The sequence below is a fragment of the Bufo bufo genome, chromosome 2, assembly GCF_905171765.1.
Source record: "Bufo bufo chromosome 2, aBufBuf1.1, whole genome shotgun sequence".
NCBI lineage: Eukaryota > Metazoa > Chordata > Amphibia > Anura > Bufonidae > Bufo > Bufo bufo.
The window spans coordinates 30,332,760-30,476,938 of NC_053390.1; the positions used below are offsets into that span (position 1 = coordinate 30,332,760).

Here is a 144,179-nt window from a genome sequence, read left to right on the forward strand (position 1 = left end):
ATGTCAGTCAAACCCTACAGTACAGACCAAAAGTTTGGACACACCTTCTCATTCAAAGAGTTTTCTTTATTTTCATGACTATGAAAATTGTAGATTCACACTGAAGGCATCAAAACTATGAATTAACATATGGAATTATATACATAACAAACAAGTGTGAAACAACTGAAAATATGTCATATTCTAGGTTCTTCAAAGTAGCCACCTTTTGCTTTGATTACTGCTTTGCACACTCTTGGCATTCTCTTGATGAGCTTCAAGAGGTAGTCCCCTGAAATGGTTTTCACTTCACAGGTGTGCCCTGTCAGGTTTAATAAGTGGGATTTCTTGCCTTATAAATGGGGTTGGGACCATCAGTTGCGTTGAGGAGAAGTCAGGTGGATACACAGCTGATAGTCCTACTGAATAGACTGTTAGAATTTGTGAAGGTCAGTCAGTCAGCCGAAAAATTGGGAAACCTTTGAAAGTAAGGGCTATTTGACCATGAAGGAGAGTGATGGGGTGCTGCGCCAGATGACCTGGCCTCCACAGTCACCGGACCTGAACCCAATCGAGATGGTTTGGGGTGAGCTGGACCGCAGAGTGAAGGCAAAAGGGCCAACAAGTGCTAAGCATCTCCGGGAACTCCTTCAAGACTGTTGGAAGACCATTTCAGGGGACTACCTCTTGAATCTCATCAAGAGAATGCCAAGAGTGTGCAAAGCAGTAATCAATGCAAAAGGTGGCTACTTTGAAGAACCTAGAATATTACATATTTTCAGTTGTTTCACACTTGTTTGTTATGTATATAATTCCACATGTGTTAATTCATAGTTTTGATGCCTTCATAGTCATGAAAATAAAGAAAACTCTTTGAATGAGAAGGTGTGTCCAAACTTTTGGTCTGTACTGTATGTTCTCCAGGGGGATAAGCTGCCTCAGCTAGACGTGTATATGTATGAGCATATCTAATGTATATGGCCCACTTTACATTCACTCATCATGTCCCAGATCACACATAATGGTAGTAATCCCCCATGACCCCACAGCTCAACTGACTGCTCCTTAAAAGTAATTATCACTGTGAAATCTGTGCAAAAGAGCAAACCAAGGGGTGGAGAGATCAGCAGAAGAGGTCAGCCATCTACAGGAGGAGATCGGTCATCTATAGAGGAGGAGATCGGCCATCTACAGAGTAGTCGATCGACCGTCTAAAGAGGAGGAGATCGGCCAACTAGAGAGGAGGAGATCAGATCGGTCATCTACAGAGTAGTCGATCGACCGTCTAAAGAGAAGGAGATCGGTCATCTAAAGAGGAGGAGATCGGCCATCTATAGAGGAGGATACTGGCCAACTACAGAGGAGATCAGCCATCTAAGGAGGAGGAGATCAGTCATGTACAGAGGAGAAGATTGTCCATCTACGGAGAAGGAGATCGGCCACCTACAGAGAAAAAGAGCGGCCATCTACATAGGAGACCAGTCATCTACAGAGGAGAATATTGACCATCTACAGAGGAAGACATGGGATTCATCAAAAAATTTTAACATTTTTAGTAAATGTATATTTAAAAAAATCTCTTTACTTGCCTTAACATTACCTGTAAAAGTGTATACTGAAAAACTATCCATGTGTTTATAGCAGTGTAGAAGTTGGACACAACATGGTGAGCAGGTAGGCAGCTGACGCTTAATCCTATAGTGCTCTGACAGAGACCTACCCTCAGACACAATGGATCCATGATGACGCAGCCATTGAGAGTTGCACAGCACTGACTATACTAGTGAAAAATTGTGGCTGAGTCTGATAACTATCTTATGTCAGGTATCTGGTATTTGTCATTATTGTCCTTAGTCTAGCCTTGGCCTTCAAGACATGCCACCAAGTAACCTCAGGGGCATAAACGTAGAGAATCATCTGTTTGGCAGCAGAATATTTCCTATTCCACCAAGTATCGTAATTCAGTTTCGAAGCAACTGACGACCAAGATCCTCTTCAGAGGAGCAGATCCATTAGGATGAGACCTGCTCCATGTCACAAAAGCTCTATAATATTAACAATATGACAAACATAATGAAGTATATATAGGTATCTTACACCACCCTCGATGCTATGGTAGTATATCGAGGAGGACAATCCAGGTGCACAACATGGACATAGAGGGAGCCAGGGCAGTCACATGAGACAGAGGACATTCTAGCTCCATGGGACCATGGAGGGAGTCAGGGCAGCCACACGAGATAGAGGATGGTCTAGCCGCATGAGACCACGGAGGCTATCCAATCACACAACATGGAGGGAGTCAGGGCAGCCACACGAGATAGAGGATGGTCTAGCCACATGAGACCATGGAGGCTATCCAATCACACAACATGGAGGGAGTCAGGGCAGTCACACAAGACTAAAACTGGTCATAGACATGAGATATTTATTGGAATAGCCATCCAATTTAAGTAGGACCTACAACCAGCGTAATGTCTATGGCCTGGACCTACAACCAGCGTAATGTCTATGGCCTGCCATAGGCATAAGAACGTCAGCAAAACAAAAATTGGACGGATGTGCAAATAACTCTCTCATGTCTACAGACGATTGTATGACACCGCCGAGGAGATCTGAGGGAATATACACTTAGATACCATGGACATAATGAGCGAAGTCACACCATACAGGACCTCAGAGCTACTACACAACAACACGAGGAACCAGCCTGGCAATATGGAAATAAATGAAGTAAAAATAGAGAAGATCAGAGACATTTCCAGGTTCCACCGATTAACCAGTGATTGTGGGGGAAGCAAAGTTGGCGTAACCGGCAGGATCTCTTCATAATCCCACACGGTTACTTTATGGCAGTGATTTGCTGTCCCCTAAACATGGTGTCCAGTCCCAACACACCAATCAGGAGTCCACGTGGTAGCATGCATGTGCTGAGTGAGAAGGTAAGAGGATCCTGGGAGAACCTGGACCTCGTTTAGCTTCATGAACTGCTTTGTCAGCGCTAGGATATGATCATAGAGAGCTACATAGGAAAAATTGTGCTTAAATCTTGAATGCCACAAGGTAGTGTGCGATCTGTTCTCTGTTATCAGCTGGTGTGTGAGAAGAGCAGGTGTGGAGTGCATTGTCTTGTGAAGAAAAGTCTATGTGATAGCAGCAAAAAATAGTTCACTGAACTCCAGCCCGATCAAAGTGGCGCCTCGCTGGGGATAATACCAGGTTGTCATTGGAGAGTGTATCATGAACAAGCTGCCATCTGAAGAAGAGGATGCTCTGCATTGAATGCTCTGATCCTCCGCCGTACAGTCCACAGTCCACCCGTCCTGACAGAAGATGCGTGTCTGCCGCCTGGTGGACAGTCCTTGAACTGCAACTTCTCCATTCTGACAAAAGTCATTCTTTCAACTCATATCCTTAGAGATGAGGAGAGCTGAAGATACTCAACGCCTTAGTCACATATCTGCTTGGGAGGCAATTCCGACGTTTCAAGGCGACTATAAAATCTGGTTCTCTGTAGATAAGGAAATACAAGGGTATAGTCGTCACTCCCAGCCCTGGAATTCATACAGTGAATAATAAAATAAAGTCATATAAGATAAACTTAAAGGGGTATTCCGGCGAGAAAAAGTCATCCCCGATCCACAAAATAGAGGAGAACTATTAGATCGGTGGGGATCCTACTGCTAGGACCCCCTCCGATCATGAGAACGGGGGCCCCATATCCCGTGGAGCGCCCTCCCTGAAAGGGACGGAGAGGCCACCCCTACATTCATTTCTATGGGAGCGCCAGAGATAGCGCCATCATCGGAACTCCCACTGGAATGAATGGAGCGGTGGCGCAGATTCTGACCAGCCACTCAGTCCATTGATGGGGTCCCTGTTCTCATTATCGGTGGGGGTCCCCACAATCTAATAATTATCCGCTACCTTGTGGACAGAATACCCCTTTAAGAACCGAAGTCCAAAGATCTGTCTAAATTGCACCCAACATTAGGGGTCACCTAGAGCTGCTTAGCTCCTCGTCGTCCACATGACAACACTTCCTGTAATTTACATTATCGCTCATCCACTGTTCAGAATGAGCCCCCACATCAAGGTCCACTTACTTACTAACTCCTATAGATGTGTAGCCCCTTGGGCCTCATTCACACGACCGTGTTTTCGGTCTGTGTCAGATCCACGTTATCTATGAACCACACATGGACCCATTCATTTCTATGATGTGATCCGTGTGTGGCCCGCGAAAACCTGCGAAAAACACGCCGCCGGTATCCGCATTTTGCGGATCTGCGGTTGGCAGACCGCAGAATAGATCCGGCCGTGTGAATGTAGCCTTATGTGAATCCACATTTAAGTCAGTATTTTAAAAACACAATTAAAATGAAACTTTGCAGAAAACCAGACGGGAAGTGTTGTCATAAGACCATGCGAGCAGGAGAACTACAAAGATATGCCAGTCTAAAATCAATAACTTCAAGCACCAAAATCCCAGCGTAAAAGAAAAAAAAGTAAAAAATAAATAAATCTGTTTGCCACTTTTTCTTACCCACATACAATGGGAGTAATCTAATAAAGGTACAAAGAAGCAGAAATATAAAAAAAATGTAACAGAAAATCTCAGATAGATCTGCAGTTAATGAGGCGTCATCTTTTTGCACGGTGCCCTCAGGGTACGTGTCCCCAACGTAACCAGATCAGCAGAAATATCAGACAAGACACGAGACTGAGAGAAATGGCGGAAGTCCACCATGAGCTGCTGAGAACACTTACTGGGCAGAGTCTTCAGATGAATGGCTGTCAGAAAGTTTGTCTTTATTCCGCCATCTTTCACTGTCCTTCCAACTCTTACCCTATGAAAAAGATGTACATATAAAAAAAAATACTGAAAGAAAACATACCGAGCTGCATCATGTTTCACATCCAGAGCAGCCATCACCATTCTCCTGGTAAATCACTTCACATGTGAAGACTGTCAGGCTAATTATCATTAACAAATGTTCTTAGGAATATTCATCCCAGATAATTGCCTGGTGTAAATGTAGTGCCGATCACCGGACATAAGAGTACGTTACTTGTTTGTCAGGTAATTGGCAGCTAAAATCATTAGTTGTTTGCAACACCCCACAGGGATCTACTGCAACAAACTATGAATCTGTAAGGAGAGAAGGGATCATAATAGTGATACAGTATATGTAAATGGTGCTCTCCGCTCAACGCTAGGCAGTTATTAGGAACAAATGGTACAGCTATAATACTGCCTCCTATGTAGAAGAATATAACTACTATAATACTGCTCCTATGTAGAAGAATATAACTACTATAATACTGCCTTCTATGTAGAAGAATATAACTACTATAATACTGCTCCTATGTACAAGAATAGAACTACTATAATACTGCCTCCTATGTAGAAGAATAGAACTACTATAATACTGCCTCCTATGTAGAAGAATAGAACTACTATAATACTGCTCCTATGTACAAGAATATAACTACTATAATACTGCTCCTGTGTACAAGAATAGAACTACTATAATACTGCTCCTATGTACAAGAATATAACTGCTATAATACTGCTCCTATGTACAAGAATATAACTACTATAATACTGCTCCTATGTACAAGAATATAACTACTATAATACTGCCTCCTATGTACAAGAATATAACTACTATAATACTGCTCCTATGTACAAGAATATAACTACTATAATACTGCTCCTATGTACAAGAATATAACTACTATAATACTGCTCCTATGTACAAGAATATAACTACTATAATACTGCTCCTATGTACAAGAATATAACTACTATAATACTGCTCCTATGTACAAGAATATAACTACTATAATACTGCCTCCTATGTACAAGAATATAACTACTATAATACTGCTCCTATGTACAAGAATATAACTACTATAATACTGCTCCTATGTACAAGAATATAACTACTATAATACTGCCTCCTATGAACAAGAATATAACTACTACAATACTGCTCCTATGTACAAGAATAAAAACTACTATAATACTGCCTCCTATGTACAAGAATATAACTACTATAATACTGCTCCTATGTACAAGAATATAACTACTATAATACTGCCCCTATGTACAATAATATAACTACTATAATACTGCCTCCTATGTACAAGAATATAACTACTATAATACTGCTCCTAAGTACAAGAATATAACTACTATAATACTTCTCCTATGTACAAGAATATAACTACTATAATACTGCTCCAATGTACAAGAATATAACTACTATAATACTGCTCCTATGTACAATAATATAACTACTATAATACTGCTCCTATGTACAAGAATATAACTACTATAATACTGCTGCTATGTACAAGAATATAACTACTATAATACTGCCTCCTATGTATAAGAATATAACTACTATAATACTGCTCTATGTACAAGAATATATCTACTATAATACTGCCTCCTATGTACAAGAATATAACTACTATAATACTGCTCCTATGTACAAGAATATAACTACTATAATACTGCTCCTATGTACAAGAATATAACTACTATAATACTGCTCCTATATACAAGAATATAACTACTATAATACTGCCTCCTATGTACAAGAATATAACTACTATAATACTGCTCCTATATACAAGAATATAACTACTATAATACTGCTCCTATGTACAAGAATATAACTACTATAATACTGCCTCCTATGTACAAGAATATAACTACTATAATACTGCTCCTATGTATAAGAATATAACTACTATAATACTGCTCCTATGTTCTAGAATATAACTACTATAATACTGCTCCTATGTAGAAGAATATAACTACTATAATACTGCCTCCTATGTAGAAGAATATAACTACTATAATACTGCTCCTATGTAGAAGAATATAACTACTATAATACTGCTCCTATGTACAAGAATATAACTACTATAATACTGCTCCTATGTACAAGGATATAACTACTATAATACTGCTCATATGTACAAGAATAGAACTACTATAATACTGCCTCCTATGTACAAGAATATAACTACTATAATACTGCTCCTATGTACAAGAATATAACTACTATAATACTGCTCCTATGTACAAGAATATAACTACTATAATACTGCCTCCTATGTACAAGAATATAACTACTATAATACTGCCTCCTATGTAGAAGAATAGAACTACTATAATACTGCTCCTATGTACAAGAATATAACTACTATAATACTGCCTCCTATGTACAAGAATATAACTACTATAATACTGCTCCTATGTACAAGAATATAACTGCTATAATACTGCTCCTATGTACAAGAATATAACTACTATAATACTGCCTCCTATGAACAAGAATATAACTACTACAATACTGCTCCTATGTACAAGAATAAAAACTACTATAATACTGCCTCCTATGTACAAGAATATAACTACTATAATACTGCTCCTATGTACAAGAATATAACTACTATAATACTGCCCCTATGTACAAGAATATAACTACTATAATACTTCTGCTATGTACAAGAATATAACTACTATAATACTGCCTCCTATGTATAAGAATATAACTACTATAATACTGCTCTATGTACAAGAATATATCTACTATAATACTGCCTCCTATGTACAAGAATATAACTACTATAATACTGCTCCTATGTACAAGAATATAACTACTATAATACTGCTCCTATGTACAAGAATATAACTACTATAATACTGCTCCTATATACAAGAATATAACTACTATAATACTGCCTCCTATGTACAAGAATATAACTACTATAGTACTGCTCCTATATACAAGAATATAACTACTATAATACTGCTCCTATGTACAAGAATATAACTACTATAATACTGCTTCTATGTACAAGAATATAACTACTATAATACTGCTCCTATGTACAAGAATATAACTACTATAATACTGCCTCCTATGTACAAGAATATAACTACTATAATACTGCTCCTATGTATAAGAATATAACTACTATAATACTGCTCCTATGTTCTAGAATATAACTACTATAATACTGCTCCTAAGTACAAGAATATAACTACTATAATACTGCTCCTATGTTCTAGAATATAACTACTATAATACTGCTCCTATGTACAAGAATATACTACTATAATACTGCTCCTATGTACAAGAATATAACTACTATAATACTGCTCCTATGTACAAGAATATAACTACTATAATACTGCTCCTATGTACAAGAATATAACTACTATAATACTGCTCCTATGTACAAGAATATAACTACTATAATACTGCCTCCTATGTACAAGAATATAACTACTATAATACTGCTCCTATGTACAGGAATATAACTACTATAATACTGCTCCTATGTAAAAGAATATAACTACTATAATACTGCTCCTATGTACAAGAATATAACTACTATAAAACTGCCTCTTATGTACAAGAATATAACTGCTATAATACTGCTCCTATGTACAAGACTATAACTACTATAATACTGCTTCTATGTACAAGAATATAACTACTATAATACTGCTCCTATGTACAAGAATATATCTACTATAATACTGCTCCTATGTACAAGAATATAACTACTATAATACTGCTCCTATGTACAAGAATATAACTACTATAAAACTGCCTCTTATGTACAAGAATATAACTGCTATAATACTGCTCCTATGTACAAGAATATAACTACTATAATACTGCCCCCTATGTACAAGAATATAACTACTATAATACTGCTCTTATGTACAAGAATATAACTACTATAATACTGCTCCTAAGTACAAGAATATAACTACTATAATACTGCCTCCTATGTACAAGAATATAACTACTATAATACTGCTCCTATGTACAAGAATATAACTACTATAATACTGCTCCTATGTACAAGAATATAACTACTATAATACTGCTCCTATGTACAAGAATATAACTACTATAATACTGCCTCCTATGTACAAGAATATAACTACTATAATACTGCTCCTATGTACAAGACTATAACTACTATAATACTGCTTCTATGTACAAGAATATAACTACTATAAAACTGCCTCTTATGTACAAGAATATAACTGCTATAATACTGCTCCTATGTACAAGAATATAACTACTATAATACTGCTCCTATGTACAAGAATATAACTACTATAATACTGCCTCCTATGTACAAGAATATAACTACTATAATACTGCTCCTATGTACAAGAATATAACTACTATAATACTGCCTCCTATGTACAAGAATATAACTACTATAATACTGCTCCTATGTACAAGAATATAACTACTATAATACTGCCTCCTATGTACAAGAATATAACTACTATAATACTGCTCCTATGTACAAGAATATAACTACTATAATACTGATCCTATGTACAAGAATATAACTACTATAATACTGCCTCCTATGTACAAGAATATTACTACTATAATACTGCTCCTATGTACAAGAATATAACTACTATAATACTGCCCTTGGATGTCTTTGAATGTTGTTCCAGCTGTTGATTGTGAGCCCCAGTGCAGGAGTGTAATATTTCCTGACTAGTACTGGGGGGGATGGTTTGGTTTTGCGGGTGATATGTCACATTTATATATAATAGTATGGATAGTATAAAAACATCTGTTGTGTGTTATATAATAGTTGTAATTTTACTACTTACCAGATGAGGGCGCCAATAGCCAAGAAAACGACAAGCACTACGAAAGCAAAAATCCCCAGAGATACTACAACGGCCACTTTCTCCACGGGGTCTGCCGGGTGATAAAGTAAGAATGGTCATTATATTGTGTCTCTATAGCTGCTCACATACATCTTATATAACGGGGGAGGGGGTGTTCAGTAGGGCTCCCTCTCTAGGCTGTAAGTCTGTTGCACACAGATGTCCTGGATAGGGACCCCTGCCATGGTATATGACAGACACTGATCCTACTGAAGAACACTACAGTCAGTGGCTGATAGCAGAGAGCGATAGCCTGTATTTATCTGCACGGCACTTGGCTTGGAGAACGTCAGTAAGTAGATCATCCCTTTGCTTCCCTACATTTACCAGCCATAACAATCAATGCTCCTGTGTATCGCAGCTATTCTGGGGCCTCCGTTTTAGTAAATACCATTGAGTGGCCTGTGTTACAGAAGCAATATCTCTATTGGTTAGTGCAAGTCACATGGTACAAAAACCAAAAAGTTACCGATAGGTTCCTGGACTTGAGGTTCGGGCTCCTCTGTAGTGGTTTCGTTAGTGACGTCTGAGGCCATCTCTATGGAGAGAGCAGTGAAGAGTCACACGGGTGCAGTCTACAGGGGTCACCGGGCATCACATTTCTGGTCTTTAGGTCGGATATATTACAATATAGGCAAGGTAAGCGCCAACCAACTGAGGGGCACTAGAGAAACTAGACCCCACTAGGGGTAGTGGAGAAACCGGACCCACATGAACTCATTGAAGTGGTCACTGATATTGGCCCCGAGATCTTACTGTAGCATCCAAGCTCTATCAGGATGCTCCTCGGGGGCGGGGCAGTATGTTACCTCTAGGGTGTTACTTGGGTACATGTGACATTACGTTCCACTGCAGCTCATTTTCTTAGCACTGCATGCAATTTAATATAGAGATGGACCACTGCGGTCAACTGCAAGGATCTCCAATAACTGGTCTTGGTGCCGCCATCTCATGCTCTCACCTGGTTCCTCTGTGTTGGTCCACGGCGTGGCTCTGGCTTCCACACTCCATTCGCTCCAGTTACCAGCATCCAGGAAATCTCTGGCGCTGACCTGCACAATGTGCTCCATGCCCATGAAAGCGTCGGTGATGATGTCCGATAGGTTGGCCGTCTCCACCTGCCCCAGAAGAAGCGCACCCGGGACGATGAGTGATTGAGAATCTACGTATCTCTGTGACTTGTGTACAGTGAAATGATGGACCATGTTCTTACCGTGGACCACAACATATGAAGTACAGGCCGGTACTGTAGACGGAACTTCAGCTGGAAATGTGGCTCCTGGGGCCACGTGGAGGGGTATTCCCAAGTGACCCGCAGCCGTCTAGGAGCATGAGGGATCGGCTCCGCTGACAGGATTTCTGGGGGATCTGGCTTAACTACAACACAAATAAATAAATTAAATCATATAATACTGCCTCATACAACATAATACCGCCTCATACTACTACTAAAATATGACTTCATCATATATAACGCTGTCTTATACTATATAAGGTTGTCTCATACTATATAATACTACCTCATACTAAATAATAATGCCTTATACTGCCTTATACTATATCGCCTCATACCATGCAATACTACGTCATATTATATAATACAGCCTCATACTATATAATACCGCCTCACACTATATAATACTATGTCATCATATAACATGCTGTCTCTTGCTATATAAAATCTCTTCATACTATATAATACTGCCTTACACTATATAATATTGCCTCATAATATATAATGCTGTCTCATACTATACAAAATTGCCTCATACCATAACATACTGCCTTATAATACACTGCTCAAAAAAATAAAGGGAACACTTAAACAACACAATGTAACTCCAAGTCAATCACATTTCTGTGAAATCAAACTGTCCACTAAGGAAGCAACACTGAGTGACAATCAATTTCACATGCTGTTGTGCAAATGGGATAGACAACAGGTGGAAATTATAGGCAATTAGCAAGACACCCCCAATAAAGGAGTGGTTCTGCAAGTGGTGACCACAGAACACTTCTCAGTTCCTATGCTTCCTGGCTGATGTTTTGGTCACTTTTGAATGCTGGCGGTGCTTTCACTCTAGTGGTAGCATGAGACGGAGTCTACAACCCACACAAGTGGTTCAGGTAGTGCAGCTTATCCAGGATGGCACATCAATGCGAGCTGTGGCAAGAAGGTTTGCTGTGTCTGTCAGCGTAGTGTCCAGAGCATGGAGGCGCTACCAGGTGGCAGGCCAGTACATCAGGAGACATGGAGGAGGCCGTAGGAGGGCAACAACCCAGCAGCAGGACCGCTACCTCCGCCTTTGTGCAAGGAGGAACAGGAGGAGCACTGCCAGAGCCCTGCAAAATGACCTCCAGCAGGCCACAAATGTGCATGTGTCTGCTCAAACGGTCAGAAACAGACTCCATGAGGGTGATATGAGGGCCCGACGTCCACAGGTGGGGGTTGTGCTTACAGCCCAACACCGTGCAGGACGTTTGGCATTTGCCAGAGAACACCAAGATTGGCAAATTCGCCACTGGCGCCCTGTGCTCTTCACAGATGAAAGCAGGTTCACACTGAGCACATGTGACAGACGTGACAGAGTCTGGAGACGCCGTGGAGAACGTTCTGCTGCCTGCAACATCCTCCAGCATGACCGGTTGGCATTGGGTCAGTAATGGTGTGGGGTGGCATTTGCTCGCCAGAGGTAGCCTGACTGCCATTAGGTACCGAGATGAGATCCTCAGACCCCTTGTGAGACCATATGCTGGTGCGGTTTGCCCTGGGTTCCTCCTAATGCAAGACAATGCTAGACCTCATGTGGCTGGAGTGTGTCAGCAGTTCCTGCAAGACGAAGGCATTGATGCTATGGACTGGCCCGCCCGTTCCCCAGACCTGAATCCAATTGAGCACATCTGGGACATCATGTCTCGCTCTATCCACCAACGTCACGTTGCACCACAGACTGTCCAGGAGTTGGCAGATGTTTTAGTCCAGGTCTGGGAGGAGATCCCTCAGGAGACCGTCCGCCACCTCATCAGGAGCATGCACAGGCGTTGTAGGGAGGTCATACAGTAACGTGGAGGCCACACACACTACTGAGCCTCATTTTGACTTGTTTTAAGGACATTACATCAAAGTTGGATCAGCCTGTAGTGTGTTTTTCCACTTTAATTTTGAGTGTGACTCCAAACCCAGACCTCCATGGGTTAAAAAACTTGATTTCCATTTTTTAATTTTTGTGTGATTTTGTTGTCAGCACATTCAACTATGTAAAGAACAAAGTATTTCAGAAGAATATTTAATTAATTCAGATCTAGGATGTGTTATTTTTGTGTTCCCTTTATTTTTTTGAGCAGTGTATATAATACTGCACACTATAAAATAAAGCTTCATAATATATAGCACTGCATACTAAAAAATAAAGCTTAATACTATATAATACAACCTTATACTAAATAATACTGCCTTATACTATATAATAAAGACTCATACTACAGTAAATAATACCGCCTCACACTATATAATACTGTCATATTACATAATGCTGTCTCATGCTATATAAAATCTCCTCATACTATACAATATGCCTCACATACTATATAATACCACCTTGTCCATATATATTACCACCTCATATTACATAATATTACCTCCTACTATATTTTAACACCATCTACAATATAATACCGCCTCATACCTCCTCATACTATGCAATACCACCTTGTAATATATAATACCACGGTCATACTATATAATACTGCTTCATACTATATAATACCGGTTCATAATAAATAATACTACCTCATACACTACAAAACCTCCTCATGCTATGTAATAGCACTTCAGAATGTATATTATCTCACAATAAAAAATACCTCCTCATTTTACCGTATATAATACCGCCTTACGTGCTGGTTATGTGACTGATATCTGTGTAATATCTCTGGACAAACCAGGACCACAGTCTTTTAGAAGAGGTTCTGCAGCAGCTGACCAGCATGTCTCTCCATATAGATATGGCTATGTGCGCAGCAATGAGCAGTGGGTGGAGGAGTCTTCCGCTGATCCTCAGTAGAACATCCTGGCTCACCCCTGCACAAATAGCCCGAACATGACTGTGTCCCATGGACAACACTCCGCAGGAGCCTCCAGAGCAGAACTCAAGCAGCAAATGAAAAATGAAAACGTCCCTTCAAGGAAAACTAGCGGAAGGCCTGGACCCAGATAATGATGGAGTTATGTTATACCAGGAGAAGTCTGGGTTACAGCATATGTAAACTACTACTCCTATCATTCTCAGCACACAGGACACACCTATGTATGTACCTGTACAGTGACCGCACCACACACTCTGTATACACAGTACATAAGACGTCTAAACCTCTCACCTATGGACTGGACGGTGAACTCCAGGATCCTGAAGCTGGAGCCCAGCGGGTTCTCCTCGGTGATGTTCATCTGGTAGGACGTCCAGAGCTTGGAGCTCCACACTGAGCACATGTTGGGACGTTGGGCGTCCTGCAGACAGATCTCCGGGTTACCCCTGTCCACCCTGTAAGATAACAAGAGCATTTATAATGTCAGAATTGGACATGGACCATAGCAGGAGCGGAGCCAGTGACCCGACTGGATGTGCAGAAGTTATTAAACCATGCATACCGCCTGGTATCATCATGCTGATTAAAACAATACCGTATGTATGCTAAACAGCTGCAGAGTTATCTGCGCTTTTATTCATATGCAAATGAGAAGCTGGAGCACCAGGAGGCGGGGCTAAATTCTTTGAGCACTGCTTTGCAATACCCCCTGTGCTCTGCACACTCCCCCTCCCCTTGTTTGGCTGGGGTAGACATGCTTAGGGCAGAGCTGTGTCCTAGCATCTACATATCATATTCACTATGTACTATAGCTTTACCACACTGAGATCTGCTCAGAAAGCTAATGTACATATCATTTACACTATGTACTATAGCTTTACCATACTGAGATCTGCTCAGAAAGCTAATGTACATATTATATACACTATGTACTATAGCTTTACCACACTGAGATCTGCTCAGAAAGCTCATCTACATATCACTGCTTTATTCACAGGTAGTGATGGACGAACATGATCAAATGTTCGCGAACCGCAAGTTCGCGGCGGGTCCCATTCATTTTAATGGCAGGCGAACCTGAAAAACCTTCAGCTCATATTTGCAGCCAAGAAATAATTACTAGAAGTGCGCAAATAGTCCCACAACATGGACAGTGACGTACCAGATGTATTATTCGAATTTGTGATCTCCATTTATTATTTTTTTCAATGCAAAATATCAGCAATATATTTTTCGCGTACGCGCATGTGCAAATGCACTATACAGTACCCAAATGCACTATAAAGAAAGTATATTGGTATATAACACCCCGCTTCAATCAGCTTTTTTTTTTGGGGGGGGGGGGGGGACAGGTATATCACACCAGTAGAAATTATTTGTTCCAATAACGCTTGTCGCTCTATATACCTGCAGTATCTCAGCAGAACCGCACACAACTGCCGCACAATACAAATGCACTATAATATACTGTCTAACATAGAAAGAATATTATAACATTGTACAAGGAAGGCAATCCATTAGAATATACATAAAGATAAAATATAACCTTTAATAATGTTACTATGAGGGTCTATTCACACGTCCGTAAGTGTTTTGCGTATCCGCAAACACGGACCCTGGCAATGTGCATTCCGCAATTTGCGGACCGCACATCGCCGGCACTATAATAGAAAATGCCTAATCTTGTCTGCAATTGCGGACTATTTTTTTGCGAAAACGGAAGCACAGATGCGGAAGTGCGGATCCGCAAATGTGGATGCGGACAGCACATTTCGGCCACATTGAACATGAATGGGTCCGCACCCATTTTGGGACGCGGACCCATTTTGCGGACGTGTGAATGGAAAAGATATCCCTCAAAATGAAAATAAATTAAATTATTAAAGTTAAAGGGGTTCTGCACTTTGTTTTAACTGATGATCTATCCTCTGGATAGATCATCAGCATCTGATCGGCGGGGGTCCGACACCCGGGACCCCCGCCGATCAGCTGTTTGAGAAGGCAGCGGCGCGGCCTTCTCACTGTTTACCGCAGGCCCAGTGACGTCACAACTAGTATCAACTAGCCTGGGCGGGGCTAAGCTCCATTCAAGTGAACAGAGCTTAGCCCCGCCCAGGCTAGTTGATACTAGTCGTGATGTCACTGGGCCAGCGGTAAACAGTGAGAAGGCCGCGCCGCTGCCTTCTCAAACAGCTGATCGGCAGGGTGTCGGACCCCCGCCGATCAGATGCTGATGATCTATTCAGAGGATAGATCATCAGTTAAAACAAAGTGCAGAACCCCTTTAAGCAAAAAGCATAGATGTGGTCGGCAATAACAAGTGCTCGGCGGCACTAAATCAGAAACCATATGTCCTACCCCAATCCGGGGGGTTCCAGTGCACATCCATGAATCCCAGAGGGAAAGCAAAAACCATCCATCCCTGGGCTAGATGATGATGTGGTATTGAAGGACAGGGTGGGCAAAGAACTGTCCCTGATATTGGCCTACAGGGGGTGGTATTCTGGCCCTGATAGTCTAACCACAGACCACCCGCCCTGATAAGAGCGACCCCGTCCGGAACCTTACCCTATATAAAAATGGCCCTAGTAAGCCCCTAGGCCCCTGACTTTCAGGTGATCACTATATAGATCTATGTGTTTTTGACTCATTATAAAAGTATATTATAAGTATATCGCACCCCTCTGTGTATCACACCTCTCGATAGCACACCTATACCAGTCCTTAAAATGACCTTTGTGGCCCTATTAGTTAGCGTTTGGTGTCCCTAACAGCCTGTCCCTGCTCCACACAGCAACCTCTCCCTACACTGACAAAACACAGGATGTAAAATGGCGGCCAGATCAGGTCTATTTATAAGGTAGGGGGTCTGTCCATGTGCTGAAACGTCTTAATTGGCTGTCCTGTACCACCTAATGGATGTGTCATGGGTCAAAGTTCTTCATAATGTAAAGGGGCGCGAATTTCTCCATATGTTCGCATGCTCGGCGAATCTCGAACATGCAAAGTTCGCCGCGAAACGACCGCCGGAAGAACCGCAAGGCCGTCTCTGTTCACAGGCACAATATATGGTTATACAGACCCCAGTAATGTGAGTGAGCTTCTAAGTATAGAAAACACATGCTTCCCTAAGTGGCAATGCTGTAGCTTGGTGCTAAGTGCATGGTTCTGCATGTAGAGATCTCGGGTGTGAATCCTGGGAAAAACTTACATTAACTTTTTTTTCTGTTATTTTTCTTCTCTCTCATTTCACCCATAATAAAAGGCTATACTATAATAAATAATATATAATTATGTAATAACAATAACCTTACCATATTGTGAATAGTGGTTTTTTTTTGGGCTTAGAAAACTATTACTGATTTATTCACAGGCACAATATATGATTATAAAGAAACCAGTAAAATGTATTCGTTTTTTAAGCTTAAAAACATTATTCTCAATATGATACGGATATAGACTTTTATTAGGAGGTTAAATGTGGAAGAAAAACCCCCCGGAAGTCTCTCCCAGTATTCAAACCTGGGATCTTTACATACAAAACCAGGCACTTACCACCAAGCTATAGCATCACCCACATTACTGGTGTCTATATTCATATATTGTGCATGTGAATAAAGAAGTGATATGTAGATTAGCTTTCTGAACAGAGCTCAATGTGGTAAAGCTATAGTACATAGTGTATATGATATGTAGTATAGCTTTCTGAGCAGAGCTCAGTGTGGTAAAGATATAGTACATAGTCTATATGATATGTAGATTAGCTTTCTAAGCAGATCTCTGTGTGGTAAAGCTATAGTACATAGTGTATATGATATGTAGATTAGCTTTCTGAGCAGATCTCAGTGTGGTAAAGCTATAGTACATAGTGTATATGATATGTAGATTACCTTTCTGAGCAGATCTCAGTGTGGTAAAGCTATAGTACATAGTGTATATGATATGTAGATTAGCTTTCTGAGCAGATCTCAGTGTGGTAAAGCTATAGTACATAGTGTATATGATATGTAGATTACCTTTCTGAGCAGAGCTCAGTGTGGTAAAGCTATAGTACATAGTGTATATGATATGTAGATTAGCTTTCTGAGCAGATCTCAGTGTGGTAAAGCTATAGTACATAGTGTATATGATATGTAGATTACCTTTCTGAGCAGAGCTCAGTGTGGTAAAGCTATAGTACATAGTGTATATGATATGTAGATTAGCTTTCTGTGCAGATCTCAGTGTGGTAAAGCTAAAGTACATAGTACATAGTGTATATTATATGTAGATTAGCTTTCAGAGAAGATCTCAGTGTGGTAAAGCTATAGTACATAGTGTATATGATATGTAGACTCTAGGACACAGCTCTGCCCTTAGTATACTGCTCTGTCAATTAAGGGGAAGGGAGTGTGTGCAGAGCACAGGGGGTTTTACAAAGCACTGCTCAAAGGATTCAGCCCCACCTCTTGGTGCTCCAATGTCTCATTTGAATATGGATAAAAACTCAGATACCTCTGCAGCTGTTTAGCACACTGACGAAAGAAAGGTATAGTTTTAATCAGTATGATGAACCCTACCAGGCAGTATGTATGGTTTAATAGGGTTGATCCTGGTGACAGATGATTTAACGCCATAGTGTAGCACCTCTCCATCTTAAAGGGGTTGTCCAAGTTATTTTTATTGACGACCTATCCTCAGGATAGGTCATCAATATCAGATTGGTGGGGGTCCGACACCCGGCACCCCCGCCGATCAGCTGTTTGAAGAGAAGGTGCATGCCGTGCCAGCGCTGCCTCCTCTTCATTGTATACCTGCTCGCCGTCGCCCGGTGGGCATATCTATGGTGAGCTCTATTCAATTTAATTATTGGTGCTGTGAACCAGATGTGCAGCGCCCCCTATACCCGAGCAGAGGCAGGAGTGAGGGAGTCTATGCACGTAGACATCTGAGATAGTACAGAGGATTTCATAGTTCCTGGAGAAGGACCTCACACTGGGCGACATCACCACAACGAGCCCTTTAACCCCTGATGGGGTGAGTTGCCCCCTGTGCAGATTCCGCCACAGTGACTGGGCTCCTCGCTGGTCTTTGACCTCATTAACCACAGCAGACTGACCCCTGACCACAAGGACGGCCGCCCAGAGACCACAGCACCAGAGAGGCGCCCAGCGCAACTTCACACATCCGCAGGAGGCACCTGACTGCCTACACCTTCCCAGTGTTATCAGAGCGCCTCCTGCCGCGGGGAAGAGGAATCACTTAGCTGACATGTAGACATTATCAAATGGGAGTTGAAGTTCTGCAGCTCCTGAACAACTACAACCCCCAGCATCTCCTGTAAGCAAGCAGCATGTCAGGAGTTGCAGTTGGATAAGAATAGTCTGTATATATGGGTGCCAGCCCATCAACTGGCCAACACGGTCTATACAACTACAACACCAAGCATTTCCTGTAAGCCATGAACATGTTGGGAGTTGTAGTAGTGTAAGAAAAGTCTGTATGCATGGCAACCAACCTATCTTCTGGTCCACACAGGCCTCCAGCTGAGAGATATTGTACAACTAAAACCCCCAGCATCTCCTGTAAGCAAGGAGCATGTTGAGAGTAGTGGTAGGATAAACACCAGACTGTATCAACAAGGTAATACAGCCAGGTGCTACTGCACAACTACAACTCCAAGCATCTCCTGTAGGGAGGCAGCATGCTGGGAGTTACAGGCTCACACTGGATGGCCTGAAGCTTAAAGGGACACTAACGTACGGACATGATTGTAAAAGTATCCCCACCTCCCGCGTCATCCAGGGTTTTGTTACCTTGTATCACCTACACTGACACAATGTAACAATCCATCAGCAGGAGAAGACCTAGGATTTTAGCCTCTGAATGTAAACAAGAATGTTCTCATTCACTGACAGCAAGCAGAGATCTTGGAACATTTTGCAGAATCAGAAAGTTGTAGAACTTTTTCCTATTACTTTTTATTACAGAAAACTTTTATCAGGGGAGGAATCAACTTTAGGAGGGAACTAATACCACCGAAAACCATGCCCCCCCCACACACACACATTCCACGCGCCTGGCATCCGTGATCGTAAAATCTGTGGTTTATTTGACTGACACCAGTGATGGCTGCAGCCACGTGCGATGGTATATTACAGGAGCTGCTCCAGAATTCGGATTTACTTGGGGGGGGGGGGGGGGGGGGGGTCACATACTTATCTGCACACCCGACATCTGATCTGTTTCAGTGGAATCAGACGCCATTCCTGCAGCACAACACAATGTCTGCAGAGCTCCCCGGGGGCCACGGGGCCACATCACATGACCTCAGCCTGATCCCGACCTCAGCTGTGGAGCGTCCCCAGCCGTTACATAAACAGCAATCCGTTCCAGAAGTCTCGGGGTTAATGACAGCCAAGGGAGATTCCATTCACTGACTGAGATGACAAGACCCTGAGTCACAGAAGCATTTGTCTCATTCAAAGCATCTATCTGTAGAAGCCATTCACTGATCAGATGATATCACAGCACGAGGAGGAGGAGGCCGGATTATACAGAATACACCAAACCACACTGCCAAGTACTGTCTATAGAAAAGCCCGCAATATAACATCAACATGAAGAGACCGATATACACACCAACCCCAACACAGGTTATAATGTGTAACAGGATGTACATATACCTCACCCAACTACTCTTTCATATACTGACAGTATACAACTAGGCAGTATTATAGTAGTTATATTCTTGTACATAGGTGCAGTATTATAGTAGTTATATTCTTGTACATAGGAGGCAGTATTATAGTAGTTATATTCTTGTACATAGGAGCAGTATTATAGTAGTTATATTCTAGTACATAGGAGCAGTATTATAGTAGTTATATTCTTGTACATAGAGCAGTATTATAGTAGTTATATTCTTGTACATAGGAGCAGTATTATAGTAGTTATATTCTTGTACATAGAGCAGTATTATAGTAGTTATATTCTTGTACATAGGAGCAGTATTATAGTAGTTATATTCTTGTACATAGGAGCAGTATTATAGTAGTTATATTATTGTACATAGGAGCAGTATTATATTAGTTATATTCTTGTACATAGGAGGCAGTATTATAGTAGTTATATTCTTGTACATAGGAGCAGTATTATAGTAGTTATATTCTTGTACATAGGAGCAGTATTATAGTAGTTATATTCTTGTACATAAGAGCAGTATTATAGTAGTTATATTCTTGTACATAGGGCCAGTATTATAGTAGTTATATTCTTGTACATAGGAGCAGTATTATAGTAGTTATATTCTTGTACATAAGAGCAGTATTATAGTAGTTATATTCTAGTACATAGGAGGCAGTATTATAGTAGTTATATTCTTGTACATAGGAGGCAGTATTATAGTAGTTATATTCTTGTACATAGAGCAGTATTATAGTAGTTATATTCTTGTACATAGGAGCAGTATTATAGTAGTTATATTCTTGTACATAGGAGCAGTATTATAGTAGTTATATTCTTGTACATAGGAGACAGTATTATAGTAGTTATATTCTTGTACATAGGAGCAGTATTATAGTAGTTATATTCTTGTACATAGGAGCAGTATTATAGTAGTTATATCCTTGTACATAGGAGGCAGTATTATAGTAGTTATATTCTTGTACATAGGAGCAGTATTATAGTAGTTATATTCCTGTACCTAGCAGGCAGTATTATAGTAGTTATATTCTTGTACATAGGAGGCAGTATTATAGTAGTTATATTCTTGTACATAGGAGCAGTATTATAGTAGTTATATTTTTGTACATAGGAGCAGTATTATAGTAGTTATATTCTTGTACATAGTAGCAGTATTATAGTAGTTATATCCTTGTACATAGGAGGCAGTATTATAGTAGTTATATTCTTGTACATAGGAGCAGTATTATAGTAGTTATATTCTTGTACATAGGAGGCAGTATTATAGTAGTTATATTCTAGTACATAGGAGCAGTATTATAGTAGTTATATTCTTGTACATAGGAGCAGTATTATAGTAGTCATATTCTTGTACATAGGAGCAGTATTATAGTAGTTATATTCTTGTACATAGGAGGCAGTATTATAGTAGTTATATTCTTGTACATAGTAGCAGTATTATAGTAGTTATATTCTTGTACATAGGAGCAGTATTATAGTAGTTATAATCTTGTACATAGAGCAGTATTATAGTAGTTATATTCTTGTACATAGGAGCGGTATTATAGTAGTTATATTCTTGTACATAGGAGGCAGTATTATAGTAGTTATATTCTTGTACATAGGAGGCAGTATTATAGTAGTTATATTCTTGTGCATAGGAGGCAGTATTATAGTAGTTATATTCTTGTACATAGGAGCAGTATTATAGTAACTATATTCTTGTACATAGTAGCAGTATTATAGTAGTTATAATCTTGTACATAGAGCAGTATTATAGTAGTTATATTCTTGTACATAGGAGCAGTATTATAGTAACTATATTCTTGTACATAGTAGCAGTATTATAGTATTTATATTCTTGTACATAGGAGCAGTATTATAGTAGTTATATTCTTGTACATATGAGGCAGTATTATAGTAGTTATATTCTTGTACATAGAGCAGTATTATAGTAGTTATATTCTTGTACATAGGAGGCAGTATTATAGTAGTTATATTCTTGTACATAGGAGCAGTATTATAGTAGTTATATTCTTGTATATAGGAGCAGTATTATAGTAGTTATATTATTGTACATAGAAGCAGTATTATAGTAGTTATATTCTTGTACATAGGAGCAGTATTATAGTAGTTATATTCTTGTACATAGGAGGCAGTATTATAGTAGTTATATTCTTGTACATAGGAGCAGTATTATAGTAGTTATATTCCTGTACATAGGAGGCAGTATTATAGTAGTAATAGTCTTGTACATAGGAGCAGTATTATAGTAGTTATATTCTTGTACATAGGAGCAGTATTATAGTAGTTATATTCTTGTACATAGGGGCAGTATTATAGTAGTTATATTCTTGTACATAGGAGCAGTATTATAGTAGTTATAGTCTTGTACATAGGAGCAGTATTATAGTAGTTATATTCTTGTACATAGGAGCAGTATTATAGTAGTTATATTATTGTACATAGAAGCAGTATTATAGTAGTTATATTATTGTACATAGAAGCAGTATTATAGTAGTTATATTCTTGTACATAGGAGCAGTATTATAGTAGTTATATTCTTGTACATAGGGGCAGTATTATAGTAGTTATATTCTCTTACATAGGAGGCAGTATTATAGTAGTTATATTCTTGTACATAGGAGCAGTATTATAGTAGTTATATTCTTGTACATAGGAGCAGTATTATAGTAGTTATATTCTTGTACATAGGAGCAGTATTATAGTAGTTATATTCTTGTACATATGAGGCAGTATTATAGTAGTTATATTCTTGTACATAGAGCAGTATTATAGTAGTTATATTCTTGTACATAGAGCAGTATTATAGTAGTTATATTCTTGTACATAGGAGCAGTATTATAGTAGTTATATTCTTGTACATAGGAGCAGTATTATAGTAGTTATATTCTTGTACATAGGAGCAGTATTATAGTAGTTATATTCTTGTACATATGAGGCAGTATTATAGTAGTTATATTCTTGTACATAGGAGCAGTATTATAGTAGTTATATTCTTGTACATAGAGCAGTATTATAGTAGTTATATTCTTGTACATAGGAGCAGTATTATAGTAGTTATATTCTTGTATATAGGAGCAGTATTATAGTAGTTATATTCTTGTATATAGGAGCAGTATTATAGTAGTTATATTATTGTACATAGGAGCAGTATTATAGTAGTTATATTCTTGTACATAGAGCAGTATTATAGTAGTTATATTCTTGTACATAGGAGCAGTATTATAGTAGTTATATTCTTGTACATAGGAGGCAGTATTATAGTAGTTATATTCTTGTACATAGGAGGCAGTATTATAGTAGTTATATTCTTGTACATAGGAGGCAGTATTATAGTAGTTATATTCTTGTACATAGGAGGCAGTATTATAGTAGTTATATTCTTGTACATAGGAGCAGTATTATAGTAGTTATATTCTTGTACATAGGAGCAGTATTATAGTAGTTATATTCTTGTACATATGAGCAGTATTATAGTAGTTATATTCTTGTACATAGGAGCAGTATTATAGTAGTTATATTCTTGTACATAGGAGCAGTATTATAGTAGTTATATTCTTGTTTTGTTTCGAATTAGTACATTTTGTACGGTATTAGTCAGTACCCTGAGGGTAGTGTTTGGCGTTGATTAGACAGGGGTGATGCTTGGTAAGATGCAGTCCAATAACATATGTAATCTATAGGATGTATGACATTGCATGTGTCCATGATACAGTGATAACTATGGATCCTGGGCTGCTCTCATCACTAACATTATACGGATCATAATGGTTTTTCTGCCTCTCAGCTGCGCCTGGAAAGCTGCCACCGATTACACAGGCTGTGACACATTCACTGCCGAGGGGGTCGGTGTAATTGGATGGAGATGGACGTAACTGGCGTTCCAGGCCCTGTAATTATATCTACGGTGAGTGATCAGGGAAGAGCCTCGGAGATAGGATTGCAGATCTGTGGAGGATTCCTGCATCGCCTCCCTCGGGGCGACTTCCCTTTGTGATTGATGCTCTGTTATTAAGATTAAACAAATGCAGCGATGGGTGGGCCGAGGGGCAATAATTACACTCACCGGGGGGGATCTGGACAAGTCATGCTCATGTCTTATGGTGAAATATTCGATCCATCTGGTGCGAGGCGTCACAGAGTTACTTTGGAGTCTGGGTCGGATACATTGTAGATGGGATAAGATACTAATGTATCCAAACCTTCCTATGGTCAGTGGTATAACCACTATAGAGGGAGGCAGTGGTATTTCTATGGGGCCCTTAGAATTGAGGGCCCATGGACAAACTTTATCTTGGTAATGTTGCTATTTATGCATTAACTTCATTTATTAAATTTTCCCAATTGGACCCTAAAGCCAACCATACATTAGATAGTTCGTGATCTCTGACCACCCCCCATACACATGCATGCTCGGCTCAGAAGAGCATGCATGGCCTCCTAAATCGGGAGAGGGGAGGGCAGGATCCCACCGCCTGATCCTTATCTCCCCTGCCATCAGGGGAGAGTCAGGAGGCCACTGTACACATTAGATGGTCAGCAGGACCCTAAGAGATCGGTGGATTCAGCATAAAGGGGTATGTTCTTTCCCTAATAGCATAATCCATAATGGTGGGATAGGAGCAAATCCCTCCTTTGGGATCAAAGAAAGGGCCACAAGGCGAATGAAGAACGCTCTGCTCAGCTTGCTATGCTTTCATGTTGAGGCCCCGTTCTTGAGATAAGAGGGGGTCCAAGAGGTGGGACCCGCAACTATCTGATATTTATGACATATCACAAATGTCCGGATGGGAAAACCCCTTTAAATTAGAATTCTCTAAGAAGAGGATGGCCGGGATCCAAGAGGCCTCGGTGCAGACCAGTCTGATGGATCACAGGAGGCAGACAAAGCAGATGTTATAAATAGAAGGATCCTCCCAGAGATTGGCTGACGGTCCATGATGATATTTCCTGCTTGGGGACTGGAGAGAAACCAAGGTTCATCTGAAGGAACATCTGATGGGCAATGGTGCCAAAAACCCATCATCAGCATATGGACAGCCGGACGTCCGACCTGCAGCCTCACTGGGGAAGATAAATGATCCATTTACATTTTTTTAATTATTTGGATTTAATATGTCCCTCCTGTATCAGGTCTGGGCCAAGAACCCCAGGCAGACCATGAATGATCATGAAAAACCTTGTATAGATCTAAAGATTGAAGCTGTTCCATAGGGAAGGGGGTCCTACTGTGACATTGTAGGTGGCTCATCATGGATGGAAAAGTATTGACCTTGACTGGTGAAGTTTTTTGAGAATCTTGTGGATGAGAAAGAAACTAAACCAGAAGATCCACCAAGAATCAAGCGTGAAGCTCCCCCAAGAAACACAACCAGAGCTTCAGCCTATAAGACTGAGATCACGAGAAGGGACAAACATGACATGAAAGCAAGAAGTGGAGGGTTGGGAATGAGACTTAGATCATCTGGAAGAACATGAGTCGTACTTAAGAGGAGTTGGAAGTAACCTAATACTAAAAGTTCTTATAATGACCCAACTTCTAGATAATGAGCCAGAACTCATCACCCACATGATGGGCCTCAATAACGTCCACCAAAGTCTAATAGGAAGCTTTCCAAGGAGAGAGTAACCAGCTCCTTATTGATGTCTATGGTTAGCTATACGGAGGTGATGCCGGGGGGGCACATACTTTTGTTCATGTACAGTGCAGTCAGAATTATAGAGTAAGAATCCAGGGAATATTTCAGATCTTTACCATACGGAGCGGGAAACAAGTTTAGGTCTGTAGGACTTTGCATTGAGAACTTTCCCCAAAGTCGCCCCTCGCCCCTGGCAGACAGAAGCGCCTTGTTCTGCACGTTTGTACAATGAGGCCCATTTCCCTTCTGCAGCCGGCAGCAGAAACACATGTTCCTTCCCTGCATGTTTTCATTACCCACAATCCCGCGCTCGCTCTGGCATGGCATCCCAGCGCTTGCTGACCCGAAATTGGCAGAGGCCCGGCCCATCTCATAGAAAAATGTAAAAAGAAAACTACCCTGGAACACATCACCCCCTCCCCCGCCACGGGCCGGGGCGCAGCACACACGGATCTCATTTACTATTACGGCCACACAGGTCATTATCCTGCAAGATTTTCCAAAATTATGGAAAAAACTGTGAGTGACAGCACGGCCCAGGAGCAGAAGGAGCGTAAAATCATATATATATATATATATATATATACTCGTTTCCTCCCACACGCCAAAGACGTACTGATAAAGAACTTAGATTGTGAGCCCCACCGGGGCAGCGTGTAATGATAATGTCTGTACAGCGCTGCGGAATATGTCGGCGCTATATAAGTGCATAAAGAAAATAGATATATAATATAATCAGAAAATAACAAAAATGTTAGAATAATAAAAACAATAATAATAATAATCCTATAGTAATAATCCTATAGTAATAATATAATAACTAGAAAAGAAACATAAATAATAATAATTTACCGATAATAATATAACATAATATATGACAATATAATATAACAACTAGAACATAAAAAAAAGATCATAAGAATAAAAACAGTAATAATACTAATAAAAAAAAAAATAACAGTAGTAATATTATGAATAATTATGATAATTACATTATGTAAAAATCTAAATGTAATAATAGAAATCTAACAATAATAAAATAAATGCCGGTGGAATGATATTAATAATATGAATATAGATATCATATCATTTTATTGTATTTCTTTTGCCATTATTTATCATATTAGGAATTTATGGTCTTATTTATTAGATTTACATCATCTTCTCATGATTATTACTATTATAAAATGTTGTTATATTTATTATTTTTTTTTACCATTTTCTTACAATAATTATATTTTGCTTCCTGATAACGATATGATTTTTATCTTGGAGTTTTCATTGACCTTTGTGTTTCCTTCTTCTGTTTTATGTGATTTACGGTAATAAATATGAGAGATAATAATAATGCCAGATTCGGTGATGATTTTAGGCAGCCCCAGAGGCCCCTCGCATCCTCCTCTGAAGTCATCCCGCCAGTGTAATTGCTGCCATTATGTTAATTTCCTGCCATTTCCTGAGCAGCTAAAGACAAATAAACACCAAAAATATCAGACGCACAGAAAAGCCTTCACACCGGCTCCGGCGTCAGACCCCGAGCGCGGCCTGCTCACGCGCACCATGGTCATCCCTGTCTTGGGGAGACGAAGAACTGACCTCCAACCTGGGGCTCTCCACCTGATGAGAAACTACAACTCCCAGCATGCCCTGACATTTCAGAGACCACAACAGTGCAGCTATTGATCTCTGGAGTAGGACGTTGCTGGGTCTGGGCCATCCATGATGTCTCCACCGCTCCGGCGTCAGACCCCGAGCGCGGCCTGCTCACGCGCACCATGGTCATCCCTGTCTTGGGGAGACGAAGAACTGACCTCCAACCTGGGGCTCTCCACCTGATGAGAAACTACAACTCCCAGCATGCCCTGACATTTCAGAGACCACAACAGTGCAGCCATTGATCTCTGGAGTAGGACGTTGCTGGGTCTGGGCCATCCATGATGTCTCCACCGCTCCGGCGTCAGACCTCGAGCGTGGCCTGCTCACGCGCACCATGGTCATCCCTGTCTTGGGGAGACGAAGAACTGACCTCCAACCTGGGGCTCTCCACCTGATGAGAAACTACAACTCCCCTTTAATATGGGAGTCACTGCGGCAATCCGCCGATGACTACGCCTTTTTGGTGTATTTAAGGCGCAAATGTTGTCACAAAATCTGCGCCTTTTTCCCCCCGCCTATTTTAGTCGCCTGTTTTTGGCAAAGGAAATTACAGCGAGGGAGCTGGCGTGGATTTATTCTTGTTAAATGGCGCCGGATAATGCGCCGGCGCCTCTACATAACTTAGGACTACGAGCGGCGTCTAAATTACCGGTCTTGTGTCCTTGCATTCTGCTATTACCACAATAGGACAATCACTAATGCCCCCCACTACTGGAGCAGGACCCCAGGACGGTGAAGGAACAGATCAATGAGCCTCCTCAGTGTGTGGAGCAGCGGCGCCCTTCCATCCCCCCCCCTTCCTTCTTGCGCCCGCCAGCGGCAGCGATAAGGATCCCAGTGCCAGAGGCGGCTGAATGGAGGCTGTGTGCGCAGCATAGGGGGAGCGTTGTGTGCTATGTACAGACACCCACATGGGACCAAGAGAACGATAGTACCTGCGAGCTGAGCGCCGCTCCCACCGCTGAATGCTAAACCCTCGCTGCTCCTCACACCTGCATCGGGTCACCAGCCAATATCCTGGAACCTGCACAGAAGTGACCCGCTGCCAGGGGCCCACAGCTTACATCAACAGTGAGACCCTGACCAAGGGCAATACTGAGACCTCCACTCATCGACTAGAGGACTGGAGGCTTTTTTCTTATTTCCCATGCTTTACACTGCAGCTCTGCTTCATTAGGGTACAGAGCGTCATCTCACCGGTACGACGCGATGAATCTGGTAGGCAGCAACGTCTCCACGCTGGAGCTCCAAACACAGGAAAAGTTGTGATAATCTGCGGCTCGGCAGGAAACGGAGGGAATCCCAGGAGGATCTGGAAGAGAAAGGAAGAAAAGTTAGTATTAAAATTATACAGGACTCCAAAGAGGAGTCCTAGTTATACAGAACTGATACCGGGTCACCAGGAGGAGTCCTAGTTATATAGAACTGATACTGGGTCACCAGGAGGAGTCCTAGTTATACAGAACTGATACTGGGTCACCAGGAGGAGTCCTAGTTATATAGAACTGATACTGGGTCACCAGGAGGAGTCCTAGTTATATAGAACTGATACTGGGTCACCAGGAGGAGTCCTAGTTATATAGAACAGATACTGGGTCAATGGAGGAGTCCTAGTTATATAGACCTGATACTGGGTCACCAGGAGGAGTCCTAGTTATATAGAACTGATACCGGGTCACCAGGAGGAGTCCTAGTTATATAGAACTGATACAGAGTCACCAGGAGGAGTCCTAGTTATATAGACCTGATACTGGGTCACCAGGAGGAGTCCTAGTTATATAGAACTGATACTGGGTCACCAGGAGGAGTCCTAGTTATATAGAACTGATACTGGGTCACCAGGAGGAGTCCTAGTTATATAGAACTGATACTGAGTCACCAGGACTAGTCCTAGTTATATAGAACTGATACTGGGTCACCAGGAGGAGTCCTAGTTATATAGACCTGATACTGGGTCACCAGGAGGAGTCCTAGTTATATAGAACTAATACTGAGTCACAAGGAGGAGTCCTAGTTATATAGAACTGATACTGGGTCACCAGGAGGAGTCCTAGTTATATAGACCTGATACTGGGTCACCAGGAGGAGTCCTAGTTATATAGAACTAATACTGAGTCACCAGGAGGAGTCCTAGTTATATAAAACTGATACTGAGTCACCAGGAGGAGTCCTAGTTATATAGAACTGATACTGGGTCACCAGGAGGAGTCCTAGTTATATAGAACAGATACTAGGTCAATGGAGGAGTCCTAGTTATATAGACCTGATACTGGGTCACCAGGAGGAGTCCTAGTTATATAGAACTGATACTGGGTCACCAGGAGGAGTCCTAGTTATATAGAACAGATACTGAGTCACCAGGAGGAGTCCTAGTTATATAGAACTGATACAGAGTCACCAGGAGGATTCCTAGTTATATAGAACTGATACAGAGTCACCAGGAGGAGTCCTAGTTATATAGAACTGATACTGGGTCAATGGAGGAGTCCTAGTTATTTAGACCTGATACTGGGTCACCAGGAGGAGTCCTAGTTATACAGAACTGATACTGGGTCACCAGGAGGAGTCCTAGTTATACAGAACTGATACTAAGTCACCAGGAGGAGTCCTAGTTATACAGAACTGATACTGAGTCACCAGGAGGAGTCCTAGTTATATAGAACTGATACAGAGTCACCAGGAGGATTCCTAGTTATATAGAACTGATACAGAGTCACCAGGAGGAGTCCTAGTTATATAGAACTGATACTGGGTCAATGGAGGAGTCCTAGTTATATAGAACTGATACAGAGTCACCAGGAGGATTCCTAGTTATATAGAACTGATACAGAGTCACCAGGAGGAGTCCTAGTTATATAGACCTGATACTGGGTCAATGGAGGAGTCCTAGTTATATAGACCTGATACTGGGTCACCATGAGGAGTCCTAGTTATACAGAACTGATACTGGGTCACCAGGAGGAGTCCTAGTTATATAGAACTGATACAGAGTCACCAGGAGGAGTCCTAGTTATATAGAACTGATACAGAGTCACCAGGAGGAGTCCTAGTTATATAGAACTGATACTGGGTCACCAGGAGGAGTCCTAGTTATATAGAACTGATACAGAGTCACCAGGAGGAGTCCTAGTTATATAGACCTGATACTGAGTCACCAGGAGGAGTCCTAGTTATATAGAACTGATACTGAGTCACCAGGAGGAGTCCTAGTTATATAGAACTGATACTGGGTCACCAGGAGGAGTCCTAGTTATATAGAACTGATACTGGGTCACCAGGAGGAGTCCTAGTTATATAGACCTGATACTGGGTCATTAGGAGTAGTCCTAGTTATATAGAACTGATACTGGGTCACCAGGAGGAGTCCTAGTTATATAGAACTGATACTGGGTCACCAGGAGGAGTCCTAGTTATACAGAACTGATACTGGGTCACCAGGAGGAGTCCTAGTTATATAGAACTGATACTGAGTCACCAGGAGGAGTCCTAGTTATATAGAACTGATATTGGGTCACCAGGAGGAGTCCTAGTTATATAGACCTGATACTGAGTCACCAGGAGGAGTCCTAGTTATATAGAACTGATACTGGGTCACCAGGACTAGTCCTAGTTATATAGAACTGATACTGAGTCACCAGGAGGAGTCCTAGTTATATAGAACTGATACTGAGTCACCAGGAGGAGTCCTAGTTATATAGAACTGATACTGAGTCACCAGGACTAGTCCTAGTTATATAGAACTGATACCGGGTCACCAGGAGGAGTCCTAGTTATATAGACCTGATACTGGGTCACTAGGAGGAGTCCTAGTTATATAAAACTGATACTGAGTCACAAGGAGGAGTCCTAGTTATATAGAACTGATACAGAGTCACCAGGAGGAGTCCTAGTTATATAGAACTGATACAGAGTCACCAGGAGGAGTCCTAGTTATATAGAACTGATACAGAGTCACCAGGAGGATTCCTAGTTATATAGAACTAATACTGAGTCACCAGGAGGAGTCCTAGTTATATAGAACTGATACTGGGTCACCAGGAGGAGTCCTAGTTATATAGAACTGATACTGGGTCACCAGGAGGAGTCCTAGTTATATAGAACTGAGACTAGGTCACCAGGAGGAGTCCTAGTTATATAAAACTGATACTGATTCACCAGGAGGAGTCCTAGTTATATAGAACTGATACAGAGTCACCAGGAGGAGTCCTAGTTATATAGAACTGATACAGAGTCACCAGGAGGAGTCCTAGTTATATAGAACTGATACTGGGTCACCAGGAGGAGTCCTAGTTATATAGACCTGATACTGGGTCACCAGGAGGATTCCTAGTTATATAGAACTGATACTGGGTCACCAGGAGGAGTCCTAGTTATATAGAACTGAGACTAGGTCACCAGGAGGAGTCCTAGTTATATAAAACTGATACTGAGTCACCAGGTGGAGTCCTAGTTATATAGAACTGATACAGAGTCACCAGGAGGAGTCCTAGTTATATAGACCTGATACAGAGTCACCAGGAGGAGTCCTAGTTATATAGAACTGATACAGAGTCACCAGGAGGAGTCCTAGTTATATAGACCTGATACTGGGTCACCAGGAGGAGTCCTAGTTATATAGAACTGATACTAAGTCACTAGGAGGAGTCCTAGTTATATAGAACTGATACAGAGTCACCAGGAGGAGTCCTAGTTATATAGAACTAATACTGAGTCACCAGGAGGAGTCCTAGTTATATAGAACTGATACAGAGTCACCAGGAGGATTCCTAGTTATATAGAACTAATACTGAGTCACCAGGAGGAGTCCTAGTTATATAGAACTGATACTGGGTCACCAGGAGGAGTCCTAGTTATATAGAACTGATACTGGGTCACCAGGAGTAGTCCTAGTTATATAGACCTGATACTGGGTCATTAGGAGTAGTCCTAGTTATATAGAACTGATATTGGGTCACCAGGAGGAGTCCTAGTTATATATAACTGATACTGGGTCACCAGGAGGAGTCCTAGTTATACAGAACTGATACTGAGTCACCAGGAGGAGTCCTAGTTATATAGAACTGATACTGAGTCACCAGGAGGAGTCCTAGTTATATAGAACTGATATTGGGTCACCAGGAGGAGTCCTAGTTATATAGAACTGATACTGGGTCACCAGGAGGAGTCCTAGTTATATAGACCTGATACTGAGTCACCAGGAGGAGTCCTAGTTATATAGAACTGATACTGGGTCACCAGGAGGAGTCCTAGTTATATAGAACTGATACTGAGTCACCAGGACTAGTCCTAGTTATATAGAACTGATACTGAGTCACCAGGAGGAGTCCTAGTTATATAGAACTGATACGGAGTCACCAGGAGGAGTCCTAGTTATATAAAACTGATACTGAGTCACCAGGAGGAGTCCTAGTTATATAGACCTGATACTAAGTCACCAGGAGGAGTCCTAGTTATATAGACCTGATACTAAGTCACCAGGAGGAGTCCTAGTTATATAGAACTGATACCGGGTCACCAGGAGGAGTCCTAGTTATATAGAACTGATACTAAGTCACCAGGCGGAGTCCTAGTTATATAGAACTGATACTAAGTCACCAGGAGGAGTCCTAGTTATATAGAACTGATACTAAGTCATCAGGAGGAGTCCTAGTTATATAGAACTGATACTAAGTCACCAGGAGGAGTCCTAGTTATATAAAACTGATACTGAGTTACCAGGCGGAGTCCTAGTTATATAGAACTGATACTAAGTCACCAGGAGGAGTCCTAGTTATACAGAACTGATACCGGGTCACCAGGAGGAGTCCTAGTTATATAGAACTGATACCGGGTCACCAGGAGGAGTCCTAGTTATATAGAACTGATACCGGGTCACCAGGAGGAGTCTTAGTTATATAGATCTGATACTGAGTCACCAGGAGGAGTCCTAGTTATATAGAACTGATACTGCGTCACCAGGAGGAGTCCTAGTTATATAGAACTGATACTGGGTCACCAGGAGGAGTCCTAGTTATATAGAACTGATACTAAGTCACCAGGAGGAGTCCTAGTTATATAGAACTGATACTGAGTTACCAGGCGGAGTCCTAGTTAAATAGAACTGATACTAAGTCACCAGGAGGAGTCCTAGTTATATAGAACTGATACTGGGTCACCAGGAGGAGTCCTAGTTATATAGAACTGATACTGAGTCACCAGGAGGAGTCCTAGTTATATAGAACTGATACTGAGTCACCAGGAGGAGTCCTAGTTATATAGAACTGATACTGAGTCACCAGGAGGAGTCCTAGTTATATAGAACTGATACTGAGTCACCAGGAGGAGTCCTAGTTATATAGAACTGATACAGAGTCACAAGGAGGAGTCCTAGTTATATAGAACTGATACCGGGTCACCAGGAGGAGTCCTAGTTATATATGCCACACTTGATATCACTACATCTCCTTTCGTGTTCACGTCTGCTGGGTTCAGTGAGTGATCCGGCAGCCGGAGAGTGAGGTCGGGTTTCAAGGCCGAGGGGGCAATGACTGAAAGGTTACTCACGCAGCAAGACTACATTCAGCTCCTACCAGGAGAAACTCTCACATGGCAGCCACCATCTCTATGAGCACGCTGGGAGTTGTAGTCTTTCTACAGCTTGCCAGCCACAGGCAGAAGACCACTACCCTAGACCTCATTTAGTGCTTTCAAAGGTTTTGTGTATAATAGACAGCCTGTAAGTCCTCTTCTTCAGTGACCCCATGACAACTGTTCTTGCCCTTAGTTTTGTAAGTTCAGCCTTTTGAGAAGCGCATTGTGTAGATCCAAACCACTCTCCACATCAAGCTCCACATCCTAAACACCGTGCTGACCCATGACATGAGTAGCTTTGTCCTAGACCTTGCTTAGTCGTTGGGGCAGTCTTCACCCACCATACCACAATCACACCTTTACTCACATCCAACTTTTAGCATCACAGAGGTCAGCATCTCCCCGGACCGGTCATAGCAGCTGTAGTTTCCCATCACGGAAGGTCCTAGACGTGGAAGGTCGAGGCCCCCGAGTGTACTAACAAACCCCCATGTGATGTTGGGCGACCCATTGAACCTCCACTCTACCTGTGAACTGTGCAGAGAGAAGAAGAGATGGTATGGTCGTCAGCATCTAACATATGAGGTCATGTGGTACCTGTATCAAGAACAGGATGGAGGATGCCAGTCATAGTCATACCCACCTGGCATGTCTGCTGCTGCACCTCAGTGTCACTGTGTCGCCAACCTTCCCATAAACGACACCTGGAAGAAGAGGAAGAGACAGTCAGCTCTTCGTAGAGACCTCCTGCACATCCCTATTTACTTTCTACAGCCAATGAGGATGATCAGTTCTTGCAGGATCCAACCAAGAAAGAAGGAGAGGAGTGGAGGAGGTGTCTGTCCCCTCAGGTGTGAGGCCTTGCGTGGGCACTGACCCCTGGGTCAACCCTTGCTGTGAGTTCTGCCCTCTACTTTTGCAATGTATTAATCTACAGACATTTTGGAACCTAAAGAGAAGAGTTATGGGTAATTGGATTGTGAGCTCTTCTGGGGTTATAGTCATAGGTCATGTGGCCCCACCTGACCAATCCCCACATTGGGCCCTGCGGCGCTCACATGGGAGAAGGTACTGACATTGGAGGGAAGCCCCTTTATGGGGCAGCATTTCTGTAGTCATATGAGGTACAGTTTGGGGGTTTCCGTACATTGCTGCCACGTTACTGCCCCCTCTCCCAGCTGTTACTCCTGTACATGTAGGAAAGGGTTAATCTTTCACCGAGCCCAGTGCCCCGGCTTCAAAATAGTGCAAATCATGTGAAGGAATCGCATATCACCACATAATGCCGTCACCACCTCCTCTGCCCAGCAGAGGTGACACCGGAGACATGAAGGAAAGGACACCTGCTGCAGAGCGGTTGAGCTGTGACAACGGGGGCCTGTGAGGGGTCCTGGGCGGCAATTCTGTAGTATTCATGTGGGGGCTCTCACAGGACCCCCCCACCCAATGTACTCCTCTTAGAGCGTCATGTCACAGACACCTGGACCTCGTGTCCTTCTCTACAGGACACTTGTACTGGAAACCTGAGAAAGCTGAGATACATGATGCTGTTTTGTAGGTTACTTACAACAGAGTAATAGTCTTCTGCAGCTCTACAGGAACAGAAAACAGCTCCTCATATCTCAGCTTCCAAGACCCCTTTGGCTAAAACGAATATTGGGGTCACCTGCAATTAAAGAAGACGCCTTCCGCACCATGCCTTGTGGATGTGATGAAACCTAACCATAGAGTTCTGCAACTTACACATAGACTTGGCGTTCAAATTCTTCACCATTCTCAAGATCTCTGCTTGCTGTCAATATGGAAGAATTCTGGTTTACATCACAAGGCTAAAGGTCCTGCTCCCACAACTGATGAGACTGTTACAATGTAGCCACATAGGCAGTTTCATGCTCCAGGTTGATACATTTTACCTGCACTGACACATGGTAACAGAACAGGGGAGGTTTGGGCTGGACTGATGCATGAGCAGATCTGGGCAGGAGGTCAGTGTCTTGATGTAACAATAAATATTTAGATTCACAGACAGCAAGCAGAGATTTTGAAGATGGGGAGAAATGGGAGAGGAGGAAGGTGCAGGAACAGGGAGAGGTGAGTACCTAAATGTCTGCTGCGAGGTAAATACACCAAACAATTTGTAATGTGCTGTAATGGGTAATTCTGGTCTGAGGTCTGTAAACAGGGGGTCTGGTCTGGGGTCTGTATACAGGGGGTCTGGTCTGAGATCTGTATACAGAGGGTCTGGTCTGAGGTCTGTATACAGAGGGTCTGGTCTGAGGTCTGTATACAGAGGGTCTGGTCTGAGGTCTGTATACAGGGGGTCTGGTCTGGGGTTTATATATAAGTGTCTGGTCTGAGGTCTGTATACAGGGGGTCTGGTTTGGTGTTTGTATATAGGGGTCTGGTCTGAGGTCTGTATACAGGGGGTATGGTCTGGGATCTGTATACAGGAGGTCTGGTCTGAGGTCTGTATATAAGGGTCTGGTCTGAGGTCTGTATACAGGGGGTCTGGTCTGGGGTCTGTATATAGGGGTCTGGTCTGAGGTCTGTATACAGGGGGTCTGGTCTGAGGTCTGTTTACAGGAGGCGCTGGTCTGGGGTCTATATATAAGTGTCTGGTCTGAGGTCTGTATACAGTGGGGTCTCGTCTGGGGTCTGTATATACGTGTCTGGTCTGAGGTCTGTATACAGGGGGTCTGGGGTCAGTATACAGGGGGTCTGGTCTGGGGTCTGTATAAAGGAGGTCTGGTCTGAGGTCTGTATACAGAGGGTCTGGTCTGAGGTCTGTATACAGGGGATCTGGTCTGGGGTCTGTATACAGGGGGTCTGGTCTGGGATCTGTATACAGGAGGTCTGGTCTGAGGTCTGTATATAAGGGTCTGGTCTGAGGTCTGTGTACAGGGGGTCTGGTCTTAAGTCTGTATACAGGAGGTCTGGTCTGGGGTCTGTATACAGTGGGGTCTGGTCTGGGGTCTGTATATAAGTGTCTGGTCTGAGGTCTGTATACAGGGGGTCTGGTCTGGGGTCTGTATATAGGGGTCTTGTCTGAGGCCTGTATACAGGGGGTCTGGTTGGGGTCTGTATATAAGTGTCTGGTCTGAGGTCTGTATATAGGGGGTCTGGTCTGGGGTCTGTATATAGGGGTCTGGTCAAGGGTCAGTATACAGGGGGTCTGGTTGGAGTCTGTAAACAGGGAGTCTGGTCTGGGGTCTGTATACAGGGGGTCTGGTCTGAGGTCTGTATACAGAGGGTCTGGTCTGAGGTCTGTATACAGAGGGTCTGGTCTGAGGTCTGTATACAGGGGGTCTGGTCTGGGGTTTATATATAAGTGTCTGGTCTGAGGTCTGTATACAGGGGGTCTGGTTTGGTGTTTGTATATAGGGGTCTGGTCTGAGGTCTGTATATAGGGGGTCTGGTCTGGGGTCTGTATATAGGGGTCTGGTCAAGGGTCAGTATACAGGGGGTCTGGTTGGAGTCTGTAAACAGGGAGTCTGGTCTGGGGTCTGTATACAGGGGGTCTGGTCTGAGGTCTGTATACAGAGGGTCTGGTCTGAGGTCTGTATACAGAGGGTCTGGTCTGAGGTCTGTATACAGGGGGTCTGGTCTGGGATTTATATATAAGTGTCTGGTCTGAGGTCTGTATACAGGGGGTCTGGTTTGGTGTTTGTATATAGGGGTCTGGTCTGAGGTCTGTATACAGGGGGTATGGTCTGGGATCTGTATACAGGAGGTCTGGTCTGAGGTCTGTATATAAGGGTCTGGTCTGAGGTCTGTATACAGGGGGTCTGGTCTGGGGTCTGTATATAGGGGTCTGATCTGAGGTCTGTATACAGGGGGTCTGGTCTGAGGTCTGTTTACAGGAGGCGCTGGTCTGGGGTCTATATATAAGTGTATGGTCTGAGGTCTGTATACAGTGGGGTCTGGTCTGGGGTCTGTATATAAGGGTCTGGTCTGAGGTCTGTATACAGGGGGTCTGGTCTGGGGTCTGTATATAAGGGTCTGGTGTCTGTATACAGGGGGTCTGGTCTGAGGTCTTTATACAGGGGGTCTGGTCTGGGGTCTGTATATAAGGGTCTGGTCTGAGGTCTGTATACAGGGGGTCTGGTCTGAGGTCTTTATACAGGAGGTCTGGTCTGGGGTCTATATATAAGTGTCTGGTCTGAGGTCTGTATACAGTGGGGTCTGGTCTGGGGTCTGTATATAAGTGTCTGGTCTGAGGTCTGTATACAGGGGGTCTGGTCTGGGGTCTGTATATAGGGGTCTGGTCTGAGGCCTGTATACAGGGGGTCTGGTTGGGGTCTGTATATAAGTGTCTGGTCTGAGGTCTGTATATAGGGGGTCTGGTCTGGGGTCTGTATATAGGGGTCTGGTCTTGGGTCAGTATACAGGGGGTCTGGTTGGGGTCTGTATATAGGTGTCTGGTCTGAGGTCTGTATACAGGGGTTCTGGTCTGGGGTCTGTATACAGTGGAGTGTTCTGTGATCTTTATACAGGGGGTTATTGGGCGCCATTTGTTCACAGTGCATTTTGTGACACAATACATTTTGTAGGATTCTATGTCACAAAATGACACTGTGCGACAAATTGAATTCTGTGCCACTAAATGACATTCGGTGCAACAAAATGACAGAAATGAACTTTGTGTTACAAAATAACAGTGTGTGACAAAAATCAGTCACATTATGAATTGTGTTCGACAAAAAGTTAATGTAAAGACAAAATGAATTCTGTGATTACAACATTAATTTTGTGTCACAAAATAAATTGCAGACAAACGGCCTCCCATAGGGGGTCTGGTCTCAAGTCTGTATAAAGGAGGAATCTGGTCTGGGCTGGGGTCTGTTTACAGGGAGGTCTGGTCTGAGGTCTGTATACAGTGGGCCCTGGCCCAGTTTTTGTCTACAGGGAAAATCTGGTCTGCAGTTTGTATTGAGGTCTAGTCTGGAGTCTCTATACAGGGGGTCTCATCTGGGATCTGTATACAGTGGGTTCTGGTCTGGGATCTGTATAGAGGTCTTGTCTGAAGTCTGTATACAGGGGAGTCTGGTCTGGGGTCTGCATAGAGGCCTTGCCTGGGGTCTGTATACAGAGGGTCGTCTCATCTAGGGTATTTATACAGTGGGGTCTGGTCTGGGGACTGTATAGAGATCTAGTCGGGGGTCTCTATTCAGGGGGTCTCATCTGGGGTCTTTATAAAGTGGGTTCTTGTCTGGGGTCTGTATACAGAGGGTCTGGTCTGGGGTCTGTATACAGTGGGGTCTGGTCTTGGGATTGTATACAATGGGGTCTGGTTCGAGGTTTGTATACAGGGGGTCTGGTTTGAGTTCTGTATATAGGGGGTCTAATATGGGGTCTGTATACAGTGGGTCTGGTCTGAAGTCTGTGCACAGTGGGGTTTGGTTTGGGGTCTGTATACAGTGGGGTCTGGTCTGGGGTCTGTATACAGTGGGGTCTAGTCTGGGGTCTGTGCATAGTAGGGTTTGGTCTGGGGTCTGTATACAGGGGGTCTGGTCTGAGGTCAGTATACAGTGGGGTCTGTATACAGTGGGGTCTGGTCTGGGGTCTGTATATAGGGGTCTGGTGTCTGTATATAGTGGGGTCTGGTCTGGGGTCTGTATACAGTGGGGTCTAGTCTGGGGTCTGTGCACAGTAGGGTTTGGTCTGGGGTCTGTATATAGGGGTCTGGTCTGGGGTCTGTGCACAGTAGGGTTTGGTCTGGGGTCTGTATACAGTGGGGTCTAGTCTGGGGTCTGTGCACAGTAGGGTTTGGTCTGGGGTCTGTATACAGGGGTCTGGTCTGAGGTCAGTATACAGTGGGGTCTGTATACAGTGGGGTCTGGGGTCTGTATATAGGGGTCTGGTCTGGTGTCTGTATATAGTGGGGTCTGGTCTGGGGTCTGTATACAGTGGGGTCTAGTCTGGGGTCTGTGCACAGTAGGGTTTGGTCTGGGGTCTTTATACAGTGGGGTCTAGTCTGAGGTCTGTGCACAGTAGGGTCTGGTCTGGGGTCTGTGCACAGTAGGGTTTGGTCTGGGGTCTTTATACAGTGGGGTCTAGTCTGAGGTCTCTGCACAGTAGGGTCTGGTCTGGGGTCTGTATACAGTGGGGTCTAGTCTGGGGTCTGTGCACAGTAGGGTTTGGTCTGGGGTCTTTATACAGTGGGGTCTAGTCTGAGGTCTGTGCACAGTAGGGTCTGGTCTGGGGTCTGTGCACAGTAGGGTTTGGTCTGGGGTCTGTATACAGTGGGGTCTAGTCTGGGGTCTGTGCACAGTGGGGTCTAGTCTGGGGTCTGTGCACAGTAGGGTTTGGTCTGGGGTCTGTATACAGTAGGGTTTGGTCTGGGGTCTTTATACATGAGGTCTGGTCTAGAATCTGTTACCGCATGCTAATTTCAGAGGTTGGGTGTGTGGTCTGTATTCTTTATGGGGTGTCCTGAAGCAGGTTGTACTGTGAATACTGTAGGTTGGGGGAATTATATAAATGGGCAGAACTTAACATGGGTTCTCGTTGTCACCCGTGTTGTGAGATCTCGCCCCTTCTCTACCCTAGAGTGGGCAGTAAACTGGCAGCATGGCAGTGACCTCTAGAACCTCTAGAACGGTGCATATGGATCTTACTACAGGTTACAATTATTAATCATCCGATTTACCCAGAGTAACATAAAGAGGTCACTTACCCTCCTCCTTCCATGAATGTGAAGACAGCGACACGGAGACGGCAGTCACAGCGAGAAGACACATCACCCGGCTAAGACATTGTGCCAAGCTGCTCATCTGGAAGAAAACACAGAGAGGATCTGAAGAGCAGGGTCATTTGTCATATGAATGGGAACATCTCCAGACTGACGCGTTTTACAAGCTTTCAGCGCAGGATATTTAAGCTTCTGTGTTTGCCTGACAGAAGATATTCTTACACTGACCACACTGTAACAAACCCTAATATAAATAACAATGCCTCCATTCACTGGCACCAAGCAGAGATCTCGAAAATGGTAAAATGAAGACAATTACAGAAATTGCAGGACTCAAACAAGATGTATATAAAATCTGAACGTAAGTGATAAACCCTGAGAGCTGGTACAAGATCTACACTTGCTGACAGTGAATAGAAATGCACAGAGGCTGCAAAATCCCATCCACCTAGACCTTCTAAAACAGCAGGAGTTACATACAGTGTAAGTAGTACTGTGCAGTGCCTATAGGTACAGTATAAGAAGTAGTACTGTGCAGTGTCTATAGGTACACAATAAGAAGTACTGTGCAGTGCCTATAGGTACAGAATAAGAAGTAATGTGCAGTGCCTATAGGTACAGAATAAGAAGTAGTACTGTGCAGTGTCTATAGGTACAGAATAAGAAGTGGTACTGTGCAGTGCCTATGGGTACAGTATAAGAAGTGGTACTGTGCAGTGCCTATAGGTACAGAATAAGAAGTGGTACTGTGCAGTGCCTATAGGTACAGAATAAGAAGTGGTACTGTGCAGTGCCTATAGGTACAGAATAAGAAGTAGTACTGTGCAGTGCCTAAAGGCACAGAATAAGAAGTAGTACTGTGCAGTGCCTATAGGTACATAATAAGAGGTAGTACTGTACAGTGTCTATAGGTACAGAATAAGAAGTGGTACTGTGCAGTGCCTATAGGTACATAATAAGAAGTTTTACTGTGCAGTGTATATAGGTACAGAATAAGAAGTGGTACTGTGCAGTGCCTATAGGTACATGAGAAGTGTTACTGTGCAGTGTATATAGGTACAGAATAAGAAGTGGTACTGTGCAGTGCCTATAGGTACAAAATAAGAAGTGGTACTGTGCATGCCTATATGTACAGAATAAGTAGTACTGTGCATGCCTATAGGTACAGAATAAGTAGTACTGTGCAGTGCCTATAGGTACAGAATAAGTAGTACTGTGCAGTGCCTATAGGTACAGAATAAGAAGTAGTACTGTGCAGTGCCTATAGGTACAGAATAAGAAGTAGTACTGTGCAGTGACTATAGGTACAGAATAAGAAGTAGTACTGTGCAGTGCCTATAGGTACAGAATAAGAAGTGGTACTGTGCAGTGCCTATGGGTACAGTATAAGAAGTAGTACTGTGCAGTGCATATAGGTACAGAATAAGAAGTGGTACTGTGCAGTGCCTATAGGTACAGAATAAGAAGTGGTACTGTGCAGTGCCTATAGGTACAGAATAAGAAGTGGTACTGTGCAGTGCCTATAGGTACAGAATAAGAAGTGGTACTCTGCAGTGCCTATAGGTACAGAATAAGTAGTACTGTGCATGCCTATAGGTACAGAATAAGAAGTAGTACTGTGCAGTGCCTATAGGTGCATAATAAGAAGTGGTACTCTGCAGTGCCTATAGGTACAGAATAAGTAGTACTGTGCAGTGCCTATAGGTACAGAATAAGAAGTGGTACTCTGCAGTGCCTATAGGTACAGAATAAGTAGTACTGTGCAGTGCCTATAGGTACAGAATAAGTAGTACTGTGCAGTGTCTATAGGTGCAGAATAAGAAGTAGTACTGTGCAGTGTCTATAGGTGCAGAATAAGAAGTAGTACTGTGCAGTGTCTATAGGTGCATAATAAGAAGTAGTACTGTGCAGTGTCTCTTCTAGCAGACTCAGCTGCAGATGTGTAATGATTGAGAGGCCTCTCACTTATGGTTTACTCAAAGTCTTTTCAGATTCCAAGATACCATTTACCAAAACATAAACATAGCAGAGCAGCCAGAATAGAAAAAGCAGAGCACAGTACAGCAGAGCACAGTACAGCAGAACACAGTACAGCAGAGCACAGTACAGCAGAGCTCAGTACAGCAGAGCACAGTACAGCAGAGCTCAGTACAGCAGAGCACAGTACAGCAGAACACAGTACAGCAGAACACAGTACAGCAGAACACAGTGCAGCAGAGCTCAGTACAGCAGAGCACAGTACAGCAGAGCTCAGTACAGCAGAGCACAGTACAGCAGAACACAGTACAGCAGAGCACAGTACAGCAGAGCACAGTACAGCAGAGCTCAGTACAGCAGAGCTCAGTACAGCAGAACACAGTACAGCAGAGCTCAGTACAGCAGAGCACAGTGCAGCAGAGCACAGTGCAGCAGAGCACAGTGCAGCAGAACACAGTACAGCAGAGCACAGTACAGCAGAGAGCAATATAGTAAAGCGCAGTGCAGTGCAGCATAACAAAATATTTCAGAGTGTAGAACAGCAGAACACAGTACAGCAGAACACAGTACAGCAGAACACAGTACAGCAGAGCTCAGTACAGCAGAGCACAGTACAGCAGAGCACAGTACAGCAGAGCACAGTACAGCAGAGCACAGTACAGCGAACACAGTACAGCAGAACACAGTGCAGCAGAACACAGTGCAGCAGAACACAGTGCAGCAGAACACAGTACAGCAGAGCACAGTACAGCAGAACACAGTACAGCAGAGCACAGTGCAGCAGAACACAGTACAGCAGAACACAGTACAGCAGAGCACAGTGCAGCAGAACACAGTGCAGCAGAACACAGTACAGCAGAACACAGTACAGCAGAGCACAGTACAGCAGAGCTCAGTACAGCAGAGCACAGTACAGCAGAACACAGTACAGCAGAGCTCAGTACAGCAGAACACAGTGCAGCAGAACACAGTGCAGCAGAACACAGTGCAGCAGAACACAGTGCAGCAGAACACAGTATAGCAGAGCACAGTACAGCAGAGCACAGTATAGCAGAGCACAGTACAGCAGAGCATAGTACAGCAGAGCACAGTGCAGCAGAGCACAGTGCAGCAGAGCACAGTACAGCAGAGCACAGTGCAGCAGAACACAGTACAGCAGAGCACAGTGCAGCAGAGCACAGTGCAGCAGAGCACAGTACAGCAGAGCACAGTACAGCAGAGCACAGTGCAGCAGAGCACAGTACGGCAGAACACAGTGCGGCAGAACACAGTACGGCAGAGCACAGTGCGGCAGAGCACAGTGCGGCAGGGCACAGTACAGCAGAGCACAGTGCAGCAGAACACAGTGCAGCAGAGCACAGTGCAGCAGAACACAGTACAACAGAGCACAGTACAGCAGAACACAGTACAGCAGAACACAGTACAGCAGAGCACAGTGCAGCAGAACACAGTACAGCAGAGCACAGTGCAGCAGAGCACAGTACAGCAGAACACAGTACAGCAGAACACAGTACAGCAGAGCACAGTGCAGCAGAGCACAGTGCAGCAGAGCACAGTGCAGCAGAGCACAGTACAGCAGAGCACAGTACAGCAGAGCACAGTGCAGCAGAGCACAGTACAGCAGAGCTCAGTACAGCAGAACACAGTGCAGCAGAGCACAGTGCAGCAGAGCACAGTGCAGCAGAGCACAGTGCAGCAGAGCACAGTACAGCAGAACACAGTGCAGCAGAGCACAGTACAGCAGAGCACAGTACAGCAGAGCACAGTAATGCAGACTGCAGTATAGCAGAGCACAGTGCAGCAGAGAGCAATAATGCAGAGCACAGTGCAGCAGAGTGTAGAGCAGCAGAACAGCATAGACGGGTTATTCCATCTTCTCCTACTATTCCCTGTACCCGTCCTAATCTAAGCTTTACCGACTCCCACAGACGCAGCATCTTTACTGGTGATAATTGTGCAGTTTATTATATATGATGGATTCTTCTTACTATTTATAGTCTCTGCATCTTCCCACTGCTCCCCTATAGCTTTTTACATCCTGAATTTACTGATTCATGAACAGAATGTCAGAACTACAGTGAAGACTGACATCTAAATAGGAAGTTGACAACTAACAATAGTCGGAATGATATGACTGACATTTCAAATAATAATTACATCAGTTACATCGTACAATTTCTGACAACAGAATGGCGGGTATAATAAGTGTACAGGCGCCAGCACAGCAGGTATAATAAGTGTACAGGCGCCAGCACAGCAGGTATAATAAGTGTACAGGCGCCAGCACAGCAGGTATAATAAGTGTACAGGTGCCAGCACAGCAGGTATAATAAGTGTATAGGCGCCAGCACAGCAGGTATAATAAGTGTACAGGCGGCAGCACAGCAGGTATAATAAGTGTACAGGCGCCAGCACAGCAGGTATAATAAGTGTACAGGCGCCAGCACAGCAGGTATAATAAGTGTACAGGCGCCAGCACAGCAGGTATAATAAGTGTACAGGCGCTAGCACAGCAGGTATAATAAGTGTACAGGTGGCAGCACAGCAGGTATAATAAGTGTACAGGCGGCAGCACAGCAGGTATAATAAGTGTACAGGCGGCAGTACAGCAGGTATGATAAGTGTACAGGCGCCAGTACAGCAGGTATAATAAGTGTACAGGCGGCAGTACAGCAGGTATGATAAGTGTACAGGCGCCAGTACAGCAGGTATAATAAGTGTACAGGCGGCAGCACAGCAGGTATAATAAGTGTACAGGCGCCAGCACAGCAGGTATAATAAGTGTACAGGCGTCAGCACAGCAGGTATAATAAGTGTACAGGTGGCAGCACAGCGGGTATAATAAGTGTACAGGTGGCAGCACAGCAGGTATAATAAGTGTACAGGTGCCAGCACAGCGTGTATAATAAGTGTACAGGCGGCAGCACAGCGGGTATGATAAGTGTACAGGCGCCAGCACAGCAGGTATAATAAGTGTACAGGCGCCAGCACAGCGGGTATAATAAGTGTACAGGCGGCAGCACAGCGGGTATGATAAGTGTACAGGCGCCAGCACAGCAGGTATAATAAGTGTACAGGTGGCAGCACAGCAGGTATAATAAATGTACAGTAGGCAGCACAGCAGGTATAAAAAGTGTACAGGCGCCAGCACAGGAGGTATAATAAGTGTACAGGCAGCAGTACAGCAGGTATAATAAGTGTACAGGCGCCAGCACAGCAGGTATAATAAGTGTACAGGCGCCAGCACAGCAGGTATAATAAGTGTACAGGCGCCAGCACAGCAGGTATAATAAGTGTACAGGCAACAGTACAGCAGGTATAATAAGTGTACAGGCGGCAGCACAGCAGGTATAATAAGTGTACAGGCGGCAGCACAGCAGGTATAATAAGTGTACAGGCGGCAGCACAGCAGGTATAATAAGTGTACAGGCGGCAGCACAGCAGGTATAATAAGTGTACAGGCGCCAGTACAGCAGGTATAATAAGTGTACAGGCGCCAGCACAGCAGGTATAATAAGTGTACAGGTGCCAGCACACTGGATATAATAAGTGTACAGGCGCCAGTACAGCAGGTATAATAAGTGTACAGGCGCTAGCACAGCAGGTATAATAAGTGTACAGGCGCCAGTACAGCGGGTATAATAAGTGTACAGGTGCCAGCACACTGGATATAATAAGTGTACAGGCGGCAGCACACTGGGTATAATAAGTGTAAAGGTGGCAGCACAGGAGGTATAAGTGTACAGGCGGCAGTACAGGAGGTATAATAAGTGTAAAGGTGGCAGCACAGCAGGTATAATAAGTGTACAGGCGGCAGCACACTGGGTATAATAAGTGTAAAGGTGGCAGCACAGGAGGTATAAGTGTACAGGCGGCAGTACAGGAGGTATAATAAGTGTAAAGGTGGCAGCACAGCAGGTATAATAAGTGTACAGGCGGCAGTACAGCGGGTATAATAAGTGTACAGGCGGTAGCACAGCAGGTATAATAAGTGTACAGGCGCCAGCACACTGGGTATAATAAGTGTACAGGTGGCAGCACAAAAGGTATAATAAGTGTACAGGTGCCAGCACACTGGGTATAATAGGTGTAGAGGCGCCAGTACAGCAGGTATAATAAGTGTACAGGCAGCAGCACAGTAGGTATAATAAATGTACAGGCAGCAGCACAGCAGGTATGATAAGTGTACAGGCGCCAGCACAGCAGGTATAATAAGTGTACAGGCGCCAGCACTGCAGGTATAATAAGTGTACAGGCGCCAGCACAGCAGGTATAATAAGTGTACAGGCGGCAGCACAGCAGGTATAATCAGTGTACAGGCGCCAGCACAGCAGGTATAATAAGTGTACAGGCGCCAGCACAGCAGGTATAATAAGTGTACAGGCGCCAGCACAGCAGGTATAATAAGTGTACAGGTGCCAGCACACTGGATATAATAAGTGTACAGGCGCCAGTACAGCAGGTATAATAAGTGTACAGGCGCCAGCACAGCAGGTATAATAAGTGTACAGGCGCCAGCACAGCAGGTATAATAAGTGTACAGGCACCAGTACAGCAGGTATAATAAATTACAGGCGGCAGCACAGTGGGTATAATAAGTGTACAGGCGCCAGCACAGCAGGTATAATAAGTGTACAGGCGCCAGTACAGCAGGTATAATAAGTGTACAGGCGCCAGCACAGCAGGTATAATAAGTGTACAGGCAGCAGTACAGCAGGTATAATAAATTACAGGCGGCAGCACAGTGGGTATAATAAGTGTACAGGCGCCAGCACAGCAGGTATAATAAGTGTACAGGCGCCAGTACAGCAGGTATAATAAGTGTACAGGCGCCAGCACAGCAGGTATAATAAGTGTACAGGTGCCAGCACACTGGATATAATAAGTGTACAGGCGCCAGTACAGCAGGTATAATAAGTGTACAGGCGCTAGCACAGCAGGTATAATAAGTGTACAGGCGCCAGTACAGCGGGTATAATAAGTGTACAGGTGCCAGCACACTGGATATAATAAGTGTACAGGCGGCAGCACACTGGGTATAATAAGTGTAAAGGTGGCAGCACAGGAGGTATAAGTGTACAGGCGCCAGCACAGCAGGTATAATAAGTGTACAGGTGCCAGCACACTGGATATAATAAGTGTACAGGCGCCAGTACAGCAGGTATAATAAGTGTACAGGCGCTAGCACAGCAGGTATAATAAGTGTACAGGCGCCAGTACAGCGGGTATAATAAGTGTACAGGTGCCAGCACACTGGATATAATAAGTGTACAGGCGGCAGCACACTGGGTATAATAAGTGTAAAGGTGGCAGCACAGGAGGTATAAGTGTACAGGCGGCAGTACAGGAGGTATAATAAGTGTAAAGGTGGCAGCACAGCAGGTATAATAAGTGTACAGGCGGCAGTACAGCGGGTATAATAAGTGTACAGGCGGTAGCACAGCAGGTATAATAAGTGTACAGGCGCCAGCACAGCAGGTATAATAAGTGTACAGGCGGTAGCACAGCAGGTATAATAAGTGTACAGGCGCCAGCACACTGGGTATAATAAGTGTACAGGTGGCAGCACAAAAGGTATAATAAGTGTACAGGTGCCAGCACACTGGGTATAATAGGTGTACAGGCGCCAGTACAGCAGGTATAATAAGTGTACAGGCGCCAGCACAGTAGGTATAATAAATGTACAGGCAGCACAGCAGGTATGATAAGTGTACAGGCGCCAGCACAGCAGGTATAATAAGTGTACAGGCGCCAGCACAGCAGGTATAATAAGTGTACAGGCGGCAGCACAGCAGGTATAATCAGTGTACAGGCGCCAGCACAACAGGTATAATAAGTGTACAGGCGCCAGCACAGCAGGTATAATAAGTGTACAGGTGCCAGCACACTGGATATAATAAGTGTACAGGCGCCAGTACAGCAGGTATAATAAGTGTACAGGCGCCAGCACAGCAGGTATAATAAGTGTACAGGCGCCAGCACAGCAGGTATAATAAGTGTACAGGCAGCACAGCACACTGGGTATAATAAGTGTAAAGGTGGCAGTACAGCGGGTATAATAAGTGTACAGGCGCCAGCACACTGGGTATAATAAGTGTAAAGGTGGCAGTACAGTGGGTATATTAGTTGTACAGGCGCCAGTACAGCGGGTATAATAAGTGTACAGGCATCACAGTGGGTATAAACAGTACATGATCCACATCCTCCATCTGAATTACTGGAGGAATTCAGAGATTTACAGTCGCTCACGGACTGTTTATTACATTAGACTTTGCTGCTGCGCAGATGTCAGGGGTTTGCTCGCAGGACACTCGGCCATCGTCAGCCGTTTCCTGAACATCAGGCCGCGTTGTAGGAACATCTTGTCCCTGGACTGTTTTAGCTGTAATATGGAGATGTCAGTGGCTCATAAACTATCTGACGGATGCCATTTCAGTGTCCACAGGGGGCGCTATCGTAATCTGGGTGACCCGTGCTCCTTCGATTCTTCTCCTCACCATGTATCTAGTCTCGTTATTTCATTCATGAACCAGGAGGCTCAGGATAAACACAGCTATATATCCCATCCAGATGCTGCATGCAGAGCAGTTAATTACGGGAAGACACAGCGGCTATAAATGATATGTCCATCATATGGTATAAGCCCTGTGAATATTATCCAGAACGATCCGTGCATGGCCAGGTCTGTAGATGATATGGACACATGCACAGTGACAACACTTCCAGTATATAACACCATATGATATCATAGCTGTAAGAGATGTCATGATATTCCATACAGCACAATACATATTACACCATCATATACCATAAAGCAGTACACAGCATCATTATCACACAGCGGTAACTCATATACAGTAGGACCATGCTGAACCATGATACTATATAACCCCATATTTACCTCCATATAACATTGGACACCACTTTACAGAATAGTATACCATGTAATATCACCATTATACTGTATTAAACTGTGCTAAAACATATGACAAAATGATAACATATATCACCATTTTAGACCACTTTACACCATATAACACTATATTACATGATGACATACCGTATGATACTGTATGTCAAGTATTCCACATTGTAATGTACTATATTACATGATTTTACCCCATCGTGTACAATCCAGCAACATATTTTATCATTACACAACATCACATCGCAGGTTATGAACACATTATACCATTATATACCATATAAAGTAACTATATTCTATTATTATATACCATATAACTCCATATTCTACCATTCTACACCATATCAAACTATATTATACCATTATATACCATATCACAGCATATTATACTATTATATACCATATCACACCATATTATACTATTATATACCATATCACACCATATTATACCATTATATACCATATCACACCATAACATACCATTATATACCATATCACAGCATATTATACTATTATATACCATATCACACCATATTATACTATTATATACCATATCACACCATATTATACCATTATATACCATATCACACCATAACATACCATTATATACCATATCACAGCATATTATACTATTATATACCATATCAAACTATATTATACCTTTATATACCATACAATTCCATATTATACTATTATATACCATATCACAGCATATTATACTATTATATACCATATCACACCATATTATACCATTATATACCATATCACACCATAACATACCATTATATACCATATCACAGCATATTATACTATTATATACCATATCACACCATATTATACCTTTATATACCATACAATTCCATATTATACTATTATATACCATATCACACCATATTATACTATTATATACCATATCACACCATATTATACCATTATATACCATATCACACCATAACATACCATTATATACCATATCACAGCATATTATACTATTATATACCATATCACACCATATTATACCTTTATATACCATACAATTCCATATTATACTATTATATACCATATCACACCATAATATACCATTCTACACCATATCAAACTATATTATACCATATTATACCATTATATACCATATCACAGCATATTATACTATTATATACCATATCACACCATATTATACCATTATATACCATAATACACCATATTATACCATCATGTACCATATCACACCATATTATACCTTTATATACCATACAATTCCATATTATACTATTATATACCATATCACACCATAATATACCATTATATACCATATCACACCATATTATACCATCATGTACCATATCACTCCATATTATACCTTTATATACTATACAATTCCATATTATACTATTATATACCATATCACACCATATTATACCATTATATACCATAGGACAGCACATTATATACCATAATACACCATATTATACCATCATGTACCATATCACACCATATTATACCTTTATATACCATATAACCTTTATATTATATTATTATATACCAATACATGAAAATACAGACAAGTAATTTGAAGAACCTAATATATGATTCTGGACAATGACCGGTCACACAGGAGGGAGCAGGTAAGTCCTCCGTGCTGTATATTATCCACAGACGTGCGCTCTTCAGCTGGTTTCGTACCTCCCATAGGTATACATGGAGCTGGACACGTGCATGCTCAGCCATCACTCCACACAAGCCCTCCCCACTCCATGATAGGAACAGGGTCCCCCATTGTACAGATTTGTGGGGTCCCAGCTGTTAGACCCTTCACCTCTCCCCTTTCTCAATGTGGGAAAACTCATTTACAGAGCTCCACCACATCAGAATGAAATCTTTGGTCGTCCCTTGGATACGTCCTGTTCGGCTACATCCACAAGATCCCACCTCACCTCCATTCACTATGACGTCCAGACACAACTGGAAGTGGAAACAGTGGCACCGATTCTGTCTGGTTATTCTAATATCACTCCTGACCAGTCCGCCACACACATGGCGACTACCATTGGTCTGTTACCATTCTGTCCCCCTGGCCTTCAGACTCCGGCCGCAGGCTACAATCATTGACACAGATTGGACAGATATCTGTATGTGTTGAATCCACCTGATAGAGAATGGAGTGTATGGGCAGAAAAATATGGAGACCCTCAGGATGGACTCGAATCTGATCAACTAAAAATGCATGAATGGAGCTACCGGCTGAGAACTGGTAAAAGAAGGGTTAATGGGTATAAAAGATCATGAAAAGTCCTCCATTGTCAGAAGACACAACAGAGAGAGCAGCAGCAGATCCTGGAGAGCCACCTCCAGCAGAGGACACCAGGGTCTTCAGCCAAGGAATGTCAGGGCCAACAATGTATCCATCTGTCACCATTAGCTCAAGCTGCATCAATGTATCCAACATCACACAACAGACTGTCCATGAAGGAGAAGAGCCAGGGCAGAACAATCACTCCCATCAATCTGACACAACCTAAGTTGTAGACAAAGCATGTACAACAAACGTGAGGCCAACATGGAGAAAAGTCTGGAAAGGGATGCTTGGTCATCTGGAGGGGGGCGCTGGGTGCTCTGGAGGGTGGTGCTCTGGAGGGTGGTGCTGGGTGCTCTGGAGGGGGGTGCTAAGTGCTCTGGGGGGATGCTGGATGATATGGAGGGGGGAGCTGGGTGCTCTGAAGGGGGAGCTGGGTGCTCTGGAGGAGGGTGCTGGATGCTATGGAGGGGGTGCTGGGTGCTCTGGAAAGGGGTGCTCTGGAGGGGGGTGTGCTGGAGGGGGTGCTTTGGAGGAGGTGCTGGGTGCTCTGGGGGGGATGCTGGATGCTATGGAGGGGGGTGCTAGGTGCTCTGGAGGGGGAGCTGGGTGCTCTGGAGGGGGGTGCTGGGTGCTCTGGAGGGGGAGCTGGGTGCTCTGGAGGGGGATGCTGGATGCTCTGGAGAGGGGTGCGGGGTGCTCTGGAGGGGGATGCTGGGTGCCCTGGAGGGTGGTGCTGGGAGCTCTGGAGGGGGATGCTGGGTGCTCTGGAGGGGGATGCTGGGTGCTCTGGAGGGGGGTGCTGGGTGCTCTGGAGGGGGGAGCTTGGTGCTCTGGAGGGGGTGCTGGGTACTCTGGAGGAGGATGCTGGGTTTTCTGGGGGGGCATGCTGGGTGTTCTGTAGGGGGGTGATGGGTGCTCTAGAGGGGGATGATGGATGCTCTGGAGAGGGGTGCGGGGTGTTCTGGAGGGGGATGCTGGGTGCTCTGGAGGGGGACGCTGGGTGCTCTGGAGGGGTACGTTGGGTGCTCTGGAGGGGGATGCTGGGTGCTCTGGAGGGGGATGCTGGGTGCTCTTGAGAGGGGTGCTGGATGCTCTGGAAGAGGGGTTCGGGGTACTCTGGATGCTCTGGAAGAAGGATGCTGGGTGCTCTGGAGGGGGTGCTAGGTGCTCTGGGGGGATGATGGGTGCTCTGGAGAGGGATGCTGGGTGCTCTGGGGGGGATGCTGGGTGCTCTGGAGGGGGAGCTGGGTGCTCTGGAGGGGGATGCTGGGTGCTCTGGAGGGGGAGCTGGGTGCTCTGGAGGGGGAGCTGGGTGCTCTGAAGGGGGATGCTGGGTGCTCTGGAGGGGGACGCTGGGTGCTCTGGAGGGGGACGCTGGGTGCTCTGGAAGAGGGGTTTGGGGTGCTCTGGATGCTCTGGAAAAAGGATGCTGGGTGCTCTAGAGGGGGTGCTGGGTGCTCTGGGGGGATGATGGGTGCTCTGGAGAGGGATGCTGGGTGCTCTGGGGGGGGATGCTGGGTGCTCTGGAGGGGGAGCTGGGTGCTCTGGAGGGGGGTGCTGGGTGCTCTGGAGGGGGGTGCTGGGTGCTCTGGAGGGGGGTGCTGGGTGCTCTGGAGGGGGGTGCTGGGTGCTCTGGAGGGGTGTGCTGGGTGCTCTGGATGGGGTGCTGGGTGCTCTGGAGGGGGGTGCTGGGTGCTTTGGAGGGGGGTGCTGGGTGCTCTGGAGGGGGAGCTGGGTGCTCTGGAGGGGGAGCTGGGTGCTCTGGAGGGGGAGCTGGGTGCTCTGGAGGGGGTGGCTGGGTGCTCTGGAGGGGGAGCTGGGTGTTCTGGAGGGGGAGCTGGGTGCTCTGGAGGAAGACGCTGGGTGCTCTGCAGGGGGATGCTGGGTGCTCTGGAGGGGGGTGCTGGATGCTCTGGAAGAGGGGTTCGGGGTGCTCTGGATGGTCTGGAAGAAGGATGCTGGGTGCTCTAGAGGGCGTGCTGGGTGCTCTGGGGGGGATGATGAGTGCTCTGGAGGGGTATGCTGGGTGCTCTGGAAGGGGTGCTGGGTGCTCTGGAGGGGGATGCTGGGTTCTCTGGAGGGGGGTGCTGGGTGCTCTGGAGGGGGAGCTGGGTGCTCTGAAGGGGGAGATGGGTGCTCTGAAGGGGGAGATGGGTGCTCTGGAGGGGGATGCTGGGTGCTCTTTAGGGAAATGCTGGGTGCTCTGGAGGGGGATGCTGGGTGCTCTGGGGGGATGCCGGGTGCTCTGAAGGGGGAGATGGGTGCTCTGGAGGGGGATGCTGGGTGCTCTTTAGGGAAATGCTGGGTGCTCTGGAGGGGGATGCTGGGTGCTCTGGAGGGGGATGCTGGGTGCTCTGGAGGGGGATGCTGGGTGCTCTGGAGGGGGGTGCTGGGTGCTCTGGAGGGGGGAGCTTGGTGCTCTGGAGGGGGTGCTGGGTACTCTGGAGGAGGATGCTGGGTTTTCTGGGGGGGCATGCTGGGTGTTCTGTAGGGGGGTGATGGGTGCTCTAGAGGGGGATGATGGATGCTCTGGAGAGGGGTGCGGGGTGTTCTGGAGGGGGATGCTGGGTGCTCTGGAGGGGGACGCTGGGTGCTCTGGAGGGGTACGTTGGGTGCTCTGGAGGGGGATGCTGGGTGCTCTGGAGGGGGATGCTGGGTGCTCTTGAGAGGGGTGCTGGATGCTCTGGAAGAGGGGTTCGGGGTACTCTGGATGCTCTGGAAGAAGGATGCTGGGTGCTCTGGAGGGGGTGCTAGGTGCTCTGGGGGGATGATGGGTGCTCTGGAGAGGGATGCTGGGTGCTCTGGGGGGGATGCTGGGTGCTCTGGAGGGGGAGCTGGGTGCTCTGGAGGGGGATGCTGGGTGCTCTGGAGGGGGAGCTGGGTGCTCTGGAGGGGGAGCTGGGTGCTCTGAAGGGGGATGCTGGGTGCTCTGGAGGGGGACGCTGGGTGCTCTGGAGGGGGACGCTGGGTGCTCTGGAAGAGGGGTTTGGGGTGCTCTGGATGCTCTGGAAAAAGGATGCTGGGTGCTCTAGAGGGGGTGCTGGGTGCTCTGGGGGGATGATGGGTGCTCTGGAGAGGGATGCTGGGTGCTCTGGGGGGGGATGCTGGGTGCTCTGGAGGGGGAGCTGGGTGCTCTGGAGGGGGGTGCTGGGTGCTCTGGGGGGGGGTGCTGGGTGCTCTGGAGGGGGGTGCTGGGTGCTCTGGAGGGGGGTGCTGGGTGCTCTGGAGGGGTGTGCTGGGTGCTCTGGATGGGGTGCTGGGTGCTCTGGAGGGGGGTGCTGGGTGCTTTGGAGGGGGGTGCTGGGTGCTCTGGAGGGGGAGCTGGGTGCTCTGGAGGGGGAGCTGGGTGCTCTGGAGGGGGAGCTGGGTGCTCTGGAGGGGGTGGCTGGGTGCTCTGGAGGGGGAGCTGGGTGTTCTGGAGGGGGAGCTGGGTGCTCTGGAGGAAGACGCTGGGTGCTCTGCAGGGGGATGCTGGGTGCTCTGGAGGGGGGTGCTGGATGCTCTGGAAGAGGGGTTCGGGGTGCTCTGGATGGTCTGGAAGAAGGATGCTGGGTGCTCTAGAGGGCGTGCTGGGTGCTCTGGGGGGGATGATGAGTGCTCTGGAGGGGTATGCTGGGTGCTCTGGAAGGGGTGCTGGGTGCTCTGGAGGGGGATGCTGGGTTCTCTGGAGGGGGGTGCTGGGTGCTCTGGAGGGGGAGCTGGGTGCTCTGAAGGGGGAGATGGGTGCTCTGAAGGGGGAGATGGGTGCTCTGGAGGGGGATGCTGGGTGCTCTTTAGGGAAATGCTGGGTGCTCTGGAGGGGGATGCTGGGTGCTCTGGGGGGATGCCGGGTGCTCTGAAGGGGGAGATGGGTGCTCTGGAGGGGGATGCTGGGTGCTCTTTAGGGAAATGCTGGGTGCTCTGGAGGGGGATGCTGGGTGCTCTGGAGGGGGATGCTGGGTGCTCTGGAGGGGGTGCTGGGTGCTCCGGAGGGGGATGCTGGTTGCTCCGGAGGGGTATGCTGGGTGCTCTGGAGGGGTATGCTGGGTGCTCTGGAGGGGTATGCTGGGTGCTCTGGAGGGGTATGCTGGGTGCTCTGGAGGGGTATGCTGGGTGCTCTGGAGGGGGTGCTGGGTGCTCTGGAGGGGGATGCTGGGTGCTCTGGAGGGGGATGCTGGTTGCCTGGAGGGGGGTGCTGGGTGCTTTGGAGGGAGATACTGGGTGCTCTGGAGGGGGATACTGGGTGCTCTGGAGGGGGTGCTGGGTCCTTTATGATGCCCCTCTTACCTTCACCTCCCCACAGTCACTTCCCCGCAGCTCAGCATAGTGGATAGAACTGCAGCTCTGGAGGCTTCTGCTTTGGAAAAACTCAAAAAACTCAGAGCGAATTGAGAGGAAAACTAGAAAAGTGAGAGAGTGCAGCAGCGCCTGCCAGGCTGCCCGGATCCAGCGCCTGCCCCTCCTCCAGCCCTGAAACCTGAGCCTGCCAAAAGTCCACAGAGGTGCAGCCGGGGGACAAGTCCTTCACTGCTGCCAGCCAAGCCCTCCCTGCCCCAGACTGCAAGTACATGTAGTACTACACACTGCACTCACTGCTCCCCAACATTACTGACACACTGCACTGCTCCCCAACATTACTGACACACTGCACTGCTCCCCAACATTACTGACACACTGCACTCACTGCTCCCCAACATTACTGACACACTGCACTGCTCCCCAACATCACTGACACACTGCACTGCTCCCCAACATTGCTGATACACTGCACTGCTCCCCAACATCACTGACACACTGCACTGCTCCCCAACATCACTGACACACTGCACTCACTGCTCCCCAACATTACTAACACACTGCACTGCTCCCCAACATCGCTGATACATTGCACTCACTGCTCCCCAAGATCACTGTCACACTGCACTCACTGCTCCCCAACATTACTGACACACTGCACTGCTCCCCAACATTATTGACACACCGCACTCATTGCTCCCCAAAATCACTGACACACTGCCCTCACTGCTCCCCAACATTACTGACACACTGCACTGCTCCCCAACATCGCTGACACACTGCACTCACTGCTCCCCAACATCACTGGCACACTGCACTCGCTGCTCCCCAACATCACTGACACATTGCACTCACTGCTCCCCAACATCACTGGCACACTGCACTCGCTGCTCCCCAACATCACTCACACATTGCACTCACTGCTCCCCAACATTACTAACACACTGCACTGCTCCCCAACATCACTGTCACACTGCACTCACTGCTCCCCAACATTACTGACATACTGCACTGCTCCCCAACATCACTGACACACTGCACTCACTGCTCCCCAACATTACTGACACACTGCACTCACTGCTCCCCAACATTATTGACACACCGCACTCATTGCTCCCCAAAATCACTGACACACTGCCCTCACTGCTCCCCAACATTACTGACACACTGCACTCACTGCTCCCCAACATCACTGACACACTGCACTCACTGCTCCCCAACATCACTGACACACTGCACTCACTGCTCCCCAACATTACTGACACACTGCACTCGCTGCTCCCCAACATCACTGACACACTGCACTGCTCCCCAACATCACTGACACACTGCACTGCTCCCCAACATTACTGACACACTGCACTGCTCCCCAACATTACTGACACACTGCACTGCTCCCCAACATTACTTACGCATTGCACTCACTGCTCCCCAACATCACTGACACACTGCACTCACTGCTCCCCAGCACTATTGACATACTACACTGCTTCCCAACATCACTGACACACTGCACTGCTCTCTAATATTACTGATACACTGCAAACTGTACTGCACTGCTCCCTAACACTATTAACACACTGCAGACTGCACTGCTATCCAAAACTACTGATACACTGCACTGCTCCCCAATGGTACAGACACCCTGCACTACTCTCTAACATTACTGACATACTCCACTGCTCCCGAACACTACTAACTCTCTGCAGACTGCACTGCTACCCAATACTGCTGACACACTGCACCGCTCCCCAAGATTACTACACTGGGAACTACCCCCCCCCCCCCCCCCGACTCATCATCAGTATAGGGGCTCATGCACACGACCGTGCCGGCCGTTTTTTGCGGTCTGCAAATTGCGGATCCGCAAGAAAGAGGATGCTACCCGTGTGCCTTCTGCAATTTGCGTAACCGAACAGGAGGCCCATTATAGAGAAGCCTATTCTTGTCCGCAAAATGGACAAGAATAGGACAGGACTCATAATTATTGCAGGGTCACGGAACGGAGCAACCGATGCGGACAGCACACTGAGGTTTTTTTTGCAGACCTATTGAAATAAATGGTTCCGAATACGGACTATATACGGAATCAAAATACCGTCCGTATACGGAACGCCAAAAACGTTCGTGTGCATGAGCCTTAACAGTCACAGATCTCCATAGTGTGAGGTCTTGAACAGAGAGCATCCTGTCCGTCTGCTGTTACAGTAAAGAATCCTCGTACTAAGTTAAAGCCCTGCTATAAATGACTACCACCTGGATTGTACTTACCTCTGATATATTTCTACATATAATCATATCAAAAATACTCTGCTGCCATGATTACAGGTGGATTTGGCCACCACACAGACCACTTCAATGGGGTCCCAGAGATTGGGGGACACCTGCTGCCCCTGGGAATCAGGTCACCCTTTCCCCCAGCAGTGGCATCACTGCATCCACATGCTCGGGATGCGGACACAGCGGATACAGAGGACACCTATACAGCTGACGCGGATACAGCGGACACCTATACAGCGGATGCAGATACAGAGGACACCTATACAGCGGAGGCGGATACAGAGGACACCTATACAGAGGAGGCGGATACAGAGGACACCTATAAAGTGGACACCTATACAGCGGACGTGGGTACAGAGGACACCTATACAGAGGACGCGGATACAGAGGACACCTATATAGCGGACGTGGATACAGAGGACACCTATACAGAGGACACATACACAGTGTAGGCGGATACAGAGGACACCTATAAAGTGGACACCTATACAGCAGATGTAGGTACAGAGGATGCGGATACAGAGGACGCCTATACAGCGGAGGCGGATACAGAGTACACCTATAAAGTGGACATCTATACAGCAGACGTGGGTACAGAGGACACATAAACAGTGGACACCTCTACAGCGGACATGGGTACAGAGGACACTTATACAGCAGATGCGGATACAGAGGACACCTATACAGCGGAAGCGGATACAAAGGACACATATACAGCGGAGGAGGATACAGAGGACACCTATAAAGAGGACACCTATACAGCGGACGCAGAACCAAAGGACACCTATACAGCAGAGGCGGATACAGAGGACACCTATAAAGAGGACACCTATACAGCGGAAGCGGATACAGAGGACACCTATAAAGAGGACACCTATACAGCAGACGTGGGTACAGAGGACACAAACAGTGGACACCTATACAGCGGACGCGGATACAGAGGACACATAAACAGCGAACACCTATACAGCGGACATGGGTACAGAGGACACCTATACAGCAGATGTGGATACAGAGGACACCTATACAGTGGACGCAGAACCAAAGGACACCTATACAGCGGAAGCGGATACAGAGGACACCTATACAGCGGACCCGGATACAGAGGACACATAAACAGCGAACACCTATACAGCGGACATGGGTACAGAGGACACCTATAAAGAGGACACCTATACAGCGGAAGCGGATACAGAGGACACCTATACAGCGGACCCGGATACAGAGGACACATAAACAGCGAACACCTATACAGCGGACATGGGTACAGAGGACACCTATACAGCAGATGTGGATACAGAGGACACCTATACAGTGGACGCAGATACAGAGTATACCTATACAGTGGACGCAGATACAGAGTATACCTATACAGTGGACGCAGATACAGAGTATACCTATACAGTGGACGCAGATACAGAGTAAACCTATACAGAGGACACCTATACAGCGGTAGCAGATACAGAGGACACCTATGCAGCAGATGCAGATATAGAGGACACCTATACAGTGGACGCGGATACAGAGGACACCTATACAGTGGACGCGGATACAGAGTATACAGTGGACACCTATACAGCGGACGCAGATACAGAGGACACCTATACAGCAGATGCAGATATAGAGGACACCTATACAGTGGACGCGGATACAGAGGACACCTATACAGTGGACGCGGATACAGAGTATACAGTGGACACCTATACAGCGGACGCAGATACAGAGGACACCTATACAGTGGACGCGGATACAGAGGACACCTATACAGCGGAAGCAGATACAGAGGACACCTATACAGTAGACGTGGGTACAGAGGACACCTATACAGCGGAAGCAGATACAGAGGACACCTATACAGCGGACGCAGATACAGAGGACACCTATACAGTGGACGCGGATACAGAGGACACCTATACAGCGGACGCAGTGCCTGCTGCTCTTAGCCGTCAGACAGACCAGAGCAGATCTACACTGAGAGATCCATTCTGTTCATCATGGGAACGGGGCCAGGTGAGTACTCATGTTGAAGACACTAAGGCCCCTTTCACACGGGCGAGTTTTCCGCGCGGGTGCAATGCGTGAGGTGAACGCACCCGCACTGAATCCTGACCCATTCACTTCAATGGTCCGCAGGTCCCGGGTGTCGGACCCTCACCGATCACATACTGATGAACTATCCTGAGAATAGGTCATCGGTATACAAAAGTCAGAAGGCCCCTTTAATAAGTATATAGCATATGGCCACCCAGTATATACCGTCCTGCGGGCGATGCTGGAAATCCTTGCGAACGTTATATTCCAGGCAGGACGTCGTCCCATGAAGCCTTATCTTGACCTTGACTTAAGGCGAAGTCCTGAGTAAATACGGCCTAATCACTGTGTAATTAACTTTCTAACACTGTGCATTGAACGCTCAAGACCTCCTCTTGCTTTCAGTGAATGGGAATGTTCGCAGTTTACATTCAGAGGCTAAAAACCAGCACAGGAGCAGCATGTGGATGCCAATGACGAATGCTTCCAGTCACTGACAGCAAGCAGAGGCAGTAGAAAGTTGCACAGCGAGGAGCTGTGTTAACACGTGGTTTGCGCCCTCTCTCGGTACAGGTCGTTGCATTCTGGGACATGTAGTGCTTTATCACATGTTGTACTGGGGGACGATGTAAGAGAAGAACTTCATCTCTCAAAATTCAATGCAGCAGCTAGACCGCGCGTTTTGGAAAAATAAAATAAAAATCCAATGAGTGAAACCAGCCTCAGGGGCTATGAACTCAGTGCTGAAAGATTTCGAGAGCAGCTCTGGAAGCGACTGGAGTATAATATATGATGTAACAGGAGAACCATGACTGCAGATCTGGCTGTGACTGGAGAGGAAGACAGAATGGAAAGTGGCAGCAAACTTTGAATGGACACTCGGCACAACATAAGCCGCGTCAACGTTTTCTGCAGCTGAAACACCAGAATTGTGATTGCAGCTCTCGGTGTGACTGGAGCACAGGAGCAGCTTAGCAGTAAGGGCTCATGCACACAAAGGTATTTTCTTTCCCTGTCCGTTCTGTTTTATTGTGGACCGTACGCGGAACCATTTATCTCAATGGGTCCGCAAAAAAACAAACAGAAGTTACTCCGCGTGCATTCCGTTTCCGTATAGCCGTGTTTCTGTTTCGCAAAAAAATAGAACATGTCCTATTATTGTCCGCAATTAGGGGCCAGCTGTTCCGTTCCGCAAAATACAGAATGCACACGGACGTTATCCGTATTTTTGGAGGACCGCAAAATACATACGGTCGTGTACATGAGCTCAAAAGCAATGTGGCTCAGCGAATGTATCCGTCCGCTGGCTTGCCTCCTGTGGCTGCCATCACACAGTCCTGTTTGGAGTTTTTGTAGCATTTTGCCCCCCAGCACCGGTAGCCCCTGCCGTTCATGTTCTCTGCCCCTAGTAGTGTGGTCCCCGGGAGCGTCTTGTACTGATTTCAGGCCATTGGCAGCACAGCAGATGTCTGCCCGCTGACCGTGGTTGGGCCGATCACATTTCACAGCTGGCAGTGAAGCCTGGAAACAGTAGAGCGGTGGGCACAGCCTCCATTTACCAAGGAATGCCAAGGGTAGATGAAGGCAATGCCAGGGAGGAAAAGCAGATAAAAACATTTACTGAAAACGCTGATAACATCAGAGATCCTTCTCCTGGAAAAGCCCCGCGTTACACGCAAGAAGGAAGACGCGTGTAAGAAGGCGCCTCGGGTTATCGGTGGAGTTCTCATCCACAGTAAGGTCTGATCCACCTAATAATGCTGGATGTAATACAGATAGTAATGGCGCCGGGCGCCGCCAGATCCTTCATGTTAAATTACTGTATCCCGAGGCCAAGCACATTAGAGACAGAAGTCCTAGAACGTCATCTCTACACCACCTGGAGGAGACGAGCGCTGACAGATCACTGATATCCCTATCACACCGCTCACAAATCACAGGAGAAGAAAGAACCAACACCTGCCCTGTCACCGGCAAGAGGAAGAGGTTCACATACTTATTAACAGACTGAAAACCACATTGTTCTAACCTGCAAGCTACTAATGAGGAATAATGAAGGAATATAATACTATATAACTACTATAATACTGCTCCTATGTACAATAATATAACTACTATAATACTGCTCCTATGTACAAGAATATAACTACTATAATACTGCTCCTATGTACAAGAATATAACTACTATAATACTGCCTCCTATGTACAAGAATATAACTACTATAATACTGCTCCTATGTACAATAATATAACTACTATAATACTGCCCCTATGTACAAGAATATAACTACTATAATACTGCCTCCTATGTACAAGGATATAACTACTATAATACTGCCTCCTATGTACAAGGATATAACTACTATAATACTGCCTCCTATGTACAAGAATATAACTACTATAATACTGCCTCCTATGTACAAGAATATAACTACTATAATACTGCTCCTATGTACAAGAATATAACTACTATAATACTGCTCCTATGTACAAGAATATAACTACTATAATACTGCCTCCTATATACAAGAATATAACTACTATAATACTGCTCCTATGTACAAGAATATAACTACTATAATACTGCTCCTATGTACAAGAATATAACTACTATAATACTGCTCCTATGTACAAGAATATAACTACTATAATACTGCCTCCTATGTACAAGATATAACTACTATAATACTGCTCCTATGTACAAGAATATAACTACTATAATACTGCTCCTATGTACAAGAATATAACTACTATAATACTGCCTCCTATATACAAGAATATAACTACTATAATACTGCTCCTATGTACAAGAATATAACTACTATAATACTGCTCCTATGTACAAGAATATAACTACTATAATACTGCTCCTATGTACAAGAATATAACTACTATAATACTGATCTTATGTACAAGAATATAACTACTATAATACTGCTCCTATGTACAAGAATATAACTACTATAATACTGCCTCCTATGTACAAGAATATAACTACTATAATACTGCTCCTATGTACAAGAATATAACTACTATAATACTGTTCCTATGTACAAGAATATAACTACTATAATACTGCCTCCTATGTACAAGAATATAACTACTATAATACTGCTCCTATGTACAAGAATATAACTACTATAATACTGCCTCCTATGTAGAAGAATATAGCTACTATAATACTGCTCCTATGTACAAGAATATAACTACTATAATACTGCTCCTATGTACAAGAATATAACTACTATAATACTGCTCCTATGTACAAGAATATAACTACTATAATACTGCTCCTAAGTATAAGAATATAACTACTATAATACTGCTCCTATGTACAAGAATATAACTACTATAATACTGCTCCTATGTACAAGAATATAACTACTATAATACTGCTCCTATGTACAAGAATATAACTACTATAATACTGCTCTTATGTACAAGAATATTACTACAATAATACTGCTCCTATGTACAAGAATATAACTACTATAATACTGCTCTTATGTACAATAATATTACTACTATAATACTGCTCCTGTATATAACGGTATGAGTACCATCCCTCTCCCTGCTGGTTGGTTTTCTGATGATGTTTGGGGAGGCGGTGTGTACATCGGGGTCGGTATAGTAGTAAGCTGTAATAATATCTTCCACTACCGTGGCGCAGCTATTGAACGGTACAATATGAACGGTACAGGCGGTGGACTCGGTGTTTGTCCTGTCCCCAGCTTGGAGCGGATGGTAAGCTCCTCAGAATCTTACAGTAACCAGGAGCTTTTCTGCCAAAGAATGTACAAAGCAGAACATCTTGCGGTGGTTAATCATTGTGCCAAGTACTTGGCTGCGGCCCCCCAGCCCGGAAGACTCGGAGGCCCCATGCTGTCATCATGGCTGTTCTGTAGGGCTTGGCTCCGCCATGGCACGGGCACAGAGCCCTGGGGGTGGCCCTTCTCAGCACCTCCATATTTCATGGGATGAATGGCACAGAGCTGCCCCCCCTCCTGCTCCTCGTTAACAGATTTACGGACTTTGGATGGTAATTGGGGGGGGGGACGATGTGGTAACCATATTAATAGTCTCTTGGCTGCGGGTGGAGCTGGCAATGGCCGACGTCTCCTGTGAATAAACACTGGGCGAAACAGCAGCAAGAGATGGTGAAGGATCAGCAAACAGACACGGTGACCACCGCCATGTGGTGCCACTTATCTGCCGCACTCACCCCTAGCTAATATGTAAAGCATCTCACAGCAGCACAGAGTATTTCCGGAGAGGAGCACTGATCATGGTGGAGGTCACAGGAGAGGAGTACTCAGCAGCACAGAGTATTTCAGGAGAGGAGTGTTCTGACTCTGTGGAAGGTCATAGACTAACTTACTAAAGGAGCAGGGTACTCAGCAGCACAGAGTATTTCAGGAGTGTGATGACCCTGTGGAAGGTCAGAGACTAACTTACTGAAAGAGCAGGGTACTCAGCAGCACAGAGTATTTCAGGAGAGAAGTGTGCTGACCCTGTGGAAGGTCAGAGACTAACTTACTGAAAGAGCAGGGTACTCAGCAGCACAGAGTATTTCAGGAGAGAAGTGTGCTGACCCTGTGGAAGGTCAGAGACTAACTTACTGAAAGAGCAGGGTAATCAGCAGCACAGAGTATTTCAGGAGAGAAGTGTGCTGACCTTGTGGAAGGTCAGAGACTAACTTAGTAAAGGAGCAGGGTACTCAGCAGCACAGAGTATTTCAGAAGTGTGCTGACCCTGTGGAAGATCAGAGAGTACCTTAGTAAAGGAGCAGGGTACTCAGCAGCACAGAGTATTTGAGGAGAGGAGGGTGCTAACCCTGTGGAAGATCAGAGAGTAACTCACAAAAGGAGCAGGGTACTCAGCAGCACAGAGTATTTGAGGAGAGGAGGGTGCTGACCCTGTGGAAGATCAGAGAGTACCTTACTAAAGGAGCAGGGTACTCAGCAGCACAGAGTATTTGAGGAGAGGAGTGTGCTGACCCTGTGGAAGATCAGAGAGTAACTTACTAAAGGAGCAGGGTATTCAGCAGCACAGAGTATTTCAGCAGAGGATTGTGCTGATCTTTTGGAAAGTCACGGTCCCAGTGTAACATAGTGGAAGGAGCAGGGTCCCCAGCAGCACAAAGTATTTCAGGAGAGGGGCACTGATCTTGTGGGAGGTCCCAGTCAGAGTGTTACATAATAGAAGGAGCAGGGTCTCCAGCAGCACAGAGGATTTCAGAAGGGGGCAATGATCTTGTGGGAGGTCATAGGAGAGCAGTGTGCTGATCTTGTGGAAGGTCAGAGACTGAGAGTAACTTGCTAAAGGAGCAGAGCCCTCAGCAGCACAGAGTATTTCAGGAGAGGAGTATGCTGCTCTTGGGGAGGAGGGGGGAGGTCAGTGACATGTCCATGAACATCCGCAGTCTCCACGTCTGAGGTCCGGGGCTGCAGCGATTCTGTCATTTTCCTTATACTAAAAATACTGAACCATCGGAAGTCCTTCCCGACGTTGGCTCACCCTAACCTCCGGGTGACCTGGGCTGGGTTGCACTGATTCTGCTGGGCTCGCGGAGGCCTGGCGTCTGGTGGACGCAGAGAGGAGACATGGCTGCTGGGCATCCCGACTTATCGCACCGCGTCCAGAGACGGATACTTGGGAGCAGCGGCCGGAGCCCGGACTGCGCTGTAATGGATGGAAGGCGCCGTGCATCCGTGTATCGGCCAAGTCTCCAGTGATGTATGGAGTCACGTGACTGGAGCACATAAGTCACTCTAGTCACATAAAAAAAAAATATATATTCATTTCAGCTCTGGGACCCCCAGTGATAATGAGACCAGGAGTTCATGACCCTCCGTTTAATAGGAGCCGTGGTCGAGCATGTGCGTTGCTGCTCCATTCACAGGGGAAAAATGACCCCCAAAACCTATTGGGACCCTGCAGCTGGACTCACATACTTGTCACGTATCCTGCGGCTTCTGGGTAAACAGAGTCCAGATTGTGCGTGTCGTGGACAATAACTTGAGCTGTAATACCGCCTCACTCCTCGTACTGAATGTTCTCCAAGAACTTTACTAACATGACAGGCATAATAAGGCAGCAGATTGGGTCAATATCTCCTCCAAGTCTGCACGAGATAATCCACACTGTGCCTGGTAACCAGCTACAACCACAGATCTGAACACACATCGTCCTATCTCATCCGCTGCATCCAATCCGCCCCGGGGTAGAATAACATTCAGGAGATAATAAATACCAGAAAATAATCCAGAGGCAAACAGGTCCCCAAGAGAAGTGACAGCTGCTTATCACAAGTCATTCATCCCCAGACAAAAAGAAGGAAAACCGATCCCTATAAATCCAAATAGCATCGTCATATCAATAAGAAAAAAGAGATCTGCACAATAAACCAACGTCACACAGAAGTCCCTGCACCAAATATTAACTACTATAACTCTGCCTCCAATGTAGAAAAATATAACTACTATAATACTGCTCCTATGTACAAGGATATAACTACTATAATACTGCTCCTATGTACAAGAATATAACAACTATAATACTGCCTCCTATGTACAAGAATATAACTACTATAATACTGCCTCCTATATACAAGAATAGAACTACTATAATACTGCTCCTATGTACAGGAATATAACTACTATAATACTGCCTTCTATGTACAAGAATATAACTACTATAATACTGCCTCCTATGTACAAGAATATAACTACTATAATACTGCTCCTATGTACAAGAATATAACTACTATAATACTGCTCCTATGTACAGGAATATAACTACTATAATACTGCTCCTATGTTCAAGAATATAACTACTATAATACTGCTCCTATGTACAAGAATATAACTACTATAATACTGCTCCTATGTACAAGAATATAACTACTATAATACTGCTCCTATGTACAAGAATATAACTACTATAATACTGCTCCTATGTACAGGAATATAACTACTATAATACTGCTCCTATGTACAAGAATATAACTACTATAATACTGCTCCTATGTACAAGAATATAACTACTATAATACTGCTCCTATGTACAAGAATATAACTACTATAATACTGCCTCCTATGTACAAGAATATAGCTACTATAATACTGCTCCTATGTACAAGAATAGAACTACTATAATACTGCCTCCTATGTACAAGAATAGAACTACTATAATACTGCCTCCTATGTACAAGAATATAACTACTATAATACTGCTCCTATGTACAAGAATATAACTACTATAATACTGCTCCTATGTACAAGAATATAACTACTATAATACTGCTCCTATGTACAAGAATATAACTACTATAATACTGCTCCTATGTACAAGAATATAACTACTATAATACTGCCTCCTATGTACAAGAATATAACTACTATAATACTGCTCCTATGTACAAGACTATAACTACTATAATACTGCCCTCTATGTACAAGAATATAACTACTATAATACTGCTTCTATGTACAAGAATATAACTACTATAATACTGCTCCTATATACAAGAATATAACTACTATAATACTGCTCCTATGTACAAGAATATAACTACTATAATACTGCTCCTATGTACAAGAATATAACTACTATAATACTGCTCCTGTGTACAAGAATATAACTACTATAATACTGCTCCTATGTACAAGAATATAACTACTATAATACTGCCTCCTATGTACAAGAATATAACTACTATAATACTGCCTCCTATGTACAAGAATATATCTACTATAATACGGCCTCCTATGTACAAGAATATAACTACTATAATACTGCCTCTTATGTACAAGAATATAACTACTATAATACTGCCTCTTATGTACAAGACTATAACTACTATAATACTGCCTCCTATGTACAAGAATATAACTACTATAATACTGCTCCTATGTACAAGAATATAACTACTATAATACTGCTCCTATGTACAAGAATATAACTACTATAATACCGCTCCTATGTACAAGAATATAACTACTATAATACTGCTCCTATGTACAAGAATATAACTACTATAATACTGCCTCCTATGTACAAGAATATAACTACTATAATACTGCTCCTATGTACAAGAATATAACTACTATAATACTGCCTCCTATGTACAAGAATATAACTACTATAATACTGCTCCTATGTACAAGAATACAACTACTATAATACTGCCTCCTATGTACAAGAATATAACTACTATAATACTGCCTCCTATGTACAAGAATATAACTACTATAATACTGCTCCTATGTACAAGACTATAACTACTATAATACTGCCCTCTATGTACAAGAATATAACTACTATAATACTGCTTCTATGTACAAGAATATAACTACTATAATACTGCCTCCTATGTACAAGAATATAACTACTATAATACTGCCTCTTATGTACAAGAATATAACTACTATAATACTGCACCTATGTACAAGACTATAACTACTATAATACTGCACCTATGTACAAGACTATAACTACTATAATACTGCCTCCTATGTACAAGAATATAACTACTATAATACCGCTCCTATGTACAAGAATATAACTACTATAATACTGCCTCCTATGTACAAGAATATAACTACTATAATACTGCTCCTATGTACAAGAATATAACTACTATAATACTGCCTCCTATGTACAAGAATATAACTACTATAATACTGCTCCTATGTACAAGAATATAACTACTATAATACTGCTCCTATGTACAAGAATATAACTACTATAATACTGCTCCTATGTACAAGAATACAACTACTATAATACTGTCCCTATGTACAAGAATATAACTACTATAATACTGCTCCTATGTACAGGATTATAACTACTATAATACTGCTCCTATGTACAAGAATATAACTACTATAATACTGCTCCTATGTACAAGAATATAACTACTATAATACTGCTCCTATGTACAAGAATATAACTACTATAATACTGCTCCTATGTACAAGAATATAACTACTATAATACTGCTCCTATGTACAAGAATACAACTACTATAATACTGTCCCTATGTACAAGAATATAACTACTATAATACTGCTCCTATGTACAGGATTATAACTACTATAATACTGCTCCTATGTACAAGAATATAACTACTATAATACTGCTCCTATGTACAAGAATATAACTACTATAATACTGCTCCTATCTACAATAATATAACTACTATAATACTGCCTCCTATGTACAAGAATATAACTACTATAATACTGCTCCTATGTACAAGAATATAACTACTATAATACTGCTCCTATGTACAAGAATATAACTACTATAATACTGCTCCTATGTACAAGAATACAACTACTATAATACTGCCTCCTATGTACAAGATATAACTACTATAATACTGCCTGTATGATTTGGGCACTTGATACATGAGGTTTCTTGCTCTCTACACCTGGGTTTTCTCGGTGTCTGCATGAATCAGACATGAGGTGCAGGTTGATGGTCGGATTATGGGGTCACTGATCGACCAGCACAGTAGTGACAGATATGGCGGTCTGACATTCCTCATGAAGTAATACGTCAGGATCATGATTTCTTTGATGTGGACACATTTCTGTTATGTGATGAAGGACCCGGGGTCAGAGAGATTTCAAACTAGAATTCCTATTGTTAAGAATCAGTTATAAGTTTACATGTGGCTGTTATCCACAGATCCTCTATAACAGTGACATCTACAAAGCCCCCATAACAATGACATCCACAGTGCCCCCATAACAGTGGCATTCTCAATGCCCCCATAACAGTGACATCTACAAAGCCCCCATAACAATGACATCCACAGCGCCCCATAACAGTGACATCCTCAATGCCCCCATAACAGTGACATCTACAGAGCCCCCATAACAATGACATCCACAGCTCCCCATAAAAGTGACATTCACAGCGCCCCATAACAGTGACATCCTCAATGCCCCCATAAAAGGGACATTCACAGCGCCCCCATAACAGTAACTTATATGGTGCCCCATAATAGGGAAATCTACAGTAGCCCCATAACAGTGACATCCTCAATGCCCCCATAACAGTGACATCCACAGTATCCCCAAAAAAGTGACATCTACAGTGCCCCCGACACAGTGACATCCACAGATCCCCCATAGCAGTTACATGCACAGTGTCTCCATAACAGTGACATCCACAGTATCCCCCATAACAGTGACATCCACAGTATCCCCCATAACAGTGACATCCACTTTGCCTTCGAAACAGTGACATCCACAGTGCCCCCTCCCCCATAACAGTGACATTCACAGTGCCCCCCCCCATAACAGTGACATTCACGGTGCCCCCTTAATAGTATCATCCATAGAGACCCCATAACAGTGACATCCACAGTGCCCCTATAAACAGTGACATCCACAGTGCCCCATAACAATGACATCCACAGTGCCCCTATAAACAGTGACATCCACAGTTCCCCCATAACAGTGTCATCTACAGAGACCTTATAACAGTGACATCCACAGTGCCCCCATAACAGTGTCATCCACAGTGCCCCCATAACAGTGACATCCACAGTGCCCCATAACAGTGACATCCACAGTGCCCCCATAACAGTGACATCCACAGTGCCCCCATAACAGTGACATCCACAGTGCCCCATAACAGTGTCATCTACAGAGACCTTATAACAGTGACATCCACAGTGCCCCCATAACAGTGACATCCACAGTATCCCCCATAACAGTGACATCCACTTTGCCTTCGAAACAGTGACATCCACAGTGCCCCCTCCCCCATAACAGTGACATTCACAGTGCCCCCCCCCCCCCCCCATAACAGTGACATTCACGGTGCCCCCTTAATAGTATCATCCATAGAGACCCCATAACAGTGACATCCACAGTGCCCCTATAAACAGTGACATCCACAGTTCCCCCATAACAGTGTCATCTACAGAGACCTTATAACAGTGACATCCACAGTGCCCCCATAACAGTGTCATCCACAGTGCCCCCATAACAGTGACATCCACAGTGCCCCATAACAGTGTCATCCACAGTGCCCCCATAACAGTGACATCCACAGTGCCCCCATAACAGTGACATCCACAGTGCCCCATAACAGTGTCATCTACAGAGACCTTATAACAGTGACATCCACAGTGCCCCCATAACAGTGACATTCACGATGCCCCCATAATAGTATCATCCATAGAGACCACATAACAGTGTCATCCACAGTCCCCCCATAATATTATCTGTATCATAGACTGTGAACCTATAGTGCTACAGGAATAATGTAACTTTAGGCAATGGGCATGTAAAATATGGCACAGGGGCCTGGATGCAGTAATGCAGCTCTGGATGTGACTGGAGTACGGCTCTGGATGTGACTGGAGTACAGCTCTGGATGTGACTGGAGCACAGTGAAGATCTGCACAGAATCTTTCATGTGATTTATAGTAATGTGCAGTGGATGAGCAGACTGGAATCTGCCGCCCCCGGACAAATAATCTGTAATCACGGTAAATCTTTCCATATGAGGCAGTAATATGGCGGGTTATCGCTGCCCGAGAGATAAAGGAGATTACCCCTCCCCCGCTGTGTAAATTATAGAAGAGTGCTGGAAACACTCCACAACCTCACAGCGAAGAAATCTACAGCGATAGGCTGAGTCTACAGAGTCCGGCGCCCGGAACACGCTACCGTACCGCCAAATATCAGACCACAGAGCAGTGCATGGCGACAGCAATGAGATGAGAGGCTGGTGAGGAGGGGGCACAGGGCATAGGGTCACAGCTGGTGAGGAGGGGGCACAGGGCACTGGATCTGCAGGGAGTTTCCAAGAGCTGACAGTCTGCAGCAGGGGGCACAGGGCCTAGGGTCACAGCTGGTGAGGAGGGTGCACAGGGCCTAGGGTCACAGCTGGTGAGGAGGGGGCACAGGGCCTAGGGTCACAGCTGGTGAGGAGGGGGCACAGGGCATAGGGTCAAAGCTGGTGAGGAGGGGGCACAGGGCATAGGGTCAAAGCTGGTGAGGAGGGGGCACAGGGCATAGGGTCACAGCTGGTGAGGAGGGGGCACAGGGCATAGGGTCACAGCTGGTGAGGAGGGGGCACAGGGCATAGGGTCACAGCTGGTGAGGAGGGGGCACAGGGCATAGGGTCAAAGCTGGTGAGGAGGGGGCACAGGGCATAGGGTCACAGCTGGTGAGGAGGGGGCACAGGGCATAGGGTCACAGCTGGTGAGGAGGGGGCACAGGGCACTGGATCTGCAGGGAGTTTCCAAGAGCTGACAGTCTGCAGCAGGGGGCACAGGGCCTAGGGTCACAGCTGGTGAGGAGGGTGCACAGGGCCTAGGGTCACAGCTGGTGAGGAGGGGGCACAGGGCATAGGGTCACAGCTGGTGAGGACGGGGCCTAAGGTCACAGCTGGTGAGGAGGGGGCACAGGGCTTAGGGTCACAGCTGGTGAGGAGGGGGCACAGGGCATAGGGTCACAGCTGGTGAGGAGGGGGCATAGGGTCACAGCTGGTGAGGAGGGGTCACAGGGCATAGGGTCACAGCTGGTGAGGAGGGGGCACAGGGCATAGGGTCAAAGCTGGTGAGGAGGGGGCACAGGGCATAGGGTCAAAGCTGGTGAGGAGGGGGCACAGGGTCACAGCTGGTGAGGAGGGGGCATAGGGTCACAGCTGGTGAGGGGGGGGGCACAGGGCCTAGGGTCACAGCTGGTGAGGAGGGGGCACAGGGCATAGGGTCACAGCTGGTGAGGAGGGGGCATAGGGTCACAGCTGGTGAGGAGGGGGCACAGGGCCTAGGGTCACAGCTGGTTAGGAGGGGGCACAGGTCATAGGGTCACAGCTGGTGAGGAGGGGGCACAGGGCATAGGGTCACAGCTGGTGAGGAGGGGGCACAGGGCCTAGGGTCACAGCTGGTGAGGAGGGGGCACAGGGCCTAGGGTCACAGCTGGTAAGGAGGGGGCACAGGGCATAGGGTCACAGCTGGTGAGGATGGGGCCTAGGGTCACAGCTGGTGAGGAGGGGGCACAGGGCTTAGGGGCACAGCTGGTGAGGAGGGGGCACAGGGCCTAGGGTCACAGCTGGTGAGGAGGGGGCATAGGGTCACAGCTGGTGAGGAGGGATCACAGGGCATAGGGTCACAGCTGGTGAGGAGGGGGCACAGGGCATAGGGTCAAAGCTGGTGAGGAGGGGGCACAGGGCATAGGGTCACAGCTGGTGAGGAGGGGGCATAAGGTCACAGCTGGTGAGGGGGGGGGCACAGGGCCTAGGGTCACAGCTGGTGAGGATGGGGCATAGGGTCACAGCTGGTGAGGAGGGGTCACAGGGCATAGGGTCACAGCTGGTGAGGAGGGGGCACAGGGCATAGGGTCAAAGCTGGTGAGGAGGGGGCACAGGGCATAGGGTCACAGCTGGTGAGGAGGGGGCATAAGGTCACAGCTGGTGAGGAGGGGGCACAGGGTATAGGGTCACAGCTGGTGAGGATGGGACACAAGGCATAGGCTCACAGCTGGTGAGGAGGGGGCACAGGGAATAGGGTCAAAGCTGGTGAGGAGGGGGCACAGGGCATAGGGTCACAGCTGGTGAGGAGGGGGCATAGGGTCACAGCTGGTGAGGGGGGCACAGGGCCTAGGGTCACAGCTGGTGAGGAGGGGGCACAGGGCATAGGGTCACAGCTGGTGAGGAGGGGGCATAGGGTCACAGCTGGTAAGGAGGGGGCACAGGGCCTAGGGTCACAGCTGGTGAGGAGGGGGCACAGGGCATAGGGTCACAGCTGGTGAGGAGGGGGCACAGGGTCACAGCTGGTGAGGACGGGGCACAGGGTCACAGCTGGTGAGGAGGGGCACATGGTATAGGGTCACAGCTGGTGAGGAGGGGGCACAGGGCATGGGGTCACAGCTGGTGAGGAGGGGGCACAGGGCATGCGGTCACAGCTGGTGAGGAGGGGCACAGGGCACGGGGTCACAGCTGGTGAAGATGGGGCACAGGGCATAGGGTCACAGCTGGTGAGGAGGGGGCACAGGGCCTAGGGTCACAGCTGATGAGGATGGTGCACAGGTTATAGGGTCACAGCTGGTGAGGAGGGGACACAGGACATAGGGTCACAGCTGGTGAGGAGGGGGCACAGGGCCTAGGGTCACAGCTGGTGAGGAGGGGGCACAGGGTCACAGCTGGTGAGGAGGGGGCACAGGGTATAGGGTCACAGCTGGTGAGGATGGGACACAAGGCATAGGCTCACAGCTGGTGAGGAGGGGGCACAGGGCACCAGATCTGCAGGGAGTTACCTGAAATAGAAGAGATGTGACTACACCTTCCAGATAAATGTCACCTATAGAACCGTAACTGCCTCACATCCCCCCTCCCCCGCACACACACACTGATGATGTCATCATATCCCTAAACAGGTGAGCATTTAATCTGCCCTCAGATGACAGAGATAAGGGATTATGGGCAGTAGAAAGTGTGACTATCGCGTTTCAGCCTCTGAAATAGAACAAGTGAGCTCTGCTGAAAGATCATCAGATCCGTTTAATGCTCACACAGCTGAGGGTTTGCTACAATGTATTACATTGCATCTGATTTAGATCTCTGTAACCTGCAGGTCTAGGTTAGGGTACTGATCCTCCTGTGGGGATGTAGAGTACTCCGAACTATCAAGTGGGTATAACCGGCCCGGACCTACCACAGAGGCAGCGCACATTAGGGTTATCACTTTAGAAAAAAGACGACTGAGGGGAGATCTAATAACTATGTATAAATATATCAGGGGTCAGTACAGAGATCTCTCCCATCATCTATTTATCCCCAGGACTGTGACGAGGGGACATCCTCTGCGTCTGGAGGAAAGAAGGTTTGTACACAAACATAGAAGAGGATTCTTTACGGTAAGAGCAGTGAGACTATGGAACTCTCTGCCTGAGGAGGTGGTGATGGTGAGTACAATAAAGGAATTCAAGAGGGGCCTGGATGTATTTCTGGAGCGTAATAATATTACAGGATATAGCTACTAGAGAGAGGTCGTTGATCCAGGGAGTTATTCTGATGCCTGATTGGAGTCGGGAAGGAATTTTTTCTCCTAAAGTGGGGAAAATTGGCTTCTACCTCACAGTTTTTTTTTTTTGCCTTCTTCTGGATAACAGGCTGAACTGGATGGACGGAGGGATTTTTTCAGCCTTTTAAACTATGTTACTATTTTACCCCTCTGTCTCCTCCAGACTCCTTTGCCGTCCAGGTACCTCTGTCCCCTTCAGAATTCTTTGTCTCCTCCAGACTGCGCTGTCCTCTTCAGACTCCTCTGTCCACCTCCAGATTCCTCTACTCTCCTCCAGACCGCTCTGTCCTTTTCAGACACTTATGACCTCTCCAGATTCCGCTGGCCCTCCAGATCCCTCTGCTTTCCTCCAGTCCCTCTGCTCTCCTCCAGACCCTCTTTCCTCTCTAGATTTCTCTGTCCACCTCCAGACCACTCTGCTCTCCTCCAGACTCCTCTTTCCTCTCTAGACTTCTCTGTCCACCTCCAGACTCCTTTGCTCTCCTCCAGACTCCTCTGCCCTCCCCAGGCCCCTCTGTCTTCTCCGGATTCCTCTTTCCTCTCTAGACTTCTCTGTCCACCTCCAGACTCCTCTGCTTTCCTCCAGACTCCTCTGCCCTCTCCAAGCCCCTCTGTCTTCTCCGGACTCCTCTTTCGTCTCCAGACTCCTCTGCCCCCTCCAGGCCCCTCTGTCTTCTCCAGCCTCCTCTTTCCTCTCCAGACTCCTCTGCCCCCTCCAGTCCCCGCTGTCTTCTCCAGCCTCCTCTTTCCTCTCCAGACTCCTCTGCCCCCTCCAGGGCACTCTGTTTTCTCCGGACTCCTCTTTCATCTCCAGACTCCTCTGTCCCCTCCAGGCCCCTCTGTCTTCTCCAGCCTCCTCTTTCCTCTCCAGACTCCTCTGCCCCCTCCAGGCCCATCTTCTCCAGACTTGCCACATCTAATCTCCTGTAGAACAAAAGGACTGGGCATATTGAAATCCAACTACCTCACCCTTGTCAACACCAACATCTAAGAGTCGGGAACCCCCATACTCAGTTCATAGTTGGCTGATATACATCTAATGTGTATGGCCAGCTTACGCCTAAAGTCAATCAAAATAGACGGTTCCATCAGAAACAATTGTTATTCGGGTGAAATTTCAGAATGTATGCTGTAACAGCTGATATGGACTATACTGTGTACGGCTGCATCAGAGAATGATAATTCACCGTACGATCGCTAACTCAATGGCTGGTCGCCGATCTTCCATCTAATGTATGCGGCCTCCTGTGCTCCCTGCTATTCCTCATCACGCCAAGCCGTTCAGATCACTAGTCACTGGGTCTCTGAAGTGAAGAAATTAAATATGAATTGTTCTACTAATGGGAACTGAACTATTGTGTCCACTGTCTGCAAATAAGTGAGGTGAAAAAAATTACAAGCAGCCCCCACCCCCCCAATCCCGGCAAACTCTGCCAAACCCAAGAGACTCATCTGTCATAGATGTCCTGGGCATGACATGAGTAAGGCTCCACCTGTGCATTTTAATCCATCCTGAAAACAGACTCAAGGTTTAGTGAACTTCCCGACAAGCACAACCAACCCGCCAAGTGTCATCTTCATGAGCGTAATCCAATCACAATACAACCGAAGTCCTGGAGATCTGTCACCTCACACCACTGATTACTGGAGAGTCCACTTCCAGACAGGATGTCCGACATATGGACTGAAGTTTGTGGAACATAAATTTAGACCCATGGAGAAAAGGGGGCCCTCGATCAAGGATTTCTCCTTGACCTTTCCCATGGGGAACCCTAAGCTTGGATCATAACCACCATAACATTACCAAACAAAGAGGAGAACCAGTCTGAGGACCTTCTACCTGGCCTGCAATGAGAGTTGTAGTGAATTGACTAGGAGGTCAAAGCCATGTTGTTTTTCTCCAAAAGACCCCTTCTATTCTATGTACAGTGAGATATTCCTGTACACTGCGATCATCATTCAGATGTGTATTCATGGTGGCTGCAGTAGTATGATTACAGCTTTGCACTCGGGCTCTTTTTTACCATATTCCTGTGCTTGGAGATCATGGCTTGTGGTCACCAGCAGCACAAGATGGACCCACACATGGACAATAGGACTTGATGAGACTGGGTGAAGCAATCTATAAAAAGCACTGTCTATGAACAGACCTCGATGATGGTTTGAAGATGGGCTGATGTCAATGAGACCACCAGTGTCAGTCACACGCCTGGCCATTCATGGCTGCCTTTGGACTTCGGTGTCTAGCCTGGACCATAATCAGCCTTGTTACTTCCCTGATAAACCTGACAATCAAGAAGAAGGAATTTCCCCAAAACCAGGGCGTTCTTTCCCAGTGAGGACAATGTTGGCCATGACTGGATTTCCCTTCCTGAAGACCTCACATCAATCCATCTCCATCTACTAAAAGTACAGAAATGTAAAAATACTCCACCAAAAGTTTCTGCTTTTTCCAGAGTTTGTCGCCTGAATGGTGATATTTATAACCCTGAGGAATGTGACCTGATGTGTAATACTTCCTTCTGTCTTTATATAAACTCTGGCTCTCGTGATTTGTACCCAGCTCCTCTGCTGAGTCTATGGAGAGGCTGCATCAAGCCATGAATTCCACACTGGACAGATTTACGGCCTCATAAAAGATCTCATCATCTGCTCTGATGTCGGGTCCACAGGGGGTTTTGCAAGTAGTGACAGCTGTGTATACAGAAAGAGAGGGAAACTGGGGGGTAGCAGGTTCACAGAGGCTTCAAATTCAAGGATACAGGACACAACATTGCTGGAACACCCCAAATATGTCAATATCTCTGTTTTTTAGAAACTAGAGCTGGGGGACAAGGGTGGAGGTTTGGAGGACAGCTGGGGGAATACCTCAACAGTTATGGAGCATGCTCCAAGCACCAGAGTCTCTGATGTAAGAACTTTAGGCTGAACCGGCCATCTACTCTCCACCACATTAGAGAAGGCACATGGGATATGTCTACATCCAGTACCGTTCCTGAGCCGTTAGAACTGGCCTAGAGGGCAGCGGTAATTTCAGATGGCATGTGATGATTAGGGGTCCAGGTACAGATTTTGCATTGGGATCCTCAAACTACATTCTGCTTATATCCTTCACCAGACATGAATACAAAGGCCTGTCAGATACCGGCCAGAAGTTTTATCATTAAGACTCTCACCAGAGAGTCCATGCCAAGCTCCTGCAGAACATCAAGATGGGCCAACATCAAAATATAATGTTTTCAACTTTCGTAACTAACCCCATTAAAAGGAGCAGACATGACAGAGTAGGATCCAACCTGCTAGAAGCTAAGGGGTTAATGTCTGCAAGGCTGATGGAGCATTTCATTGTACAGTCAGGTATGAGCGTGGCCCCTAGACATCGGGCTCCTGTGTTTACAGCGATAAATCCTCCTCCGTGTAACGGGTCCCACGTCTCTTCCATGTACGGGCAGGAAACTAGTGCCCAGATCTCCAAGTAAAGGCAAACATGTCATCCAGCTCTGTAAGTGGGAGGTCACGGGAGTCAACGCAAGGTGCTTATAAGACACCCTCACATCGGAGACAGGACAGATACTGGAGGAGAAAGGACGTGACGCTTCCCCAACTCATGGCCTCTGCTTGTCTTTAGGAATTTTCGCTTTAGACTTTCGATTCCTGAGAAGTCTGCTGTTTATAAAGTGGAATCTAATACACAGATGACATCCGGTATATAGAGAGCGTCCGTGCAGTCACAGGAGTGCTGTATACACGGCCGTAATAGCACACTGGGGGGCCCAGTGGAAAAGCTTCATGAACGGTCCCAGCCCCAGGATAGTAGACTGCTCTATCCCATACATTGGGTCTACAGCAGCCCAAGAGTAATGCAGATACCGAAATAAACAAACCCCAAACTAGACCCCCAGAATGAATACAGACCCCCCACTAGACCCTCAGAATGAATACAGACCCCAAACCAGATCCCCAGATTGAATACATACTCCACACTAGACCCCCAGAATAAATACAGACCCTACACTAGACCCCCAGAATGAATACAGACCTCAAACCAGACCCCAAAATGAATACAGACACCAAACCAAACCCACAGAGTGAATGCATATCCCACTCTAGATCACCATAATGAATACAGACCCCAAACTACACCCCCAGAATGAATAGACCCAAAACCAGACCCCCCAGAATGAAAAAAGACCCCAAGCTAGACCCCCAGAATGAATACAGACCTCAAACCAGACCCCCAGAATGAATACAGACCCCAAACTAGAACCTCCAAATTAATATCGACCTCACCGAGACCCCCAGAATAAATACAGACCGCAAACCAGGCCCCCAGAATGAATACAGATCTCAAACCAGACCCCCTCAATGAATATAGACTTCAAACTAGACCCCCAGAATGAATTCAGACCCCAAACCAGACCCTCAGAATAAATACAGACCCCAAACCAGACCCCCATAATAAATATAGACCACAAACTGGACCTTGTATACACAAATACCCCAGAGCATATAGGGTGGGCGGCCGACCCCCACCTCGGACACTTCGACCAAGCTTGGCTGATTCCAGCCTACAGGCCACTAGTAAGATGCTCTAGACTGGTCTGGAAGCAGGTGAGAATCTGGCCAGAAGGAGCCATCTCCACACTGAAAGACTGGGAGATGTTTAGAAAGGCTGCAACATATGACGGCTGTGTGAACTTGGATGGGTATATGACCACAGTGACCTGATATATTAGCAAGTTCACTGATGACATCACGGTTTCCAAATCAATCACTATTCTTCCTAATAAACCATGGATGTTGGCAGGAGTGTGTGCCATGTTGAGGTCCCGAAATGCCAACTTCAAAACAGGTGACAAAGGAGCCCTCAGAATAGGGAGGTCTAGATTGTCTAAGGCAGAGATGCCCAACCTGCGGCCCTCCAGCCGTTGCCAAATTCCCAGCATGCCTGGACAGCCTACAGCTATTAGGGCATGCTGGGAGTTGTAGTTTTGCAACAGCTGGAGGGCCGCAGGTTGAACATCCCTGGTCTAAGGCAATCAGGGAACAAAGTGGGCACATGGTCAAGCTATCCACAGCCACTGTAGGAACAGCAGAGACACGCAGAGACTGTGGCAGGGCATCCAAGCTATCACCGACAGCACCACCTGTCTTTGACAAGGATATCTCCCTTCCAGACGTGCTACACAAATTCTATGCATGGTCTGAGAAACTAAAGGGGTTTTCTGAGATTTTTTTTTACTGATGACCTAGATCAGGATAGGTCATCAGTATCTGATCGGTGGTGGTCCGACACCGGGGGGGGGGGGGGGGGGGGGGGGGGCGCAGATCAGCTGTTCGAGAAGGCAGTAGCACTCCAGTGAACGCCACAGCCTTCTCGCTGCTTTTCGTTCATCATTCGTGTGACACGTTCATCATTCGTGTGGCCTAGGAGCAGCTCAGCCCCATTCAAGTGAAGTGTGTGAGTGTGTACATCAACTATCGAGAGGTCCTCACGGACATCTTCAACATCTCTCTGAACAGCATCCCTGTCCTGAAGTGCCTCAAGGCAACAATCATTGTGCTCACGCCGAAGAAGTCACAAGTGTCCTGCCTTAATGAATGTCCCGTTGCACGTCTACAGTTATGGAAGTGCCTAGAGAGGCTCATCATAAAGCATATCAAGTCCCTACTGCCATCTTAACTGCATCCACCACTCTATGGATGATGCCACACCTGGCTCTCACATACCTGGAAAAGAAGGACAGGTACGTCTCGATGCTGTTTACAGACAGACTTCAGTGTGGCTTTCAACACCATCGTTCCATAAAACCTAATACAACCTTTTGAAAATGGATCCTGGACTTCCTGACTGAAAGACCCAAACAGTCTACATTGGATGGCAGGAACATCTCTGGACCTGTGAAGCTAAGCGCTGGGGCCCCGCAGGGATGTGTGCTCAGCCCACTGCTGTTCATTCTGCTAACCCAGGACTGCACAGCAAAGTACAACTGAAACCACATCGGACGACACAACCATGGTGTGTCTCATCAGCAAGAGTGATAGGTCGGATTACAGAGAAGAGATGGAACAGCTAACGAGCTGGTGCAAAGCCAACAACCTGTCTCTGAACGTAGACAAGACGAAGGAGATGGTTGTTGATTTCGGGAGATCACTTTCACCACTGAACATCTGCTGCACTTCTGTTGCGATTGTCAAGAACGTCGACTCCCTGGGTGTCCATCTAGAGGAGAATCTCACCTTGTCCCTCAATATCACCTCTATTTGCAAGAAAGCACAGCAATGCCTATACTTTCTCAAGGCTGAAGACTGCCCACCTTTCAACTCCCTTCCTCAATATCTTCCACAGAGGGCCCATCGAGAGCATCCTGAGCAGCCACATCACTACTTGGTTTGGGAACTCCACCGTCTTGGATTGAAAGACCCTACACCACCGGGTAGTGAAGACTAACGAGAGGTTCATCTGTGCAACCTTTTTCCCTCCAACACAGATATCTACACCACACGCTGTACCCCAAAAAGATCCACCGCAATGAATACAGACAGGGTCTCCACATTAGATCCCACAATAAATACAGACAGCTCATCATCTCCTTCTGTGTGAAGCTCTGCAGCTCTGCTCTTTGGTTTGAGGACCTACACAAGTATGGTAATGTGACCACAGGGCCTTCCTCAGTAACAGGACCTGCAGAGGAGAGTGAGGAGCATTGATGGGCTCCCAACTCCTGTCTTTTCAGTCATGCCGAATGTGACACCCCCCATTACTAGCAGGTTCAGCAGGGGAGGGGTGCTGGAGCAGCGTTAAAAATGGTGGCAATGGGGGTTCCTGTCCACTGTGGTTAGAGAAGTCCTGACTGTATGTATCCAGAAAAGCCCCCCAATGGTAACTAGGAGGACAAAACACGGACTAACACTTGGGGTACAGGTGACACTTGGGGTACGTACGGTATTATCTACCCGGGTTCACTTTACCGTTTATTTTTACGTTCTTCTGATCCATCGGAAGAACAGAAGATAAAGAAAAAAACTGATCCTGTAAAAATTATCCTGAGCGCCGTTATAGCTATATGCCTGGGGCTGGTATCGTTTTTCTGCCTGGAGCATGGACTGTATATAGTATACTGCCGTATAGTGCACCTCCAGATAGTGACTGCCACATTGTACCCCACCATATAATGTACTGCCATATAGTGCACAGTATACAGGGAGTGCAGAATTATTAGGCAAGTTGTATTTTTGAGGATTAATTTTATTATTGAACAACAACCATGTTCTCAATAAACCAAAAAAACTCATTAATATCAAAGCTGAATATTTTTGGAAGTAGTTTTTAGTTTGTTTTTAGTTTTAGCTATTTTAGGGGGATATCTGTGTGTGCAGGTCACTATTACTGTGCATAATTATTAGGCAACTTAACAAAAAACAAATATATACCCATTTCAATTATTTATTTTTACCAGTGAAACCAATATAACATCTCAACATTCACAAATATACATTTCTGACATTCAAAAACAAAACAAAAACAAATCAGTGACCAATATAGCCACCTTTCTTTGCAAGGACACTCAAAAGCCTGCCATCCATGGATTCTGTCAGTGTTTTGATCTGTTCACCATCAACATTGCGTGCAGCAGCAACCACAGCCTCCCAGACACTGTTCAGAGAGGTGTACTGTTTTCCCTCCTTGTAAATCTCACATTTGATGATGGACCACAGGTTCTCAATGGGGTTCAGATCAGGTGAACAAGGAGGCCATGTCATTAGATTTTCTTCTTTTATACCCTTTCTTGCCAGCCACGCTGTGGAGTACTTGGACGCGTGTGATGGAGCATTGTCCTGCATGAAAATCATGTTTTTCTTGAAGGATGCAGACCTCTTCCTGTACCACTGCTTGAAGAAGGTGTCTTCCAGAAACTGGCAGTAGGACTGGGAGTTGAGCTTGACTCCATCCTCAACCCGAAAAGGCCCCACAAGCTCATCTTTGATGATACCAGCCCAAACCAGTACTCCACCTCCACCTTGCTGGCGTCTGAGTCGGACTGGAGCTCTCTGCCCTTTACCAATCCAGCCACGGGCCCATCCATCTGGCCCATCAAGACTCACTCTCATTTCATCAGTCCATAAAACCTTAGAAAAATCAGTCTTGAGATATTTCTTGGCCCAGTCTTGACGTTTCAGCTTGTGTGTCTTGTTCAGTGGTGGTCGTCTTTCAGCCTTTCTTACCTTGGCCATGTCTCTGAGTATTGCACACCTTGTGCTTTTGGGCACTCCAGTGATGTTGCAGCTCTGAAATATGGCCAAACTGGTGGCAAGTGGCATCTTGGCAGCTGCACGCTTGACTTTTCTCAGTTCATGGGCAGTTATTTTGCGCCTTGGTTTTTCCACACGCTTCTTGCGACCCTGTTGACTATTTTGAATGAAACGCTTGATTGTTCGATGATCACGCTTCAGAAGCTTTGCAATTTTAAGAGTGCTGCATCCCTCTGCAAGATATCTCACTGTTTTTGACTTTTCTGAGCCTGTCAAGTCCTTCTTTTGACCCATTTTGCCAAAGGAAAGGAAGTTGCCTAATAATTATGCACACCTGATATAGGGTGTTGATGTCATTAGACCACACCCCTTCTCATTACAGAGATGGACATCACCTAATATGCTTAATTGGTAGTAGGCTTTCGAGCCTATACAGCTTGGAGTAAGACAACATGCATAAAGAGGATGATGTGGTCAAAATACTCATTTGCCTAATAATTCTGCACGCAGTGTATAGTGTACTGCCATATAGTGCACCTCCAGATAGTGACTGCCACATAGTACCCCACCATATAATGTACTGCCATATAGTGCACGGTATATAGTGTACTGCCGTATAGTGCACCTCCAGATAGTGCTGCTACATGGCCCTTCATTCTCACAGCTTGAAGCGTCTGTACCCCCATATGTGGCCCCCTCAGCCTCCCCTGCACAAGATTACAGACCCGGGTTATCTGCTTCCATTTCCCAGGATGCATTGCCTCAATCCTGCCGATCACCGCCCCCTGAATATAGCAGATCGTCTACGGAGAGTCCCCAGCGCGGTCACTGCTATACGTATACCACTAAGGCTCCGCAGTCACATAAGCTTTTTTTTTTTTTTTCCATTTAAAATAACGGATCTAAAATAGAAGCAAAATTTGCATAAGGGGCCATTCACAAAAACGTATTTTTTGTTCGCCGGTCAAATGCAGATCCATTCACTTCAATAGGGCAGCAAAAGATGTGGACAGGACACCATGTTCTATCCGCATCCGAATGTCCGCTCCGCAGCCCCGCAAAATTATTAAACATGTCCTATTATTGACCGCATTACGGACAAGGGCCGGACGTTCTGTCCTGCACACAGCCGCTATCCGTGTTTTGCGGATGCACAGTTTGCAGACCGGTAAAAAACATCCAACGGTTGCGTGCATGAGCCCTAAGACCTGACGGCTGATACCAGCGGACAACAGACTGCGTGTAAATTGCAGCACTTCTGTTTTCTAGGGTTCTTATTAACCCTTTCAAACCAACACCTTTTTCTCCCCCCCTCCAGAACATCGGCATCCCCTCCCCCACCACACAGTTTGCAGCTGCTTCTCCTCCAGACGACATTTAGAAAGTAATTGCGCCCTCCTCGTAACGGAAAAAAGAAAGTGTTTATGTGGAGCAGAGTAAGAGCGGGCGATCGGGGGAGGTCAGACCGCGGCGTCACATGGCAGTGCATCAGAAGGTCTGCATTTGGTATCAGGAATTGCTCCTGGCTCCATTCTTTTTGCAATTTTTGCCCGATTTTGATCCTTGGTTGACAAGTAGCTGTGGTTAGCTTTGTTAATTAGGTGCACATTAGATTTATCGACTGTGAAATCTGCGTCCCCATCGCCCTTCGGTGACTTGTAGTTTATGTGCACACATGTGGGGTTTCCCGGCCATGCAGTCAGAGGTGTTAGTTAATGAGGTACATCGCGTCCTCGCTCACAAACAATGTTTCCAGGGACTATTAAATCTAAAAGCGTCCGCGGGTGACAGTATCCTCCTGCTTCCTCGCTGCCTGGGCTGGAATATCCTAAATATTTAGAGGCAGCCCAGGAAACTGTCTCAGTTGGCGCTACGGCTTTATGTTCTCCTCACGGCCCTGACCACCATTAATTATAGCATTAAGCTGTGGTCAACTTGTCGTGTCCCGGAGGAAAGAAGCCAGAAATCCCTCATAAACCTCTGAACCCTGAGATGTAGAAGTCTCCCTGGGACGCTCTGCCACCAGCTGTGGGACCATTGCAGGTGTCCTCAAAGAACCATTCAGTGTCACTGCAATTATTAGGAGTTACAGGTCCTGGAAGAATAATAGAGGAACAGCACAATGTAAATGCTCCAGAGTAGAAGCATGTACAGACAGGTCAGGAGCGGTGACGGGTCTTCTCTAAGTCATCGGTACCAAGAAAATAATCCCACCCAAAAGCTGCTGTGTGTGAAGATGTGTGGAGAAATAGTAGAGTGACAGAGGGAAGGATCAGCGGGGGCTATCACACGTTGGGTATTGTTGGCCATTCGATTACTGATCGTATATTCTTATAAATGATATTCTCCAATCTCCCCAATCAGGACACCAGGAGATTACATCATCAGAAGCTCTGGTATCTAGGACTCCAGAAGATGACATCATCGCTGGTATCTCGGACTCCAGCAGCTGACATCATCAGAAGCTTCAGCATTCAGGACTCCAGAAGATGACATCATTAGTGGCCCCAGAATCAAGAACTCCTGGAGATGATATCATCACTAGCTCTGGTATCCAAAGTTTCAGGAGATAACATCTTCAGGGGACCCAGAATCCAGAACTTCAGGAGATGACATCAGCTGCAGCCCTGGTATCCAGGACTCCAGGTGATGACATCAGCAGCAGGCCTGGTATCCAGGGCTCCAGGAGATGACATCATCAGAAGCTTTGGTATCCAGGACTCCAGGAGATGACATGATCAGAAGCTCTGGGATCCAGAACTCCAGGAGATAACGTCATTAACAGCCCTACTATCCAGGACTCCAGATGACATCATCATAAGCGCCAGTAACCAGAACTCCAGTAGATGTCATCATCATAAGCGCCAGTAACCAGAACTCCAGTAGATGTCATCATCATAAGCGCCAGTATCCAGAACTCCAGTAGATGCCATCATCAGCAGCCCTAGTATCCAGGACTCCAGGAGATGACATAATCAGAAGCTTGGGTATCCAGATGACATCATCACTGGTATCACGGACAGATACCGATGCGTTCTGGAGATCAGCCTCTTGTGCTGAGATATTAAATTATGATTATTTGTAAACAAAAGCCGGAAATCTGAGGAGAAAAAATAAAAAAAACTGCGGAGAGCCAACGGAAGCATAAAAATAGTGCAAACTGTACACGGTTATCAGGACCAAAATCTATCTAAGCAAGACTGACCATGGGAACCAGGCCACACGCTCAGCCAGGGCTGGATTATGCTTGGTGAGGGCCCTCAGTCCACGTTTGGTACTCAGACTTCACCTGACCCCTTGGAGCCACACATGCAAATAGAGAATTATGGAAACAACACAACTTCAAAACTCAGAGAGAGTGCCACACATGCACAAGCCATCAGGAGACCCCCCCCCTATTCCTGAGAGTCCTAGAGGAGAGCGGCTTATATCCTGCTCTTATAAAGAGTGAATGCCAAGGGAGCAACCACAAAGTGCTGGAAGACCTGTCCTAGGCATGGAGGCCCCCTAGGTCCTCAAGGTGGTGGAGTCCATAGTGTCAGAACTTGTAGCTGTGAACCTGGTAGAGATGCAGGTTGAGGACTATAGCCCTGGTGGTTGCTCTCATGTACAGGGGCCAGTCCTAGTTTTAGTCCTGGTATCTCCAGCTTCCATCTCCTGCATTTTTTCTCCATGCATGGTGGGGAGGTTCGTCTCCTGACGGGCGCAGCATCACCACGTTATGAGCCCCCGGCCTGTGTAATGTCTTCAGCCACGGAAAATTCACATTTACTACGGAAACTTTCTATATCTTACTGGTCCCAGTCCGACCTTGCAGCAGACTGGGCCGTGCCTGTGTAATACTTTCCTATCGTCTCCCTCTTCCTCCTACTACTACAGCTGCAGGTTTAGATATGATATCAGGTCCATTATACAGAAGAGCTCGAGGATCATGGCCTGTGCAAGATATTAATGGGGTTCATGCATCGATCCATGACAGGAACATATTACACAGCCTTAAATAAAGCTTTGTAATCCCTGCTTGTTGTCAGTGAATGGAAACATCAAATCTAGACATGGAAAACCTGCCCTGATCATGTCCAACTCACACCAGTACATGGCTTGTTACAGTGTATCAAGGCTCAGCTCCCAATGTTTCCATTCATTGATAGCAAGCAGAATTCTTGGCTGATTTTACATAATACAAAGGGACGGAGGGCTTGAGTCCACAGGGTGGGAGCCATTCTAGGTAACTTATGGGGGGCCGGATTGGGTCAGGTGTGTATGGACAGGGCGTGTCATTATGGGAGAAATCCTTTAGAGGGCTTCTGTCATCAGAAACATGGACCTAAAACAGTCTTACCTGAGACACGAGCCCTTGACAGCTGAAGATCATGGTGTTGGTCCCATCAGTCTTCCTTCCTGCATTCCAGAGAAAATTGCACTTTTGTAATATGCAAATGAACCTCTAGGAGCAACAAGGGCAGTGGCATTGCACCTCGCTGCTCCTGCTCTCTCGTCTTCATGTTGCACCCCACCACTAAGACTGACAAGCCGGGAAGGAAAAACATATTCACGCCTGACCATGAAGTCTCACTGGAGCATGTTCAGACATGTACAGTAAAGGGATGGAGATCACCGAGCAGATGGGCAATCTCCAACCATTTACTGCACATGTCCGAACGAGCTCCCGCGAGGCTTCAGGGTCAGGCGTGAATATGTTTTCACTGCCTGGCTTGCCAGTCTTAGCGGTGGGAAAGTGAGCCACCCCACCACCCTCGTTGCTCCTAGAGGCTCATTTGCAAATTACTAAAGTGCAATTTACTCCAGAATTCAGGAACGGAGGCTGATGGGACCAAAACCATGATCTTGTTCAGCTGCCAAGGGCTCATGTCTGCCAAGGGCTCATGTCTCAGGTAAGTCCATGTTTCTGATGACAGAAGCCCTTCAAGCATTCAGTTGCAGAAGACCAGATACCCCATTGGCCCTGGCCAGGAAGGTCCTGGTCTCCTGCATAGCTTCTGGTCACCCAGCAGTCCTGATTGTCACATCTAGATTGTTAGGTGGTCACTACATAGATATTTCCTGGCTCCCTATTCACACACATTCATTTCGGGCACGCTCCCGATCATCTTCCATCTTTATGAGTTCCGGTGAAGAGAACGGAGCCAGAAGGAACCAATTCTCCTAATGGTCAAGTCGGTACGAAATCCGGATCAATAATTCTTACAGGAGGCGATCTATATGATCGGTTCATTCTGGGAAGAATCTGCTTCCCCCTCAACCCCCAACCCCACAGTCCTTATAATGGGGGCCCTTACAGTCCTTCCATTCTAGCACAATGCTGGAGGATAACCCCCAACGAAGAAAGGAGAGTGAGAGTCGTGGCAGAGAAGCAGATGTTTACTGTGATGTTGTGACTGTGTAGATGTGTGAAAGCAGCCAGACCTCTGGTCCTATGACTGACAGGTTTACATCCCAGTCCTATTTTAGATTTTATGGTCCTGTAAATCCTCCGTGATGTCGCGGTTTCGATGGGAAGAATGGCGCAAAAATGCTGGAAACGTGGAACCCCCAACTATAAGTCAATGGGGTCTGTCAGGAAAGTGGATTGGTTCTGTTGGTCATGGCTGCGCTATTAGGGTTGTGTCTCTGTAGACTTCCCACACTGTCGATTATGTCACGTGAACAATACGCGCAAGATTACGGTAAACGAGAATATTACAAGCCGCCCGTTTATTACACGACAAGGGACTCCAAGGTGACGGCGTTATACGCCATATTACGGGACCTTAAAATACACAGTGCAGCTGCTGTAGAACCTCGGAGGACTGCAACATGTCGTTCAGTCAGTGGAAAAGTCAGTGTATGTGGCGCCTCTCATCTCTGTATAACTGTCAGAATGTGACATTTATACAGATACCATTTACAGACATCTCCAGTTATAATGGTGTTACTACATGAGTTCTTATGACTTTCTGGAATTTCAGGCCACGTACACAGGGTCTAGAGATGGGCGAATCAATTCATTACAATCGAAATTAAACCTTAAGTTTTGAAAAAATTCTGATTCGGTAAAATCTGAATTTCTTCACATTTGTTTGGGTAGAATTTTTCCAGAGAGAGAGAAAGAAAGAGATTTTCTCTTTATAGACAGCAGGTGGGAAGAGTCTTATAGGCCAGGCAATGCTCCTCTGGATTTCTGGGAAAAAGGGTATGCAAATTAGCTTTTCTCTCTAAAGCAAAAGTTAATGCCCGATGTTGTAAACAGGCCTTGAAGCAGAACTTGGATCTCATCAACAGACAGACAGAGTGACTGCGGAGAGAACTGGCTTAGCTAGGTGAGAGGCCTTGGTCAGGATTCAGGGGGGTACTTTTTCTCCTTATGGAGAGGGCCTAGTAGGTGTGAGGAGTCTTCAAGGGCAGGCAATGCTCCTCTGGGTTTCTGGGGAAAAAGGATATGCAAATTAGGTTTCTTTCTAAGAGGAAAATAAAGCTAAGGGTGGCTTCACATTTGATGGAATAATCCACTGGAAAATATGGAAATACTTTCTTTTCCAAATTAGAACTAAAGGAATTTTGCTCATCCTTAAGTTATATTAACCGAGGCCACTGGGTATAATGTTTGGAGGGAGCCCTTATGTGGGGCAGAACCCGCCTGTCTCCCTATATAGGAGAGGTGGCTGAGCATGCACGTGGCTCTATCCACTGACATCTGGGCTGGATGGGATCACCAGGCGCTAATCATGGGACCCATCTTGCTGAGAGGTGGGGACTCCAGGGATGAGCAGTGTATACAATACCATATATATGGTGACTGTCAGGGGCATAACTAGTAATGTTGGGCCCCGTAGAGTGCCTTGTGAAACCACAGCTCTCAACATGCACTGGACAATGGTAAGGGCACGGAGGAGTTGTAGTTATGGTTATTGGACCTCAAAGTGGTGGAGACCCTGTAGAACATGTCCTACACATTCAGTCCTGTCACCTGTCAGGAGCTATTTAATGGATTCTCCTCCGATCATCTTGGTTGGAGTGCTATCACCCCCATCAGATATACTTAGACTTTATTGTTGGAGTAGTCGCTGAGTAATCTCCCCATACTTCCATAAAGTAACAGAGGCGCTGTCCATTCTCCGACCAGGACGTAGAGCGGTTAGATCCCATTCCCCATCACAATCCCACTAATCCTATGTTCCCAATGACTATAAACGCAGATTAGATTATTATTGTTCGATCAGAATACAGACTGCTGTAATAAGCGGCGCCCATCCGCCGTCTGAGGCCGCCCGCTCCCATTTATCCAGTGTATCTAATAACAGGAATGAAGCTAAAGGATGCAGAGCTATGTGTTTCCATGGCGACAGACTACAAACAAACCCTGTGTCCTCTCATCCCACAGCCACCAGTTACTTCTTCAGTAAAGGAGACTTTACTATCCAGTATCCATAGTCGGCAACAATGTATGGACAGCATCATATAAACAATGGTCTATATATCATTACACATCATGTGTCACATACAATGTGTCCAGAACTTCATAGAAACACAGCAGAAGACAACAAAGAGGAATCAATGTAATAACACAAACCTGGTCTCCAGCACAAACAATATATGGAGGACCCCCCCCAATACTAATCCAATAGACTCCGATTATAAAAGTAGATGATAGTGAATCCAGACCTTATACTAGATGATACAATGTATCCAGACCTTATACTAGATGATACAATGTATCCAAACCTTATACTAGATGATACAATGTATCCAGACTTTATACTATATGATACAATGTGTCCAGACCTTATACTAGATGATACAATGTATCCAGACCTTATACTAGATGATACAATGTATCCAGACCTTATACTAGATGATACAATGTATCCAGACCTTATTCTAGATGATACAATGTATCCAGACCTTATACTAGATGATACAATGTATCCAGACCTTATACTAGATGATACAATGTATCCAGACCTTATACTAGATGATACAATGTATCCAAACCTTATACTAGATGATACAATGTATCCAGACTTTATACTATATGATACAATGTGTCCAGACCTTATACTAGATGATACAATGTATCCAGACCTTATACTAGATGATACAATGTATCCAGACCTTATACTAGATGATACAATGTATCCAGACCTTATTCTAGATTATACAATGTATCCAGACCTTATACTAGATGATACAATGTATCCAGACCTTATACTAGATGATACAATGTATCCAGACCTTATACTAGATGATACAATGTATCCAGACCTTATACTAGATGATACAATGTATCCAGACCTTATTCTAGATGATACAATGTATCCAGACCTTATACTAGATGATACAATGTATCCAGACCTTATACTGGATGATACAATGTATCCAGACCTGATAACAGATGCAACAAAGTATCCAGACCTTATACTAGATGATACAATGTATCCAGACCTTATACTAGATGATACAATGTATCCAGACCTTATACTAGATGATACAATGTATCCAGACCTTATACTAGATGATACAATGTATCCAGACCTTATACTAGATGATACAATGTATCCAGACCTTATACTAGATGATACAATGTATCCAGACCTTATATTAGATGATACAATGTATCCAGACCTTATACTAGATGATACAATGTATCCAGACTTTATACTAGATGCAACAAAGTATCCAGAGCCTATAATAGATGATACAATGTATCCAGACCTTATACTAGATGATACAATGTATCCAGACCTTATACTAGATGATACAATGTATCCAGACCTTATACTAGATGATACAATGTATCCAGACCTTATACTAGATGATACAATGTATCCAGACCTTATACTGGATGATACAATGTATCAGTCTCTGTACCACATGCGTCTCCCCAGCTGATAACTTCTTCCTCTGCAGATACATCCGATGATACAATGTATCCAGTGAAGGCAGTGTGTTGGGGTCTCTAGGGGGTCTCTCAGACTCTGGACTGTCTCACCTTAGACTTCTCCGCTGTTTTATCCGGCCAAAAGCTCCATGCTGTCCCTCTCCTGAACTGTCCCAGTTCCTGGTCCCCGGGGGTCTCCTCTCCAGTCCCTGAGGCTTCCCTCCGGGGGGCAGACTTTCGGGGGTCCCAGGGGTTCCTCCAGGAGTGGCTGAGGCCCGGGAAGAAGTTGCGGCCGGTGCGGGTATTGGAGAGCAGCTCTGCCAGTCTGCGGGGCAGGGGGCTCCTTCCTGTAAGGGGCGGGAGGGGGCTGCGAGTAACACCGAGCTGACCCCTTCCCTGCCGCTGACTCACTGCACATTCCTCTCCTCCCAGCCTGACAACCCAGAAGTCTCCAACTGTTACTGGTGTCAGTGTCACTCACAAACCGCACAGTGTGCAAGGAGAGAACACAACAGTGTGGACACAAGTATACAGGTGCCCAGTGTGCAACACACCTCACTGTACACACCTATATACCTGACCAGTGTGCAACACACCTCACTGTGCACAACTATATACCTGACCAGTGTGCAACACACCTCACTGTGCACAACTATATACCTGACCAGTGTGTAACACACCTCACTGTGCACACCTATATACCTGACCAGTGTGCAACACACCTCACTCTGCACAACTATATACCTGACCAGTGTGCAACACACCTCACTGTACACATCTATATACCTGACCAGTGTGCAACACACCTCACTGTACACACCTATATACCTGACCAGTGTGTAACACACCTCACTGTACACAACTATATACCTGACCAGTGTGTAACACACCTCACTGTGCACAACTATATACCTGACCAGTGTGCAACACACCTCACTGTGCACAACTATATACCTGACCAGTGTGCAACACACCTCACTGTACACATCTATATACCTGACCAGTGTGCAACACACCTCACTGTGCACAACTATATACCTGACTAGTGTGCAACACACCTCACTGTACACAACTATATACCTGACCAGTGTGCAACACACCTCACTGTACACAACTATATACCTGACCAGTGTGCAACACACCTCACTGTACACACCTATATACCTGACTAGTGTGCAACACACCTCACTGTACACAACTATATACCTGACCAGTGTGCAACACACCTCACTGTACACAACTATATACCTGACCAGTGTGTAACACACCTCACTGTGCACAACTATATACCTGACCAGTGTGCAACACACCTCACTGTACACAACTATATACCTGACCAGTGTGTAACACATGTCACTGTGCACATCTATATACCTGACCAGTGTGTAACACACCTCACTGTACACACCTATATACCTGACCAGTGTGCAACACACCTCACTGTACACAACTATATACCTGACCAGTGTGCAACACACCTCACTGTACACACCTATATACCTGACCAGTGTGTAACACACCTCACTGTGCACACCTATATACCTGACCAGTGTGTAACACACCTCACTGTGCACACCTATATACCTGACCAGTGTGCAACAGACCTCACTGTGCACACCTATATACAACTGCCCAGTGTGCAACACACCTCACTGTGCACACCTATATACCTGACCAGTGTGCAACACACCTCACTGTGCACAACTATATACCTGACCAGTGTGCAACACACCTCACTGTACACAACTATATACCTGACCAGTGTGCAACACACCTCACTGTACACAACTATATACCTGACCAGTGTGCAACACACCTCACTGTACACACCTATATACCTGACCAGTGTGCAACACACCTCACTGTGCACAACTATATACCTGACCAGTGTGTAACACACCTCACTGTGCAGATCTATATACCTGACCAGTGTGCAACACACCTCACTGTACACAACTATATACCTGACCAGTGTGTAACACACATCACTGCGCACACCTATATACCTGACCAGTGTGCAACACACCTCACTGTGCACACCTATATACCTGACCAGTGTGCAACACACCTCACTGTACACATCTATATACCTGACTAGTGTGCAACACACCTCACTGTACACACCTATATACCTGACCAGTGTGCAACACACCTCACTGTACACACCTATATACCTGACCAGTGTGCAACACACCTCACTGTACACAACTATATACCTGACCAGTGTGCAACACACCTTACTGTGCACACCTATATACCTGACCAGTGTAACACATATCACTGCACACACCTATATACCTGACCAGTGTATCACACATCACTGTGCACATCTATATACCTGACCAGTGTGCAACACACCTCACTGTACACAACTATATACCTGACCAGTGTGTAACACATGTCAATGTGCACATCTATATACCTGACCAGTGTGTAACACACCTCACTGTACACAACTATATACCTGACCAGTGTGCAACACACCTTACTGTGCACACCTATATACCTGACCAGTGTAACACACCTCACTGTACACATCTATATACCTGACCAGTGTATCACACATCACTGTGCACATCTATATACCTGACCAGTGTGCAACACACCTCACTGTACACAACTATATACCTGACCAGTGTGTAACACATGTCAATGTGCACATCTATATACCTGACCAGTGTGTAACACACCTCACTGTACACAACTATATACCTGACCAGTGTGCAACACACCTCACTGTGCACACCTATATACCTGACCAGTGTGCAACACACCTCACTGTACACACCTATATACCTGACCAGTGTGCAACACACCTCACTGTACACAACTATATACCTGACCAGTGTGTAACACATGTCAATGTGCACATCTATATACCTGACCAGTGTGTAACACACCTCACTGTGCACACCTATATACCTGACCAGTGTGTAACACACCTCACTGTACACAACTATATACCTGACCAGTGTGTAACACACCTCACTGTGCACACCTATATACCTGACCAGTGTGCAACACACCTCACTGTGCACATCTATATACCTGACCAGTGTGTAACACACCTCACTGTGCACACCTATATACCTGACCAGTGTGCAACACACCTCACTGTGCACACCTATATACCTGACCAGTGTGCAACACACCTCACTGTGCACATCTATATACCTGACCAGTGTGCAACACACCTCACTGTACACACCTATATACCTGACTAGTGTGTAACACACCTCACTGTGCACACCTATATACCTGACCAGTGTGTAACACACCTCACTGTGCACACCTATATACCTGACCAGTGTGCAACACACCTCACTGTACACAACTATATACCTGACCAGTGTGCAACACACCTCACTGTGCACACCTATATACCTGACTAGTGTGCAACACACCTCACTGTACACAACTATATACCTGACCAGTGTGCAACACACCTCACTGTGCACACCTATATACCTGACCAGTGTGCAACACACCTCACTGTACACAACTATATACCTGACCAGTGTGCAACACACCTCACTGTACACACCTATATACCTGACCAGTGTGTAACACACCTCACTGTGCACATCTATATACCTGACCAGTGTGTAACACACCTCACTGTACACATCTATATACCTGACCAGTGTGTAACACACCTCACTGTACACATCTATATACCTGACCAGTGTGCAACACACCTCACTGTACACAACTATATACCTGACCAGTGTGCAACACACCTCACTGTGCAGATCTATATACCTGAACAGTGTGCAACACACCTCACTGTACACAACTATATACCTGACCAGTGTGCAACACACCTCACTGTACACACCTATATACCTGACCAGTGTGCAACACACCTCACTGTGCACAACTATATACCTGACCAGTGTGCAACACACCTCACTGTACACATCTATATACCTGACCAGTGTGCAACACACCTCACTGCACACACCTATATACCTGACCAGTGTATCACACATCACTGTGCACATCTATATACCTGACCAGTGTGCAACACACCTCACTGTACACAACTATATACCTGACCAGTGTGTAACACATGTCACTGTGCACATCTATATACCTGACCAGTGTGTAACACACCTCACTGTACACACCTATATACCTGACCAGTGTGCAACACACCTCACTGTACACAACTATATACCTGACCAGTGTGCAACACACCTCACTGTACACACCTATATACCTGACCAGTGTGTAACACACCTCACTGTGCACACCTATATACCTGACCAGTGTGTAACACACCTCACTGTGCACACCTATATACCTGACCAGTGTGCAACACACCTCACTGTGCACACCTATATACCTGACCAGTGTGCAACAGACCTCACTGTGCACACCTATATACAACTGCCCAGTGTGCAACACACCTCACTGTGCACACCTATATACCTGACCAGTGTGCAACACACCTCACTGTGCACACCTATATACCTGACCAGTGTGCAACACACCTCACTGTGCACACCTATATACCTGACCAGTGTGTAACACACCTCACTGTGCACACCTATATACCTGACCAGTGTGTAACACACCTCACTGTGCACATCTATATACAACTGCCCAGTGTGCAACACACCTCACTGTACACAACTATATACCTGACCAGTGTGCAACACACCTCACTGTGCACATCTATATACCTGACTAGTGTGCAACACACCTCACTGTACACGTCTATATACCTGACCAGTGTGCAACACACCTCACTGTGCACATCTATATACCTGACTAGTGTGCAACACACCTCACTGTGCACACCTATATACCTGACCAGTGTGCAACACACCTCACTGTGCACATCTATATACAACTGCCCAGTGTGCAACACACCTCACTGTACACAACTATATTCCTGACCAGTGTGCAACACACCTCACTGTGCACACCTATATACCTGACCAGTGTAACACATATCACTGCACACACCTATATACCTGACCAGTGTATCACACATCACTGCGCACACCTATATACCCGACCAGTGTGCAACACACCTCACTGTACACACCTATATACCTGACCAGTGAGTAACACACCTCACTGTACACACCTATATACCTGACCAGTGTGCAACACACCTCACTGTGCACACCTATATACCTGACCAGTGTGCAACACACCTCACTGTGCACAACTATATACCTGACCAGTGTGCAACACACCTCACTGTGCAGATCTATATACCTGACCAGTGTGCAACAGACCTCACTGTGCACACCTATATACCTGACCAGTGTGCAACACACCTCACTGTACACACCTATATACCTGACCAGTGTGCAACACACCTCACTGTACACAACTATATACCTGACCAGTGTGTAACACACCTCACTGTGCACATCTATATACCTGACCAGTGTGCAACACACCTCACTGTGCACACCTATATACCTGACCAGTGTGCAACACACCTCACTGTACACAACTATATACCTGACTAGTGTGCAACACACCTCACTGTGCACATCTATATACCTGACCAGTGTGTAACACACCTCACTGTTCACATCTATATACCTGACCAGTGTGCAACACACCTCACTGTGCACACCTATATACCTGACCAGTGTGCAACACACCTCACTGTGCACATCTATATACCTGACCAGTGTGCAACACACCTCACTGTACACAACTATATACCTGACCAGTGTGCAACACACCTCACTGTACACAACTATATACCTGACCAGTGTGCAACACACCTCACTGTGCACATCTATATACCTGACCAGTGTGCAACACACCTCACTGTACACAACTATATACCTGACCAGTGTGCAACACACCTCACTGTACACACCTATATACCTGACCAGTGTGCAACACACCTCACTGTACACACCTATATACCTGACCAGTGTGCAACACACCTCACTGTACACACCTATATACCTGACTAGTGTGCAACACACCTCACTGTACACATCTATATACCTGACCAGTGTGCAACACACCTCACTGTGCACATCTATATACCTGACCAGTGTGTAACACACCTCACTGTTCACATCTATATACCTGACTAGTGTATAAAACACCTTACACATCACTGTGAACTTCTGTATATCTGTCCAGTGTAACACAGCACACTGTACACATCTGTATACGAGACCAGTATGTAACACACTTCACTGTACACATGTGTATACCTGACCAGTATGTAACACACCGCACACATCACTGTACACATCTGTGTACCTAACCAGTGGGTAACACACATCATATGTCACTGGTGCATATATGTATATCTGACCAGTGTGCAACACACCTCCCACATCACAGTGCAAATATGTGTACCTGACCAGTATCTAATACAACATACACATCACTGTACACACCTATACACCTGAGCACTGTAGAAAACACCTTGAACATCATTGATGCACATCTGTATACCTGACTAGTGTGTAACACACATCACTGTGCACATCTGTATACCTGACCACTGTGTAACACACCTCACAAATCACTGTATACATCTGTATACCTGACCAGTGTGTAACACACCACACACATCACTGTGCACATCTGTAACTGGTTTTTAATGCATTATTTCCAATAAAAGCTGCCACTTTTTTGTACTGGAAGCTGGATTTCTGTTTCTTTGGATGTTACTTCCACGCTTTGTTTTCAGCGTGCTCCGTGCTTCCTTCATTATCCAGGTGAGCGCACCCTGCTCGTTTTTTGTTCTGAAGGAAGAGAGGTTCACCCACTGGAACCTGAAAGCCTTGTCGTAGGTCCAGGGTGGGTAGAAGAAGGCGAGATCCCAACCAATCTGCGGCAGTTAGTGGGGTCGGCAGTGCTTACGGTGTCAAGTGGAGTGCTTGGAGCCCTTGGGAAGCACGAGGAGCATCCATCAATGGAGGTACCCAGTCGGGGTGCTTGGAGATCCGTTACAGTGGTGGCAGCAGTGGGATGGTGTCCTAGTGCGACGAGAAGCAGCTCGGAGACACCGTTCGTGGATTTACAAAATTGTGGTGGTATACCGCTCGGAATATTCCTTGGACGGCGGAGCATGACAACCCGGAGGGGTATGATTACGATGGCCCTGGCTTGTTGTGGGAGACTTTCACAAAACCGCAGGTCGGGAGCACTATGGAGACCAGATTTTATGACATCTACGACTTCAGGGAGGGTATGCAAGATTGGGCTGACCCCAACGATGTGAGACCAGACTTGGAATATCTAGTGACACTGGAGTGGGGGCTGGAGCAGGACTACCGACATCTGCTCCACGTAGTTGAGAATACCCTACAGGAGAGTTGGGTGGCAGTCTCAGACTTAAAGCCCTGCGGCGGGGAAGACCCCGCTGAGGTACCCCCTACTTCACTATCAGCTACAGAGGTAGGGGACCTTATTGACGGGTTCTGGGGGGAACTCCATATTGCAGGTGGAGATGGGACCGAGGTCTCTCCACCGGCCCTACAGGGATGCTGGGATGTCGGCCCAGAACTCCAATGGCAGCCGGAGTTTCAGGGAGTAGGGACAGTCGGTCCTGCTCCCCAGCGGCAGTATGTTTTGCAGGGAGAGGAGAGTGTCATTTCCCTTCCCCAGCGGCAGTATACCTTGCAGGGAGAGGAGAGCATCGTCTCCCTTCCCCAGCGTCAGTGTACCTTGCAGGGAGAGGAGACAACCGATCTCTCTCCCCAACCACAGGGGGACAGCACCCCTAACTTCGATGGTGCAGATGGGACTGGGGTCTCTGCACCAGACCTACAGAGATGCTGGACGGCCTGTACAGATCCCCAACCAATTACGAAGGAATGCCAGGAGGAGGAGGTAAGCGAACCCTCCTCTCCACAGCAGATCCGCAACCAGGTCCTGGGGGTAGGATTCCCTGACCACATCCCAGCGGAAGAGCTGGCATCTGGGCAGAGTGCAGTCGGCCTCTGCCCTCCCCTATCTTCTTGTCCAGAGCCTGACTCCCCACAGCCTACCCCAGCAGAAGCGCTGGCATCCGGGCAGAGCGCCGCTGGCTTCTGCCATACTTGTCCCTTAGTTACAGGTCAGGACTGCGCACCAGTTTATCCAGCTGAAGCGCTGGCACCAGGGTAGAGTACTGCTGATCTCTGCCAAAAAAAGAAACCACCACTCCCAGCCAGAGAACAGCACAGAGACTGGGAGTACCAGCTACCAACACAACCTTGGTGGACTCACTGGACAGAGACAGGCTACCAAATTCAACAGGTCCAGTATTTGGTTGTGGGTGGGCTGCCAGACTAACTCAGGTATCGACCGGCGTGAAGTCAAGTACCTGGTTAGTCGTTCCATGAAGGGGGAGATGTATGGCGGAAATAACCTCGCCACTGGGTTTTGGAAGGGCCTGTTTGCCAGCCTTTTTCCTCAGGATTATGGCCCATATACTAAACCTTTGAAGGAGAAGGTACACCGGCCGCACAGCCTAAATCTGCAGAACTGTTTTGGGCAGGAACGCCATGCTTGCGGTCGGTCAAATGTGACTTCCATGGAATTCGGGAACCCCTGCTCTGATCTGGGTGATTTCTGGATATGTTGTTCGCCCAGATCAGAGCTATCCAGGGATGTATAATTTATGGGGATATGTGGAGCTTTGGGGTGTTTTCTATGTTTTGGGGAAAAATTTGTGTTTTCTGCCTGTGAGTGATTACGTTAGCCCATTCATTGTGTTTGGTAATTGTATCACAGGCAGAGCCCATTGTGTTTGTTAATTGTATCACAGGCAGAGGGGGGTTGTGTACAATTGCTGGGAGTGTTTCCATACTGTAAATGCATGTGATTGGCTAATGTAAAAACTGTCTCAGTCTCCCATAAGGTCCCCAGGGGAGTATCCCTTGCTGGAAGACCTGCATAAAAGGCTGACATGTAGCCCCATTAAAGAGTTTCTGTTTTACCCTCAACATAGAGCCTTGCCTCATGTGTGTGGGGAAAAGGCTGCATCTACACTGGGGAATGCTATACACTGTATACTCCCCTGGCTATAATCCCTGAGCTTTGACTTAATGGGATGGAAGAAACTCCTTCCGGCTACCCCATTCTCATAACCAGCCCCCTTTTCCTAATAAGACACAAAACCACAATTTTGTTGGTAAAATATGGCCTTAAAGGCCACCTTTATTAATTTAACATATAAAATTACAACCTGTCTTTTAAACATAAATATTATCTAACAATAATATCAAAACATCATCTTAACATTTTAACCGCTGTTATCCCTCAAAGAGATCCTGGAAGGCAACCCCAAACACGTCTTATTCCCCATCTCCGTTACTTATGACTTTCCTTGCCCTTGGCCGCATTCACCGACCCAAGGACACCAGATCCACCAATTTCAAGTATACAACTCCCCTAGGCCTTCTTAGGCCGAACAGGAGGCGCATTAACCAGCTTCTTAACTCCAATAGACGCGCATTCCACCATCTAACGCATCTCTTAACCATGAATTGCCCCCCAAGGATCCCACATCAAAAACCGCCCTTAACTAACTAATACGTACCTCTGATCAAGAATGAAAAAACTCACCAAACAAGGGTGGTTGGGCGGGACCTTCCACGCTTTCTGACTAAACTTTTCTTAAGCCCCTCCTCTCCCTTCCTTTTATACTGCCCGCCAAACCATATCCTCAACTCCACCCCTTACACTAACTCCCGTTTTACCCACACTACCAATCCCTTAACCCTTACCTGCCTGCAGTCTTCCCCCCAAGTCAAGGCGCTATGTCTGAGCCCCGCTAAATTGCTATTCTTTTAAGAGCTTGTTCCTGCATCACTCTCTGAAGGAAGAGAGGTTCACCCACTGGAGCCTTGTCGTAGGTCCAGGGTGGGTAGAAGACGGCAAGATCCTAACCAAGCTGCGGTGGTTCGTGGGGTCGGCAGTGCTTACGGTGTCAAGTGGAGTGCTTGGAGCCCTCTGGAAGCACTAGGAGCATCCATCAATGGAGGTACTCAGAGTTCCGTTACAATAACGTTTGCACATCCTAAATATCAATGACATTTAGTTTAATTTTTTCGCCCCTGGTGGCAGCGACATTACCTGCGCTACATCTCCTGTATAACGTTTGCACATCCTAAATATTTGTGACATTCAGTGTAATTTATTTGCGCATACACTTACAAAACCTGCACTACTGTACATGTGACATACTTGCAAGCATATATACCATTTAATATGCTCAAGGCGAGCAGTAAGGTAGAGGGAAGTCGCCGTGCTGCTGATGGTGCACGCAGAGGCCATGGCCCTGGGTGCGGTGAAACTGTGCCTGCTGCCAGAGCACAAGAAACACACTCATCCACGATTCCTAGCGTTATGTCCCAGTTTGCAGGGCGGCGCAGGACACCACTCCAGTGCGACCAGGTGGTCGGTTGGATTGCAGCAGATAATGCTTTCAGTCGGTTAAGCACCATCCTGTCTTCCACAAAGTCCAGTCTCAGTAGCCACGAGTCTGGTCAACAGAATCCTCACCCTGATCCTCCTTCCTCCCATCACCATTATTTGATTTGGACCTCTTGCCAACCCGGCTTGGAGAGGGACATGAGGAGATCTTGTGCACTGATTCACAAACTCTTGAGCATTCACAGTCAGAAAAAGATGACGATGGGGAATGGCAATTAGTGTTTCACGAGGTGAATGATGATGAGACACAGTTGCCAATAAGTCAACCACAATTAGTGTCTGAAAAGGTTCATGGTGAGGATAAGACACAGTTGTCAATAACTGAGGTCGTTAGGTCAACAAGTCAGGAGGATGACCAGAGTGAGGAAGTGGAAGAGGAGGTGGTGGACGATGAAATCACTGACCCAACCTGGGAAGGTGGCAAGCCGAGCGAAAGGATAGCAGTACAGAGGGGGAGGGATCTACAGCACCGCAACAGGCTGGAAGAGGCAGTGGGGTGGCAAAAGGGAGAAGGCGGGCCACACCAAACAGGCCCACAACCGTTCCCCGGATCACCCCCTTGTGGCAATCTCCCTTGCCAAGGGGTAGGTGTTCCGAAGTCTGCCGCTTTTTTGAGGAAAGTGCGGACGATAAAATAATTGTCATTTGCAACCTGTGCCATACCAAAATGAGCAGGGGCGTGAAGACTAGCAACCTCACCACCAGCATGATCCGCCACATGGCATCAAAGCACCCTAATAGTTGGGCTGAACGCCTGGGTCCACAACCAGTGTCTGCGGTTCACACCACTGCCTCCACTTCCCCTGTGTTACGTGCTGGCCAATCCCCTGTCCAAGACGCAGGCCCGGATGCGTCCTGCCCTGCACCTGGACCTTCGCAAGCACCATAATCTACCACATCTACTTCTGTGTCCCAGCGCAGCGTACAGATGTCTATACCACAGGCCTTTGAACGAAAGCGCAAATACCCAGCCACCCACCCACAGGCCATAGCGTTAAATGCGCACCTTTCCAAATTGCTGGCCCTGGAAATGTTGTCATTTAGGCTTGTGGTCACAGAGGCTTTCTGCAGCCTGATGGCGGTGGCCGTCCCTTGTTACTCAGTCCCCAGCGGCCACTAATTTTCCCGGTGTGCCGTCCCCGCCTTACACCAGCATGTGGCCGTAACATCACCCGTGCCCTGACCAACGCAGTTATTGGGAAGGTCCACTTAACGACTGACACATGGACAAGTGCTTGTGGCCAGGGACGCTACATTTCCCTGACGGCACACTGGGTGAACGTTGTGGAGGCCGGGAGTGAGTCGTACCCTGGGATGGCACAGGTGCTACCGACCCCAAGGATTGCGGGCCCTACTTCCATCAGGATTTCCGCCACCACCTACATTAGTGGCTGCAACCCCCACTTCTCCTCCTCAGCCTCCTCCTCCACTTCCACCTCTGAATTATCATCTTGCACCACCAGCCAGCCATCAGTCAGTAGCTGGAAGCAGTGTAGCACTGCAGTGGGGAAACGTCAACAGGCCGCGCTGAAATTAATTTGCTTAGGGGACAAACAGCACACCGCCGCAGAGCTGTGGCAGGGTATAAGGGAACAGACTGAGCTGTGACTCTCGCCACTCAACCTAGAACCAGGCATGGTTGTGTCTGATAATGGCCGTAACTTGGTGGCGGCTTTGGAGCTCGGCAAGCTCACACACATCCCATGCCTAGCCCACGTGTTCAACTTAGTGGTTCAGCGGTTTCTCAAAATCTACCCCAGTTTGCCTGGGCTACTAGTGAAGGTACGCCGCGTGTGTGCCCATTCCCGAAAGTCATCGACAGCTTCCGCCGGTCTGGCAACACTGCAGCAGCACTTGCAATTGCCAGCTCACTGACTGTTGTGCGACGTGAGCACGCGCTGGAACTCCACGTTCCACATGTTGGCCAGGCTTTGTGAGCAGCAGAAGGCAGTAGTGGAATAACAGCTTATTCAATATGAGAGAAAATCTAAATCGCACATCCTCAATACTATGCTTTTGATATAAACAACTGTTTAACATTTCAGCATGATACAACGTGGCTATACAGCCCTATTATCAATCTATTGCTATGCACTATTAGGAGGCATTAGTATACAGTTTGATCAAAGAGCATAGGCCCACTTACCACGACAAGGTTGCCCAAAGATAAAAGTCTAAGGGGGTCAGATCGGGAGACCTTGGGGGCCATTCAACTGGCCCACGACGACCAATCCACTTTCCAGGAAACTGTTCATCTAGGAAGGCACGGACCTGACACCCATAATGTGGTGGTGCACCATCTTGCTGGAAAAACTCAGGGAACGTGCCAGCTTCAGTGCATAAAGAGGGAAACACATCATCATGTAGCAATTTCGCATATCCAGTGACCCCCTTAGACTTTTATCTTTGGGGTCATCTGAAGGCAATTGTCTATGCTGTGAAGATACGAGATGTGCAGCACCTGAAACTACGGATACTGGAAGCCTGTGCTAGCATTTCTCCTGCGGTGTTGCTATCAGTGTGTGAAGAGTGGGAGAAGAGGGTTGCATTGACAATACAACACAATGGGCAGCACATTGAACACATTTTATAAGTGGTCAGAAACTTGTAAATAACTCATGAAAGAATAAAGTTACGTTAAAACCAAGCACACCATTGTTTTTCTTGTGAAATTCCTAATAAGTTTGATGTGTCACATGACCCTCTTCCTATTGAAAAAACAAAAGTTGGATTCAAAATGGCCGACTTCAAAATGGCCGCCATGGTCACCACCCATCTTGAAAAGTTTCCCCCCTTACATATACTAATGTGCCACAAACAGGAAGTTAATATCACCAACCATTCCCATTTTATTAAGGTGTATCCATATAAATGGCCCACCCTGTAGTAAGGGGTAGGCAACTTTCCTATTGGTTGCTAGGGATGTTGCTAAGTTCAGACAAAGACATTGCAGCCTTCTCATTGGCCCACAAGCAAGAAGGGAGGTTACTGATGGAATCTAGAATATTTAAAATTACGAATATATATAACTATATTCATAATATTCGCGAATTCTTGAAGTTCGCGAGTAATATTCGCTATTCGAATATTCGCACCCAACACTAGTGTCTACTGAAACGGTCGCTGCTCACAATGAAGGCGGACGCTTTGCATGTGGAAGAGGTGGAAATGGGGGAAGACATTACACAGGGTGATAGCCGACCACCCTCCATTCGTCTTCTCAGCGCCAATTGGATGATGATGAGAAGGAGGAGCAGGAGACGGTTGCCTCCGCTACAGAGGGTAGTACCCATAGCAGGTTTATTCCATCTGTTCAGCATGGATGGGCCGAAGAGGAGGAAGAGGAGATTGAGAGTCATCCTCCTGATGAGGACAGCGAAGTCTTGTCTGTTGGGACTCTGGCACACATGGCTGACTTTATGTTATGCTGCCTTTCCCGTGACCCTCGCGTTATACGCATTTTGGCCCAGCACCGATTACTGGTTGTTCACCCTTCTCGGCCCCCGCTACAAAGAGAACTTCTCATCTCTCATTCCTGTGGTGGAGAGGACAAGCAAAATGGTGCAATACCAGAAGGTCCTTGTGGGAAAATGGCTCCAAAAACTTCCAGCTGACAACGCTGGTGGCAGAGTCCGTAGTTCCTTGGGCAACCGAGGAGGGGAGACGAGGGGAACACACAGCAGTTCCAACAGAGGCAGGGCAACACTCTCCAAGGCCTGGGACAGTTTTATGACACCCCACCAGCACCCTCACCCTGATGCGTGGCCCAGTGTCACAAGGAGGGAAAAGTTTTGGAAGATGGTGAAGGAGTACATAGCAGACCGTGTCAGCGTCCTCAGTGATCCCTCTGTGCCTTACAACTATTGGGTGTCCAAGCTGGACACAAGACTCGAACTGGCGCTCTACGCCTTGGAGGTGCTGGCCTGCTCTGCCGCCAGCGTTTTGTCAGAGCGGGTATTTAGTGCCGCTGGGGGCTTAATAACTGATAAGCGTATTCGCCTGTCAACTGAACATGCTGACAGGCTGACTCTTATCAAAATGAACAGGCCTGGCTTGCCCCTGACTTCTCTACTCCACCAGAGGAAAGTGGCTGAACATAAAGGCACTTTAGATGTCGCTTTTATGGTGTATTGAGTACACTGTATTCCCATCCACCCCTTCCACCACAAACAAGGGTATATGGTTCAATCTTCCTTTTCTCGTCCTCCTCCTCCATCATATCAACATGCTTATTAGGCTGCCCTCGCTTCTAATGTTTTAGATGGTCAGCTCAGCAGCAGACCCTCACCCCTAATGTTTTAGAGGGTCACCAGCAGACCCTCGCCCCTAATGTTTTAGATGGTCAGCTCAGCAGCAGACCGACACCCCTAATGTTTTAGAGGGTCACCAGCAGGCCCTCACTCCAAATGTTTTAGAGGGTCAGATCAGCAGCAGGCCCTCGCCTCTAATGTTTTGGGTCACCAGCAGGCCATCAATCATAATTTTCTAAGGATGTGTATGATGCCGTCCTTTATGTGTAATGAAGGATGTATTGCAGTGCCGATTCCTTGTCATTTTTGCTCTGGTTCTCCCATTGACTTTCATTGTGCACTTTGGTGCTCGATCAACACTAGTGATTGGTCTGTGATAAGCTGTGTTAGTATGGCGCCATCCTGGGTCACTTAGTTCCTGTTCTTATTTAGTTTAGTATCTCAGTGCTTGGCCTTGTATAGTTTGGTAGCTCAGATACTGTTGTTGTACAGTGTGATGTCTTAGTTTTCGGAGTTTGTTATATAGTATTTCCTTGCGCCCAGTGGTTTGGAGGCAGAATTCTAGCCTGTCCAGCAACCTCCGTATGGAAATAAATCTATAGAGCAGCGGTTCCGTCCACTTCTGGTGGATACAGAATGATTTGGCCACATAACATCTGCACAAAATTTAAATTTTTATATTTTTTATACTTGGGGGCTCACAGATCTCATACCCAGAGCCTGAGGTACCCTCATCCTCCATTATGATAGCCCCTATTTAGCTACGGTTGCGTCTGAACTGTGTCATTGATGAGATCCTACGTCACTGAGCTCCCCCGCTGACCACCCTGTGCGGTCACTGGATTGTTGGCTCCTGTTATGTATTTTTTTTTTTTTGGTAGATCTGGGCAGCAAATTTTCAAGCCTTTTGGTAAAGAGTCAAGATTCTGGAGAGGTCACGTCTTCATATTTCTTTTGTTTCCAGTCTGCAGTTCTTGATTCATCTTTATTTTTGCTTCAAAACTTTTTGGCTGACATTATTCTAGCGGAAAAGCGGCCAAATTTCATCCAGATGTCGGTTGTTCAATGACAGGACCTGAGTGAATGGGAATATTAATATTGGACGGTTGAATGAGTCACGAGTGCGCACCAAAAACCGCATATTACAGAGGAGAGGAGCCCATATGAAGACAAATAGTCCTCTGTTACTTCTCACTTAACCCATCGCCTGCCGGGTCCCATCTACACAGTCCCGTCCCCCCCAAAAAAAACTGAACAAAATACAAAGCTTTTCGTTTTGTGACGTGGAGGACTGAAAAAACAAATACATGAGTGCAAATTTCTAAAACCTTTTATGATAAGGATGAAATTGAAATTTATGAACCCCTGACATGTCTGAGATTTTTGTACTGATGACCTATCCTCAGGATAGGACATCGGTATCTGATCGGTGGGGGTACGACATCAGCCTTTTGAGAAAGCAGCAGCTTTCCTGTGAGCGCCACGGCCTTCTCCATGCTTACCAAACACAGCGCCCTACATTGTATAGTGGTAGTGCTTGGTATTGCAGAGAAGAGAATTGGGCTGAGCTGCTTCTAGGCCTTGTGACCGATAAACGTGCCGTCACTAGGCCTAGGGAAAGCAGAGAGAAGGCCCCGACGCTCGCAGGAGCGCCACTGCCTTCTCAAACAGCTGATCAGTAGGGGTCCTGAGAGTCGTACCCCAACCGATCAGATACTGATGACCTATCCAGGGGATACTCAGAAAACCCCTTTAATAACCGGAGTCACCATATACATCCTGCATTTCTTTTATTATACAATTATAAACATAATAACACAAAATATCAAACACAACCAAACAGTAAATAAAACTAACACTGGTCCAGCCACTCACTCCATTATTAATATACTATTATCACACATGCAAACATATATTCAGACCTTGGTCTTTTCAATGCAACATCTATCAAGTGCAACTTTTTAAGTGCACATACCGAATTATACCAGAAAGTAATATTATCGATATGGAATCCACTTTGTCATCACTGTCTACTGACCATCACCCAATTCTCTCCTCTCCAGGTATGTCTGCATTGAACCTAACTGATGCACCCAGCTTTTCCAGAGTCTGATATTGTCCACACCCCTCATCTTTCCTTCTCATCCCCTGGCATGTCTGCATTGAACTTTTAATGTCTCTTTCCCTGCTGGATTTATGGAGTATATGTTTACATTGACTATTTCACCCCTGTATCTGGTCCTTGATTAGACCACATGTAGCCCCCTCCCCTCTTGGTCACACCTGATTGAACACTGAGTGGTATAAATCTACATCCTTTCTTTCAGACCTTGGTCTTTTCAATGCAACATCTTTCAAGTGCAACTCTTTAAGTGCACATACCGAATTATACCAGAACTGAACCAGAAGGGGACCAAAGGTATTTACAGAAATAGTTAGTAACATAGTACATAAGGCCGAAAAAAGACATTTGTCCATCCAGTTCGGCCTGTTATCCTGCAAGTTGATCCAGAGGAAGGCAAAAAACCCTGTGAGGTAGAAGCCAATTTTCCCCACTTAAGGGGGAAAAAAATTCCTTCCCGACTCCAATCAGGCAATCAGAATAACTCCCTGGATCACTGACCCCTCTCTAGTAGCTATAGCCTGTAATATTATTACACTCCAGAAATACATCCAGGCCCCTCTTGAATTCCTTTATTGTACTCACCATCACCACCTCCTCAGGCAGAGAGTTCCATAGTCTCACTGCTCTTACCATAAAGCATCCTCTTCTATGTTTGTGTACAAACCTTCTTTCCTCCAGACGCAGAGGATGTCCCCTCGTCACAGTCACAGTCCTGGGGATAAATAGATGATGGGAGAGATCTCTGTACTGACCCCTGATATATTTATACATAGTAATTAGATCTCCCCTCAGTCGTCTTTTTTCTAAAGTGAATAACCCTAGTTTTGATAATCTTTCACGGTACTGTAGTTGCCCCATTCCAGTTATTACTTTAGTTGCTCTCCTATGAGCCCTCTCCAGCTCTGCTATGTCTGCCTTGTTCACAGGAGCCCAGAACTGTACACAGTACTCCATGTGTGGTCTGACTAATGATTTGTAAAGTGGTAGGACTATGTTCTCATCACGGGCATCTATGCCCCTTTTGATGCAACCCATTATCTTATTGGCCTTGGCAGCAGCTGCCTGACACTGGTTTTACAGCTTAGTTTGCTGTTCACTAAAATTCCTAGGTCCTTTTCCATGTAAGTGTTACCCAGTGTTTTACCATTTAGTATGTACGGGGGACTTGCATTATTCCTTCCCATGTGCATAACTGTGCTTTTGTAAGTGTTAAACGTCATCTGCCACTTATCTGCCCAAGCCTCTAATCTATCCAGATCCCTCTGTAGCAGTATACTGTCCTCTGTAGTGTATATATACAGTATACTGTCCTCTGTAGTATATATACAGTATACTGTCCTCTTCCGTGTCAATTACTTTACACAGTTTAGTGTCATCTGCAAAAACAGATATTTTACTGTGCCACCCTTCTACAAGATCATTAATAAATGTATTGAAGAGAATAGGGCCCAATACTGACCCCTGAGGTACTCCACTAATGACAGTGACCAAATCTGAGTGTGTACCACTAATAACCACCCTCTGTTTTCTATCACTGATCCAGTTACTTACCCACATACAGACATTTTCTCCCAGTCCAAGCATTCTCATTTTATATACTAACCTTTTTATGTGGTACAGTGCCAAATGCTTTGGAGAAGTCCAGATATATGACATCCATTGATTCGCCGCTGTCAAGTCTAGAACTTACCTTCTCATAGAAACTGATTAAATTAGTTTGACATGACCGATCCCTCATGAAGCCATGCTGATATGGGGTTATTTGCTTATTTTCATTGAGGTACTCCAAGATAGCATGTCTTAGAAAACTTTCAAACAGTATACCCACGACAGATGTTAAACTTACCGGCCTATAGTTTCCGGGCTCTGTTTTTGGACCCATTTTTAATATTGGCAACACTTTTGCTATGCGCCAATCCTGTGGGACATTTTCCTGTCAGTATAGAGTCCGCAAATATCAGAAATAATGGTCTGGCTATGACATTACTTAATTCTCTTAGGATACCGGGATGTATGCCATCTGGTCCTGGCGATTTGTCTATTTTAATCTTTTTAAGACGCCGCTGTACTTCTTCCTGGATCAGACAGGGCACTTTAAATGGGGAATTAACTTTTACATTCTGCATTTCATCTGACAGTTTATTTTCTTCAGGAATACAGTGGAGAAAAAATATTTAATAGCTTTGCTTTCTCCTCATCGCTTTCTGCAACTCCCCCCTCATTACTCTGTAAATGTCTGACACCTTCAGATTTATACTTTTTAACATTTATATAATTGAAAAATGTTTTAGGGTTAGTTTTACTCTCTTTGGCAATTAATCTCTCAGTCTCTAGTTTGGCTGCTTTTATTTGTTTTTTACAAATTCTATTTTTTTCCTTATAGTTTTTCAGTGCTTCTTCGATACCCTTCCGTTTTAGTGATTTATATGCTTTCTTTTTGTCATTTATTGCTTTCTTTACAGTTCTATTTATCCACATTGGTTTCTTTTTGTTCCTTAACCTTTTATTCCCATACGGTATGTACCTCTCTGAGATTTTAGGATGCTTTTAAAGATATCCCATTTTGTGGCTGTATTTTTATTTTTGAGGACTTTGTCCCAGTTAGTTAGGCCTATGGCCTCTCTTAGTTGGCTAAATTTTGCTTTTTTGAAGTTTGAAACACTCTTTTGAATGATAATTGGAAGGTTATTACTTTATGGTCACTATTTCCCAGGTGTCCCCCAACCTGCACGTCTGTTGTTCTGTCAGGCCTATTGGTTAATAAGACCAGTATGGCCGTACCTCTAGTCAGGTCCTGAACCAGTTGGGAAAGGTAATTGTCTTTGGTTATTGCCAAGAACCTGTTTCCTTTATGAGATATACAAGTTTCAGTTTCCCAGTCTATATCTGGGTAGTTGAAGTCCCCCATAATAACCACCTCATTATGATTTGCCGCCTCGTCTATCTCGTTTAGTAGCAGATTTTCTGTGGACTCTGGTATATTAGGTGGTTTATAGTAAACTCCTATTAGTAATTTATTATTATTTTTGCCTCCATGTATTTCTACCCACAGTGACCACATGTTCATGCCCCTCACTTTTATCTTCTCGGATTGTGAGCTTTAGACAAGACATTACATAAAGGCAGACCCCTCTCCCTCTCCGGTTTTGGCGATCCTTTCTAAACAGACTGTAACCTTGTACATTAACTGCCCAGTCATAGCTATCATCCAGCCATGTTTCCGTTATTCCCACTATGTCATAGTCCCTCTCACACATCACTAATTCCAGTTCCCCAGTTTTATTGGTCAGGCTTCTGGCATTAGTATACATACACTTAAGAAGTTTATGTATATTTTGTACACTACACTTTTCCTTCTGAGCTGTTCTAGTCCCTCCTTCCATTTCTCCCCCAGTCCCATTACCTTGCCCCCGGTCTCTATCTGCACTATCTTCCCATCCTATAATGTAATTCCCCCCCCCCCAATCCCTAGTTTAAACACTCCTCCAACCTTCTAGCCATCTACTGCCCCAAAACAGCTGCCCCTTCCCCATTGAGGTGCAGCCCATCCCTACGATAAAGCCTGTAACTGACAGAGAAGTCGGCCCAGTTCTTCAGGAACCAAAACCCCACCTTCCTACACTAGTTCTTAAGCCACTTTCCTAATCTCCCGCTGCCTTTCTTGTGTGGCTCGTGGAAAATTCTACCTTTGAGGTCCTTGCCCTAAGCTTTTGACCTAAATCCCCAAAATCATTTAAGGACGCTCCACCTACCTCTAACTTTGTACAAACCGGATTCCAAAAAAGTTGGGACACTATACAAATCGTGAATAAAAACTGAATGCAATGATGTGGAGGTGCCAACTTCTAATATTTTATTCAGAATAGAACATAAATCACGGAACAAAAGTTTAAACTGAGAAAATGTACCATTTTAAGGGAAAAATATGTTGAATCAGAATTTCATGGTGTCAACAAATCCCAAAAGAGTTGGGACAAGGCCATTTTCACCACTGTGTGGCATCTCCCCTTCTTCTTACAACACTCAACAGACGTCTGGGGACCGAGGAGACCAGTTTCTCAAGTTTAGAAATAGGAATGCTCTCCCATTCTTGTCTAATACAGGCCTCTAACTGTTCAATCGTCTTGGGCCTTCTTTGTTGCACCTTCCTCTTTATGATGCGCCAAATGTTCTCTATAGGTGAAAGATCTGGACTGCAGACTGGCCATTTCAGTACCCGGATCTTTCTCCTACGCAGCCATGATGTTGTGATTGATGCAGAATGTGGTCTGGCATTATCTTGTTGAAAAATGCAGGGTCTTCCCTGAAAGAGATGATGTCTGGATGGGAGCATATGTTGTTCTAGAACAGCGGTGGGGAACCATTTTGCTGCCAAGGGCCATTTGGATATTTGTAACATCATTCGGGGGCCATACAAAATTCTCAATAAAAAATTTTTACTGCTGTATTTGGTCAAACATATAATTGACTTAGGGATAAGTTACAGAAATTGCACTTCAATTAAAATAATCTAGAGGGCTGTATTTTTGCAGCACAAAATAGCGCCTGCACTATATATATACAGTATATTACATACAATACAGGCGCCATATTGACCACATATAGCAGTCTAATTTTTAAGTTCAGAATGTTACTTATTTGACATTAATGGCAGGAAGCTAAACCCAGGGGGTCCAGAGAGGGGTTCACCCAGCTTTCACTCTCCCTGCCTCTTTCTTCGCAACTGTCCCTGCCTTTGTCCCTTTCTCAGCAAAATATCTGCCCCCACCTCCATCAGCCTGAAATCAGCCTCCTATCAGACCCCCCAGGCCTACATCAGCCTCAGATCAGACTCCCATCAGACCTCTAAGCCTCAGATTAGACCCCAATCAGACCCTTCCTAGCTTCAGATCAGACTCCCATCAGACCCCCAGCCTCAGACCAGACCCGGATCAGACGCCCAGCCTCAGATCAGCCCCCATCAGACCCCCCAGGGTCAGATCAGCCCCTATAAGACCCCCCAGCCTCAGATCAGACCTTCATAATACCCTCCCTAGCCTCAGATCAGCCCCCATCAGACCCTCCCCAGCCTCAGATCAGCCCCCATCAGCCCCCCTAGTCTCAGATCAGACCCCTATCAAACCCCAGCCTCAGATCAGACACCCCCAGCCTCAGATCAGACCCTCCCGAGCCTCAGATCAGACCCCCATCAGACCCTCCCCACCCTCCTTTAGCCTCAGATCAGCCCCAATCAGACATCAGATCAGATACTGTATTTAAGATAAACAAATAAACTTACCTCTCCAGCTCCGTACGGCGCTGCCTCTTGGCAGATTCACTTACCCTCCCTGTTCTTCTTCCTGCCGCACTATATTGTCACCTCACACCGCACAGCGTCAGGTCATAGTGCACGTCTACGTGCACTGCGTCCTGACGCTGGATGTGTCAGGACACAGTGTGGGGCTGAAAGAAGACCAGGGAAGGTGAGGACAGCCAGTGCAGTGCTGTTCTCACCTTCCTGTGCCTCCCGTATGCTAATGACCGCTTCCATAATGGAAGGGGTCATAAGCATTTTCACATTATGTTCTGACAGGGGGCCGGGGGCCACATGAAATGATACCGTGGGCCGCATACGGCCCTCGGGCCGGAGGTTCCCCACCCCTGTTCTAGAACCTGAATATATTTTTCTGCATTGATGGTGCCTTTCCAGGCATGCAAGCTGCCCATGCCACACGCACTCATGCAACCCCATGCCATCAGAGATGCAGGCTTCTGAACTGAGCGTTGATAACAACTTGGGTTGTCCTTGTCCTCTTTGGTCCGGATGACATGGCGTCCCAGATTTCCAAAAAGAACTTCGAATCGTGACTCGTCTGACCACAGAACAGTCTTCCATTTTGCCACACTCCATTTTAAATGATCCCTGGCCCAGTGAAAACGCCTGAGCTTGTGGATCTAGCTTAGAAATGGCTTCTTCTTTGCACTGTAGAGTTTCAGCTGGCAACGGCGGATGGCACGGTGGATTGTGTTCACTGACAATGGTTTCTGGAAGTATTCCTGAGCCCATTCTGTGATTTCCTTTACAGTAGCATTCCTGTTTGTGGTGCAGTGTTGTTTAAGGGCCCGGAGATCATGGGCATCCAGTATGGTTTTACGGCCTTGACCCTTACGCACAGAGATTGTTCCAGATTCTCTGAATCTTCGGATGATGTTATGCACAGTTGATGATGATAGATGCAAAGTCTTTGCAATTTTTCGCTGGGTAACACCTTTCTGATATTGCTCCACTATCTTTCTGCACAACATTGTGGGAATTGGTGATCCTCTACCCATCTTGGCTTCTGAGAGACACTGCCACTCTGAGAAGCTCTTTTTATACCCAATCATGTTGCCAATTGACCTAATTAGTGTTAATTGGTCTTCCAGCTCTTCGTTATGCTCAAATTTACTTTTTCCAGCCTCTTATTGCTACTTGTCCCAACTTTTTGGGGATTTGTTGACACCGTGAAATTTTGAATCAACGTATTTTTCCTTTAAAATGATACATTTACTCGGATTAAACGTTTGATCTGTCATCTACGTTCTATTACAAATAAAATATTGACATTTGCCATCTCCACATCATTGCATTCAGTTTTTATTCACAATTTGTTTAGTGTCCCAACTTTTTTGGAATCCGGTTTGTAATTGTTTCCGATATGAACCATGACCGCTGGATCTTCTCCAGCCCCTCCCAGTAATCTGTCAACCTGATCTGCGATGTGTCGAACTCGAGCGCCAGGAAGACAACACGCCGTTCGATGATCCAGGTCTTTGTGACAGATTGCCCCACCTGTACCCCTAATAATTGAATCAATTGAGTTAATGCAATGTTTCAATCTTTCATCTTATTCTTCCCACTTTTCCAAAACCTCCTGAAATATCCCCACATCCATTCACCCAGCAAGGAACTATTCATCTCTCCCTCCATCTTACCTTCTTATCTGACCGCTTGCACAAACCCTCTCTTATTCTCACCTACTAACACTTTCTCTGCTTCTCCTTATTGCTGATTTCACAGAACTGCCACCATTCTAAAATATAACCTTTATTTTTATTATATAAAAGTAGTTACACCCTAATATAAATACAAAAAAGAAAAAAGAATATAGAAAGATACGAATCTAGGTCTGGTAGTGAATTAACACTGAGGTTAAATGGTAGGGTTGGATTAGGTTAGTAGGGACCTATTGGGATAATTGTCCCTAGTTCTAGCCCTGATGTATGATACCCTACCTGAATACGGAATAGCCGCCCTGATAAGGGCGATCCCGTTTCTCGTACCTCCTGGTGGCCCTAAGGCGACCCTGGTAGGGGAGGATAAACTACCTAGAATGACGACCTATACTAAAGTACAGAAAAAAATAACAATTAGAACAATGTAAGTACCCAACATTAGTGAAGGTGAATATCCAGGTGAGTATCAAAAAAAATAAATAAACAAATAACCAAAATATAGAAAAATAAGAATGTTCAAAAACGTCCCTACGCGTTTCGCCTGGTTGTTGTCAGGCTCATCAGGGGACAAAGTTGATCAAACCCGACACCCGAGTACCTAATATATTATTGTATACACTTTAGTTCATTTATTTTAATTATTTTTATTTTATAAAATCATGATAGAGAACCACTGGTTCAAGTGGACATAGATGCACTATCAGCCTAATGGCTGGTTAGTTAGTCCAACAAAAGATTATGTCATGCCAGTTATGGATTTGAGAGATAAGGTCAGGTATGTATAATCTGGTCACGGATGACTCATGAATCTCACAGTCCACAATATGGCTGACTACTGATACACCAATCTATATATACCACTATATATCCCGCACACACTGTTAGAATGGGTTAGTCGTCAGAGACCAAAACAATCGTAGGGCCTAAAGGGTGGTATACAAATATGACTATCACCTATGGTATCAAAAATCAACAATATTTGGCCAATTGAAACAATAGATATTGATCTATATTGATGATCAGACATGAAAATGTCCACAGATAGTGCGACACAAATGACAGTCAGATGATGCTGTCATAAAGTGCGGTACTTGCGTTACCCAGGGAGGGTTAGTAGGCCGTTGATGATATCCACAGATTAGGAGGCCAGTGTATGTTGATGCATCCTGATGGCGTTGGGATGTGCTGACGTCCGGTCGATATGATAGCAGTGAAATGCCGACGTTATTGCCTTTAAATAGTGTTACCGGATGTCTGATAGGCTCTAAGGCTCATGTGATATGTATCACGTGCGGCGTCATAGGTCAGACGTCCACCACGTGACCGGGTCAAAGGGGTAGCCGCACATGTGACCGGATGAGGTCACACTGTCAAGGGGCGTGAGCTAGATGGAACAAGGAGACCGCGATAAGGAAGCCAGAGAGTCACAGACATGTGGCTGGGGTGCCGGTCCTTATTGCTGGTGATATCTCTCCAAATCCAGGCCCCCCCCTCAGCAAATCCCCACTATCACCTCTACCTCCTACTACAATTCTCCTTCTACAAATTTCTGCAGCCCCTTAAACCTAATAACCATTCCTCTGACCCCTGTTCATTTGGTCCCTCTTGCAGGACCATTATGAATGCACTCTCTGTCTGTAACAAACTGTCCTACATTCATGATATTTTCATATCTCGGAAACTTTCCTTTCTGGGTCTCACAGAAACATGGCTGACACCCTCTGACACCTCCTCCCCTGCTGCACTCTCTTATAGCAGATTTCATTTCTTCTGCTCCCCCGGTCCACACACTACCCCCCCCCCCCCGCAGGAACCTTAAAGATCTCGACTTTCGCTTGCTTTCTGACCTCTTCTGCCACTCGATACCATTTGTTCCCTCCAAGATCCAGATACTGCCACAACCCTGTATAACACCACAATAAGTACAGCTCTGGACATTGTTGCCCCTCTCACACACAACAAGACCCAAAAAATCAACAGACAACCCTGGCACACCAACTTGACCAAAAAACTCAGACAAGCTTCCAGGGCTGCTGAGCGGCAATAGAAGAAATCCCACTCTAAGGATCACTTCACCACATACAAGCAATTCCTCCTCATTTTCAAATCCTGATGCAAAACAGGCCTACTTCTCATCTCTCATATCTTCCCTGTCCCACAGCCCTAAACAACTTTTTAACAATTTTAACAGAGTGGACATTTAGCGTCTCCCAATCTCACACCACCTCCTCGTCTCATTCCCTCTTTGTTGGCGTCTCGCAAGGCTCTGTCCTAGGACCCCTTCTCTTCTTTATCTACACTTTCCTCCTGGGACAGCTCATAGAGTCCCATGGCTCTCAGTATCACTTTTATGCTGACACACCAATCTACCTCTCTGGTCCAGACATTACCACATTACTATCCAGAATCGAACAATGCCTATCTTCCATATCCTCCTTCTTCTCCTCTCGCTTTCTAAAACTTAACATGGATAAAACAGAATTCACCCATCTTGCTCAACCCCCTCAAAAGACCTATCTATCACAATCAATGGCTGCACACTCTCGCCGGTCAACCAAGTCCGCTGCCTTGGAGTGACCTTGGATTCTGCCCGCTCCTTCCGACCGCACATCCAAGCACTTTCCACCACCTCCAACTCAAAAACATCTCCCGCATCCGCGCTTTCCTCAACTTTGAGTCTGCGAAAATGCTTGTACATGCCCTGATTATCTCCCGCCTAGACTACTGCAACATCCTCCTCTGTGGCCTTCCATCTAGCACTCTTGCACCCCTCCAATCTATCCTCAACTCTGCTGCCTGACTAATCCACCTCTCACCCTGTTACTACTCTGCCTCTCCCCTCTGCCAATCCCTTCACTGGCTCCCCATTGCCCAGCGAATTCAGTTCAAAATGCTAACAAATACATACAAGGCTGTCCACAACCTGTCCCCTTCCTACATCTCTGAGCTACTTTCCCGATACATCCCTACACACAATCTCCGATCCTCACAAGACCTCCTTCTCTCCTCTCCTCTTATCACCTCTTCCCACAACCACCTCCAAGATTTCTCCCGTGCATCCCCCATACTCTGGAACTCGCTACCCCAACATATCAGACTCTCACCTACAGTGGAATCCTTCAAAAGAAACCTAAAAACCCACCTCTTCAGACAAGCCTACAACCAGTGACCCTGCTGCCTCTATACCGCCATGACCAACTTCACCCGCACCTACCGTGTCCTTCTTTACATGTAGATTGTAAGCCCTCACGGGCAGGGCCCTCTCTCCTTCTGTACCAGTTTGCAACTCGTCTTGTTCATGCTTAGTGCAATTTGTCTGTATGATGTATGTGCACCCCTTTTCATATGTACAGCGCTATGAAATGAATGGCGCTTTAATAATAAATAATAATAATATATACCAACGTACACAATATTGTATTATAGTCATACACCAATTACACATATATACACCGACCCTACACCACAACATTATTATTATTTATTTATTTTTAATACTATACATACACCATCCCCACCCAGGACACCCATCATATTATATACATACACCCACCCTACACCAATTATAAACAAAGAATCACAAAAAAACTAACTGGTCCAGTTGCCGAATAAACCGCATATATCATCACAACAATAATAATAACAATAACCATAATATTATTTTTTTTAATAATTATATATACATAATATAAACTGATCTATATATATATGCTATATACTCCCATGTCCACTAACCCTATACACCCACTAACCTGAGAACTGGTACCATTTCTCATGCTCGCAGTCCAGACCAGGTCAGGCTAGTGAACTTTTTTTTTTATCCCAGTGTCTCCAAGTCCACAAATCTACACAGTCCCAAAGTCCAGAAAGTCCTATAAACACACTCCTCCCCTTGAGTCACCCCCACCTAACACCAAACCCCATATATACACAATATAAAACAGTAAAACAATACATAAACAATACATAAACAAAATACACAAGACCCCAACAAAGCCCAAGTTCGGTGCCTGCAAGTCCTACATCCTAAATACTGACCGAAACAAAACAAAAATCTACCATGTCAAGATCAGCGCACCACCAGGAAAAGGGATAACAGGACTAGGGCACCCGAAAGGAAAAGCCCCTTTCAGAGGCAAGAGGCCCTCCCTGCCCCTAGTCTGTTATATTCTAGAGAGCGCACCTTCACCAGGTCACCCAGAAGGTTCCTCACCACCTCATCCACTGGGAGGATTTTCCATTGCGTAGATACTAGACAGCGTGCTTTCCGCGTGTAGTACCTCACCACTACACTAGCTAAGAATAAAGTGCAGCTGTCCCGGCCTCCCAGGTTTCTGAATGCCCAGTAAGCTCACTCTGCATAGGTGAGACCGGCCAGCCCAGGCCAGCCAATGGAGGCACCGACCCTGTTATAGAACTCCCTATTAAAGGGACAATGAAGCAAGAAGTGGTCCATGCTTTCCAGCACATGACCGCACTCCCGGGGTCAACCCCTTTCCTCAGAGCTCCTACACTTCAAGTTGTCCCTTACATACAGTTTCTCATGGAAGCAGCGCCAAGCCAAGTTCCAAAACTTCACGGGAATCCTGATGGTATTCAGAAATCGCAACCCAACCTCCAGATCCCGACTTGGCATTCCCTCAGGGCCAGAGGTTTCTGGAAATGGGTCAAGAGAACCGTTCGGTCAAGGAGTTTCTTAAACAGAGTTCTGATCTCCCACATCCCCAGACCCCACCAGCGAATCACCTTCAGAACCGGGGTAAAATGACCCGAAGGATGCCCATATGTACGAAGATCCTTCACTTACCCTCCTGTCTCCCATTCCTGGAAGAAAGGCCAAAACCATCCACGACTGGAGAATACCCACGGAGGAGCCCTCTCTTTACAGAGGTCATCAATGTTAACCTTGATGAAGGTGTTCACCGGAAACACCAGGGGTTGACCATTATTGTTGAGGGAGAATATTCTAATAGCAAATTTTTATCGCGAATATTGGGACTTCGAAAAATTTGCGAAGATCTAGAATATAATGCTACATCTTCGTAATAGCGAATATTCTAGATTTTTTTATATCACTAGATAACCCTATAATCTTTTCTTACTTATTGTATATAACTACTCTCAATCCTTATTATATCTATCATCCATACCTAATTTTTCCTTTATAGTTATTATTTTACCTTATCATGAATTTTTATTATAATCATTTTCCTACCTATCATTAATAATTTATTTTTATAGATACTACATTATTTTATTTATTTTTTTATATATTTTTTTAATTTAACATCTTTATTGCTTATACAAAACAGTACACAAAATGCAATTAGAAATTAGTATACATTTTTCAACACCTTTTTTTTTTCTTTTTCCCCTTCCCCCCATCTCTTTTCCCCCCCTTAACCCCTTTACACCACCCCCAGCATATGATGCGTGCACCCCCGCCTCCCCCCCAACCCCCCTTAAAGAAAATAAGGAAAAGGGAGGAGAGAAGAGGGGGCAAAGAGAGAAAAAAAAACAAAAAAACAAAAAAACAAAAAAAATATATAATTAAGATAAATTAAAGTTGTGCAGTCCTATCAGAATTACCAGCCGTCCCATATCCTAGCCCATTTCTCAATTCCACCCCTCTGCTTATAGAGAATCCGTTCGTAGTTTTTCACCTTATTAACCAGATTTATCCATTTATTTACTTCTGGGGCCTGCCGTGCAAACCAGCTCCGACTGATCAGGACCCTGGCCAATAGTAATATTCTCCCTAGTAGAATCTTTTGGGGTTTATGACTAGTTAGTATCGAGAGATCATTCAGTAAAAACAATTGTGGCTCAAGAGGAATCCGTGTTTTTAATTTATAAATAAGGAACTTATTGATACCACTCCAATATGCCCCGAGTTCTGGGCATGCCCAGATCATATGTATGTAATCCGCACCGGCAGTATCACATCGAGGACAGTTGGAGGAATCTCTTATTCCACACCTGTTAAGCCAAGTAGGGGTAACATATAATCTATGATAAATATTGAACTGTATTAGGACGTGGTTGACGTTGTGGGAAAGTACATCTGGATTAGTAAAATAAGTCATTACCTATAACTCACAATAAACAACAGACAATCACACAAAGACTGTATGCCAAAAGCCAGGTATGTGCAAGCCAACAACCTATCCATGAGACAGGTATAGTCAGCATACCTTACAATGGCAGTCTTGTGCACTATGAGACATACAAGACCAGCTCTCTATCCAAAAGGAAAAAGCCAGCAAGTCTCAAAGTTGATTGATTTGAGTTGGATGGCTTGGGGACCTGCGCAGCTAAATCATTATCATTAGGGTGACAAAAATAGTAAAAAAAAAAAATTGGGGATGCCACTAGCGTTATTTTTTTTCCAGTATTGAGTTCCGTCCTTGGGGCTCAATACCGGAAAAAAACTGAACAGTTTTATCCTAATGCATTCTGAATGGAGAGCAATTCATTCAGTATGCATCAGGATGTCTTCAGTTCAGTCACTCTTACGGTATTTGGCCATAGAAAATACCGCAGCATGCTGCAGGATTTTCTCTGTCTAAAATTCCGGAACACTTGCCGGCATGCCGGATTCGGCATTATTTTCCATTGACATGTATTAATGCCGGATCCGGCACCAAGTGTTCCGGAAAAATGGATCCGGTTTCCCGGTCTGCGCACCTTTAAAAATGTGAAAAAATTAAATACCGGATCCGTTTTTCCGGATGACACCAGAGACGGTACCGGTATTGCAATGCATTTGTGAGACGGATCTGCATCCGGATCCGTCTACAAATGGTATCTGTTTGCATACGGATTTCCGGATCCGACGGAACTGCCTGCCGGAATCCAACACAAGTGTGAAAGTACAACGCAAGTGTGAAACTCTTCTCTCACTGCTTTGGAGGGCTGCATAAAAAAAATTCAGTTTTCTAATTGTCCTAACATTATATTCAATAACCTTTCTATACTGTTTTGTCATGTAAACTCATTTGCATAAAGAAATGTTCACAATAGTTCATTTTTATCCCCATTCGGCAGAGGGTGTAGCTGAGAGGACTCTCCCTCCTATTCTGTCCCAGCCTTCTGGGATGGCCCTCATTACCTGTGCACGCTCCACCTATTTTACTCAGCTGGCAGACATGAAATATTATTAAAACATGGCTTCCCGTCCACACTAATGGATATTCAGGCACCGACATGTTTTAATAATGTATATATTTGTGAGATTGAGAAACAGCTCTCATTGTTTGAACACTGTGCGTGGATTAAATTATATGTTCTGACTGACATTCTGCTGTCTGGCCACAAGATGCTGCTGTTTCCTAGGCAGAGGTGCAGCGTACTCAAGTTGTGTGCAATAGGTATTTCTGGGTGATGTAGTGCAATATACACTAACCTGGTACAGCTGACTCTCTGCAAGGGCAGGTATAGGTAGAAATAGTTCGTGACGCCAGTGCCAAGTAAACGGTGGCACGCCGTTTGCGGATGCAGGAATAAATTGAGGAAACGTAGTCTTAAAACAGAACTCCAACTTTAGTAGTTTTCCAAGCAGAGACAATATAGGAAATGCAGTTCCTAAGCATACAGTCGATTTTGCAATTCGGTCGATGCAGGCAATTCAGTTATAGCAGGGTAATTACAGAGTGTTGAACACAGGACTTGCAGCACAGGAGCTTGCACTCTAATTCTGTCTGATCCTGGAATACAGCAATTCTTCACCAAGGCCCATTAACCTAGTTCTGGCTTTATATCCTTGGCTATAGCTTTAATAAGTACCTCCTCTGTATTTCTGAGTACCTCTTGCTTTCCTGATCTTTACTTCTCTGTCTCTCTCAGCTTCTGGACACTTCCTCAGGCTCTAGAAACTTCTGAGCTGTGGTCTAGACTGACTTTTACTTCCTTGTCTGGGCCTTATATAAACTAGGGCTCCCTAGCTCCCTCTAGTGACAAGAAGCTGGAATGACACCCCTGCAGGCCTGTACATGCAAGTTTCACAGTAACAGGGAAATACATAACATTGCATTACATGACATTTTATAAAACTGACATATACCAACTTCCCCATAATTAGGAGGGACGACAGCACACCAAGTGACACTTTGGTAGTGACGGGTATTACAGTTCCCGTACACTACATACCCCACTGCTTTAAGCTGAGTACGACCTCGTACTCCATCATGGGTCGCCCAACTGGAATCTCTACCTGAAATAGAAAACAGACACATGCAGGCATACATACATGTAATTCATCTGCATTTACATTTACATCAGGTCCAATTGGCAAAAGTGAAGGGTAGTGACAAGGGGCGTCGTTCTCTTCTCTCAGGATAGTGAATGGAACGGGGGCGCTGACCTGGCACAGCGTAACATTAGAACCAGGATAGTCCATAACAATGAATAAGTCCATGATAAAACAGTAGAAAACGGTATAAAAGTTCTTGGAGGCTCAAATAACAAACATGAGTCCGTACCCAGGTTATTTCTCATTAAATCACAGAGGCTCTCATGCGGTGGAGTCCATCTCTGGGCACATTACTTTTAAAAGAGTAAGAATCTCAGAGGCTCAGGTACTTTTGAGTCTGTCTCCGGGCACGGTTCCTTAGTATGAAGTTGCACAATAAACGGACAGCAAAGACAAGTGCTGTAATACCCCTGATCAACCTGAAAAGGGGGTGAAGGGTAAAAGGTGCAACAAAGGAACAGGCACAACTTGGCGTGGGGTAACAAAAGCAGGCAGGAGGTCCTGGAAACAAACGTGGCCTTGCTGACTTTGTAATTTTAGTGGTCAACACCTACCACTGAGCCGTGGACAAACTGGCAGCCGCAACAAAGGACCAGAAACAAAGGACTCCTGTCCTGAAAGGGTTAACATCACTTCTGATGAAATCAATCAAAGGCCTAGCAGGCTGATTACAGTGACATATCATATCCACTTGGCTCCGCTGGCAGGTATCGTCTGTAGTAGTCCTCTACAGGAGGATGGGCCCACATAACTGTATCAGGGGGCAGCTGTAGGGTAAAGGTGCCCCTAATAGGTATTGGCCCCATAGGCCTAGGGGTGAACCCTCTGATGGACCGTGCCGGCCCTGGCATGATCACTGCAGGGTGTGACGTGCTTGGCACCGCCGCAGCAAGCGGTCCGGTGCTCTGGGTGCAGCAGTTTACGGCAATCGCGGGTCCGGTCTGGGGCACTGACGGAGCGGTGGCAACAGAAGGCGGTCGGCGGGTGGTGACAGGCACCCTTACCTCATCCTTCCTCGGCGGTGTCTGGATCCTGGCGGTGTATGTCTTGCGCAACTCCCGCAACTTCTCCTCCAGCCGGACGATCTGCTCACCGATGCTGTCTGTGTCGGAGTCGCTGTCCTCTGCTGGCGCCGCCGGCGCAGGTACAGTCACCGATGACGCGGACTCGGCCTCTGCAGGTTCTGGCGATGCGTCAGGTCTCCGTCCCATCCGGATGTTCTGGAAGGTAGCACTAAGTCCTCTTAACTGCTCCAGCTCAGATATTGTCTTCTCCCGACGAGGCAGCTCGGGGGAAGGATAGGGGCTCACCCATTTTTCCAACACGGTTGGCTGCCAGAAGACGTTTGGCCCAATGAAGGAGCTCCGCTCCTGAAAGGCGTGATGGGCCGGCTCTGGAGAGCGTTCCGGTTCCCGCTCGCAGCCAGAGTAGTCTTCTCCTTCTTCTGCCTCCCAGTCCTCAGGTGCTCGCTTGGGACGGGTCACGGCAGTCGCATAAGGGCCTCGCAGGCCCTCGGCAGGGGTGTACTCCACTTCCTCTCCCTCGCGGAGGCTGTGCTGGTACGAAGGGAGGTAGTCTCTTTTGACAGACCTTCGATTAACATAGAGGTCTCTGCCAGTTAGATAGTCCTGAATAAACCCGTAGCCACGGGGTTTGTCAAACGATAGCACCACTCCCTTTCTCCTTTCCAGGCGGGGTTGGGTGTGCATATGCTTCTCATGTATGGTCTTGGTTAGTTCCTCATAGACGATTTTAGTCTTTGTATTCCGCTTTATAGCGGCCTCTCGGATCTCCGCCATCAGGGAGGACCATTTAAAAGATGGTTGGAAAAAGTCCCTCCACGAGCCATAGTAGGGCTCGGGTTCTTTCTCCCTTGGGCGGCAGGCGGGTTGCTCCGGTCCCGGAGCGTAGGCCGGTGGAGCCTCTTCTAGCTCTACACCGATGTCAGTCATCTTTTCAATTTCAGGTGCGGACGCTGCAGCAACACTCTGCTCACAATCCAACATGCTCGATCCTTCTGAGGAGAGCGATAGGGTCGCGTCAATTAGAGTAGCCAGCTCCTCCCATTGCACTGGGAGGCCGCCCCCCAGGTATTCTAGTATAGGGAAGGCGGTGTCCATGCTGGCAGACATGCAAATGTCCAGATAAGCCGTGGCGCCTGCCCTTGACCTTCTTCCCGCTTTTTCCTCAGAAAGGCGCCAATTTTTCCCGCCTTTTCGGGATGAAGGTGACGCAGCAGTAAATTCAGCAAGCTCAGCGGCCATCTTTAGGTACAAACGCTGTCTATTCACTGACGGCAAGCAGGAATGTTTAAAGTCCACAAAACCACACTCCAATGCGGCGATTTTCTTCCTCTGTGCAGCGCAACACTGCACAGCGCTTTTTAGAGGTTTTTGGTACACTTTGGGTATGATTTTCAGTCCACAAAGTCCACTTGAATAAAACAGGTTAATTGTCACTTTGGTCACAGGGCAACTGTATAAGGCACAAAGTTCACGCTTCTTGCACTGGAAAGCGTGCGTATCCTGTTCGTGACGCCAAAAGAGAGGAGCAGCGTACTCAAGTTGTGTGCAATAGGTGTTTCTGGGTGATGTAGTGCAATATACACTAACCTGGTACAGCTGACTCTCTGCAAGGGCAGGTATAGGTAGAAATAGTTTGTGACGCCAGTGCCAAGTAAACGGTGGCACGCCGTTTGCGGATGCAGGAATAAATTGAGGAAACGTAGTCTTAAAACAGAACTCCAACTTTAGTAGTTTTGCAAGCAGAGACAATATAGGAAATGCAGTTCCTAAGCATACAGTCGATTTTGCAATTCGGTCGATGCAGGCAATTCAGTTATAGCAGGGTAATTACAGAGTGTTGAACACAGGACTTGCAGCACAGGAGCTTGCACTCTAATTCTGTCTGATCCTGGAATACAGCAATTCTTCACCAAGGCCCATTAACCTAGTTCTGGCTTTATATCCTTGGCTATAGCTTTAATAAGTACCTCCTCTGTATTTCTGAGTACCTCTTGCTTCTGCCTGATCTTTGCTTCTCTGTCTCTCTCAGCTTCTGGACACTTCCTCAGGCTCTAGAAACTTCTGAGCTGTGGTCTAGACTGACTTTTACTTCCTTGTCTGGGCCTTATATAAACTAGGGCTCCCTAGCTCCCTCTAGTGACAAGAAGCTGGAATGACACCCCTGCAGGCCTGTACATGCAAGTTTCACAGTAACAGGGAAATACATAACATTGCATTACATGACATTTTATAAAACTGACATATACCAACTTCCCCATAATTAGGAGGGACGACAGCACACCAAGTGACACTTTGGTAGTGACGGGTATTACAGTTCCCGTACACTACACAGCTTACTGACTGCATATACAGTATTTCCATATTCATGAGAGGTGTGGTTTTCAGAGCATAAAGAAGGAGCTGAAGCCATCTTAGGAGCGAGCTGAGAGCTGAGGAACTGTGTGGGAGCAGAGAAACTGATGGATCCAGGAGTTAGAGGACCCCCTCTGTGACCACAGCTGCAGCTGAGTGAAGCTGATTGTTGTCCCAGATCCCGTCCAGGGAAAGAAGGATTGTTTCCAGGAAGGCTGACAGGAGCTAAGGAACAAAAGCTGCATACCCTGCGGGACCTCATGTTTGCTGGAGAGACTGGTTGTTTGGTTCAGAGACATCAGTGGATAAAGAGCAGACCCAGGTCGGTAAGATCGTGCACTCATCTCACTGCAGTGTTGGCACCTAGAGACTTAGACCAGGCCTGTAGTTAACTAGTTAGGGTCTCTGCTTTGTGTCCGGTCTAAAGAGTTGCTATTGGTACTACAAGGACTCCATTACTACAAGGGACATTGCACATTTGAGAGCTGATAAACACCCCCACGAACTCTATACAGTTCAGCGTTTTGCTCAGGAGTAATAATCAGGCACATGCTACCAAACTAGTTATGGGAGGGGGAATAATATAGAGCACGGTAAGATTGTAAGCTGTTGTGTTGCACCGCAGGCCAGCCCGTACTAAGCACCCAAACAATTGTTTGTGTTAGCTTTAGGGTAATAATAGGTACGGCAAGGCAGTTTTAGTTGTGCCCACTAGTAGGTAAATTACCGCAAAATTTACGCTGGCATCCATCAGAGGGTGCCGTGCTGTGCAACACAGGGTTCTCAGCCTTTGGACTGGGTGTATGTAAACGTATTTTATGTTCTCAGCATTTGTGGTTGTGCTTATTATCACGTTAGTAAAATTCAGTTTTGGCAAAAGCTGGTGTCAAAGTTGCTTTCCTCGTTCGTGACTTCGCTGTATCCTGGGGAGCCCACCCCGGTACACGGCTTGCATATTATCAGGCCGATCGTTCTGATACCACACATGACCAGTGTGGTTGTCCCAGAAGGTGAGATACTGGTTATGTGGGATTGCTGGCCCTCAGGGATGGAATGTTTAGACCCCCTACGATGCCCACATCATGCGGAATGCAATGATCAAATCTATTAATACTAGAGATGAGTGAATTGAAGTTGACGGAGTGGAATTCGATCCGAATTTCAGGAAAAATTCATTTCGCACCGAATATGAATTTACTCACGCTTTGTGGTTACGAATCACATTTTTTCTTAAAATGGCTGCTGCACGTGTAAAGACATGGAGCAAGGAACTCTGTGAACGCGGGATCACCCATAATGCAATGCATGCAGCCAATCAGCAGCCAGCCAGCCCCTGTGATGTCACAGCCCTATAAATGCCCTCAGCCATCTTGGATTCTGCCATTTTCCAGTGTACTTAGTGCAGGGAGAGACGTCAGCAGGCGTGAGGGACAGTGCTAGAAAAGACTTCATTGTGCTAAAAAAACGATTTACAAGTTTAGGGAAAGATTATTCAAGGTGTAGGGAAAGGATAGGGAGGAATCATTCCACAGCATTTATGTAGAACAGGGTTCAGTAGGGGAGGTTACAGCCTGGGTAATAGGAACAATCCTATTACACCTTGCTGCACTGACTGGGGATCCAAATTGTCATTATACAGCTCTGTAATTCCAGCAAACCGTTCTTGTTATTCGGGTGCAAATGCTGTTTGTTACAGCCATTAACAGGGTTTATTACAAGGAAATATTTCCATGTCTTATTTGCCCTTGTGCGGAGCAGTTATATGGTCTACAGCATTTTTTGGATTGTATTCGTTGAAAAAAAGGGCTTATTAGTCGTTCTGTGGTAAAGTGAGAAAATTACAGCCCTTTTTGGCGTGTATTAGTGGCACAAAAAAAAATTCATTTGCCGTTCAGTGGTGCAGTTATATGTTCTAAAGCCCTTTTTTTGCGTGTATTAGTGGCCCAAAAAAAGTATTTGCCGTTGAGAAGTGAGAAAATTACAGAGTTTTTTGGGGTGTTTTAATTTCCTTTTTATTTATTTATTTATTTGATCTCACAGTATGTCAGGCAGAGAAGTGCCAGGCCCGGCACAGGGCTAAATGTTTCTGGTGCAGGCACAGGTTGCAGCAGAGTAAGGGGGCGTGGCAGCGTGAGTCTCAATGAGAGACCTGAGCTCCCGGTGTCATCTAGGGTTGTGTCTTGACCAGCAACCCAGCGGTTCTTGAATGTTTGACTCAATCTTCAACTTCGTAACAAGTGACATCAGACACCCCCAGCCAAGAGTCGGTGGGTTCATCAGACACAACCCTTAGTTGGCATGGCTCTGTGACCTCACCTGTCCTCAACATGCCTGTGTCCTTTTCTGTTCCCTCAGCCAGAGAAGTATTATATGCCGTGGGCTCAGCTCCACTATACAGCGAGGACGAGCTACTAGAGGACAGTCAGCAGCTACTGGCGAGCCAAGATGTAGAGGAGACATCCGCTGCTTCCTCCGCTAGGTGGGCAAATAGTGATGAGGAGAGTGGCGTAGGAGCTGGTGTCGCGAACGGTCAGGCTCCTGACCCAGAGACGGTTGTGGAGGATATCAGTGACGTGCAGACAGTACTCGATGATGATGATGTAGCTGATCGCATTTAGGAGCCAGGTGAATTAGGGAAAAGAGGGTGGCAGCTTGCCCGTGAGGCAGCAGTGGAGCCTGCATGTCGCTAGCGTGGCGGGAGTCAGCAGGGTGGCAGCAGTGGGAGGTCGGTAGTCAAACGTGCCCGGGGTAGACCACCAGCTTCGCAGGAGCCTACCTACCCGGAAAGTAGTGGTGCACGGGTTCACGGAAGCAGCGGCGGTAGCAGTCAGTCAGTGCATAGTGTTGGGGGTAAAATCACCCACTCGGCAGTGTGACAGTTTTTTGTTAAGGGAATTATCGTCCATCTTGGATTTTATCTCCTTTTGAGGTATCTGGGGAACAAGTCTTTCCAGACAGGTCAACATCCTCATATCAGAGAGTGGTTCCTTGCTTGGCATTGCAAATGTCTTACCGTGGAAGACAAAATGCTGCAGGGTACTTTTAGTGTTGCATTCAGTCCAAACTCAGGGTCTATAAGGTTGTGGTAATTTACTAGCTGTTTGTTTGACCTTGGAAGAGTCACTACTTCCTTAAGTGGCTGTTCATTTGGTTCTGTACATAGGACCTGTTGGATCTCTGTCACCTTATCGATATCCACAGTGAAAGACAAAGGGGTAATCGAAGACATGACCAGTCCACCATCAGATAACCCAAATGATCCGAATGGATTAGCTGATTGGTTCACATCCAGTAATCCATCTGCAGAGTCCATATTAGGAAAGGCTTTGGCTGTTTCAGTCATTCCTCTGGTTTCATCTCCCTCCTGGCTAGAAGCTTTAGCTGACTAAGTGAGGTCATCATCTGCTAGAGTTTGATCCTTGGCCACATCCAGTTGGGGATCAGTAGCAAGGTCTTTATTATCATTTATGTTTGCAAGTCCATCATAGCGGTGCAGTAAAGCAAGGGCTCCCTGATAACTGCTGTACAAACTGACAGGGTTTCACTGCGTAGCTCCTTCTTGCTAGGCCCACTTTTCAGCTTCTCTACAGGGAGCTTGTACTTTTCCACTACCTTGACATAATTTACAGTCTCTGCCCCAATGGATTCTTTTGTAGCTTTACTGTCCTCCACGCTGTTATTGGCGTTATCAATATCATCCTCTGAAATAATGTCCATACCTTCATCTCTTGGTCCTTGGACAATGGAAATCTCCCCAAAATCTCCATCTTTTTCCGTAACATGAGCAGAATCTTTAGCCTCAGCATCAAGGGTCCCTTTGATACTATTACTGCCTCCCATTTCACTACCTGTTTTGTCAATGGGATCCTCTGCAATAATGTCCATATCTCCATGTCCGGGTTCTTGGGCAATAAGGTTCTAAACAAGATTGTCTTCTTGTAACTCTCAGGACTCTGCTATAATGCTGCCACTTCCCACCTTGTATTGAAGTTTTGACGGGGGTTGTTCTTCTGGAAATTTACGTTCACCAATATGATTCCCCAGAAACTGTCCATCTGGACTTGTTATGTCCTCCCTATTTGGTGTAGACACATATTGGGACACCATCTGCCCCAAGTCGGTTTCCAGCAATACACCAGTAGGGATGGCATTGGTCACTCCCACGGTCCGAACTCCACGACCTGCACCCCAATCCAGGAATACTCGTGCCATGGGTATGGCAGCGTTCATTCCTCCTACTCCTTTCACAGCCAGGGTTTGTCCAGGGAGTATATCTTTGGGAGGGACTAGTTCAGCACTCACTAGGGTGACTTCTCCAGTATCTCGCAATCTGATAGTGACCTGGTTGCCGAAGGTGACAGATTGCAGGTGATCCCCATTCCTGCCCTCTGTTCTCGTGATAAATAGGACAGTCGAAGTTGAACGACTGGGTTCCATGGGCATATTGGGTTTCCTATTCTGAGGGCAGTTACGGCTTACATGTCCTACTTGGTCCAGGTAAAACATTTGCGGGAATTAAGTGCAGGCCTGATGGGGAAAATAGGGGCTTCCCCCCCCTGAGAATCGATTGGTGAGTAGAAGGGTGCTTGCGGTTTGCTTACCCCCTTTCCAGCTGGCACCAGGAGGCTTTCGTGGAGTGGATTTCAACGGTTGTCTCGCTGCCTGGGTGGCATCCTTGGGCTCCCAATCCATAATGAATTGTCGCACTTGGTAAAAACTGATCTTTCACCATTAAATTCTGAACTTCCTGAAATGTGGTGATGGATAATCCACGGACCCACTGATGAAGGTTAGTCCTCAGGCCATCTAGTAGATCCGAATAGCTATCAATGGGCCCGCGTTGTAGTGTCCTGAATCGTTTGCGATAAACCTCTGGGATGAGATTGCATTTCCTGATCAAGGCTTGCTTTATGGCATCATAGTCACCATCCTGGTCATGAGGAAGAGCTGAAAACACCTGAAGGGCTTTTTGACTGAGCCCTGGGGTCAGGTATCGGGCCCGCTGTTCCCTTGGTAGCTGGTACTATCGGCAAGTCTTTTCAAATCCACGCAGGAAAGTGTCCAAGTCGGCATCCTTGTCCATAGTAAGGAAGTGCTCTGGACGAGGCTTGAACACCGTGGTGCTGCTGGACTCCCTGCTCCCAGGCAAAGTAGAACCAGTAATTTGGAGTCGGACTAAGTCCAACTGGTACTGTTTCTCGGCTTGTCCCTCTGCAGCCTCCCGCTCTGCAAGCCTATCTGCAGCTTCTTTCTCCTGATATTTTTGCATCAACTGTAACTTTGTATCAAGATTCAAAAGGCCAAGAAATTTCAAAACAGTTGGTAGATAAGCTTCCATAGCGCTATCCGTATGTGAACTGTGAGGGTCCTCAGAAAATATTCCACTTGCTGGGGTATCTTCCACAGCCATTCCAGCTTCTGAAGCAGAACTGCAACCTCCCTGGTCCAGAGTACTCTCTTGGGTCTGATCCTCCCGGACAAGGGCTTCGATGTTCTTGCCGACAACAGAGATTCCTCTCTCTTCACATTGTGCAGCAAGCACATCCAGCTGCAGAGTGTCCTTTCTATGGACTGGTGCCCAGAACTGAGCTGCATATTCCAGATGAGGCCGCACCAGCGCTTTGAAAAGTGGTGATATTACATCCCTGCCCCGCCAGTCCATGCCTTGTTTAATGCAGAACAATATCCTGGTGGCCTTAGAAGCAGCTGATTGACATTGTATGCTGTTATTTAATCTACCATCTACAAGGACACCCAAATCCTTCTCTATAAGTGAATCTCCCAGTGCTACATCACCTAGGACATATGAAGCACAGAGATTATTACTACCAAGATGCATAACTTTACATTTACCCCAGCACTGAACCTTGGGGATCACCACTTATAACCCGGGACCATTCTGAATAGGAATCATTGACCACAACTCTCTGGACACGGTCCTTCAGCCAGTTTTCAATCCAAAGTTTTCAATTCAAATCTCGACAAAGGCATATAATAATGGTGAACACAGATGTCTTCCTGCCTCCATAAATGCAAATATATATATATGAAACATAACAACTGTTTGAGTAACAAGGAAAAGAGAGAAAGAAAAGGAAAATAAAAAATGAAGAGAGGCGGAGAAAATAAGAGGGGTAAGGGAAAGGAGGGGAGAGAAAGAGGGTAGGAGGCTAAGTGTCTTTGACTCGGCTGTAGGTTCTGGAACGCCTTCGAGGAACGAAAGCGTCCCACAGACTCCAGGTCCTCAGAAATCGTGAGGAATCTGAGGGGGTTAGGATAATTAGATCTTCCATCCGCTGATATAGGGCGACCTCCTCAAACCATTCTTCCAGTGAGGGTGGAGAGGGGGATTTCCAGTGTTGTGGAATAACTGCTTTTGCTGCCCAAACCAGGTACTGTACTTGAGAAGTGAATTCTTATAGGCAGGGATCTTGAGGTCAAGTACATACAATAGGAGAAATTCAGTGGAGTTTGGGATAGGGATGCCCGTCGCTTTACAAATTGTCTTGTGCACAGAGTCCCAAAAGGGGCGTAGGACATCACAGTGCCACCAGATGTGAAGCATTGTACATTCCTCCGTGTTACATCTCCAACAGCGGTCCGAGACTGCGGGGAACCATTTGTGGAGGAGCGAAGGCACCCTATACTATCGGGAGACAATCTTATAACTCGTTTCCAGGGCCTTGGTGGAGATCAATGCTTTGTGAGACAGAAGGAAGCTCCTGTTCCACTGAGAAGGGGTGAGGTGGATACCCAGGTCACGTTCCTAGGCCTGACAGAAGGGGGGGGATGAGTGAGGAGCATTGATATAAGAGTAACTTGTATATGGTTCTGGTGACTATAGTGTCCCTTATATATATCACTATTCTAAAAATAAAAAAAAGCACAACTTCTGACACAAATATATAGTATTTTGCAGATTACTTTTTTTTTTTTTTACAATGTGCAGATAGTACTGTACTACTAACCCCTACATACAGGGTAATACAGCGTCACATACCTCTTACATCCAGTGACGTCTCTTTGATGTAGATGTTCTCTTTCCTCATCTTCTTCTTTCAGACCTTCAGACCAGACCACCATTTTTCATCCTCCCATCTTCTGGACAAATCATCCTACCAACCCCCAATACTGTGCCGCTGTGCTCCCCAATACTATACTGCAAAAACAGATAAACCCCCTGATAATAGTAGTACCATGCAGATAGTGCCCTTCAATAATTATTGACACACAGTGCCCTAAAATAACTGCGCCCAGCAAATAGTGCCCCCGACACTAATAGTGTAAACATAACGTCCCCCAAAAATTATTGTGGTAAGCTGATACTGTGCCCCCACAGTAATAGTGCTCCCAAAAGTCCCACCAATAGGAATAATTCTCTGCTAGAGCACACATGGTAGTATTAGTGCTCCTACAGTGCCCCCAACATGTCCTCACTGTGCCCCAGAAGTAATAATGCTCCCATAGTGCCCATACTAGTAATCATGTTCCCCATAGACCCCCAGTAGTAATAAAGCCCATCATAATGCCCCCCAGTAGTAATAATTCTCCTTATGTGCCAGTGCAAAAAATACCCCCTTTTAATGCCCCCAGTTGAGCTAATGTCCCCATAGTGCCCCCATAATGTGACAGTATAAAATACCCCTATATAGTGGCCCCAGTAAATGCCCCATAGTTCTCCTCTCCCCCTTCTTCCTAGTGCCCCTCTTTAATGTGCCAGTATAAAATGCCCCATATATAGTGCCTTGGGACCCCCAGGAGCAACTGGGCCCAGGGAAGCTGCCTCTTTTGCCCCGCATTAAAGACGGCCCTGGCTATGCCATTAAGTGCAACCCCATCATAAGTCAGCTTGTCTCGGGAACCTCCCGTGTCTTGGGGCATCATGATAGTATTGAAGTCCCCTCTAAAGACCACCTGCCGAATTGTAAAAAGGTAGGGCTTGATCCTCATGAAGAGACACTTCCTGTCTCACTTGGACTGGGGACCATAAATGTTAATTAACGGAAGTTCCTGTCCCCCATGGGGGACATCTAAAATCAGGCACCTCCCCATTATTAACTTAATAGCCCATCGGCATTCTATCGGTGAGGTAAAAAGTACCGCCACCCCTCTATACGGCTCGGCCTCAAGAGATCATTAGGAGGGCCCGTGCCTCCACTCTCTTTTAGCTTTATGTATGGCTGCCAAATCTGGCAGCCTGGTCTCCTCCAAAAATAAAATGTCTACATCAATCTGGGCAAAAAGGTCATAGGCTGCAAATCTAGCCGTATATGACTTAATGCTGGCGACATTAAAGGGGTTCTCCGGGAATTAAGAAAATGAAAATACTTAAATATTACTTTAATATAAATATATTCTCAAATACCTTTCATTAGTTATAATGGCTCAAGTTACTTCAAATCACTGAAGCTAAAGAGCTGCCTCTTCTTCTTCTATGATCCTGAATACAGTTTAATATGATCTTCAGCTAAATATCTGTAGAAATGGAGTTCATGAGGAGGCATGAAGTACAGAGAGGAGGGTGGGGGTGATGTGAGTAATGAGCAGCAGCTCTTGTATGCAGTCTCCATTACCACAGTCTGTCCTATCCGTCCTCTCTGCACTTCATGTCTCCTCATGAACTCCATTCCTACAGATTCAGCTGAAGTTCTTATAATCTGTATTCAGGATCATAATCTCTGACAAGTAGGATAGGAGGATGAGGCAGCTCTTTACTTCAGTGCTCAGGAGTAACATGTCCTCCTGTACGATTAGGACAGGTTTTGTGTGTATTAACAGGACGGCAGCCATTTTGTCTCTCCTAATGATTGCTCCCTAAACAAAATGAGTCATTATAAATAATGAAAGGTATATGGGAATATATTTACAATAAAGTAATATTTAAGTATTTTCATTTTCTAAATTCCCGGAGAACCCCTTTAATGGACACTAGCATCAACGGGGTGAGTGCCGCCATCCTGGGTGATTGAGTTAGATGGCTTTCTTCTTTTCACTCCCCCCTTTAACCTATGTGTCTGAACAAGAACCCTTCCCTCTTTTCAATGACACAGAGGTATCCATCCCCACCACCCGTTTTGATTCCTTATCCTTGTCTCTGGACTCCAGGTCAGTCTCCCCGTCTGAGGACATTTCACCCTCAGGGGAAGACTCGGTGCCCCCTGTAGGCCCTGTTGTTCCTACCACCAGCCCCTCAGCCTCCTCATCCAAAGAAGAAGGGTAGATGTTATCAAGGGCTTTGAACAGGTTGGAGAAATCAACCAGAGGGCAGTTGAGTTTACCTTCCTTTGGTACCTGAACCAGGGTGGAAGAAGATCTTACATCTCCCTTCTTCTTTTTCCTGGCGCCCCGCTTTCGCTTTTCCTCTAGCCACTTCCTATCATCCTCACCCATACTCTCATAATGAGAGGAGTCTGAGGCTTGTTAGCCTCCTCAGCCAGGATCCTCCTGACCTCCTCAGGGCCTCAGCAGCATGATTGGCCTCCAGGCCAGGGGACGCCCCAGTTACCCGAGACCTTCTCAGTTTCCTACCTTCTTGGCGCTTATAAAGACGCCTCAGTTAGGCTGACATTTTTCTTGCTTTGCCTCCTTAGCCCCTCAGTTCCTCCACCTCTACTAGTCCCTTGCCCAGAAGAAGCAACATCATGCCTGTAGGGTGAAGAAGGGATGTGGGCAACCAAATTACCTGAACACCTCAACTTCACCATGAACGTCCAGGACCCTGACCAGATACCAAACTTGTCTCTGTTTTTCTTTGGGATCTCCTATAAGTACTATACAGGCACTGTATAGCACTATTATGTAGGCTTTACATAGAAGTACTATGTGGGAAATGTATATGACTATTATGTAGACTTTACATAAAAGTACTATGTGGGCACTGTATAGCAATATACTGTAGGCTTTACATAGAAGTACTATGTGGACACTGTATAGCACTATTCTGTAGGTTTTACAAAGAAGTACTATGTGGGCACTGTATAGAAATATACTGTAGGCTTTACATAGAAGTACTATATGGCGACTGTATAGCACTAATCTATAGACATTACGTAGAATTATATGTGGGCACTGTATAGCACTATTCTGCAGGCGTTACATATAAGCACTATGTGGGTACTGTATAGCAGTATTGTGTATGCTTTACATAGAAGCACTATGCAGGCACTGTATAGCACTATTAAGTACTATGTGGGCACTGTAGAGCAGTATTCTGTAGGCTTTATATAGAAGTAAAAATAATATAACAAAAACAGACAGGTCCACTATGCCAAGGTTTCTCAAGTAGCTCAGGACCTAACGCTAAACCTACCTGGGCCGTATGGGCAATACCAGAAGCCAGTGGGCGAATTACAGGAGCGCAAGGTCCGACTCAAAGCAATCTCCCAGTAACCTCCAGCATGTGACCATGCATACAATGGGAGGAGGCAGAGAGCTCTGAGCCCCACCCAAGACTGGCCGATATAGCCCGGGCCTCACATGTGCACCAGAATGCTGCCTGTGGATGGAAATAAAGGCACATTCAGACTAGGAGTTTCTACACCTCCAAAAAATTCAAAATACAAACTACAAATTGGCGTGGTATTAAAAAGCAGGAAGTGCTCAACCCCATATGCAGAGGTGCATCTATACCGGGGGGGGGGGGGGGGCAGATCCTGCACCTGTGGTCCGCTGCTAATGGCAATCCCCAGCAAAAAGGCATACAATGGAGGATGCCTGCAGCGAACCACAAGTACCACAATGGACATCCTAAACATGTAACAGTAAAAATAATATAACAAAAACAGACAGGTGCACTATGCGGTCTTTCTAACCCTCGTACTGGTGTAAAATTGAGAATTAGCCAACATGTCCTGCTTGGAGGACATGTCTGAGCCCGAGCACCACGCCAAGGTTTCTCAAGTAGCTCGGGTACCCGAGCTACTTGAGAGACCTTGGCGCAGTGCTCGGGCTCAGACATGTCCTCCAAGCAGGACATGTTGGCTAATTCTCAATTTTATATCAAGACACAGAGGCTCCTATTGCTTAACCCTTTCTTTACTGAAACCACACAGCAGCAAAGAAAAAGGAACGTAACCACCAGTAACCTAGGTGATAACTCCTCCCTCCCACAGTCCCGGTATAAAGGGACCCCTCCAGCCAGGATCTTCCTCTTTCTTTGCTGCTGCCACCTCAGCTAAGTACCTACTATACACTCACCTAAAGAATTATTAGGAACACCTGTTCTATTTCTCATTAATGCAATTATCTAGTCAACCAATCACATGGCAGTCGCTTCAATGCATTTAGGGGGGTGGTCCTGGTCAAGACAATCTCCTGAACTCCAAACTGAATGTCAGAATGGGAAAGAAAGGGGATTTAAGCAATTTTGAGCGTGGCATGGTTGTTGGTGCCAGACGGGCCGGTCTGAGTATTTCACAATCTGCTCAGTTACTGGGATTTTCACGCACAACCATTTCTAGGGTTTACAAAGAATGGTGTGAAAAGGGAAAAACATCCAGTATGCGGCAGTCCTGTGGGCAAAAATGCCTTGTGGATGCTAGAGGTCAGAGGAGAATGGGCCGACTGATTCAAGCTGATAGAAGAGCAACGTTGACTGAAATAACCACTCGTTACAACCGAGGTATGCAGCAAAGCATTTGTGAAGCCACAACACGCACAACCTTGAGGCGGATGGGCTACAACAGCAGAAGACCCCACCGGGTACCACTCATCTCGACTACAAATAGGAAAAAGAGGCTACAATTTTCACGAGCTCACCAAAATTGGACTGTTGAAGACTGGAAAAATGTTGCCTGGTCTGATGAGTCTCGATTTCTCTTGAGACATTCAAATGGTAGAGTCCGAATTTGGCGTAAACAGAATGAGAACATGTATCCATCCTCTGATGGCTACTTCCAGCAGGATAATGCACCATGTCACAAAGCTCTAATCATTTCAAATTGGTTTCTTGAACATGACAATGAGTTCACTGTACTAAAATGGCCCCCACAGTCACCAGATCTCAACCCAATAGAGCATCTTTGGGATGTGGTGGAACGGGAGCTTCGTGCCCTGGATGTGCATCCCTCAAATCTCCATCAACTGCAAGATGCTATCCTATCAATATGGGCCAACATTTCTAAAGAATGCTATCAGCACCTTGTTGAATCAATGCCACGTAGAATTAAGGCAGTTCTGAAGGCAAAAGGGGGTCCAACACCGTATTAGTATGGTGTTCCTAATAATTCTTTAGGTGAGTGTATATTCTGAATAGTATTTTTCATCCCATTTTATTGGTCTGTTCATTTTATTATTGTCTTTCTTATTGTTTTCCCCTTCGTGCTTTATATATACAGTGTATATATTATTTAGATCCTTCAGTTTTTTCCTTTTCAGGTTTAGTTTTTTCCTCCTTCTCCCCGCCTTGTTAGCGCTTGGCGGGCATCTCCCCCGTTCCCCCCCCCCCCCCTTTTTCCTTACGCTCTCACCCTAAGTCCGGGAAGGGGTCCCTGTCTCCTCTCCGTCCCCATCTTCCGCTCGTCTTCTCCGGCGCAGAGATCTCACGAGATTTCGGGCGCCATCTTAGTCCTCGTCTTCTTCGTTCTTGCCGGGTGCCTGAGATCTCGCAGAATCTGGTGAGATCTCGGGCGCCATTTTGGATCCCTCACCAGCGGTTTTCTTCAGCGGTAATGTGCGGTGCCTCTGCACCCTGCTCCCCACATTTTAGTTATCGCTATCTCTCTGGTCACCCCGCTTTTCTCTATTCCACTATACGCTAGCTTGGGGTGACATACTCCCACTGGTCCTGCATTGTCTACCTCATGTCCTTCCAACCCTCGGATGTAACCCCCCCCCCACCTGCCATAGTTATGTAGGTCCCTTCCTCCAGGGCCCCTCCTTCTTCCCCTCCTAGCAGGGGGGTCATGCAATTCCCATCAGAAGCTCAGGCCTTAGCCCTCCAGCAGTCTATCTCTAACACCATCATGACAGCTATGGGCTCCATGTCATCGGTCCTCACTCATTCCATCTTGCAGGTGCTGATTGCCCAACCTCCATCTGCTAGCCAGGTTTTAAACAACCCCCCTGTACCACCGGCCACAGTCTCCAGAAGTGAAGGAAATGATGGCTTAGGTCCATCAAATGAAAGCGCGCTCAGATCGCACAAACGAGCCTGTCCGCGCCAGGCAGAAAAAGCACAGTTATGGAAATCTGCCCGAACGCAGCCCGCATCGGATACTGACTCTGATATAGAGTCTGAGGAGGAGGCACAGTTAGATTCCCTGCATGGTTCTCTTGAAGACCTGAGGGATATCAGGGTGGACCCCGTTGTGACACAGGTGGATGCCCCGTCGGGATTACTGCCTACTGGCTCGCATCCTAACCTTGCCGCGGTTTCATCCATTTCCCTTAGGGATCGGGTGGGTGAGCCTTTATTCGACCCAGATGTGCTACACCACCCTAGGTCAGCGGAGTCGCTTCCAGCGACTCATGTGGCTCAGTACTTTGAGGCTATGGTCTGTAAACCTCTTAGCAAAGAGGCTAGAAGTAAATTAAGGGCCGAATGCCCGCGACCACTTATACCAAACAAGGTATGTGATACTCCTGTGGTTGATCCAAAGATGGTCCAGTTTTTATCCAAAACTGTCTTCAATCCTCGAAGAGGTCTAGACTCGGCCTTATGTGCCTGTCAGGATAAATTGCTAGACATCATGGGGCCATTAGCGAAGATATTCGACTTAGCGGAATCCGCTAGGGCGGAGAATACGCAAGTCGACCCGGAGGAACTCAGTGGATGGATCCAGCGTGCCATCTGCATTGCTGGGAACGTAAATACTTCCATAGCGATCAAAAGGCGCAAAGCCATCCTCATGAAAATTGAGCCAAAACTGGCCAACTTGGCCTTGACCAAAACAGGCAAAGATGCCAAAGGACTTCTCTTTGGAGATTCCTTCATAAAGGATTTAGGAAAATTTGTGGCCGGCAGTTCTAGGGGCCGTCTGTCCGGCCGCTCATCCTTCCAGACCCATGGTACGGGTCGAGCCTCCTTCACTCACAGATCCTCGCTCCAAGACCAGAGGCATCAACCCACCTTCTTCCCCTCCCGGGGTGGCCCGGGACGTTCCAGAAGCTTCCGAGGGAATCCAAGTTCCAGGAGACCATACGGTGAGTCCTCGTCCTCTAATAGATTCTTCGACTGTTTGCGTAGGGGGCAGACTCCGTCGCTTTTCACATGTCTGGTCAAGCATCACCTCCGAACCATGGGTCCTATCCACGGTCCAGGGTTTTCATATAGACCTGGTACACACCCCCCTAGACCTGCCCCCTCCACATCCAGGGATACTTTCCGTGTCGGCACGTGCTCTAGTAAACGAGGAGCTGGAGGCCCTTTACCGGAAAGGAGCGGTTGAAAGGGCATCCCAATCCCCCACGGGGGCGTTATTAGAAACATTTTCCTGGTGGAAAAGAAAGGGGGTCAGATGCGACCTGTGATCAATCTCAGGAGCCTGAATGCTTTTGTTCGGTACCGCCACTTCAAAATGGAGAGTATCCACCTTCTCAGAGACCTGCTTCTACCGGGAGACTGGATGGCGAAGGTCGATCTCAAGGACGCGTACCTTACGGTCCCGATCGCACCGGCCTCCAGAGATTTACTTCAATTCCGTTGGTACGGTCACATTTGGCATTTCACTTGCCTTCCATTTGGCCTATCGTCCGCCCCTTGGGCCTTCACCAAACTGATGCGCCCGGTTGTTTCGTGGCTCCGCGGTCGGGGAGTGCGGTTGATAATTTATTTGGACAACATCCTTTTCATGGCCCAGAGTCGCTCCATTCTCTTGGACCACTTGCAGATGTCAATAACGCTCCTCTCCAATCTCGGGTTTATCATCAACTGGGAAAAATCCTGTCAATGCCCCTCCAGGTCCATGGAGTTCCTGGGTTTCACGATAGACTCATCTGCACAAACTCTCAGTCTTCCTGCGTCAAAGGTATGTGCCATTCGCAAGGAGCTGCGTCACACCCTTTCACGTCCTCAGTTTTCCCTCCGACACCTCGCTAGGATAATAGGCCTTTTGTCCTCATCCATTCAGGCGATTTTCCCAGCTCCTCTACATTACCGAGCTCTTCAACGCCTCTAGATTGCCCATCTCCAGGCGGGGGCGTCTTATGCGGATTTGATCACCCTGGATCAAGAGTCCAGGGACGAGTTAACGTGGTTGATCTACAACCTCTCGGCATGGAATGGCAGAGCGATATTTGGCCTGCAACTGGATCTGGTTGTGGAATCAGATGCCAGTCTCCATGGTTGGGGCGCGCATTGCAGCGGTGTTTCCACCGGAGGCCCATGGTCGGTGGACGAGTCCCGACTACATATCAATGCCTTGGAACTTCTGCCGGGATCCTTCGCTATTCGGAGTTTCACCAACGGCAAAGCTACGGCATGCATCAGCTACGGCATGCATCAGCTACGGCGGTCCGTTATGTAAATTCAATGGGCGGCACTCACTCCACTTTGTTGACTCATCTGGCGAAAGACTTCTGTTCCTTTTGTCTGGACAAGGACATCACGGTTGTGGCGGAATACCTTCCGGGTAGGCACAATACCCTTGCAGACTGGAGTTCGCGTTATATCTCGGATGCCAGCGATTGGAAATTAAACGCGACAGTATTCTCTGCCATATCGTCTCTTTGGCGTCCCTTCTCCATCGATCTATTCGCCTCACGCTTGAACGCCCAACTGCCCAGATTTAACAGTTGGCGTCCGGATCCGGACGCAGAGGCGGT

General features: G+C 45.8%; 1 protein-coding gene across 2 annotated transcripts; it reads right to left on the minus strand.

The window, feature by feature from the left end:
- Positions 1-3,227: 3,227 nt before the first annotated feature.
- Positions 3,228-93,400, minus strand: IL11RA (interleukin 11 receptor subunit alpha). Of its 2 annotated transcripts, none has more exons than XM_040420840.1 (12): positions 93,129-93,400; positions 41,036-41,132; positions 35,003-35,063; positions 34,727-34,893; positions 28,987-29,101; positions 14,099-14,262; positions 10,935-11,098; positions 10,683-10,839; positions 10,191-10,259; positions 9,662-9,752; positions 4,750-4,829; positions 3,228-3,490 (listed from the first exon to the last, which is right to left on the minus strand). In XM_040420840.1, exons 2-12 carry the CDS (start codon positions 41,130-41,132, stop codon positions 3,474-3,476), a joined length of 1,182 nt encoding a protein of 393 aa, XP_040276774.1. In that variant the 5' UTR covers positions 93,129-93,400; the 3' UTR covers positions 3,228-3,473. The 2 variants fall into 2 exon arrangements, with proteins under 2 accessions (XP_040276774.1, XP_040276775.1); XM_040420841.1 differs by lacking the exon at positions 93,129-93,400 and adding an exon at positions 56,515-56,683.
- Between the last annotated feature and the right edge of the window lie 50,779 nt (positions 93,401-144,179).

Excerpts from the sequence above, each read along its gene's own strand:
- IL11RA (XM_040420840.1), bottom strand. The coding sequence starts at position 41,132 with ATGAGCAGCTTGGCACAATGTCTTAGCCGGGTGATGTGTCTTCTCGCT. Across the intron at positions 14,263-28,986 it reads AGATTCATCGCGTCGTACCG|GGTGGACAGGGGTAACCCGG; the intron begins GTGAGATGACGC and ends GTTATCTTACAG. Across the intron at positions 10,840-10,934 it reads TTCATATGTTGTGGTCCACG|GTGGAGACGGCCAACCTATC; the intron begins GTAAGAACATGG and ends CTTCTGGGGCAG.